The sequence below is a fragment of the Colius striatus genome, chromosome 1 (assembly GCF_028858725.1).
Source record: "Colius striatus isolate bColStr4 chromosome 1, bColStr4.1.hap1, whole genome shotgun sequence".
Lineage (NCBI taxonomy): Eukaryota > Metazoa > Chordata > Aves > Coliiformes > Coliidae > Colius > Colius striatus.
In genome coordinates, this window is record NC_084759.1 from 92,606,863 (window position 1) to 92,751,041 (window position 144,179).

The window sequence follows — 144,179 nt, forward strand, 5'->3', positions numbered from 1 at the left end:
GTTGTCACTGCTCCCTAATATTTACTCTTGGGGACAAAAAGTTTTGTCTGTCTTTATTATGGAAGTGAAATGATTTGGCAAAAAGGTAAATCAGTGACAGCCACTCTCTGCCAGGATAGAAGAATTTGCATGCTGAAGGGCAGAGGTAGCTGCACCAAGAGCAGAGGAGCCATAAGTCTGTTTTCAGCACCATGGTCCACTTGATGTAAAGAATGAGGCAGGCTTTCCTCATGACATTTAAGTATGCAAAGTGAATACGTAAGTGAATCAACTACAGATTTTGACTGAGTCTGCAGTAGATGGATACTATTGTCCTTCTCCACATAGTGTGAAATGCCAGCACATAACCATAAAACCCCCTAGTTTGGCTACTGGGAAACTGAGGAATTTTGTCTGTATTGGCCCTGGATGTCAGTTCTGCCTGGGGAGAACTGGAGTGCAAGGTGTTTAAATCTGACATGAGTGTCCATGGGCATGCATTAGAAAAGGCATTCATTCCGGTAGTATGCCAGGTACATCTGGTCCCTGCAGCTTAAGGAATGGAGTGACGGCTAACACAGGTTTACATACAGTGCTACAGAATACAGAGATCCATCCTTTTCAAAACACAACAAGAGGAGAACAAAACATCTTAGAAGTTAATAGCATTTGTATGCTTACTAGCTGTTCTGGTTAAGAGAGGGCTGCTTCATACACGTTTCATGCTGCACCATTCTGGAATTTGTTTTCTGGTGTCGAACAGCTCTTTAAAACACAACCACTACCAAGACACTGCAGCATGGCCAGATCTAGCTAATGAATGCTGATGTGTTTGGCAATGGCACGTAGGGAATGCAGGTGGCCTTTTGGAAGGATGTAGCTAAAGCTTGCAATGATGCATGAAGCAGAAAGCTATAGATCTTAAAGGAATTTTTTTTTAATAGATGGGATACCTTTTTTTTTTGCCCCCTCACACTGGACTTGTGCTGTGGGAGCATTTAGCAGGCAGGAGGTGGTGAAGATCAGGAAACAGCAGTCTGCCTTCCACGACACAGCTAGGGAAAATTTCCTGTACCTCAGGTATGAAAAAGCACCTTGTCAAAAGCTAAAAGCACAGCTGAGGTAGTGAGATTAAAAAAAAATATATGCATATTTCTACAAGGCTACATAAAAAGACCTCCGTTCAAAAGTTCCAAAAATGCATGCTGACCCACCACAGGTGGGGAATGGAAAAAGAAAGGAACAGCTTGGAATTGAAATCCAGCATGAGTATTGCCCTTCCTACAGTTGCTTTAGGACTCAGTGCTGAGCAGAAGTGAGAAAGAAAAGTTTCAGATAAGCAGACTCCCAAAGCCAGTGTGGGGTGTAGGCAGTGCAGGCACATGTTTGCAGGCAGTGGGGGACACTGGGGCAAAGCTACTGTTTCTGTAAAGGTGATGGCTTTTGGAAGCAATGCCTCCTCCCTTCCACTCCTCAAAGTGAGGGTTCAGGCAGTTGAGGTGTCTCCCAGCCTCACACCTGCAGCGCCTCGGTGGCACTGGAGACCTATTGAATTAGGAGATCCGCTTCAAGACGCGAAGGGGAGCCGAAAGACAATTACCGCTGTACTTAGCGATGGTGGTGAACATGCTCGTGCTGCCGCTGGAGCCATTCCCGAGCTCTTAGGAGCAGCGGGAATGTGCCCGACTGCCCCTCGGCCCAGGGGAACCTGCAAAGCCAGACGAAAGTCTGGGTCCCGCAGCACGCGGCGCCCGCGTCATGCCCCTGGGCCCCGCATCGTCCCTGGAAACCACCGGCCCCGCGGACGGCTCTCGGCGCTACGCTGCGGGATGCCGCTTGTCCCAGTCGGCGCCCGGCCGGACGGCGGTGATGGCTCGGCTGTGCTGGCCCGGGCAGAGGCCGCGCCGCCACCCCCCGGGGCAACCGTCGGCAGCTGCGGCGCTGGCGCCCGCGGCCCTCACCAGCGAACCACCGCGCGCCCCCCGCGGCACTTCCCCCGCCCCGCCGGCGGCCCCGCCCACCAGGACCCCGTCACCGGTCACTTTCCTCGCGCGATCCTTCCGCCGCTGAGCCTCCCGTTCCCTCTCTGGGCACCTTGTCCCGTCTCTCTCCCCGCCCGCCCCGCTGCCCTCCCCGCGCGTTTCCCGCGACTGCACGCGCACCCTTCTCCCCGCGCCGCGCGCCGTCCCGCGGGCGCCCGGTCCAGGGACTACTTTTTCCTCAGCGGGGCGCGCACGGCGTAGGCGTCCGCGGCGGCGCCGTGGCCGATCTGGCGGCAGCGATGGCGGCGGCGCCGAGGCTGCGCTAGCGCCAGCGCAGGGGGAGGGGAGCCGGAGCGCGAGCGCGAGCCAGGCGTCCGGCGGGGGGCGGGGGCGGCTCGCTCCCGCGCGCGGAGGAGAGGGGAGGGGAGGAGAAGGGAAGGGAAAGGGAAGGGGGGGGGTGGTTGGCTGGCGGTGGGGGGAGGGGCGGTGCTGACAGGGCTATGCCGAGCCGGGCCCTGCCCGCGCCAGGCGCTGCCTGAGCCTTAATCCCTGCCCGGGCAGCAACGGCCGCCGCCAGCAGCGATTGTGCCGAGCGAGGGAGCGAGCGAGCGAGCGGCAGCCGGCGGCCCGCCATGGCTGAGCCCCCGACCTCTTCCAACTCCGGCGGCGGCGTGTCCCTGCCGCTCATTGAATCAGGTAAAACTACCGGGGCGCGAGCGGCCACGGGCCAGGGCGAGAGCTACTGCCGGTGCCGCCGCTGCTCCCTGCCGCCATCTTCCTGATCGTGATGATGAATTACAGTCACCCCGGGGGCTCTCCCCCGCCCCAGCCAGCCCCGGACTCATCCCCCGTCTGTTCCCCGTCTCTCTTGCAGAACTCTACTTCCTCATAGCTCGGTTCCTAACCACCGGCCCCTGCAGGAGAGCGCTGAAGGTGAGTACAGGGGCGCCGCACACTCACCTGGGCTCAGAGCCCCTGGCCCTGCGCTGCCGCAAAGAGGATTGAAGCGGAGGTGTGAACAGCCGGTCCCCCTGTTCCCCCTCCCCCTGCCGAGCCCTTTTGCGGTAGCAGCCGCCTGAGAAGCCAGAGGCATTCCCGGCTCTTTATTCTTTTCCTTTTTTCTCTGCAGGTGCTGGTGCAGGAGCTGGAGCAGCACCAGGTCTGTCTGGGTTCTGATTAAATCATCTCTCTTGCCGTAGTCGAAAGTTTCCTTTACTTTGCAAGTCGTTCAAGTTTCTTCCACTCTAGTATCTCAACTTTTTTCCCCTCAACACGCGTTTTGGATGTGATATATCCCTCCATTCCCTTTAACCGCTCACTTTTTTTTTTTTTCTCCCCTCTATTTAGTTGCTTCCTAAAAGGTTGGATTGGCAAGGAAATGAGCATTACAGGAGTTACGAAGAATTGGTGAGACTTTTTTTTTTTTAATAAAAACCTTTTAATTAGGATGATAACATTAGTGCAAGACCCCTTTCCTTTAAAAGTAGGCCCAAAACTATACCTTCCAGTTTCATTCCAGCTCTCTTAAGACATTGGAGTTATTTTGGAAAGGCCTTTAATTTCTTTACATTAGACTAACAAAAACAAAAGTGGTGTTTTAGATTGAGGATAGTGTTTACATAGCAGAGGTGGAGCTTGGCGTTATGCATTAGTACATGCCACTGCCTACATACAAGGAAGAACCAATCTGAAGCAAGGTTTCATTTCAGAGTTTCGTGAGCAAGTTTGTTAAGCGCGTTTTGATTTGACGGTATTTATTTTCTGGTTGGCTTCCTTCATCAGTTCACTTCAACAGATTAGGAAATGAAATCGCTGTTCAGAAATCAAGGGTTGGCAGTTCTGGTGCCTATGAGTATGCTCTTTATCTCTGGCTGCTCACTGGTCATAGCTTTGTTTCTTTAATGTTAGATACGAGTGATCTCATCAGCATGCACTTTATACCTTCTTCAACTAATGTTGTTTGCTCTAAATGTTTTTACTTCTCTCCGTTTCAGAATGGAAAGCTGTTTTTGTCTTGGTGTTTTATTTTGTTACTTCTTAAGTGGCAAAATATATTTGGCAGCTGAATCTTGTGAAGTGACGACCTGGTGATACCTGCCTAGTGTGGTTTTATCCTGCTTTGTTGTAGTTAATGTTGTTTTCTTTAAACAGAAAACTGGCTTTTATACTTGCTTCCCCTCCCCCCCACCGATTCAGGCATTGTAAGTTAGATGAATGATTTCTCCTTTACCCATCAATTTGCTTAGTGTTGTAGTTAAATCATATTGTGCTTCTTGTGCAACATTTGAAGATTGCAGAATCAGATTTGCATAGAGAAGGAACTAAATTTTGTTTAAAACATTTTCTTAGTTATTTAAGTGCTGATTAAAATGATAAACTGGATTCCATTTCTTCTACTTGTCAGTATGGTCAGTTGAGCAAATGAGGTTTTAAATTAATGCTTTAAGTCACTGAAAAGCCTCATCTTGCTAAACAGGAATACTTTCAAGTTCTGACTTGAATTTAGCAAACATGAAAGTAGTATTAAGTTTAAAAAGGATTCTTTGGATTTTTGTTTTGATTACTTGGTTGATTGGAGGGTTTTTTGACTTCAGTTCTTGTGGCAAAGCTGGTGATGTTGGGAGGTGTCGTGTGTGTTCCTCATTACAGTTTATTTAAACTGTGTTTAGTACACATAAATACAATTGTAAGATTAATTCTCTAATGCATGCTACCCCTGCCTCTTTTCCGTACACAATTTAAAAGAAATCTCTACATAGGGTAATAATGTTTCGGAATATCTAAATTTTAGTTTCTGCTTTTGAGGGGCTTTGGGAACCTTGTGTTGTTCCACTGGTCTCAGTTTGAATTTCCAGAGAACACAGACAAATGCAATCACGTAGTGCACTTATTATTCCTCTTTGCTCATCATGGAATTGGAGCAAAAATTTAAAATAACTGTTCCTTCCAAAATCTGAGGAAAAAATACTTGAAGACATGAATTGCAAGGTTTTGTATGCCTATTTCTTTCAGGGATTGCATTTGGAATATTTACTTCCCGATGATGCCATGCGAATGGTTTATAATGCTTCCTGTAAAGTGTGCTGAGCTTTGTGTCCTGAATGTTGTGGCTGGTACTGCTTTATACCAATTAAAGAGGCAAAAGTTATAAAGAAATGATGAAAAAAATGTATTTTGTGGTCTGTGGACTACCAAATATATCTCTTGTAATCAGCCTTAAGCATCTGATGAGCTTATATGCTTGGATAGATATCACTGTGCGGTAATGTTTACTATTTTACTGATATTACCACCTTCTTTCCCCCTCCCCCTAAGGAATACGACCTATACCTCTGCATGCTTTATAAATTACTTGAATTTGTATTATTAAAAGAAGTATTAGATTGTGACTTAAATGGTACATTATCAATACTCAGTCTGCATTAGAGCAACTTGTTACTGAATCGACCTTATATGAAGGCATATGGTATTTTTTATTCCCACTGTTCTGGTGATGAGATCAGCCTTGTCAGGACTTTCCTTAGTGCAGTCAGCCAGCTGAGGGAATAGCACCACAAGCACAAGCCAGTTCTGCCTGTGCTCTGTGCTACGTCGGCAGGAGGCCACATACCTGTGTTGGTGTGGCCTGCTGCCTCTCTGGGATGTGTTGGCTGGGAATAGTCTGGCTCTTGAAGTAGCAATGCAGCTTCTGGGTTTAACTGGTTTTTATGTGGCTGGATCATAAAGTGGAGTCAGCATGGGGCCATTTGTGCCTACTGATTCACAGCTCCCCAATAGTTTAAATTTATGATTCTGACAGTTTGGTTTGGTCAAGTCTGTGTAAACACTGCTTTACATATTTAACTTCTGTATTCTTGTGATTGGCTTTATAGTTAGATAAGGATTGTTTTGTTTTGTTTTTTTTTTTTTATTTTTATTGTGCTCTCAGAAAGAAGAGAGGAAAAAAAATAATCAAAACCCACACACATCTGTTCTTGACCGAGACATCTGAGTGTGTGGGGAGAGTATATTTTTTTCAGATTGCTAGATGTAGATAATACGCGATCCTTCCTGAATTGTCGGATGATTGACTTGATCCTTTTGATTTAAGGAAGTAGGGCAGTCTTATGCTATGTGGTACTGGTTTTTCAAGGAAGCTGTTTCCAGAGAGATTGTACTCAAATCTACTAGATTGCAATTTACCAAACAAGTACTCTGCCACTGAAGTACAAGTTGCATAAACTCTGGGGTTGATTACAAGAAAGGTCTCTGTGATCTTGAATTGTGAGCATTTGAATTTCATTTTTTATTTTTAATAAAAGTAATTTGGTGAATTTGGCAAAGACATTCGCCATAGGGTACTGTACAAATGGGTGCCATACAAGTGAATATTGCCAGCTTTCAGTAGTAATATACTGAGGGGTAGCAGGTATTTTTACTGCAGTTCTTTTTATTACAGCTCTCCCAGTCTTGGAGAGAGAGTACTTGCTGGATTTACTAGATGGGAGCTGAACAGATTTTATTTTTTGTATGTTGAAACTTAAAAATATTTAAACAATTTTTAATATACCTGTGGATAGTGATGCTGTTAGATTCATTTGTTCTGGATATACCATACATATTTTTAACACTTAAATTTCTGTCAGGTACTGTCCAACAAACATGTGGCTCCAGACCATTTGTTACAAATTTGCAAGCGTATTGGCCCTATACTGGATAAAGAGATACCACCCAGCATTTCGAGAGTGAATTCCTTGCTTGGTGCAGGGAGACAGTCGTTATTACGTACAGCAAAAGGTATGATTTGTTTGTTATACAGTGAAGACTTTTGGAATACTTAAAAAAGCGATGAACTTTCACCAAAATTGGGATGTAGGAGAGAATTAGAAGAGTTGAAGTGAAAACTCGTGATCTGAGATAAAGAGAGTTTAGTAGGTAAAGCAAAAGCTTTATGCAAGCAAAGCAAAATGAGGAATTCATTCCTCGCTTCCCCTGGGCAGACAGGTGTTCAGCCATCTCCAGGACAGCAGGACTTCAATCATGTGTAACACTGATTTGGGAAGACAGATGCTATTACTGCAAATATTCCCCCCTTCCAACTTTATATACTGAATATGACGTTGTATAGTCAAGGATATCTCTTAGGTCAGTTGGGGTCAGTTCTTCCATCTGCGTCCTCTCCCAGCTTCTTGTGCACCCCCAGCCCACTCACTGGTGAGTCGGTGTGAGAGGCAGAAAAGGCCCTGACACTCTGTAAGCACTAACCAGCTGTAACTAAAACATCCCTGTGTTATCAACAACTCTGGAAGTATCTATGTACCAGGTACTCAGAAGAGAATAAACTCTATCCCAGCTGAAACCAGAACAGTTCTGTTACTGTATTAGACGTATTTTTTTTTCTCCTCTGATGCAACACTGTATATGAAAAGTTTTGGGGTGGTTGATGTTCCTGTTCTTTGAGTGCTGTGTTTGAGACAGCCTATAGATACATCCTTTACCTTGTTTTGGAACTGAAACTTTCTGGGCATTTTTAACATGTACATATGATGAGCTTGAACCAATTGCTTTTAAAGATTGCAGGAACACTGTTTGGAAGGGATCTGCATTTGCTGCTCTTCATAGAGGAAGACCACCTGAAATTCCTGTAAACTATGGCACACCACCAAATCTTGGTAAGCTCTTCTCAACAGTCATCACTGCTGATGTTAGCATAGGAGATGTATCTTGATACTGACCTTGCTTTCACACTGAAAATTGCACCTTGGAACTGGATCTGGAGGCTTCTCTGGAGAACTTTGTGAGATTTCACTAGAGTTATGTATTGGGTACAGAGGTCTGTTCACAGCACTAGTGACATAGTAGCCTCTCTTAATGTTAATAAAACCCATGTATTAAGTAGATAAAGCTACAGAAAATACAAGTCTTTCTCTTCTGGAGAGAAAGATTTCTGTATGATTTAAGGTATAGAAAGCTGGGTGAAAATAAAAGTAATATTTAGTATTTCTTACTGAGGGACTGAAGTTCTATACTGACTTGGTTTTATACATAGGAAAACATTACAAGTAGAAGACCCCTTGACTTTATGAAATCTGAAAGTCACTTCTTGTAAATGATTAAGTAATGCCAGTGGAAGCTAAATAAAAGTTTGGTTTAGAGTAGACTTTTAAACATCAATGTGTTAATTCTGTGATTTCTTTGTGTTATAGTGGAAGTACATCGAGCAAAACAATTAACTGGATATGCAAAGTTCAGTACTTCATTTCCAGGAAGTATGTATCAACATGTCAAGATGCACAGACGGATTCTTGGCCATCTTTCTTCTGTATATTGTGTTGCATTCGATAGGACTGGACACAGAATATTTACTGTGAGTTGATGGAGTAGATCTGAATATGGTTCTAAATGGATGCAAGGAAAGAACTTTGAAATACATGTAATGCTGAAACTTCTGGAGGTGGATCTCAGCAGTGTTAAATGTAGTTGATTAGCTCCATCACTGTGCTTAAGTGGAACAATTTGGTGTAATTAAAGGTCAGATGCATGTAAGAAATTGTTGTATTTAATATCTGATCAGGTGTTGACATTAACGTAGAATCTTTATTCAGTGATGTAGTTCAATGTTAAGCATGTTTCATGTTCTTTATGAAGTGTTGGAAGAGAGATTGCTTCTACAGAACAGCACTTTCTTTGACCCTTGCCATTTCTGTAAGGAACCCTCTCAGACTTACTCCAGACTTTTTGCATTATATGGTATAGATCTGCAGTGATTTTTGGTATAATCCTGAACCATAAAAGAACATCTTGATTTATTTTTTTTTAATGTTGGTCATATGACTTTTTCTTCCAGCTTAAGTAGCATACACAGTTTTGAACAGAAGTGTGATTATTAGTCAATCTGTGGAAAAACCTAGTTAGGTTAAAAGGAAAACAAAAACTTTTATTGTTAGTGTCTTTGAAAATCGTTGCTGAGCATAATATTTCTTTTTAGGGCTCAGATGACTGTTTGGTAAAGATTTGGTCAACTCATAATGGCAGGTTATTTGCCACATTACGAGGACATTCAGCAGAGATTTCCGATATGGCTGTCAATTATGAAAACACTATGATTGCAGCTGGAAGCTGTGATAAAATGATCAGAGTGTGGTGTTTGAGAACCTGTGCACCAGTTGCAGTCCTCCATGGACACACGGGGTCCATTACCTCATTACAGGTATGGTTTTTAAGTATTTCTATGTATTGAAGCACAAATCATGTAGATGGATTGTAAGAAGCTGCCAGTTCACGAAACTCAGATAAGTTTCACTTGACAGCATGATGTGGAAAGTTGGAGGTATTTTAATAAAAAAAGTAGAAATCAAGAAATAATTTGGGCAAAAAAATGTTATTGCAGCTGACTTGAAAAGTTATGATTTGGCCGTAATAGTAGGATTGATGGGACAGTATTAAGGTTAGCTAGCTAGCTGTCATGTTGGTAAGAAATAACCAGTTTCCTTTGCTTATTGAAGTTTAAAAACATGGTTACACAAATGCTTTGCGCTAACACAGCCTTTTATCCTTGTCTTACACCTGTTTATGGGTAGCAACTTCGTGGTTGTTACTGGGTTAAGTAGTAACTTGCCAAGTGTTCATCTTACTCTCTCATCTCCCGGTCCAAGGGACAGATGTTCTGTTTCCCATGAAGGCCAGCACTCAAATAACTTTAACTGTGCCTGTCACTGTGGTTTTCACATGCCTGAAATTATTTCTGTGTGACTGTCTATGTTAGCATTAAAATCTGAACATATTGATGTCAAAAATTAGTCAAAACCACAGAAGACACCTACTTTTTTAAAAAAAGGAAAAAAATGTTCCTTGCATCTGTGAAATTCCTGACTAATTAACTGAAGATAATGACAAGAGTCCTTCTTCACCTAAGAAAGATCATTGCCCATAATATTTGAGCCATTGGAGCCAACGAGAATTTCTGGGAAATGCTGCGTTCTCTTGCTGTCTGTTACAAGAGATGTGATGTGCTAGATTGCGAGTGACTGTTCTGATCCAGTATGTGATTCTTACAGCTTCTGTGACCTGGATAGTTGTCTTAATCTCATAAATACGTTATTTCAAAAGATAGTGTATGTAATTTGAAGGCATTGTGATACATTATGTACTATTGCTAGTCCTTTGGATTCAGTCTTGTTTTGATCTTTGTAATTCCTTATTTAAAAGCTAAAGTAGTAGCTCATTATCCACATTTGTCATGTTTTCGAATGGGAGAAACAGGTTTATGTTGAGAGGTGAAAAGTGGCTATCTACCAGCTTGTGAAGTTTAGTAAAAAAATAATTTTGCATTTTTGTTCTCAAAAATGCTGCTGAGAGTAGTCATCATATGTGCAGAATTTCTATGACATTCATTGCTTTTTGTTTGATTTCTTTGGTTTTTAATGGCAAAACATTCATTTGTGTGGTGTTACTTTTATTGTATGGTAGATTTGTTTGTTTAATTGTTCTTAATAATAATCTAATTACAATATGTACATTTTTTCTGGCCATTTCCAGTGGCTGTGGTAGTAGTTGATGAATAATTTAATCAAGTTGTGTAACTGGTGTTCTGTAAAGTTTCCCAAAGCGTAGCTCTGTGCATAGCAATAAATCTATATCCTAAAGATGTTTGTGTGAGGACTTCCTATAAATTCATATATGATACTGGGCTACACATATTAGCTCATAACCAGTCTGCTCTTAATTTTAGAATTTAAAAAGTAAGTCTGTCTAGTGAAACTTCCAATTTTTTTTTTAGTCTGCTCTGCTTGTTATTTGTTGACAAAATTGTTAGTGAATAATTGTGGTTAGTTAAGACTTCAGAAACAAAGCAGTGAATGAATTGGATTTGTATAATGCAATAGTTGAGGAACACACCACAAATTTATTTTAAAGTATTTGAGATTTTATTTTGTAAATATGGAAAATTACATTTATCAACAACTGCTTTAGTGGTTTTAGTTGAAAAATCCAAATTAAATCAAGTTTTATGTTCATGTTTTTAGAAGTCTGTAAATCGTTTTAAAATACCTCTTTTTGTATGTGTCTGATTTGACCTTCTTCTCCTTAGTTTAGTCCAATGGTGAAAGGCTCCATGCGGTACATGGTCTCTACTGGTGCAGATGGAACTGTTTGCTTCTGGCAATGGGATGCAGATTCCATGAAGTTCAAGTATGTAAATGGATTGCTGCTTAACTCTTTGCCATACTGTGCTTGATTAAAATAAGTTGAGAGCTTTTTAACTAGCTAAAAAAAAGGATTTTTTTGTGATGAGAAAAATGTTGCGGAAATAACCTATTATTTAATTATTTTAAAGCACCATCACTACCTGTCTCCTTTACAAATTTATGTTATTCTGTTGTCCTGGGAGATCAGTCAGGAAATACATTAACTTCTTACCACAGTGAAAGTACAAATACAGAACAGTTATAATTGCTGCGAACACAAATATGTTCGAACAGTATAATAAAGCTTTTTGTTTGTGTTGAGTTTTCAACAGTCCTGTTGTTTTAGGCAGTTTATTACAGAACTTGCATGCAGAGTATGTTCAGGATAGTTTTTAAGTGTTCTACGCATGTTTGCTGCTTATTTGTAAAAAAAAAAAAAAAGTGATCAGTCTGTATCTGGTATTGTGCCATATAATGGTGGTTGGTATAAAATGATTCACTTTGCATTAGAGCAGCCATTTTAAAAAAATGATACTTTAGAAAGCAAAAGATTATTTTGCTTTTCAGTGCAAACTTGTGATTGTGAGGTAGAAAAATTGTAGCAAGAACTATCAAAACATCGTTTAAACTGGATCCGTAATTATTATTCTTCTAAAATTAATTTAGAAAACTATATGAGATGTAAATATGGTTTAAATCAGTTAAGGCATGGACTTTATTTGGTTTAAGCATTGGTCAGTCTCAAAGCAGCATTTCAGGATTTTCATTTCTGTACTGTCTCTCATACAAACATGAGAAATATTCTTATACAGAAGGTCTTAACATTCCCTTTAATAAACAGAAAATACTTGAATAGGAAAACAATAGACTCATGACTAGAAACCTGTAATGCTTGTAAGCAGCACAGTTTGCTGTATTTCTTCTTAATGTAGTTCTTAGTAGCTACTTTCTGTGAGATTATGGCTGTGTCAAGTGGAAAAGAATGTACATCACTTGCAGAACAGGAAACCAGTCTTTTAAATCACCGTGTGCAAAGTGTTGCAAAGATTTTATTGTAGCAGTAATGGTGTTTGGTAGGCCTTTGTGTGATGGTGGTGGTTTGTAATGTGAGGACAAGATCAATACAAGTTCAATACTTTATGGATATGTTGTGAAGAGGGTAAATTATACTTAGTGAAGGATGTGAGAGAATAAGCGTTCTTTGGCATGTTATCCTTACTGGGTAATAGCATCTTGGAGACATGGACTTCAACTGTGATTTGTAAATGTGTGTATAGTAATTTTGAAAAGTAAACGTGCTTACTCATCCTCCTGTGCAAGATTTACAAATGTTACTATGCGTACTTAAGAAGTACCTGTTATATAGAAGTTTGAAGAAACACACCTTTGTTTTGAAATGTTGATAAAAGCCATTTTTTGTGTGGCATGTCATGTTTCAAGTATCTTTCTTTTTAAGCAATCGGCCAGTGAAATTTACAGAGAAACCTAGACCAGGGGTTCAAATGCTTTGTTCTTCATTCAGTGTAGGTAAGTCATGTACAGTTTGAGCTTTGCATTGTGATTTCTATTCTTTCCTGAGAAGTTGTTGTTAAAATACTCTTCATTGTGACAGCTTTAAAATATAAAAAACTCTCATCGGCTGTGTGTGAAGTAATTGTACCTGTGATGTAATTAAATGTGACTTGCTGTAACAGTGAAAGACTGAACTAAGTGATAATATTTTCCTTTTGATATTGGTGATTTTACAGAAATAGAAGTCACCTGATGCTTGTTTACTTTTTATCTATTTTTACTGGATTTTAATTTTTGTTTAATCCTTTGGTACAATATCAGGGATTTGTGAAATTACTTCTCTAAGATTCCCCAGTCATCAGCAGTGGAAGTGATTACTGCCAATAGTAGGAGCTCCTGATTCTGTGCCAGATGCAGGCAGGGATAGTCATAAAGATCCTTTCTTTCTTAGAATCCACAAATATAAATGTGCCTCACTGCTGGCTTGTCTTCTTTCATTCTAATCATGTGAGTGACTTGTGGGAAGGCTTATTGGTACCAGACAGCATGAAAATTGGAAGAAACTTGGGAATTTTAGAAATAAAACACAAAAGTGTAGTTTGTTAATGTCAGGATGTAGCCTGAGTTGTGCTTGGATTGGGGTTTCTTGAGGTTTGTTTGTTTGAAGGGTTTTTTTGACAGCACCTAGAGGTGCCAAGCGGCAGATCTTAGTGTTGCCGTCACCACAGCTGAATACTGGTCTCCTTATACTGGTTATGTACACTTCTACCCAATTTTGAAGCAATTCACAAGTCTCAAATGAGACACATGCTACAGTGACAGAGTCCTGTAGATAATTCTGATAACGACTAGCCATATTCCCCACAATCAAAGGCTTTATGCAATTAGTAGTCTTAGATGTTTCAACATTCCCATAGTTACATACTTTAAATTCTTTTTAACACTGGATATGACTGTTTATCTTTACTGTGGCTGATAGAGCTTTCTGGAATGAGGGGGATTCCCCTCCACATCTGTATGTCAGTGGAAGAGTGTTAAAAATGTTACACTCCTGAGATTATCTTTTTAAAAATAGGCATCTGAGAAATGTTTGGTGATCTGTTTTAATTTCTCATACAGTAGCATAATTATTGCTTGATTTTCGCAGGTGGTATGTTTTTAGCAACTGGCAGCACTGACCATGTCATCAGGATGTATTTTTTTGGCTCTGAAACACCTGAAAAAATAGCTGAATTGGAAAGTCATGCTGTGAGTAAGATTGTTAAATCTCATAGTTAGTCACTTCAAGCAGTATTGAAATCACAGCTTAGTGGGTTTGTAGCAATGTTTTTAATTGAATATTTTTAGAAATTATACAGAATTTCAGACAGTCATCTCAATGTGACTTGACCATTTTAAAGGCTGGAATGTGTCAGGATGGTATTTAAAATTCTGTCTTTTCAAGTGTATGTCATACATTTCTCTAGCTTTAAAGCATGTGGCTTGCTCAGTTACTTCCCTCTGATGCCAAGTGTTCCCAGCCACCAACGTATTATGTGCTGTATACAGGAAGTAGATAGGCTAAGAATATGGATTTCATCACTCAAGTTATTTAGCATTTGACACCTTTTGTGTTAAATCTTTACATGGGATTGAGTTTCCAGAATTTTACTTTTGTTCATCTTTAGTCACTTTATCAGTGGCTGTTCAACTTCCTTTATCCGTTCTGAGTAATAGGTCAGCTTGCTGGTTTGGCATTGTTTCCTCATGTACTTTATGATATGTGGGCTGTCTATCTTTACTTGCTTTATTGATATTATTGATACTTGTTAGGAAAAGAATTTCTTAGGTAAAATACTCCTTAATTTTTTTTTCATTTATATACTTTAATCTGGTGGACTCTGTTTTTGAAGGAATCTAAGGGAAATTTGGCTTATGTTCATATGCTGAAAATTGGGTGATTTTTTTCTTTAGCACTTGATGCACAAAGAATCTGTAGTTCTACTATAGCAAATTTGGATTTAATTCAAACTTTCAAGCTGTTTTCAGGGCAGCTCTCGAAATTATAATCTTCTTTCTGTTGTTTGCCTTAACATATTTTCTCTAATACTGAACCTGACTTTAAATTTATGTTGTAGTTTTGTATGTTATGATTGATATGTATTTTTTATGCAGAGAAGACTTTCCACTCTGAAGATAAACTAATCTGAGTGCACTATTTTTATCGCAATAAAAACTAAAGGAAAATAATTATATATTTAAGGAATATGTAAGGAGGAGTCTGGACAACAGATTCATCTGAATTGTAGTTGGCTTAGGATATTGGAAATATATATTGAAATACAAGCTAACTGGCTGCCAAATTATTAACGGGCAGCTATTTTGTCTGTCAGTTCTTTATATTTAATTTTGACATACTTAACTTGTATTTTAGATGCATTATTGGCTAGTGAATTCTCCTAAGTTTTTGTTCAACTCGGTTCACCTTGCAGTTAAAACTATTAGAAATTGTACAATGTGCAGTTTTCTTCATTGATTCAGGTTTTACTAGCTCAGAGTTGTCAAAACCATATTTCCTGTTTAAAAAATATAATGTTTAACAAGCTATACTTTTTCTTACAGGACAAAGTTGACAGCATTCAGTTCTCTAACAGTGATGACAGGTATGTTGAAAGATACTCAAATGTGAACAAACAATGCATTATTTTAGAATTGAGACTGTATTATTGTTTTCACTTGGAGGCTTCCAGTAAGAAAATGGTACTTCTTTCGAATTCAAATTTCCATTCTGCTGCATTGATAGTTCAGCAGCTGATGTAACGGAAGCGTGAACTGCCGTGATTCATGCATTGGTGTCTTAATGTGAACTATTGGTGGTGGTCTTTATGCACGGTTGTGAGCAGCAGCATCTCAGGTTTTGCTGTGCTGATCTTTTCTTGCCTCTACTTCAGTATCTGATACTCTACAATTTTAGAATGGATTACTTAAAATACTTTGTTATGGTAATTGAGAAGGTGTCGCCAGTGAAGTTGTGAACTGAATTTAACTTTGGAACTTGTCTCTCTGTTCTGCATGGTTTTACAACATTATTCAGTTTTTCTGTTCAGAAAAGCTCTTGTTCCCTGGTTTCTGGAAAGAAAGATAAGGGACAAATAACTCTAGAGAATGTATTTGCACACAAATTGAAGTTTTCATTGTAGAGTTTTAAATTGCAATGGTGTGCAAGTCTAAATATAATTTAAAGCAAATTCTCTTGAAGATGAGTTAACTATCTTTTAAAACTTCTTCAAGGTTCATAAGTGGCAGTAGAGATGGAACAGCTCGAATCTGGCGTTTTGAGCAAGCAGAATGGAGGAGTATTTTGTTGGATATGTCCGATCGATTACCAGGGTAGGTGAAGGGGTTTTTTTTAGGATTTTAGGTCTGTTGGGGTTTTTTTGTTCCCCATTGAGTGAAGTCAGAAAGTTTGAAAAACTCATTAGATGCTCTTACAGTCAAACTGGAGCAAACCTTAGCAATGTTATGAAATTATGCAGCCTTTGGAGGGGTGAAGTGAGTGTTCTGGTGATGTAATAATTTGCTAAACTTTAGTCTGGGCTTAACTAAATGCGTGAATATATATAGCTTTATAATATATATATAGCTTTCAAATGTACACTGTGCCAAGTTAATTACACTTCCTTTATTAAGGAAAAAAGTTAACAGAAAGTGGAGCAGGTCTTCTCTGTCTGGATTTCAGACACCTGCCTTGTCACAGGAGAAAAGATTTTAGATTAGTAAAAATAAGATACATGATAACCTTCTTCCAGGAGAGGGCATAACAACTAATAGGTGGATTTCATCAAGGACTGATCTTGTTGATTGGTAGCACAGTTTGAATAATGTCACTACAGATGAAGGTCAGGATATTACATGCCACTGGATAAACCCGAAGGGAGGATGATTTACAGTAGTATGGAAAGCTCAGTCACCTTTTGTAGACACTAAGAGTAAATTAATTTGTAGGTGATTGAATGAAGGGGAGGAACAAACACAAAAACTGAAACTTGAGTGTACTAGTTGTCTGGAGGGTGATGTAACCATGGGGTGGGGGGGGAAACTTCAGAGGAAGTATTCTATTATATTTGAGATTTGACTGTGTGGATTTATGGACAAGATTTTCAAAACAAATTTAACTCCCGATTTTCTTTGTCTTGAAAAACGGGTTATTTTTCTGTTAATTAATTTTGGGATTGAAATGAACTGATTAAAAACATCTCATGCCTGTTTAACTCTTAAAATAGTGACGCATCTTCAGAAGAAGACAAGTTTATGAAGCCTAAAGTGACCATGATAGCTTGGAACCAAAATGATAACTATGTTGTTACGGCTGTGAATAATCATCTGCTCAAAGTTTGGAATTCTTGTACAGGGCAATTGCTTCATGACTTGGTGGTATGTAGCTTTATTTGCTTTTTTAAAGTAAAAGGTCCTTCTGGAATTGCAGTGACATGTGTATGCTGAGCTCATAGTTAGATCTGATTTGTCTTGAAAGCTCTATATGAATGGTAAAGCAAGTGAAGCAGTTCTTGGACTTTGTTTTAACCAAAACTAGCAGCAGCTTCTTTCATTTGAACAATCCTTTCCCCAGCTGCTTGTGCTGAACTTGTCTCTTGTGTGGAAGAAATAGAAGTTTTAGTGCAGTAATATACTTGCTTATTGAATAGTTCACTGTTCTTTGTTTAAAACTCCATATTTCTAGAGTTCTTGCTTTAATCTAGAAAATTTTTACATTTTAGAATAATAAAGTCTTTCTGACTCCTTGGGGTTTTGCCATACTTATGTGCAACAGGTAGCAGTCCAGATGATACACTGTGGAATTTGTAGGAGTCCATATGTCTCTGGAGGCAGGCTGTAGGTGTTGATTTTCCAGAAGTCTGAGCGTGAGGAGAGGATAATGCAGTGCTTTAGACTCTACTGTAAATATCATATTGATGTGGGTTTATGTCCTCTTTTTTGCACCTGATGTACACTTTCAAATTCTAGGGGCATGCAGATGAAGTATTTGTCTTGGAGACCCATCCTTTTGATTCCAGGATAATGCTGTCTGCAGGTCACGATGGCAACATCTTTATATGGGACATTGCCAAAGGCACAAAAACAAAGCATTATTTTAACATGGTAAGACATTTTGTAAACTTTTTTTTGTTTGCTTTTAATTTCAACACAGAGCAATGTCTTTCACATACTAGTTTAAGGAATTGTCACCAACGTGCATATCCACTGCACCTTTGGGGGAAAAAAACCAAAACAAAAGACATCCCACCTCAAAAAAAACCAAACAAACAAACAAAAAAAACCCCAAAACAACAAACCAGCAAAATTTATGAGTGGTTTTTTTCTCTAGAGCTTTTATCGTTGAATTTCTCAGTTACTGTAACTGTAGGTTCAAAGTGACTAGGAGCCAATTTTAACAGTTCAATGTGGCAGAAAAGAATTGCCTCCCCTGTCTGCTCCCAGCAGCTCACTTCCATTCTTTACCTTGAATCAGATGCTTCTCATTGAACCATTTACAAAGCTGAGCCAGTTTGCTGGTCTTGCTGCAAAATATTCCTCACTTCCATCCACTGCTATACTTTTCTGTTAGGGCTTCGGAGTTGAATTTGATCAGGGAGGTCTTGATAATAATCTTTTGCAACAAGAAAGATGAATTATGAGAATATGAAGTTGGATGTGAGAAATGTGAGTTATGGAGGAGCAAACCAGGACTTTACTTTTGTCATAGTCAACGTCTGAGGGCTTTTACTTCATTTGTTGATTGGGACTTCTCCATATATGAGGTTTTGAATAGTTGCCATTGGGGCTTTTCACTAAAGGTGGTATTACGCTTCATTCATAGTAACTGTTTTTCTTAACTGAGATGAGGTGTCACCTAAAAGACAGAATGGTCTTGTTTTAGACCATCATTTCCAGAGTCTTACGGACAAGTATTTATTTTCTCAACTATCTTAATGATAATATTATTACCATGAGCATCAGTGGATTGGTGCAGGCTCTCTTGACATTTGCTTCATTTGACAACTCATGATTAACCCTTTAAAATAGTTTATGTTCTCAGATACTTAAGTTGTGATCCAATTATATATGTATTTTTTTTTTTTCTGGTTACAGTCAATAGTGAAGTGGGTTTTTTGTTTTTTTTTTTTTTTTACTTTAGCTTTAAGATTCCTCGTGCCTTTCTTGAAACTGGTTTAACAGAATCAATGTATCTTAGCTGCAGTTTACTTAGCAGCAGCACACTAAGAGCTAAAAAGCCTCAAAAAGTGGTGTTTTTTTTCCCTTAACAGTAAATTTCCAGACCCTTTATTAAATCTTTTAAAATTGAGTGCATCTTTTAAAACTCTAATTCAAGACTTAAATTCACATGTCGGGGGGAAAAGAAATAAACTGAAGTAATGACATTATTTGTGCAATAATGGAGGTATTTGAGAGATGGGAGACAGCTTTTAATAAAGTAATTAATTTTTGATGCTGCATTCTAGTTTGCTGTAAAAAATTTGGTCAATTAATCTTGAGTTTCTTTTTCTCAATCTAGATTGAAGGCCAAGGACACGGTGCTGTTTTTGACTGTAAATTTTCACCAGATGGGCAGCATTTTGCATGTACAGATTCTCATGGGCATGTGTTGATATTTGGTTTTGGCTGTAGCAGGCCTTATGAAAAGGTAAGTTCATCTTTTTTATTTGAACTATTTATTGAAGCTTCTGACTGAATTTGGATCAATTAGTTCGTTCCTCTAAAACATCATACAAAAAGAGAGTTTTGTATGAGTAGGAGATATAAATATAACAGGCTCCTTGAGGTCTGAGAGTTCTCTTGTATATGTGGCCCTGACACAGCAGAACCAACCAGTGTCTTAACATTCTCTTGGGAATAGCTCCCAAGCATTCATCTGGAATATATTTTCATATTTTAGACAGGTAATTTACATGTTAATTGTTGAACTTCAAAATAACTTTTATTTCTTATTTCTGAAAATAACTTAATACTTAAAGACTGCAATGTATCACAAAGTTTATTGCACTACTACTTAACAAAAAAACCATGCTGTGTATGTTAAGAGTAATTTGCTGGTTTATTTCAATTACTAGTACTTGCAGTTCTTTGAGCCTTTCCTTATGCAAACCCAAATTCACTGTAGTAGTTTGATTAAATAAGTAAAAATAAATATTAATCCAACACTTTCGATTTTGAAATAAGAGAGAAATGTGCATGGGATAAATTATTTGCCTGTTTCCTTTCTGCTTTGATAAATCCACGTTACTGTTTTTTCAAAATAGCTCTCAAAAGTGCCATTCTGACCTCTGCTTTTCTTCATCTTGCTCGTCATTGCTAGGAGCAAAGATTCTGACTGTTAACTAATACAGGCTTTACTGTTTTCCTTCAACTGCATGGACCTAACATATTATTTCAGTTGCAGAAAATTCTGGTGGACATCGCATAATTAAGAAAGAACTTTAACAGCTTATGTTGAATTTTAGTCTGTGATTTCCTTGCATGAAAAACAAGGAAACTTTTCTTAATTGTGTGGAAAAAAAAAGTAGAATGGGATTTAAAATATTTCTTGTTTTAAGTGTAAAGCAACACTTCTTTTAGTTATCTCAGTTCATTGTTTTTTAGAATTATTTTGTTGCCTGAAAAAGCACAATCAAAAATGACAATACTGCAGCACCTACGCAGGTTAATTGTAACTCTGCCTAACTCTCCATATTGGGAACTTGTCCTTTATTTTGCCTTTAAGGAGATTTTAGGTATTCTAGTATCATTGTTCTTTGGCATTTTTTTTTTTTTTTCAAATTGATAACATAAAAACTTCATTTCTTTCTAGATTCCTGATCAGATGTTCTTCCACACTGACTATCGACCACTTATTCGAGACTCTAACAATTACGTTCTAGATGAGCAGACTCAACAGGCTCCTCATCTCATGCCCCCTCCCTTCTTAGTAGATGTGGATGGAAACCCTCATCCAACAAAATATCAAAGATTGGTGCCAGGAAGAGAGAATTGTGCAGATGAACATTTGATTCCTCAACTTGGATATGTAGCAACAAGTAAGAACAGTATCATTAAAGATGAACATCCAGAAGTTATCAGTTACTGTGCTAATTCTAAATGGGAACAGAGTAGATATGACATTGGTGATATAAAAATGCTTTTGTTTTCTCACGTGCTGTCATGCATTTGTTCACTAAAGATGCTGAAATGTCCCACAGTAAATATGCTTTCAAACATGAAGAAAAATATTGATCAGTAAATCAAATGGATATCTTACATTTTTTTGTTCTGCAGGCTCTGACGTGGATAAGCTGTGTTTGAGTTGTAGACTCCATAAATACCTCATTTGTAACAGACAACTGGGAAAATTTCAAGAATGATTTTCATTGTATTTACTTGTAGCACCTCTCTCTGATGTGAACAATGAGATTAAATAATTTGTTATAGTCAGTTAATGTATTCATTTTATTTGTATTACACTTGCAAGGTGATGGAGAAGTGGTTGAACAAGTTATAGGCCAACAGACAGTTGATCAAGATGAACAAGGCTTGGAGCCCAGCATTCTTGATGGCATGATTAGACAATTACAACTAGAACAAGATCAGAGAACTGGAGCTGATCAAGAATCTGCTTCAAGTGCTGCACAACATGGGGAAGGAACGCCTAGAAGAGGTTAGTACTTGCTGCTAAATTCTTTCTCTATTGTTGTTACACTGAATGAAATTTCAAACAGATTTTAACTGTAATACTGTTCAGGGGACTAAGATTCCTTTAACAGTGATATTGGATTAAGATCGTTTTATTGATTAAAACATCGCTTATCCAATGATTAAAAGGAAAAACAAAAGGCTTTGTTTTGTAATTTAAAGATCATCAGTTTTATTTTTTGCAGATTGCTACATATTTAATAATATTTGTAGAGCACCCAAATAAGATTTATAGGGAACTGCACTTATTGTCCTCTAAAGTTTGCAAAATAAGTATTTTACCATATTCAGAGTGGTTTTCACTTTTATAAAGCTTTACAGATTTAAACCAATTACTCTTCTGTAGTTTTAATTACGTAAGCTCAACTCCAGGAAAAATGTTCTTTAGAAACTTAGCCTCAGAGCTGCATGAAATAGTTCAGGTCACATACTTCCTTTCACTGAATTAAGACAGTAGAAATTACATGTGCACTTTTAAAACAGCTGTCTCAGTGTATTTTCCCCAAGACAGATAATTTCCTGAAGGTGTTAGCTAGTGCTACTTATGAGCATGGAGACAAAAACATGTAAGATGTTTCTTCTCACTACAGATTAAAATAATCAAGGTTCCAATTCTGAGTAGTCTGGGGAAAAAAAAAGGTTTTTATTTGCATATTTTAGCTTTTAGAAGGCCGAGTTTTGACATCCAGTCTCCTCCCAATATTGGTCTGCGACGTAGTGGGCAAGTTGAAGGTGTGCGTCAGATGCATCAGAACGCGCCACGAAGTCAGATGGCTACTGAGCGAGACCTTCAGGCTTGGAGACGAAGAGTAGTTGTACCAGAAATACCACCAAGCTTACTCAGGTGTGTAGAAAGCTTACTGGGCTGCAGAAATGACTAGAAAGAACACATCATGTTGTTTTTTTCTAAATCTAGTCCTATTAGTCGTAAGGTAAAATAGAAACATGGTACAAATAGTAGCAGTTCTCATCTGTGCTTAAAAACTTCCAATTCTTAAGTCCATTCGACAAAAATAAATGGAAGTTTGTCTAGTTTAATAGAGAATGATTCTCCTGCATTTCAGTTTTTTAAGCCACCTTAAAGGACAGATAGATTACCTAGATTCTTGCGTTTTCCAAAGTAAGGAGGTTTACATGAATGAATTTGCTGAGATTCTGCTTTTGTGAGACTTTGTGGGGGTGATGTGTTTGGGTGTGTTATGACCCAAAGGAGCTCTGAGCACTTGAAATGCTGAAACAAGTTAGCTGCTTTCAAAAGTACTATCAGTATACTGATAATGAGAGAATTAATATTGATACCTAAATATTTGGTTTTAATGCTACAGACATAGGTGCTCTCGCATCTCTGAAGCTTTTAACAAACCTTCCCAGCATTGGTAGATAGAGTGATAGCAGAGGGAAAAATATGGATTAAAATAGGGTTGAAAAGTTAGTATATTCTGATATTTGCAAGGAAGATTTTCTTACTATCCATCTTCTTCATCTGGACATGAGAAGACATGTAAGTGTTTGAGTAATACTAATGCCTGAAGTTAATAATATAATGGAATTAAGTGTTAGGGTTTTTTAGGCAGATCATTAAAGAGAACAGATTATTTAACACTTCAGCTTTGCCAAAACAAAGGTAGAATAAGATTTTTCTTTACTTTCTTGTAGAAAGCAGGAAGAATATCGAATTGCAAAAGGGGAAGAAGAGAGAGACCTTTATGCAACAGAAAAGAGAAAGTCATTTGAGTCACTGGAAAAGGTACGCAGCAGCTTCTAGCTAAATGTACATTCTGTGTCCAGAGACAAGTCGTGGTTTAAAAAAAAAGTCAAATCAGGCATTTCTGAAGAAAAAATCTTTCAGGTTCCTGCTGATTCAGCTTTCACTTGTAGGATAAGGTTGGATTTATTTTTCTGAATAGCTAGAATTCTTTTTTCTTTCATTCTTGCCTACTTCCATCTAAAGTATTTGGTAGTAATTTTTAAAGGCAGGCTTGATTTCAGGCCATTCTGGTTTTATGGCAGTTAAAGTTAATCTAGATTAAAGGTCTCTTCAGCCTTGAGATAAGAAGGCTTAGGGGAGACCTTGTCACCATGTTTCGGTATTTAAAGAGTGTTTACAAAGAAGATGGAGACTCCCTTTTTATGCTGCATCTCATGGAAAGAGGAGGGATAATGGGTACAAATTACTGCTGGAGAGGTTTTGATGGGACAGAAGAGGAAAATTTTTCACAACAAGAACAATCAACCATTGGAATAATCTCTCCAAGGAGGTGATATGCTCCCAACATTGGATAATTTTAAGATTCAACTGGACAGGATGCTGGACCATCTTGTCTAGACTATGACTTGTCTATGATTTTGCCAAGAAAGGTTGGAAAAGTTGATTCTTAAGGTCCCTTCCAACCTGACACTTTACGAAAATTTCAAAGCCAATTGTTGCAGGTCCATCCCAAAGCACTGAGGTGCAAGCAGGAGTGTTCAGAATCCTATAGTTGAAGAATTATAGTCTATATTATATAACTTTGTCATTTTACTTTAGATTACAATGTTTGTGTGTGAGTTAAATTTTCAGACTTGACCCATTTTGAATTTTTTTTTCATTATCTATTTTTTGGAAGACATAAGAATGAAAAACTGGTTATTGTGCCTTTTTTTTTGAGATAGTGGTCTGATTCACTGTCTCTTGCAGAAGAAAACCATTTGAGACAAGGATTCTACTCCATGATCCCTTTTAACTGGGGGGAGTTGAGAATTTCTGTTCTCTCAGATAATGTGAATTGACCTGTCACAGTAGTTTATAAAGAGCAATTTCTTAGAACAGCTACTAAATTTAAACTAGTGATCAGCAGATTTTAAACTATTGGCTGATAGGAAAATTGTTTCTTGTGAAAAGGAGTTTTGACGAGATCAGGCTGTGACGTGATGAGGCATTTTCAGTTTTTACATTGAGTGGTCACTCTTACATTGAAATTCACCCTTTCACCCTCATAAGAGCTTGCTACACATATGCTTTGATGTAACTTCTTTTTTTCACTTCCTATATGAATTAGAGTGACTCTGAGTCTTCATTAATACAATCTAAGCATAGACTGCATAGACAGAAATATCGCAATTACCGAACACGGAATAACGTTGAACAACTGGAGTCCTCTGATGAGGAAAGAGAGAGCTGCTTTGGCTTGATAGAGCAGGTAAGTTCTTTTCAGAGTTCTGTATTTTGAACTTGAGTTCATCGAGCAAGTGAAGTTTCATGTAAATATGCCTTTTCTCTTTAAAAAAAACCAACTCTCTTGTACTAGGGAAAGTATTTCTGTAAACTTAACTTTTTAGCACTTCTCTATCCTAGTTATCTGTTGCTTTAATAATGATAGTGTTTCCTGTCATTTTATAAATGGCTGAACTATTTTCATTGAGAATCTTCAAAACCAAATCCAACCCAAGGCAAAAAAGTAATGTACAGGGCTGAGTTTGACTTAAAGTGAAGTCTGGATTTTAGATGGGTTTTTCTGTGAAAACCTTGCAAATTTGTGCACACACCAAATGGCTCTTGATAAAGCATTTCTCTGGCCTGGTAATGGGGTTCTTCCACAAAGTCTTTTTATCCTGACCAACTCCTGGCTTGGGATGAAACTGGACTTTACTGTAGAAGGGCTTTTGACTGTTGTATTACTAGTCAATCAGTGGTAGGACTGCTTAGACTGCAGTTGCTTTGCATACAGGGAAATAGTCTCAAACTGGGACACAGGGAAGAAGGGAAAGGAGTAGAAAAGGTCAGACTTGTTGGGCTAGTCACTTTATTACGGAAGAATAATGAACGTGAGTGATGAACAACGGTATTTTTAGAAATGGACTCTTCCTATACTCTTAATAAAGAATTTCTATGTGATTAAAGACAATAAATCCCTTCAATTTATGAAAAATTCAGGTTTTCCTTACCTTGGGAATAGTGTGGAGGGGGAGCTGACGGGAGACTTCTGGCACCTTGCGAATTCCAAGTGCACAGAAAGTACAAACAGGAGAGTTATGTGCACTGTCCTGTAAATACTAAATGTTTTTGAAGCAGTAATGTTTGATAATACTGGAGCAAGTAATACTATAAGAAGCTGAACTTTTGATGTAAATCGACAAACAAAATCAATTGGACTAATTCAAGCAGTATTGAACTTGAAGTTGCAAGTTAAATCTCGGATGGGTTTTCTTGGCTTGATAAGATACAATTTGAGACATGAGCAACGCATTATACTCAGTCATTTCAGAAAACACATTTAAAATATTAAGTTAAAGCAAATAAATTGTTCAACAGCAATCAGAAAATTACTTAAGTTGTAATATATTTTGATATATTTTGACTACTTAATTTTGCATTTGAATACATGCATGAACTTTAGACTTGGTCAGTCAGTGGATACTAAAATCAGAAAAATACCTACTAATGGAAAAAAAAATAGTTATAGAAGCAATATGCTCTTCTGTGTGTGGATGCAGGATGTAATAATTTTCCCTGATTCGTTCCTTTTGCAATCTTAAAACTCTTCCTTTGCAGTCCGGTAAGATAGATTTTATTGTGTACTCTACACGACCTAATTGCAGCGTCACGGGTCTGGAATTTGAAGGAATCTGAATCTCCTGCCACTTTCTGATAAATGATGTGATCTTAGAATAGGAAAAAATAGAAAAAAAAATGTGGTAGGGTGATAGAAGTGTTTCTTTGTGAAGAGCAGCTACAGCAGGTGAATCCAAGTGTGACTAATAAAATTTGAGTGAGTATACAGAAGTTAATGATTAATAGTGCACTCCTGAGGTTAATAGAATAAGTTGAAATCAGCTACAACAGAAGTACTTTCATTTCCATTTTAACAACTCTTTTACCGAATTTCTTCTTAACTTGATAATATGCAGACAGGAATGGAGAATGTGTTTTATGTTTCAAACCCTTAAAACATGTGCTGTGAGAAAGTTTTTGGATCGACTCTACATATTTTTAAATTCAGGAAGCCGAAGAAAGTGAGGACTCTGGCTCATCTGATGAAGAGGAAGAGTGGAGAAGTGACAAGAAAAGTAACAGTAATAGTTCTAGGTAAATGTGAACAAAACTTTTACTATAATAAGTTTTACTTGAGTTTTGGCAACTTAAAAGTTGTATGGAAGTTCTGTTGTGCTTCGTATTTAATAATGTTTTGTAGGATACTGTACTGACGAAAAGGCTGCCCAGGGAGGGTGTGGAGTCTCCTTCTCTGGAGGTTTCGAAACCTGCCTGGATGTATTCCAGTATGACCTGATCTAGGTGAACCTGCTTTAGCAGGGGATTGGACTGGATGATCTCTAGAGGTCCCTTCCAACACTTACCATTCTATGATTTTATGATATTGCATTATTATTTAGTGTTCCATTTCACCAAAACATTAATGTCTTTAAGTGTAGTTTCGAAAGTCGTTTTACTTTTTTGGTAGATGACAAGGAGCAAGAAGATAGTCTGGAACATTTTTTTTATAGTGTGTTTTATTCTGTTGGTTTTTTTGAGGTGTGAGAGGGTTTTTCTTTGGTTTTGAGGTGGTGTTGTGGGGTTTTTGTCTGTTTTTAATACTGTGGTAGCAGTCCTTGCTCTTATAAAAATGACTTAAAAATTAAGTCTTGATTTTGAGAAGGTTATGTTTTTATTTAGAAATTATAGGTAATTTTTTAATCACTTTTCTATTGCTTTATAAATATTCTTTCTAGAACTCTGTAGTAGTAGAACCAAAAAATACAACAAACAAATGTGTACCAATGAGATTTGTATAACCGTCTTGGAAAAATTTAGGTAGCATTTGGCTAGGGTGTTCTTCAGGGAAGGCTCTTTACCAGACTAGAGTTTCATTGCACAAATTTATTCTAGAATAAATTTACTGATCTTTAGAATTCATCAGACTTGTTTTTGTTGAAAATCATGCTGTCCTACTCTGTTCCCAAAAAGTCACATTAAACGTTAAGTGATGTAATTGTTGGAACAGATGAAAGTAATTTCAGTTCTTTAGATGGTGCTTTCAGCAACAGTCTATATCTGCAGGTATTTGTTTAAGAGGTTTTAGCATTCTGAGATACTGACAACTTGGTTCAGTGTTTGTATTTTGCCTGACTCCATCCTTTATGGACAGTGATTCGTCAAGTAGATACTCTGACTGGATCGCTGATGCAGGGATTAACCTACAACCTCCTGTACGGACTTCTCGACGGAAAGCTATCAGATATTGCAGTACTTCGGAAGATGAAGTATCAGCAGAGAAATCATCTCCTCCAAAGAGAAGAAGAAGAAAAAGGAGAAAAAAGCCGAAACCAAAAAAGCAGGAGGAGGTATACGGTTCATTTCTTCTCTATATAGAAGACATATAATAAATTTTTCTCTTAGATTTTTAGACCTCTTCACCGGAAGCTGATGAAGTAATTGATGTTACCACTGGACAAGGATAGTGGTATCATCATATCCAGTGTACCCTTATTAATTAGAGACCACTCCAAATGTGAGGAATCTGCTTATTTATATGGAAGAATCTGCATTCTAAGTGAATTAATTTTCACTTTTCAAATAAAAAACATTCTAAAGGTTGCTGGTATAAAAATGGAAGTATGATTAAGTAACTGTAGAGAATATTAGACTGTAAACTGTCTGATTTTAAGCAAAATATTTTTAAGCACTAAGGGGTTATAGTCACTGTATTTATAGTGACCATTTATTACTTGGGTTGAATTTAAATTTTTTTATAACTTAAAATAATTACTATTTTTTAAGCTACTGAAATTTTAAAGTTAACTTCAGTAATTATCTTAAAAAAGTTACAGTAGCTATTACATGCTATTCTGCCATAAAGGGGCAAACAGATTTAATTTTTTTTTTTTTTACTGCTTTGGGTAATTTTGGTTTGTTTTTCCTCTCCATCCTTACACTTTCTTCTAAGTATTCTCACAATGATATTTTTGGAACTATTTCAATACAGGTATTTACTATGCCATATATCCCATAATTTTTAATGATCAAATAGTTTCTTGCAGCTTGATAGATTTTAAATTGGGCATTGAGACTGATTATGGAACTCTTAAGATCTGCATAATAGTAGTCTTACTCAAATCTTCATATGGGAGAAGAGTGCTGCTTAGCCATTTACCCATTCCTCTCATCCCAGTGGTATGGGGGAGAGAATGGGAAAAAACAATGTAAAACTTGTGGATTGAGATAAAGACAGTTTAATAGGACAGGAAAGGAAGGGAAAATAATGATGGAATATACCAAACAAGTGATGCACAATGTAGTTGCTCACCACTTGCTGAACAATGCCCAACCAGGGTCACAGGGTCCCCAGCCAAGACTCCTTGGTTTATATACTGGGCATAATGTCATACAGTATGGAATACCTCTGTGGTTCATTAGGGGCAGCTGTCCTGACCATGTTCCCTTCCAGCTTCTTGTGCACTCCCAGACTCTGCTGGCAGGGCAGTGCAAGAAACTGACAATTCCTTGACTTAGTATAAACTGCTTTGCAACAGCTAAAACATCAGTGTGTTATCAACATTATTCTCCTAAATCTAAAATACAGCGCTGTACCAGCTATTAGGAAGAAAATTAGCTTTATTTAATCTGAAAGTGGGACAACTTGAGTAAAGGCTTGATGGAATCTTGCTAATAAGCTCTGGAAATGTTTTTTATAAGTTAACCTTTTATCTGTCAAATAAAATTGAGACTGTTTTGATGTCATGCCAACAGTATGGCCATTACATCTAACTTTCCTCTCTCTCAAATGTGAAGGCTAATGCTCCAACAACACCAGTAAACTTGGAATTGTCGTATGATTGGCATCCTCCTGTTTGGATAACAGACACAGCTCTTCGGAGATCCCCTTTTGTTCCTCAGATGGGTGATGAGGTAGGAATATTGATTAAAGTCTTGGAAAGCTTGTGGTAACTAACGTTATTACAGTTACAAACAGAAAATATTTTCCTATATTTATTTTGGGGGATTTTGTTTGTTTTTCAGGTAATATATTTCCGACAAGGACATGAAGCTTACATCGAAGCAGTCAGAAGAAATAACATTTATGAACTGAATCCACACAAGGAGCCATGGAGAAAAGTAGTCCTTAGGGTAGGTCTGCATTAAAGGTGCTGTGGGTTTGATACCAGTAGCATGTAAATGAAGAGTTACATTACGCTGTTTGGAAAACATTATTTTGTGAGGTTATGCCATTTCACTTAATGTTTCCCTATGGAGACAATAGGGGAAAACATCTACAACTTCCAGAGTATCTTCAATTACTTGTGGGAAGCCCCAAATAGAAATAGCTATGTTAAAATTACCAAGTCTGACAATGTCTTGCATTGAAATCTCAAATACAGTTTCAGTACTTACAGCTTTTTGGATGTGGGCACAGTTCACATGCTTGATTAACTAATGTTAAATTAATAGTTCTGTATATAGTCCAGAAGGTAATACTTGCTGAAACTCTTTGTTCTTACCTGTAGGATCAGGAGTTGGTAAAAATTGTTGGAATTAGATACGAAGTTGGTCCTCCCACGTTGTGTTGCCTCAAGCTTGCCTTTATAGATCATGCAACTGGAAAACACACAGACAAATCATTTTCCATCAGGTATGTGCCTCTATTTCTCTGAAAAGTATTTTAAGAAATTGCTTCTTTTTAAGCTTTTTCCTAAAGCCCTAAGGCACACACATGAAAGGGAATTCTTTTTTTTTATCTAGGTACCATGATATGCCAGATGTTATCGACTTCCTTATATTGCGTCAGTTCTATGATGAGGCCCGTCAAAGGAACTGGCAAGCTTGTAAGTGTGTTTTTGAAGTATTTGAGTAAACAATTTTGAAGTAAAATTGTCCTTGGCTAATTGCTGAATATGCTAGATGCTACTTGCTTGCAACTCCAAGGCTCTCTCTAGTACGTAATGTCCCTTTGTTCATTAGAAATTTGAGCCTATTGACTGTTCTACTTAGCATTTTGGAGGGATTATGCAGATCTGGGATACAGTCTTGAGACTCTAGTGTTCTCTTATTTTATAGCTAAGTAACAATCTTATTTAGATTTTTAGCACTTTTGTTGGCATAATAAGTTGTCTTATCTTTTATTGAACATGACCAAGTTTAGAGCTTTAAACTGATCAAAAGTTTTTCTGATTGCATGTAGAAGAAGCATAGATAAATAACTTCTCTTGGTATAATGTCTGAGCAGACTTTTTTTGCTCTAGCTGATAGATTCCGATCCATTATTGATGATGCGTGGTGGTTTGGAACAGTGTTGGGTCAAGAACCGTATCAGCCTCAATATCCAGATAGTCACTTTCAGTGTTATAGTGTTAAGTAAGTATAAAAAGATTTTACACTTTATATGGTAGTAGTGTGGGTTGTCTCTTATGTAGCTGCCTCCTTGGTAGTGCAATGTATGAATTTTCCAAATAATTTTAATTGTTTTCAGATTGCTAATCTGTCAAGGTAAATACGTAATACCTTGTGCCAATTTACTACTAAATAGTAATATAGTAAAAGAAATTATTGACCTCTCCCATTTGCAAATCACTTCCTGTAATCATTAGTGCATAATCTCTTCCACAAAGCAAGCAATGCAGTTTCCAGTGTACATTATTATTCCTCGTTGATAATTGGTTTTGGATAGAGCATGCTGAAATTCTTGCTGACATCGCGATCCTTATGCTTCAAGTTCTCAAGCTTTAATCTTCCACATTATAGTCTACAGAAGCAAGTGTATTTATAAGGTGACCTCATGCTATCACTTCAGACTCCTGTAGAGGATGTTTCCAAACATTTCTCTCTTCTTATGTGAAACATGAATGTGAAGGCAGAACCTTGAGTCTTGTTGTTTAGTAGTGTATTCTGCCATATTTCCTGTTGCATAGATCCTGCTTGCAGTTCAAAGTTTTGATTTCCTCTTCTGGTGATATTTAGCTAGATAAGTCAAACTGATTAACAAGATAGTTAGATTACCAAGGCATGCTCAGAAAAATGAGTCCCTATGATGCCTCCAGGATGGTTTAACATTAGTGGTGTTCCTGTGCACTTTCTTTCATATCCACAAAGAGAGCCTTCACACAAAGGAGAAGAAAGATCATTCTATACCTCAATATTCAGAAAACAGAATGTTGTCCTTATCCAAGTTGTTTTGAAAGATTCTAGGATCTTGCTTGCTTTGGATTCCCCTATCAAGGGAGGATTGTAAGGAGAATAGTCAGTGAATACATAATATTCCTATTTCTGTCATGAGCAGAGACTCCTCCCGTGTCTTTTACAGTATATTTGATATTCAGAGTTTGATTGTTAGAAAGTGTTTTTCCTTTTCACTTAGAGGCTTTTGAACCTGTCACTCATCTCAAAGAAAAGAAATATTTGTATGTAACAGACAGTTCTGAGATACTGTCAAGATAGTGTTACATATTTTGGTTCCTTGTCTCATCTTCTTTACTTATCTTTCTCATTGATATCCTTAGTGGAGAGATGTAATAACTTTCAGATTGAAGTATTTGCCTATATCATTTTGGAAAATTTTCACTTTTGCATCTATAGCCACAATTGGCAAAACTGGCACTCTTCATATGTCATTAATAACAAGTCTCTAAACAAGTTCATCTGATCATAAAGGACTTTTTCACGTTCCTGACAATTACAAAGCTCAGACTGCCCCATATATAAAGAATCTGTCACTAGATATTAATTCATGTCTTTTCTTTTTGACAGTTGCTTTATCACCCACAATGAGAAAGTACATAGAGGAAAACATGTAATCCAGACTATATCATAAAATGATAGAATGGTAGGAGTTGGAAGGGACCTTTAGAGATACCTAGTTCAAGCTCCCTACCAAAACAGGTCTACCTAGATCAAGTCACACAGGAATGTTTGTTTCTGGTGGGTTTTGAAGATCTCCAGAGAAGGAGACTCCACATCCTCCCTGGGCAGCCTGTGCCAGGGCTCCCTCACCTGAATAGTAAAATAGTTTTTTCTTATGTTTAAATGAAACTTTTTGTGTTCCAGCTTTATGCCAGTACTCCTTGTTCTGTCACTAGATACAATAGAAATAAGTGATGCATCAATCTCCTAACATCCACCATTTATATACTTGTGAATATTAATGAGGTTCCCCCTCAGTCTCCTCTAGACTAAACAGCCCCAGTTCCCACAGCCTTTCCTCATAAGGAGATGCTCCAGTCCCCTGATCATCTCAGTGGCTCTGCACTGGACTATGCAGAAGTTCCTTGTCCCTCTTGAGCTAGTGAGTCCAAAACTGGACACAGGACTCAAGATAAGGCCTCACCAGGTCAAGGCGGGAGGAGAACCTCCCTCAGCCTACTGCCTACAGTCTTCTTGATGCATCCCAGGATGCCATTGGCCTTCTTGGCCATGAGGGCACATTACTGGCTCATTGTTTGTTATCAACCAAAACTCCCAGGTCTCTCTCTGCAGATCATTTTGCTGATCCTGCTGGCCACACTATTTCTTATACAAGCCGTATCTCCTGGGGAATGATGTAGGGGCAAAAACATTAAAATATTAAAGTTATTGGATAGCTTATTTCCCCTTGTTTTTTAAAGTTATGTGCAGAGTAAAAATCCACTGAGTCCAGATATTGTTATGAAAATAACAAAGTCTTATTTCTAAGTACTTAATTTTATCTGTTAGCTCAAACACTTTGATACGCTTACCATGGGGAAATATATATTACCTTCAATATATTATGCCTTTCATGTGTTTTGTCACATTACTACAGTTGTTCCTTAAGTAAGTTTAGAGGGGTTTTTTGTCTGTTTCCTTGGCCAGTTTGAAATCAAGTTTCCAGTTATGAAAAAGAGCCTGTAGCCAATTTCCTTGACTCCTTTCTTCTGTGAATGCAGTATTTCAATGCACCAGCCTTTAAGAGAGGAAAGCTTAGAACTGTTTTGAAGTTAGTTTAATAATTGAATAAGTAGAGAATGCACTGCTCTTTGAAGAGCACTTCCAAAAGAGACCTCTTTCAAGATTTGTGCTGCTTTTGTAGAGAATGTCCCTCTGTTCTACCTTGGCTTACATTACAAATAACTCTTCTAGAGAAAATTCCCAAGATATGAAAATGCCTGGACTGTTTTGCAGGTATAGTTAGGTTTTCTGACTTGGCTGGGTCCTCAGCTCTCTTTGTAAATAGGATCCTTTGTTGCAGATTGTTTAGTCTTGTCTACCCAAGAATCTGCATGTAGTTCAGCAGTAGTAGCTTCCTAATTTGCATTCATATGCTTTCTACACTGCATCCAAAAGAGTTTTTTAAATACATTTCATTTTACATCTGTTTAATAGGAAAAAACAACATAAATGATTATAACTCTGTCTTGCAAAAACTGCAATATGCCGTCTCTTCTTCACTCAGGATTTGGGTTGTAGTGCATTTTAGATGGTAGAATTTTGCTGATCCAGAGGAGTTTGAGCATCTGCAGTTTTTCTTCATCACCTTTTAAACAAAGAACTTTATTGGAATATAAATGCTTTTTTTATTTTACACAAGAAACAACCTTTGAAGCAACTCTTCAAAACACTCAATGAAGAGTATGGGAAACCTCATTTGAAAGTTGACATGTAGCTTAATTGAAAATCTTACTGGTAACTAGGTTGTTGCACACTTAGGAATCATCTCAGATTATCACCATCATTGTTGTGTATTTAATAAATAAATAGAATATGTGTAAATTTAATATGGTGCTATTTTATTGGCCAGATAGTAATAGGTATTGGTGTAGAAGCAGCTTTATATATTAACTAAGTTGTGTCTCCTGGATGAATAGACTTTAGCGGAACTAAATGGGGCTGAAGCTGTAGTAAGATGTATTAAGTCTTTCATGCAATATTGCAAAGTAGTATATATGTTTATGACAACCAGCAGCTTCAGAAGTGTTGTATGTCAACTGGGGAGGAGAATTGAGTAGATGAGCCTTGAGAAGTCTGTTAGTTTGTAAACATCAAATAGGCTGAATGTAGATGGATCCGAGCGTTCACGAGTGGACATGGAGATGTGCTTTTGCCTCAGGAGAGTGTTTTTTGTTACAAAATATTATGAAGATGTTTGTCTCAATTTTCATTTTTTCTGAAATAAATATACAGGATACATTAGATGAAATATTTAAGTTTATTAAGTTGTAAGAAGTAGATGGCATTTACCCAGGCATTTGAAGAATTCTGATATGAAACTTCTGGGAAAATTGCACTGTCCTGCAGTTGGACCCTGTGCTAGAGGACTTGCAGATTGCTAGAGTAATGCCTGCCAACAGAACAGACTCTGGAGGGAAATTAGTGAACTGTAGACTGATATATTTGATTTCACTTTCTGGCACATGCCTATAATAAAGAATACTACCAAGCATAAGGGTAAACCCAGCTACACGAAAGAGCCAGCACTGCATTTTTACAGAGAAGTTCTGCCTCTTTACCCATTTTGAAGTTCTATGACTTCATTAGTAAGCATATAAATAAAGTGGACAAAGGATAGGATGTATTTGGATTTTTTTTTAGCAAGCTGTTAATAGGCTTTCTCTTCAAGAGATGTTAAAGAAACTAAGATGACATAGAATTGGAACAAGTACTTCTATGTGTTGAAAATTGGTTAAAGGATAAAGTGCAAAACAGTGTTTCTTATTCACGTTTCAGGCAGGAGTTAGTGGGTTCTCCCAGGAATTGCTGCTGGGGCCAACTTTACTTGGTGTCCTTCTAAAACCTCTTTTGAGGACATGCACAATGAAATACCCAGTCTGTAAATATCAGCAGTCATTTCAGGTAGTAGTGAAATTTCACCATGAAGGGTGACTTCAAGGACTTCATAAAACTGACTGGGTAAAAAAGTGCCAGATAATTTTTAGGTTGGACATTTGAGAGAATTATGGTCTTATTTATGCTTGTATGACGAGTTCATTATTAGATCCAGATGATGATAGAAGTGTCTTGGTATCTAAAGGAAGATACAATGATATGGGAAAGGTACAGCAAAAGGCACTAAAATGATTAAGAGTATGAATCAGGTGCTTTGTGTGTTAAGACTGAAAGAAAGTGACTCTTCAGATGGAAGAAGGGTAAAATGAGTGCTCTTACAATTCACAAAATCATAAATGGGAATAGGCAAGGTCAATAGTAGAGAATCACTATTCCCCAAATTCTGTAGTGATGGAACTAGAGGTGTGTAATGAAATCTGTAGGGCATTTGTTTAGAACAGCTTGGGTCTGATTTTTCTAGCTTTGGAGATAGTGAACTTTGGACATACATTTGCACTGGAAGCTGTGGAAACAGTATTAGCAGGTTCAAAAAGGTGTTAGACAAAAATAGACAGATATTAAAGGAAGTATGTTAGGAAGTATTCACAAAAACACATAGAGAAATACAAGGACCATGAATGCTGGAAGGAGAATGGACTCATACCAGTGTCATACAGTCTCCATAAATAGCATCTCCCAGTAACAGTTTAAAAGATACAAATTGCTGTTCTAGATGGACCAACAGGGTGTTAGGTGAAATACCAAAATTCATTGGTGTATTTTGTAGTGTTAAAAACATGTAAAGATGTGCCTAAATGTGACAAGATTTGGAGAGATCTTAATTATGTTCATGTAGTTAAGTATCAGTGAATATACAGATACACTATCAGTATCAACTGTGTTTGCCTTTGCTTCCTCTTGGTCCTTACTTAGCATTAATTTCTTCATTTGATACTTATTCTTTTCTTTGCCTTAATGTGGTATGCCTTATAAAGTAGGATTTTAATATACCCTGTACCTGAAATACTGTTCTTTCTTCCTCCAAAATATTCCACAGACTTGTACAACTTGTAGTTAGAGAAATCCTCTTTTGTGGGTTTTTTTTTCTCCTAGCTTCCCCTTGATCTTGTTATATCATTTTTTCAAGTCTATGCTGTGTTTCTCTTTTGCAATTTCTTAATACAGGCTTTATAAATTAGATTTTTATATTGGATAAGTTGCTTATAGCCAAAATCAGGAGCACAGTTGTAATTTGAAATTAATTTTGAAGAATATTTCCTTTTTTCACTGTGACAGCTGATTGCTAGTTAATGCTTTTGTTTATATGCATGCAGTATATTAATACCTAAAAGTAGCAGTCATTTAAATATGCTTGAAAGGAATACTTCTGAGTCAAGATAACTTTAAATTAAAATCATGTTTTTTTTAACTTGTTGAATCAGATGGGACAACGGTGAAGTTGAAAAGCTTAGCCCATGGGACATGGAGCCAGTTCCTGATAATGGTAGGTAGAAACTCTCTTAATGAAACAGTTTCACGTGCTTTCCAGTTCCTTTATTTCATGCAGGTAGCGAACCTCAGATGATCCTTATCTTTCTTGCATCTCTTGCCACCAAGTCATCTGAATACAGTATCCACTGAGTGTTATGTGGAACCAATGCTGCAGTAGTTACAATTTGAATTACAGAGAATGTCAGCAGGGTGTGTTTGTGCTTTGAGGCAAGAAAGGGCTTAAAGGCAGTCTTGCTTCAGATAATACTTTAAATGTGTATCTCTGGCTTAAGCACTAAAATCTGTTACATCCAAGTATCAAGTTTTAAAAAAAGTAGTTTCTTGTAATACATGGTAGTATAAGGGGCTGGAGGAAGAATATGTATAAAATAATTTCCAGTCAGCAAATCCTTAGTGCATATGATTTAAAACCAACAACTTAGAAAGTTTGCTGGTGAAATACAAATTAACTGTAAAGTGAAACAGTTGGATCCTGGTTTGTCTTACTCAATTCAGTTTTCTAGTGCTTATCAGTACCAGTTGGATAGAGGGAGGAAAGTTTGTCAGATACTGAGAGAGTAATTACTGAATAAGATGTCAGAGAGACACTGCTCTTAACTTTTACTAGGATTTAGCTTGTTTCCCAGGCACAAGAAAGGCTTACACTGCATTTTTTTCTTAAATATGAGTATATTGCACACATATGGATGTTCTCAGTAGCCAGTCTAATCTTCAGAGTGTTAGCTGTCTACTTTGTTCGTATCTTGTGATGACAAATTCTGAAAAAGTCTGAAATCAAACACACACACACTTACAAATGTATTTGAAACATTCAATTTTCTCACTACCAACATCTGTCACTGAACATACCAAAGCTTTTCTTACTCATTGTGAGCTGGTTAATGCTTCCCATGTATATATCACTGAGACACAGTCCGAATTATTAGAGCTTCACAAGCCTTATATATATGAACTTAAGTCAGGATCTATTCTGTTAACAAGATAAATGGTATCAGTTTCTTATGAACACAATATGCTGTGCTTGAAGTTGCTGTTTGTATTGGTGCATTAGTTAGCACTTCCTCCTATGGATTAAGTGTTCTCAGCCACTTAAGTTTGTCAGTATAAAGGAACTGGAGTTCTTGAGAATGCTACTTTGGCAATGTAATGACAGAGACATCCTACAGATGCTAATTTTAATCTGAATAGTATTACATTTGTAAGTCATCAAGAGGCAAATTGTAACTTTTTTCTTTGCTCTAACAAGTTTTTACTTTGCAATGTTAAGAGCTTAAAGTTTAGGTAGATCTGAGGAGCTCTGGCTTTACCATATTTAAACTGGGAAGGAACACACACTCTCAAAAAAAAGCTAAAAGTGTATCTTTTGTGGAAAGTGTTAAAGAATTGAGAACAACATCCCCTGAACAGAACAAAATTGTTTGGAGGCAATCTGGAAGTCTTTTTCTACCTTTCTTTCCAGGCAGAAAATGGCACTCTGTAGGAAAGTAAAGCTCTTACAGAAAGGTTTTGTGCATTTACAGAAAGCATTATTATGTTAATATTATAGTACAAAATGTAATTTTCTTTGTCCTCCTTTCTTCAATTCAATGTACCTTGCATTTGCCACTCTTCTCTCAAAATATTTCCTTTTCGTGTTGTTTATTAAGAGATGTCTGGGAGAAGAACAGCTTTGAAGTTGAACTAACTAGCAGGTCACAACTCTAGTTGCCTGTTGTGTCCTGCAAGCATGAGTTTTGTCTCATGATTATCAAGATACAGTATCAGATGTCAAACTCTTGTCAGGGACAATGCTGTAAAGAAGAGGAAAAGCTGGTGCATATGGACCTGGAAGTTCATTTTTTTTAGCCTGATCACTAAACCACTGTTGGTGTGGCTATTGTGTATGTTAACTTTTTGTACCTATGCTGTAAGCACTGCAACTCTCCTAGGTTTTCAGCTATTTGTGATCCATTTACTCCTGTAGATTAGACCATATGGTCGTACTATATATATATATATATATATATATATATAACTCAAAGCAGAGATCTTTACATGCTTGTTGAGAAGGACAGAGTTTTGTTTGTTTTAGTCTGTCATTCTGCTTTAGTTGTTACTCCTGCAGGAGAAAATCCCCCTTGAGCGCTTATGCAATGGAGTACCAGATACCATGTTGAGTTCTTCTTGACACAGCCCTATGTAAGTGTAGAAGCATAACTTGCTGCTCTCTCTTAGTATTTTCTTCAGGAAGTTTGGTTGCAGAATTTGTTTCAGCTTGAAGATGAGTTAGGAGGATCATCTAAGTGAGTCACCTCTGCTCCTCCAGCTTTTCCCAGCACCTTTTTGTATTTTACTTATTTGTTTCTCAAAGAACTGCTTCATTTTTTAGTAGTATTTCAGTGGATAACAAATACTGTTAAGCTCCATCACTGCTGTAATGAACAGAGAACTTGAAATTACTTTGAGTTATTAAGAGTAACTCTTTTCAACTGAAGGAAAAGCTCCTTTTTGTAGACTTAGAAAATGCCCTGGGTTTCTTTTCTCTACAGTAGTTGTAGCTGACACATTTTTTAGAATCTCTATGCAACATATTCATGGAATGCAATGCTGTCAAGGAGTCTGTCCCCTTTCTTGCCTTTGTTTTTGATGAGCAGACGTTCAGATGCTAATAGAAGTTCTTAATGCTAGTTTCTAGCTAAAAGCCTACGGACTTTATACTGTTGAATTTATCTGCTAACAAAATACAATTTATCTACTAATTCCAGTTGTCACAATCAGTACAAGGAAGTGATCTTGCCTACCCACAGTGTCTGATCAGGAACTTTCACATGCTTGTTCCTTTTCAAGTGCTCAGATGAAACGAGGGACTTCAACTTTTCAAAACCAATGAAAATGCAGATGTACTGAAGACAATCTATGGAGTTGAGGGGGAGAGATATCCAGGGATAATGTGTTATCTCCTTAATCATTCTGCATTGGAGAGGCTGCTTTAGTGTTTGGAAGTGGGATTCTTTCACAGAACTGTACATCACAACTTCATATTTCTACTAGTTTTTATTGCTTTGAAATAATTAATCAGACGTGTTCAAAACGATTTTGCTTTTTTTTTAATGCCCAAAACATCACAGTTGTTAATACCAGGATGGATATCACAAAGTATATTGCCTATCTTGCACATGTTTAAAGGTTAGGGGCAGAAATTGACTCATAAAGTTACAATTCTGTGGAGTATAGGGTGTGCATTTAAAACACAAGCATATAAACATCTCTTCTGAGTTCAAGTCTTCTTTTAAATGTAGTGCTTAGATAATGACAGAAAAGAGTTTTCTGGAAATTCAGAACTGCAGAAAAGGCGAATAAAACATCTTTTTGCGATTATTATACACTTTTGGATACTTTTCCCTGTAGTCTTAGCATCAAACTCCATTTTAAGGCAAGAATTTTTTTGTCAGTTATGAGCATGTGAGTATTTAAGAAGCATGAGTACTTAATGATTTATCTTGTTGGTTTGTCTTCTTGCTTCTTACTCTTTCCTATTTGCTACCACTCTTCAGTTGATCAGCCTGAAGAATTGGGAGCAAGTGTTTCTGTGACATTTGAAGAGGTGGAGAAGCTCCTATACAAACCCGAGGAAGGCGAGTGGGGGATGAGATCTCGTGATGAAGCATGTGAACGGATTATCAGTGGTATTGATCAGCTTCTGACTCTTGGTGAGCATGTCATCTAAGCTTTAGGTAGTTTCCTCCTAATGTTATGTTTGTAAACAGATCCCTAGTATATCCTTGGCATCCTTTAATAATTCTCTGTGGTAAAGCACTATAAATATGAATACATTTTTTATGTGCAGTTCTTTCTGTTTGTGCTGAGATTTTTGTATTTTTATACATAGAATCATAGAATGGTAGGGGTTGGAAGGGACCTTTAGAGATCATCTAGTCCAACGCCCTGCAGAAGCAGGTCAATGTAGGTCAGGTCGCATAGGAACATGTCCAGGCGGGTCTTGAAGAAAGACCTCCAAGGAAGGAGACTCCTTAACTCCCCTGGGCAGCCTGTGCCAGGGCTCCCTCACCCTCACAGTGAAATAGTTTTTTCTTATATTTAAATGGAACCTTTTGTGTTCCAGCTTCATCCCATTACCCCTTGTCCTATTGCTAGATACCATAGAAAAAAGTGATGCCCCAGCCTCCTGACACCCATCATTTAGATATTTGTAAATATTAATAAGATCCCCCCCTCATTGGTTTTAGAATCTTTTTAAAAATAATTATCATTATTGGTTTTATGAAGAATAATTATGAATAGCAATTAAACACCTGGCTCAATTGTCATATCCATACAGGCCTTGAGGTAGTTTAATGAATCTTGCTGTTTCTTAACAGACATTTCAGCAGCGTTTGCTGGCCCAGTTGACTTGTGTACATATCCCAAGTACTGTACCGTGATTGCTTATCCAACAGACCTGAACACTATTCGGACAAGACTGGCTAACCGATTTTACAGGTTAGTACTAGCGGTAGAAACAAGGGAGAGAGAACGTAGCCTTGAGTTCTGTTGTGAGAGATCTACAGATTTTTAGTAAGCGGAGCAATTATTCTTTTAGCAAACATTCTGAAAGCAGTAGCCCAGTAGTTTAATTCGGCATTACTAGTGTTTTGTAGCAGGACTCTAATGCTTGGTAACTGCGACATTGTATTCATTTTTATTAATTTACTTAGTTCTTAAGGAAATTCATTTTTTGCATATATTGATACTGTTTTCAGAGTTACAAGAGTTTCAATAAACACATTCTTTGTTTGAGAATATTGCTATTTGAAATTGCTATTACAAAAAACTTAAACTATTTCAGTACTGAAATCAGATATTGGAGTGCTGTACTTCAGTTACTTCGACCTTGAAAAAGATTGAGCTCTAAAATGCATATTACTTTCAGAAATAGGCTTAAACAGAGAGGGAAAATGTTAACTATTACTGCAGCAGTTTAAATGGCAAAATCTTACTGTAGCGAAAGAGAGAAGAAACTGAAATGCTGTGGTTCAGTATGTCTGTACATGCACTGAAGAAACATTAACATTTATTTCCTCCTACATAAGACTGAAATAACGTCTTGGGAAATTAATTTGAAATTCTGTAGAGGAAAAGCTTGGGCTATCTCTGCTTCACAATTAATAAAAAAAAAGAATGATAAAAATGAAATCACATAGTTGCGCTAGCTCATTTCTGTTAAGCTACAATTTTAATTTGTAGCAGCTTCTACAAAACTTGCCTTACAGAACTCAGATTTGACTCGTCAGTTGGTGTCAAAGCAAGGTATCTGAGGCAAGACAGACAAGAACATCATAGCTGAGATGTCTTTAAAAAGTAATTGGTCTAAGCTTCTTGATACTCTGTTTTTTAGTTGCTTGTGCTTTGTGTTTATTTAAGAATTGCTAATATATAACACAACTTATGTTCCATTGGACAGAGCTTTATGACAAAAAACTTTTGATGTTTCCACAATAAATGTTGTAATTGAACATTTAACGTGGTGGCTAAATAGTAATTTGCCCTCCTTTTGAATGTGGTCAAATGTAAGCTTATATGAAAAAAATGCAGAATTCTCAGTATTATTTCAGTGATATTTTATAACTGAGTGGTAACAAATGCTAGTGCTTTGTTGGCTAGTTCCACTAACTGAATTTTAAGATGCAGTCAAAATGGTCTAGAATTTAATAAACTTTCTGAAGATGAATTATCAATAATGAGTTGGAAAAAGTGAGCAAAGATGTGCATTGTTGTTTTGCTTTCTCGAATGTCTGTATTTGTGTATACACTTACAGACACACTGCAGTCTTCCATGTGAAGGAAAAGATTGAGTCAGGTCTACTTAGGCTTAAAACAAAGGACATCTATCTAAATTTCACGTGGACAGAAAATTACTAAGAATTATTTTGCAGTTTTTAATCTTTTCATCTTAGTGTTAAAGGTGCAATGTTTTTTAATTCTAAGGAGAATCTCTGCATTGGTTTGGGAAGTAAGATATATTGAAAGCAATGCTAGGACCTTCAATGAACCTGGCAGTGCTATTGCTAGAGCTGCAAAAAAGATCACTACCCAGCTCTTAAAGTTTATCAAGTAAGTGGCATTTTTATCTAAATAGTGCTTCAGTACTTGTGCTCTTAAACAGTGGGAGGGTATAAATATATTAACAGCCATTTGTTGGGAGTCCTGTAACTTTTGATTTCTTTCTATTTTGTATGTATACACTACTGGATAGTTGTATATTTCATTTTTAAGTATTTTCCTGGTTAAGATAATACTCAAACATTCAGCATAGTGACATTTTAACTTTTTTCCATAGTAACATTGACTGGTATTTATAGTATCAAAATGTCACTTCATGTGAAAGTAGCTCAATCTGTGAAGTAAATTTTGTACTGTGTAGCACAAGTGTAGACGTTCCTGTTACAGTTTGTCTGACTTAGTTCAGTTTAGAGATTGATTTTTGGAAGAAGTTAGGTGTAGTCTTCCTGCAGATAGAGCAGGTGCAAAAGCCCCTTTTCAAATCCCTAATCCTAACTACACCCTCTTCCCCTCGCATCTTCTGAAATGCACAGTATTGCAGTTTTTCAGACGTGGCATTACTTTGTTAGTATTATTTTAATTTTATGTTGTTTAATTTAATTCTTAGTTACTAAATTCCAGTTCACGTGTAGCTTTTGATGGTTTCTGGGTTTAATCTAGGAAATGATAGGCATATTTTTACTATTCCAGTAACAGATTTAATTGCATTACAGTGATCAGGACTGTACAAACATTTTTGAACTATGTAGCACAACAGATGATGAACAGGATTGTCTTGATGCTGATCTGGTAAGCTTATTTTTGTGGATAATTCCAATAATGTATGGTGGTAAGAAAATACCACCAGCTTTCAAATAGTTTTGGTAAAATTAGTCTGTTATTTTTATATATATATTTGTGTGTATTTATAAATTTATATAGTTAATGTAAATATTGAAATGTGGCGAATGATGTGAGGAGATGCTGTATTAAAATAATTTCGAGTTGTCAGTATTCATTAAGAAGTATAACATGTGCATTTTGTACTATGACAAAATGTGTTCTATCAACTATAATTGTTATTTGTTCTGAAGCATGATCATCTGTAGTAATGTAATATAAAAGCTGCAAGAGTACATGAGTAGCTATATCTTGTTGAATTTTTTTAATTACATACATCTGTTTATTTTTAAGGTCAAAATTGTCATTCATATAGTCATAAATGGGAATTGGACTAGATGATCTCTAAAGGTCCTTTCCAACCCCTGTACCATTCTATAAAATGCTAAAAGCTGACAAGTTATGTAACTACTGCAGTGATGCTTTGGCCCTCAGTTTCTCCGTATGCCACAAAAACAAATCATGCATCAGATTTGCATGCCTCATTGAGATTTTAATAAAGTGTATTTATCTTCAATATGATAGAGGTAAATAGTACTTGCTGCACAATAGTGCATATCTGCAGTGCTGTGTGTTTGTTATTAATGTACCCAAAACTGCCCAACTAATGTCTTTTTCACATTTTGATTCCTATATTCGCATTTACTAGCAAGACTTCACAAAGTGCAAAGTAGCTGGTCTCCTTTGCAGGTTATTACGTAGGAAAGAAATTATTTTGAGTAGTTTTAATTCTCATCCCACTAGTTCAGCAAAACACTTCCACATTGTTTGTCTTTTTACCAAAAGTAACTTGACCACAAGATGTCTTTTCCTAAGCTCAAGACAAGTAAGAATGTTTTATGACATTTATTATCAGTGAATTGAATTACTGATAATATTTAGTCAAATTCAAAGCTGATGAGTATCTTCTCATTGCAATTTCTGGTGGTAGTTTTTCCTTTGTGTTGAGAGCAATAATTGGGAGTCTTCTGTGGTGATTTCTAGCACCTTGCTTTGCATGTGTCTCAAATGTCGTGTTGTATTTATTTGATATGCTCTTCTGTCTTATTGATAGAAATTAGAATAAAAAACTATTTTTGCCCCAGTATCAAATCTAGTGGCACTTTGAGTACCCATTACCTAGTTTTTCAAACATAATTTTTAAGATGATTGATTTTATTTTGTGCAGGATGATGAAAAATGTCTTCCAAGAACATCATATAGAAGAAGAAAAGTGAGTTGGTTGATCTTTACCATATATACCCAAATCAGACCAGACAGGAAAAATTGCAGAGTGTATCAAAATTCTCAGAGAGTGATGATGGGCTTTATAAAAATCATAGGACAGAATTTTTTGAATGATATTAAAGTAATAAAAGCTTTATTTAAATAGCTCTTTGCTGTTTTACTACTTCCATACATGGTTCTGTTGTGCAGGAGAATCTTACTTATAAGTTTGAGACCAGTGCTATTCAGTGAAACAACTTTCAGTTCTCTATATGATACTGAAATAGAAGCATTACTCAACTGAGACGCTTGAAGAAGAAGAAAATTTGAGTGATGACTATTATTAAAATCTTTTGAAAATAATTTGGTATCTTTGTGTGCTTAGTTTTTTAGTATTAAAAACCCTTTTAAAATAGTAGAAGAAAATTATTTGTCACAGTTCATTAATAAAGATTAGGAAAAAAACTCCTAGTGGTATAGCACTAATATGTTTGGAAGTGCAGTTTTTGCTACAGAACTAATTCCAGACAAATTGAGTTGTGGGGTTTTTTTCTTGCTGTATTTCTGTAATGCTTTTTTTTCTCCTAATTTTTTCCCAAGGGACGAGGCTTAAGAAAAGGAAAAAGCATGAAAACTGGCTACGATGAAAACTGTTGGAAGAAGCAGTGTATGGAACTGGTGAATTTAATTTTCCAGTGTGAAGATTCTGAACCTTTCAGGCAGCCGGTTGATTTGGATCAATATCCTGTAAGTTGTTCTTGCTAACCTTGTAAGATATAAATATTATTTGGGTTTTTTTTTTTCCTCTTAGCATTTGGTACCGTAATTAGATCTCCACATTGCTCTTGGAGCTGTTTGTTCTTTTTGTGGCCTTAGTCCCCAACAATTGAAAGAAATTTGCTTTGCTCTGTGCATGTAGAGCTGTGAGCTGAATGATTTACTACGTGAAGATAGCATCCATCAAAATATTGAAACATAACACAAAACAGTTGTTGAACAGTGGCAGTGTCTACGAATATCCTGATACCTTAAATGCAGTTTGAAACCACTCTCAATCTTTTTTCTTTCTTTTTTTTTCTTTAGGGAAATACTTTTAGATAAATCTGTATGTTCTTAATTAAGACTAGTTTCTTGAGGGACAATCTACAAAACCTGTTTATAGTGAACCTCAGCTATGAACTTTTGATTTGTTACTTCTCGTTCTCTTAGCTCTTCATGGTATTCTTGCTAACCCTCCAGTCTCTTTTTGTCTAAAAACATAACAAACTTTCATGGGGAAAAAAAAAAAAAACCAAACTTGACATGCATGTAGCTGTTTCCCTGTAGACTTCACATCTTCAGTTTGGGTCTCATTTCCAGATTTTAAAACATCATGAAGATCTCTAAAGTTCATTAAGAGGAGAGAAAGACAGAGGTGTTTTGATTTGTTGGTTGGTTTGTATTCTTTTACACCAGATGAGTTTGTGTCTCAGTAAAATGCAACAGAGAACAGATTATACAACAACTTAGAGCAGTCTTTTTTCTGAGGCACTTGCATCTTGCTATTACTGGCTAGTTTTTATTTAGGAAACTCAAGAGAATAGAAAGTGGAAATCTGCATGCAGAAGCATGTGATATTTTATCGAAGCATCCTTCAGTAATGGAAGATGACTGAAAATGGGCAAGAGTTTAAATGGGATAATGAAGTGGAAACTTTAAGTCAGGTAGTCTCAGGAAAATCGTTACTGTCTGTGGTAGGTGGTTCTGTTTTCAGCTGATAGCTTAAATAATCTGTGATCATCTTAGCTATTCTTAAATTATAGAAATAAAATTCAGTGGTTTTTTTTGTTTCTTCATGCCTTCTTGAATGTTTTTTTTTTCATTTGTTTTATCTAGGATTACAGACATATTATAGACACTCCAATGGACTTTGGTACAGTGAAAGAAACTTTGGAAGCTGGAAACTATGACACTCCAATGGAACTGTGCAAAGATATAAGGCTAATATTTAGCAACGCAAAATCTTATACTCCAAACAAAAAGTCAAAGGTAACTGTTAATAATGGAGGATTTTATGCCTGTCTTAATGATGTATTAGTTTTGTTATCAGTACTTTTGGTAACACTGGTTGGATAGATAGTGGGGAGACGTATGACAAATATTTATTATGTTCTTATTAATATATTAATATGTTAAACATCATATGTTTCTCTAATGTTACATAGGATTGTGTGCCATGGTTTCTCTATTTCTTTTCTGTACAGTTTTTAACTTTAGAAATGTTATTCTTGGATGAAAGGTTCTGTTTTTAATATGAGCCACTTCCTTACCTAGATTTATAGTATGACCTTGAGATTGTCAGCACTGTTTGAAGAGAAAATAAGAAGAATTGTTTCAGATTTCAAAAATGGTCAGAAACAGAATGAAAAACTACGAAGAAACCAGAGGTATACTAGAAGGCTTCATAATCAAAGTGTTGTGCAGAATCCTACCAAAATGCTCAGGTAACCAAATTATGAACATACAGAGATATATCAAGCTGACTAATATTCTTAAACTGACTGTCACATTTAGTCTATAAAGATAAGAGCAATTGGTTTATTGTATAGTTTAGATAACTCCAGTAAGACTTTCTGTAATTTATTCTCTTGTGGTAGGAAAGACACACAAAAGAAAGGTGGTGTTTTTGTAATATAAAAGTAGCAGTGAAACAACAGAGAGACTGAAGAGTAGGAAGGTTAGGGGTTTTACTTTTGTGTTTTAGTTTTGGTGTTTTTTTAATATTTCAGTCAGGAAAACAATATTTAATTATCAGTATTTCAACTGGCTGAAATAATGAAGAATGAAACAAAGGTTTACATGCTTACATGTAAATTTTTACATGTTACAAAGATTGTAAAGCTGTATATTTTATATCCCATTACATACAGAAAAAGGTCAGTCTTACGGAATTTAAACAAATTTTCACTTATTGTAGCATTCTGTTGGTAGCTACATTAAGTTTTTTCTTTTTTGAAGGAAAATAAACTTTTGACACTGGTTGACATGATTAACTTGAGTCAACTTTATTTGCATATGCAGTGAAGTGAGACAAAATACAAAAGCTGAACTTGGTATATTGTTGAAACCGAGCTTATACTTTGCTGCTGCTGTCCAGCTTTTCTTCTCTGGCATTGAAAGCATAGGAATAAGAGTTTAAAGGCGGGGGTGGAAAGTAAGAATACATTTCTTTGCTGTTTGTCTGTTTTCTCTTAAATTAAATTTCAGTGGATTACTTCTACATTTTCAAATTCTGTCATGCATACATATTATATTCTGCTATAGGCATAGCTGGCACTGAGTTTTAAGTTTTATAGGAAATATTCCTTGGATTTGCATTGCTTTCCGAAGAAATAAAGAAAAACACATCAAGGATAGGCAGAAGTTTTATTTTGAAACAACTTTTCTGCTCGTACATGAAGAATTGTTTATGAGTCAGTGATGCTCAGCAGGACTGAAGTTTAGGATTATTTGGGAGAGTGTGTCAGTAGCAAAAAGAGAATACACACCTTGTGGATAACTATCTGAAAACCTGTGACTGTAAGGAAGCAACTGACAAAATAGTAGTTGTAAACATAAAAAAAGAAGTGACTTATCAGGACTGCCTATAGCACTATAGCGTATATAGTAAGGAAGAATCGAATCAGTGAGTTTCTCTACAAACATACTTTCCATCTTAAACAGTAAACTTGCTCTAAAGGTACAGCTTTGTGTCTTTGGAGCTCACTTTATTGTGGAATAATGTTAGTATGCATGGCACTTAGTTTGAGGCTTATGTTCTAAAGAAAAGAATGCTGCTGTTTGGAAAGTATCCAGTATTAACTTTGTTTCTCAGAGCAGAGGAAGAGTATCTCCTCTTCTCTACGCTCCTATTGAAGTTATACTATTATTTTAAGTACTTAATGCTTATCCTTGTCAAATTTATTTCAATTTGTGTTAACTCACAAATCTGACTACCCTTCCATAGATCTAAAGTCATATGGCATACAGTTAAAGTGTTCACAGAGAAGTATTATTAAAAAGCATCATTGCCAATCTTCATAGTTTTACATTGATGTATTGCTTTTACTACTTTCCCCTTTCACTAGAAATTTGAAGCAGAAACCGTTAAAGTCTCAGGCAAAAATTGAATCTGAGCAGGAAGATTCTTTTACTCAACCTACCTCAAGCAGAGCCGCCTGTGTTGCAAGCCATAAAACGAATGCTAGCAATTACAACCATAGTTCCTCTGGTGAATCCTCTGATTCTGCATGCCTGGCATCCTTTGAAAGGAATGGAAAAGCTAGATCCACAACACTAACAAATTGTTCTGCATTATCATCAGGTCAGAAACGGAATCTGTTTCAGATGAAGATTTTCATGTTGGTCGTACCTATGAATTGTCCATTACTGTTTCCTTTCTTTTATAGTTGTCATAACGTGCCATTGCCTTCTGAATTTTAAATCAGTTTTTAATTTTTAATGTATAGTGGGTTTTTAGACAGGATTTCTATGCAGTTTGTTTTAATAAATTTTGGACACTTACTGCATTATTGAGTATTACAAAAAAATCTGTACACTAAATATAGAAATTTCTGCTTGTAAGTTTACTTTTGTTAATGAAATGCTTGCAACTAAATGGATATCTATCAATAGCACAGTTTGCTTCTTACAGGCAGAGCTGTGTTGGTTGTATATCTATTTTGCAGTCAACGGGATGATGTGGTTTTTGCAGTTTTTATATGGGGAATCACAACAAAGCTAAATTAAGACTGATGATCAGAAAAAGTTGACCTGTTACTTGGTGCTTTGAAGCCTTACTGAATAAAACAAATTTCTTCATTTCAAGCAGCCACTATGAAAATGGTTGTAAGGAACGCATGTCTGTTACTTGAGAGGAAATTGTAGTGTATTTGAGTAGTACTACATCAAATGCAGGTTATACACCCATATATGTTACATTAAAATTGCCATCCAAAATTAGTAAATGACGGAAGTTCCTCAAGACATAAAAACCTTCCCTTCTTTTTCTTCTTCCCCCTATACCTCACCTTGACAAAAATCTGGCTTCTTTCAAACAAGAATGTGAGTCCTGGTAAAAGAGATCTGTCAGAACATGTTTTGTATTAGTTTTTAACCTGCACCATTGTGTTATTTTACTTGAAGCTAAATACAGAAGTTTCCTGTCACTAAACTATGTATAGAGTGGTATATTTTGCAGAGCTATCAACTTCATACTTGTAAAGCATTAGGGCATGATAGTGTATAGTAAGACAAAATAGTGAGGAAATTTTGAACATTTCCTGGATCAGCAAAGTATAGCTTATAACTGGAAGCTAACTGTATGTTTAGAGTTCTAACTGACCATTTATCTCTTACCAGAAAGTGAATTGGAAGGTTCTTTGGTTTCTTCCTCTTCATCCTCTTCATCTTCATCCTCTACAAGTAGCTCAGAAGACAGCAAAGAAAGCTCTATGACTCTTGTGTCACCTCCACTACACAATGGTGTATGTAGAAGAAAGAACAGCAATCGTAGGATAACTAGAAATCGAGCTGCTCAGAGAAAACAGATGGGTAAGATTTCAGTAGATTTATTGTGAATGGCAAGTAGCACAAGTATGTGTGCATATAAATACGTTAACCTAAATGTAATCAGAATTTTTTTAATTACTGCGTATGTAAGATACTAACTTCTTGATTGGTGGTAGTTCTGAAGCTCTCAAAACTACACTCAGCTTTTAAAAGGATTTTTTTCTTTACAGTTCTTAAAGGAAGATGGCAGAAACCAAGAATGAGAGGCAGTGTCTTGCAGCACTTTATATCTTAGTGAAAGTAAAAGCAGTAATTTTTATAGAAGTTTTAATTTTCACAAAACTGAAGTGAATCTGAAATTTATGACATTGCTAAAAACATTATATTGGCATACAGTAGTAGCACTTAACTGTTACTGGAAGTATATTTCATTTGTCATCTGTGTGGGTTGAACCTGTTCCAGACTTGAAAAGACTTAAGCTGTTATATTTAATGTATTAATCTCTCCTTTCCTTTACAGAAACGCTTCTTCAGGAGAATGGGAATACAAGAAAAACTGTCAGGAAGAAGTTATATGGAAGTGACTCTGAAAATACTTCGGTGGCGGCGTCTGAGTCACTCAGTAATAGCACTGGTAGACACAGAAAAACTCCACGCAGAAGTGCTACTCTGGCTGCTAGTAAGCTAAGGCTAATGAGTGATGTGGAGGAAGAGGTTTCAAGCTCAGAAAGTATTGGCATTGGATGCAAGAATAGGAAACTGCCTCACCGAAATGCCTCAGCTGCAGCCAGGCGAATGTTACTGGAGGGGTCTGAGGATGACGTAGGCTTAAAGTCTGAAAGTGAAAAAGAAATAGGAGAACAGCTTACCAAAAGGAAGATTCTTTCTCAACCTGGTTCGTCTGCGGCACGAAGAAAATTTGTTAGTGATTCTGAAAATGGAACTTCAGATTCTGAGACAGACACACAGAGGAAGCAGGAAAACTGGCAAAGCAATGGTCATAAACAGTTGTGTGGGACAGTCCATGCTGTATCCCCCAAAATTAAAAGTCTCACGCTAGACTTTTCAGAAGAGGACTCCAAAAGCCATAATTCAGATGATGGGAGCAGTCAAAAAGTTTCTGACCAGTCAACATCTGCACATAACAAGCCTGCAGTGAGCATATCTGAGGATGATGTGGATTCTGAATCGGACAGATGGAATGGTCTGCAGCTTACTGCTCCATTAAAAAAAGCAAAAGTCTTGAGTGATCTGGAGGACTCAGCAGAATCTGAAACAGAAGACAGAGAGGATGTGAGAGGTTTTATCTCGGAGAGCTTGGTGCCAACTAGAATTGCAGGGAGTTCAAAATCTGGACCTGCTACCAGCTTCGATCACTCTTCTGATACAGAATCTGAGATAAATTCCAATAATAGTAATTATTGTGAAACTTCTTCAAAAACAAAAAAGAGGAAGAGAAAAGGAAAAACAAGGATTGTTAAAAAAGGTAAAATTTTTAAAGTTGATGTAGCTACCTCTTGATACTGACTAGATGGAGACAATGTAAGATTAATGACTGGATGATGATTGGAAGGATTTGGACTTTATGGAAGGTAATAGCTCTCATTGTTCTAAAATAACTATATATGAGAGAAGGAGAATTATAAGATATGATGGTGGTGATAACGGTGTCTAGAAGTCTAGGCAGGTCTTGAACTCTAGTTCTACATACCACAGAACTACACCAAACCAATAGTTTTCTCTTAGTGCTGACTGCTGCCTTGCCAAAAAATCAAGTGGGGGAAAGGATTATTTTTGACAGCATGTACCTTTTTTTTTCCTGAATGAGTAAACTTTTAACAGCCTGGTAAGTGTGATCGTCTCCAATTTTTGTGCCCTCTCAGGTACTGGCTTTGGTACACACTTAAAATGCAGTAGTTTAAAAATCTTGAGAAGAAAATGGCTATCTCTCAAGATAAATCTATCTTGGAAATTTTCCACAAGAAATACTTAGTTCTTTTGTACTGAAAAGATCTTAGTATTTATAGCTGATAAGCATACTATAAAATTTTCTTAGTATTTTAATGTTAGCTATGTGAAAGGGTGCCAAATGGACCTGAGGAGCTGCAATAAATAGCGAGCTTCTGAGTTTTGTGACTGACTATGGAACTCTAGACTTGTCAGATTTTGGTTGCCATAGCCACTTTCTAAAACTTAGGAAAACGTAAGGGACAGAATCTTTTAATAGCATTACAGAATTGAAAACCTTACTTTGAGATGATTGGAAGAGACACTGAATACAGCAAAAAGGAAAGGTATTTGTACAAATGCTTAATCTAGTGGGAATTTGTAGCTTTTGGAGTAGGCAAGTGGTAACATATCCCTTATCAAGCTTGTCTAACACCTCATTTTTAAGAGGAAAACAAGACTAGTTAGTTTAAAAATCTTTCTATACACTTTTTGTGTAAACATTTCCCATGAAATACGAAGAAACTGTCATGCTGGGTATCCAACACGGAGCTTTTGGTCTCTAGCTTGTTCTTTAAGTGTAATGTGGGTGTTTTAACTGTTTATATTGCAGTGTTTGAAAATCTGGTTTCTCTTCTTGTCAGTTCTTTAACACTCCAGTTAAACTGTAGCTTCTGCTGTATTGTGCCTTAGCATTAGCACCAGCTGCACACAGAAAGCAAATATTGGCAAGTATGTATATATGTGTATTATATCTGTATAGACGTGTGTGCGTGTGTATATATATAAAACATATGTATATATGTATTATCAGTTAGTTGCCAAGGGCTGCATTTGCTTAATGATCGTAACAACATTACCAAAGATTTTAATAAGAATCAGTAAGAAACTAAATAGTATTTTTACTTTTATAGCCACCTTTTGCTTTAAGGGGAACTCATTTTTTTATGGAACAGCTTTACTTCATACACAATGTTTAACATCACCTGTAACCACACAGAATTTAAGGTGTGCACACAACAATGTCAAGTTTTTATTTTCCCAAAATTTTTAACCTGGTGCCCTTTAAAGACAGTTAAATCAAGTTAAGAGACCACATCTAAAGGAAATCCTTACGGTAAATATGGGGCAATGGCGAGTTCCATTAAATTTCTACATGGCCATGTGTTGTGGTTTAGGCCCATCAGGGAACAAAGACCACGATTAGCCTCGAGTACCGAAGAGGCTGAGAATTGCTCAAGGGCAGGGAGAGCTTAATTGCTGCTTAAGGTTCAGGACAAAACAGACCAGGCCACTCGGTTTGGGGAAGAAAACAGAAAAAAAAACAATTTAAGGCAACATCAACTAAAACATACCCCCAAAAACCCAGAACATAACCAAAATGAAACAACACAGAGTAATACATCAATGAAGAGTCCAACCAGCCTTTTCAAGAACACCTTCTTGCCACACCTCCCCTCTTCCCGGGCTCAGAGCCCTGATCCCGGAGTTTTTACCCTGTCCCCTCCTGAACGGTTCAGGGGGGCAGGCAGTGGGGGTTTCAGTTAGTCTGTTCCCGGTAGCTTCTGCCGTTTGTCCCTCCTCAGGACGGGTGAACTCCACACCAGTCCTCCCTGCAAGTCCGTGGGGTAACTCACACGCATGGCAGCCCTGCACGGGCTGCTCCGACGTGCACTTATTCCAAAGGCTGCAGCTCCTCTCTGCCTCTCGTGTGGGGCTGCTCTGCGGCGCGCAGGCTCTCCAACACGGCCTGGGCCATGGCCGTCTCCCCACACAGTCCCTCGCCCGTCCAGGCTCACTCACACGGAGCTGCTGGTGGCTCTCAGTCCTGCCACGGGTCTCCATAGGTTGCAGGGGTACAGCTTGTATTCTCGCCACGGCTTGCAGAGGAGTCTCTGGTCTATTGCTTCTCCTTCCTTCCTCCTCCTCTGGCTGAAGGGCCCGCGTGGTCGCCTCCATCTTGTATCACTCTTACACCTCCCGCCTCACATTTCAAATTCCCGTCCCCTAAATAGTGATGGCAGAGGCGCCAGATTGGCCCAGCCGGGCCGGAGGTGGGTCTGAACCCAGGAGCCGGGGGAGAGTCCACAAACTCTTTACCGGGTCTTCACTGCAACCCGCTCCCCCTGTTACTAAGCCAAAAGCTGCTCCTTGCTAAACCAGAACACCATGAAATACGCCAGGAGGACTCAACATGCTGTTAACTTCATAAAAAACCAGTTTCCTTAACCAGGATGGTTAAAGACATAGGGCCAAGTTTGTGAGTTCTTTCATGTGAAGAGGGAATATATCATTGTCCTATACATTGTTCCTTACAGGCAAGTAACTTTCAGGCATTTAGTTTTCATTTGTAACATTAGTTGTCCTCTGTATGAACTGATAGCTATCTTTGGACAATGTTCACTGTAAACTACAATCTTTATTTTCCATTTCAGTTTATCTAATCTTTAATTACTCTAGGTGATCCTGCTCTGGTAGGGAGGTTGGACTAGATGATCTTTCAAGGTCCCTTCCAACCCTTAAGATTCTGGGATTTTGGGATATTACTACAGGTAGTTACTTAAATATTAAAAAAAATTAATAATAACAGGTGCTCATTTTTCTCTTCAAAAACTAGTAGCTGCAATAACAGATGTGCTGTTAGCACAGCCTAGTTTACTGTGATTTGCTGAACCGATGCATGAGTTACTCTTTTCTTAAGAGGCTGATAATTAACTGTAAGGAGGAAGCTAAACTTGTTTGTACTCCTAAAAGTTATTGTTACATATTGCTGGAGTGTGTGCATTTTTGTATTGAAATACATACATCTAAGCATGTATGTATTTCTATAATACTTATTTTCAAATAAACATGTTATCTATCTCTCTCTATATATAACATTATTAACCAGCTAAGCCATTTATGTGGATACTTTGCTTTGGTTATTTTTAAAATATATTTTATATGTAGTGTATATATTTTATATATACTATATTTTAATAGAGAAAACACAGTATAGTACCGTAATGTATATTTAATATGTTTTACAAGATATTTTATACATTATAGGTATATAGTATGTTTTTGTATGTGTTGAAAAAACCCAACAATCTGAAGCTTAAGTTTTCACATGAATTGCACAGGTGGTCAATAGTGGTTGGAAAATAATTTGCGGGGTGTGGTACACTCTGCAGATTAGCTGACTGGAGGTGTGGCTGGATATTCCAACCTGGTATTGCAGCCTGGATTTACGGGGTTAGAGTTTGATGCCATGTACTCCAGGACAGCTTGTCACAATGGTAAACTTGATAAACAAGGCCTTCGTATCTTGGTGCCTTTCTTTTAAACGTTCTCCCAGTTTTTGGGGATAATAGGGTTTGTTTAATCCTTCCTTTTCCTGCCTGTGCAATCTGTTTGTACCTTTCAGCATTTAATTCAGGACGTTCATGTGTAGATTCATTAAGCTTTAATGGAGCCTTTAAAAATTAATATGAAATTTATACAAATTTGTTCTAAGTTTAGGATTTTGTATATACAGATTTAATATTCTTGTAGTGTGTTGCAGAAAGGTGGGACTCCTTTCTCCTGTAGTCTTGCATTCCATTTTATGAATTAACTGCTAAAACTTTGAAAATATATATATTATCTGTTTATTACAGTAAAGGCTTTTTTTTTTTTCTCAAAACATGCATCTATCAACACCTAAGCAACTATCTCTTTAAAAATCTGGCGAAAATCATCGTGAACATTCTTTGGTTTAGCTCCCTTTCTTGGAATAGCTCCAGGTGATGTCTTTAAACATTTGTTTCTTCAGATGGCTGTTACCACTTGGCATTAAGGCTAGGTGGTCTTTTCTCCCTTTCCAAACTGCCCTTCCAGAATGTGAGTATAGCTCAAAGCAGATGTAGGGGAATCTTAATCCTAGGGTTTGATTATAAATTTCCCCTCTTACTAACTGATCAAAATGTCTTTTTGTACCAGTAACTTGTGTGCTGTTGTTTGCCACCACTACTACGCTACGATATATCATTGTATTTGCTTACAGTAGTTCCCTGTTTCAATTGTAATTAAAGCTCTTTGGTCCTGCCTGTTGGAGCTTACCTTGTAACAGTTACGAGCAGCAGCCATATGTTGTGTATGTGTCTACTTGGTAGTATTGGAGGACAACACAGAATTTTAAATTTAGTTCTTTTTTTTTTTACTCACTTTTTTATACAGCATTATGTAGTATTCAGCAGAAATGTAATAGTAGTAGTGTTCATATATAATATATGGAAACTGTTAGAAAAAAGACAGTAAATTAATTACTCTTTGGAAATATCAAAATAGGAATATAATGGAGCAGGACATAAAAGGATTTATATTAAAATAATGACCAGATTTGGTATCTGAAGAGATTTTAAATATTGATATTCAAGTGAGACATTTCAATTTGTCTCATATTTAAATATTTTTTTTTAAACTTTATATCATTCATCTTCATTGCATTTGTTCGTGTCAGAATGTAGGGAAGATGTTGCTCCGGCTTATCTCACAGGTGAGGAGTCGGGGAACAAGAGAGTGCAAATGATTTGCAGTTTTTACAGTTCTGGATAAGCTGGCCAGGAGCAAAAGTTCCTCTGTCTGCATGGCTGCCACTCTCAGAAGGCGGCATTTGACAGCAGTTCAGACAGTTGAAACAAAGTTAGCAAGACAACCTTTTTTTCATTCTTCCATAAAGGAAAGTGAGAGCATATCCCTTCTATAAACTGAACTTGTTTCACTGAACTTCTACTTGAAAAAAACGGTTGCCTAGCATTCTGCAAATCTACAGCAGCTGTGAGCATGTTTCCCTCTGTTAGCTGAGTGTAGGTAGAGAATGATGACAAGTAAAGAGTTTAAGCTGGAACAAAATGGACCATTACCAGGAGATAATAGGTTAATACAATGTAGAGGCTTTAATGGAACACATGTTTCTCCATTTTGCTCAAAATTGGTAACAGCTACAAAGAAATACGAGATGGAGAACAACTTTGGGAAAACTGCATTTGCAAACCACTTCTGCTAAAATAACATTTTGTTCGGTTTTTATCAAGTCTATGCAAATAAATTTACTTCAAGAACTTCTGCATTTTTATTGGCACCTATGAGTAATTGTTTTATTTAGAAGGTGAAAGTTTAAACCACTGATCTTTGTAGTATCATTCACATTATGTACAGATTGTTTTAAAATGCAACGTAAGAAGCAAGTGAAATACTGAGTGGAACATTCATTTTTAGAAGCCGTCTTACTATTGAAATCACTAAGGAACCGAATGGTTTAAATGTTCTCTATGTATGCACTGCAACTCTAAAATTGTGAAATCGATCTGGGCTTGTGTCTACATAAAATATTATAACCTCTTTTGTAGAAAAAAGAAATGTCTATAGTATGTAATAATTCCTTCTGAAAGTTCATTCCTGTAAGAAAGTGGTAACTTCTAATGATAGAAATATTAGTAATATAAAAGCATTTGTTTGCAGAGTTAAGTAATTTGTAATTTCTAAGATAATTACGAGGGATGCTAAAGAGTGTTACTTTTCAAACCCTTTCATTATCTCAAAGAAAAATAGTAATCCTGAGAGTTAAAAGTATGTCTGGGACTGACTCTCTTCAGCAAAGGCTTAAAGTAAATAGCACGTAACGGCTGAAACAGGGGAAAAAAAGCTTTTTTTATTTTATGAAAGGTGGTAGTGTTTGTGCTTAATGCACTAATCGTTTCAGGAATGTAAGTTACTAAAAAGAACTTTTAAATCTTTATTTTTGTAGAATCGGCATCTGAGGAGACAGGACAAAGTGCAAAAGTGCTCAGGAGCAGGACATGTATCATTAACTACAAGAAACACATAAAGCTGTCTAATGTGACTGAGAAGAAAAATCCACGCAGATGTGCCACTTTGGCAGCTAATAAGATTAAGATAATGAGTGACACAAAGGAAGAATTATCAAGCTCAGAAAGTGTTTACACAGTAAAAAAGAACAGAAGGCAGCTTCATGGCAATATGTCTGCATCATCCAGGAAGAAGTTGACTGGCAGCTCAGAGACAGATGCTGGCTTAAAGTCTGAAAATGAGAAAGAACAGCTTTCTGGCAGAAACAAACTTTCCTCCCCTGAAACATCCACTTCTAAAAGAAAGTACATTAGTGAGTCTGAGAATGAAAAAACAGAATCTGAAGTGGAAGTAAAAGTGGCTCAAAAGCAGAATGATAACCACAAGCAGGCACACAAAACAGCTTGTGCTGCAGCTCTTAAAAATCTTGAATACAACTCTTCAGAGGAGAATTTAACAAGCCACAAGATGGAAAATGGGAGAAACGGGGGAAGTTCAAGTCGGTCAATGTCAGCCCCCAACCGTTGTATGAGCAACTCTGAAGAGGAGGTGGACTCTGACTTAGCTAAACACGAAACTAAAAATAGCAGAGAAGTATCAAATAAAAAGTCTAGAGCTTCTTTCAGAAGATCAAAATTATTGGATGACTTGAAAGAAACAGCAGAATCTGAAACAGGGGGAAGGAAAGGTGAGAAAAGCTCAATATTGGAGAATGTGGAAGCGCCTGGGACTGCAAGGAATTCTAAAGCCAGTTTACATTGTTCTTCTTCAGACTCTGGAACTGATAACAGTGTCTATAGTGATGCCACAGAAACAAAAAAGAGGAAAAGGAAATCAGAAATTGTTAGAAAAGAAATTACGAATTCCAGCTCACCTAAGCCTTCCAGAAGACCCCAGCGAAGGAAACGTCGGAAACCTAACCAGGAGAATGACTCTGAAGATTTGGATTACACCAAATACAGAAGAGCCAATCGGCGCTCTAAGATAAGAACTCGGAATGGCGGTAGACGGACTGTGAGATACGACGATTGTGACGATGACGATGATGACAGAGGCTTAGATGATGTAAATTGTGAAACGTAACCTTAAAAGGAAAAGCCAGCCCACTTCCTTTTTTTTTTTTTAATGATAATAGCACTAGAACTCAGAATGGATGCTGGCTCTTCTTTGTCCTACATTTCAGGGAATATATTTATATTTTTCTATGAAAAAGTTATGAATGTGATTAGATGATGACTTTCTCCTTTTCATATTTTGACTTGCACTTGCCTGCCCATGTAGCAGCATTTAGCACAGATGCCAAAATGTGCCTCATTATAGGGGCAATTTTTTGTCTTTACTGGTATTTTATTACATATAACAAGAGTTAAGAAAACGTTAAAACACTGCGCAACGGGATAATAGCAGTATGTTGAGTATTATTGTTATGGGTGCTGCAATGGAATACTACCTAGGTCACACAACAGTCAAGAACAGATTTGGAACATCTCTTAATGCTGTATGAAATCATATCCAATAGTAACAGGCTTATAAGTAATACTATACACTATAAAAATCTGGCCGATGCTAGCATTGCATCAAGAGTAACGACTGGTCACTAGGCTAGTAACTGTACAACTTTTATTGATACAGAGGTTCAATGTTCTGTACTTCCATTACTGATAACATGCAACTAGAACCAGTTACCAGTGAAAAAGTGTATTTGCCAGTTAAAAAGGCATATTGGTGCTGGTGAAGAGAGAGTTTATGCTGACAGGTAGTACTATCATCATTAATGTGACTTCTATACTGTAAACTTAAGAAGATGAAATGCAGGTGAACTCTTGGGCCTAAGGGTTGTTGTGTGTTTTCTTTATAAAATAGAAAAACAAACAAAACACTTGTTCTGTTTTCTTTATGTGTGAAAAGTTTGAGGTGCAGGATTACATTCCAGATCTTTTTGCTATATTTCTGTTGTTCTTCCGCATTTAAACTTTGAAGTGCTTTAGAGTTCTCATTGATTAAACCATACCAGTTTCTGATGATTGCAGTACATCCTCTATTTTTGAAATGAGATGGCTGCTGTTGACAAGAAATAGTTCTTGCATTGAAGACAGGAGAAAATTTCTCAAGGAAAAAATGTGTATAGTTGGCCACGTATCAGCCAAGGATGCACAGCACCTCTGAACTCTTACCTTGCTTTTCCCTGGAGCTGTGCTGGCAGAAGCCCCATGGTTGCTGCCTTTATTCCAACACCAGGCACTTGGTGATCTCCACTCCTTTTCCCTCTCCAGGTTTACTCCCTCTGCTCTGCAGGTTCCCTTTCTCACGGTAACAGTGATTTCTGATTTTCTTGTTCAATAAGAGATAAGTGTTAGATTTATCCTACTCCACCTCACTTGAACTGAATTAGCAAATTTGTGAATTAGTTGGATTGTTAGTAGCATCTGGAAAGGAAAAAGAAGTTGGTAGTGCATCTGCATAATCACAGTCGTTAATGCCAGAACTGCTTTTGTAAATGGAAGTAATGGAAAAGGGAGTCTCGCATGCTGCTTACCAGCCATTGGTGAGAACCACTTCTCCAGCAAGGCCGCTAACATTATGTACCAAAAGGTGTGTTTTACCATCACATCATTTGGGTGTCTAGAATGTTATCTCAGTATAGAGAAATGCTTTTTTTGGTTTTTATTCCTTATAACTTCTATATGAAGTCGAGAAATAACTTTGTTTATATCATTCTTGCCCCAGGAGTTTTATTTAGAACATAGTCCTTAATATGATACAGTAGAACTTTGTGAATTCAAGAGACGTGTTGATATGAATTCTTTTAAATTGGTTTCTAAAATATGAACACAGTTGTGTTTAGTAATGAAACTTCAAGGTGGTTTTGTGTACCTTACCTTTTTGGGGCATTTTTGTTAAAAGAGATTAAGTCAGGTGGTATTTTTATATTATCCATAAACTGAACGCATTGTTCAGCATCTACGTTTGATCAGTGTTCCATGGAGTAAAACCTCCAGTCATAGGAATAAATACTGGTTTAATACGCTTAAATGAACATCGGTTTTTATTAAGTTTAAACAGCTAAAGTTGGGATGGTGAGTTTGTATTTCTAATTTAGGCTTGGATTTAAAAAAATGGTTTTCTTTCTTTCCCTTGTTGAGCTGCTGCATTCTGTCATACCACACGAGCACTACATGTTCATGGTGATCCCTGCCTGCAAGCTGGGAGGAGGATCTGGCCTCTATATTGACGTATCAAAGAGGGAATTACTGGCCTAGGGACTCTAACATTTTATTTTATAAGCAAAGCAAATCCAGTTTTGTTCCAAAGAGCCAGTGGGAGGAGAAATGATTAAACTGGAAAGGACTTTTTCACGCTCTGTTGGAATACTTTTCATTTATTTACGTGAGCATGCTTAACTTTCATCAGAACTGTCTCTTAAGCCTTGCAGAAAGGATTCTTTCATCCTCATGGTAATGTTAACCAACATTCTTTATTGGGTCTAGCTGTACTCAGGGAAGTAAAGTGATGTATCTTTATTTAAAGCTTTTGAAACTTTTTTTTTTGTTAGGGATGGGTGGTTTTTTGTGCGTGTTTTAAAGCGGGACTTGAATCTGGGATAACGAATAGGCTACTGGGCAGCATGAACAAAGGAAAATACCTGAAAATGCAGGACAGAACTGCAGCAGAATCTTAATGCTAAACACGTTTCTGATGTACATGTAGAAGTGGACCAAAGTAAAGCTATACATGAAAGTGTACCGTCACTGTACTCTTATTTGCAGACGTCTGGTACGTTTAACCTCGCTGTATTTCCGTTTCTGTGGATGTCATGGATGCCTCGGGCAGCCCTGCCCGCGGGCCTGCCGGCGGGGCCCAGGCACGCTTCTCGGGGCTGGTGCACTTTCAGGAAGGTGGGAAGGCTAGCCAGTGCCCCCGGGCAGCCGCGCTCTCTCCCTGCCTCCTGTCCCGCGGCTGGCACCGCAGCCTGCGCCGTTAAGAGAAGACCCGTCCCGAGGCCGGGAGAAGGACGGGTAGGGGGCTGCGGCAGGGAGGAGAGGAACTCAACCAGCCCGCCGCCGCTACTCGGGCCCTCGCCAGGCGCCCGGCGGCAGCAGCGGCCGCGTCTCTGTGCCGCACGGCCAGCGCGGCGGCGGGCGCGGCGGAAGCGGATGGTGCCGCCCGCCGCAGTTTCCCGGCGCGCAGGCGCCCTGAGCAGCGGCGCGGCCGCCATGGCGACCTTCTTCGGGGAGGTGGTGGTGGCCCCGTCCCGCGCCGGCGTGGACGACGAGGAGGAGACCCGCGAGGAGACGCCCGAGGACCGGGAGATCCGCAGGGAGCTGGAGAAAAAAAGGTATCGGCGCAGGGCGGGCGGGCACTACCCCACGGGGCACCCCGGCCGCTCCTCGGCGCTCTGCTTTGTCCTCTCCCACGTTCCCTGCCACCGGCCCGGGCCTCACTTCTCTCTGCCGCTCTGCTTCCCTCCGCCTCTTTTGCCAGGGAGGTCGACGTCCTGTGGACCTCGAAGTCGGGCGCGCCTTCGGAGAGCTCTGCCGACGAGCCGTTCGTGTGCTCGAAGTTTATAGTAGCGATAGGACATAACGCTGCAGGTAGGTGGTTCGGAGTGCAAAACAAACCATCCGATGCTCACAACTGGTGTTTTCTCTTGCTGTGCGCTAAATTTGAGAAAGCGGGAGATTTGAAGAAAGCGTTAAGTATGCTAGGGCACTCTCTTTGCCGTAGTCTGCTTTAACGTTGGTCTGTGCCATCACACTGGTCCTTAAGGATGTCCAGCCCTTTATTTAGGGTGCTGAGTTTTAACCCTGAGGCAACTGAGCTGTCCAGAGAAAGCTAGATTACTCTGCCCGTGTGAAACACTGGTTTTCTTATAGCTACTTATTCTTCCTGCCATATCGTGGTAAAATAGAGTGTTTTCAGTTGAAGGGCACAAGCAAAGTCTGTTTTGGTTTTGAGTTGTAGTTGGGACAACACTCCTTTTCCTTTAGCAGATTCCTAGTCACCTGGATTGTTAACTGGCAAGTTTCTGACAATAACAAGTTGCTCAGTGCAGGCCAGTGTTTTGAAATGGGGATCTGTCAAAGATGTACAGTTATGGGTCAATAACCTGTAACTTACTTTAACTTCTAATGAACAGTGATTTCTTTTAAAAACTTCTGTTTCTGGATCAGTCAGTCACTATTTCACATTGTAATTTGTCACTTGCTCAAAACTGCCCTTTTTTGAGGTGGGTATTTAGTCATTAAGTCTTGAAGTACCCTCTCTTCTTCCCACACACGCGTACTAAGGTCTTGAGTGTTTTAATAGATGTTTCACTGTGAATATAAAGAATTCAGAATCTTCCAGGTGACATTTAGATGTTATTAACTTGTTTTTATTTTGTTCATTTTTTTTTTCCTTGAAAAATAGTTAGGGATATTTTAGAGCTGTTGTCTGTTTAACTGCAACTATTGACATTTGATTTACAAACACTGAATTAGGGTCACTTTCTGCCAGTAAGACATACATACTCTCGACTCTGCTTTCTAGAGTCAGTAGAATAGTTCTGCCTTGCTAGTTCAGTGATTTTTGGGGGGAAGGGTATTTTAAACTCCTTATTTTGAGAAGTCTGTTATGCCTGATATGTCAAGAAGTGTTAGAGACTGAATATTTGCCCTTTTTTTTTTTTCCTAACTTGAGATTGCAAAAAAAAAAAAAAGCTAACTCAATTTGGGTATTTGTAGAACAGAGATTTTATTCTTAATAAATTAACAGTATTTATTGGTTTTTGCAGCTTTCCTGTCTTCTTTTATTCTGGACTCTGTCTGTTGGGAAGTAATTGGAGTTGTGAAGCTGTGGAATGAATGGTGTCGAACGTCCACCACAACAAATGTCCTCCCGACAGATTCTTTCTGTTTGTTCTACCGGTTAATATCAGATCCGACAGTAAGTGACTTATGCATGAATTCCTCTCTGTTTTAGCTTTTGGGAGATGAGAGCAACCCCTCTACCTTGCCCAGGGCAAACAAAGCATTAAGGCTGCGATATTCTGGATTAATCACATAAAAATCTGAAATGTTGTTACGTTCACTAAAACTTGAAGTTCTGGTATGTGAAGTTCATTACGAAGAAAATGTCTCATAGCACGATTGCATCACATCAGTTATGAATGAGAATTTGGTGTTGAAATAGAGTTGAGGAAAAAAAGCCTGAACAAGTTGTTCACTGCACTCACATCATCTTTACACGTGATGATGAGCTCTTGTGCTCTTTAAACCAGATGATTACACAACTTTTGTTTTTTCTTTGAAGGTTTTGTTGTGCCAGTGTAGTTGCTACGTTGCTGAGGATCAACAGTTCCAGTGGCTTGAAAAGGTAAACCTGGCAAGATGACAAATTGAACAATGAAATCTTAGGGGTGGGGATCTTCAACTTAGTGTAAATGCATCTTCCTCTCTGACATTCTAACCGTGACAGAACTGTAAATAACAGGTTTCACTGCGGCATGCTTTCTTAAATGTTCAACAAATTAACAAATTTAGTGTCTGCAGATTCTATGAAACCCCTTTCTAGATGCTATCAACTGTATCAGCTATAACTTACCAACTTTGTGCAATTACTTCTTTTGGACAGTTTCAGTTTTATTGCCGTTAGCTACTTTCCAAACATTTTTCCTGTTTGGCTTAAATTTTCTATGGGTTATTTCAGCTTTGGGAGAAGAGTTCCTTAAAAAAGAGTAACATAACTGCATTTGTGCAGCTGCCAAAAGATCACCAGACAAACCTGTTACTAAGCTCGTGATGGATAGTATCTTTATTAATGGGTGTGTTTTGTTCCTTTCACAAGGGGGAACTCCTAAAGGAAGGTGCCTCCAAAGCAGTATCTGTCCTTTTTGTTCATAGACATCTTAAGTGTCTTACCCCTGTATCATTCATTTACATGTATGCTACTGGTTCATTCGGATCCCTCCAAATACCATTGTGTTGGTTTTTAATAAGGTGAAGCCAGGGGAAGAATGTTCTGGCTGTTGCTTTTCTTTATGGATTTGTGTCACTGCTTAGCTTCAGGGAAGTATGGCTTATTTTGTCCTGCTGTCTGTCTGTGAACCCACCTTCCTTTGAATCTCTGCTGATCTGATGAACAAGCAAAGATTTTAAAGCTGAAGTTGTATAAGGTTGTAGCTACAGATACGAAGTGTGAGATGAAAATCAGTGTGTCCATTGAGAGCAAGTGCTCTGCCTCAGCTAAGTGACACCTCAGTCTAGGTGCCAGCTGGCCCAGTCAGCACCTTAGGATTACTTAGTTGTGAGGGAGAACCATACAAATATCTCAGCATGAGGGAGCTGGAGAGATGGTGGGAAGGCAGAGGATGGAAAATGACTAGCTTCACTGAATGATACAGGGTTTTCAGACCCAAGTGTGTGGAAAACCATCCCTCTGTGGTTGTTTGACTTATCAAGTTTAGTTGGTTGTGGTGGGGGTAATGGTCCACTTTGAAGCTTAGAAATTTGTAAGACCTAAAACATTTTGGTTTTACTGTGTTCCATGCGTTCTTGCACTTAATTTAAACTGGGAGTACAAAAGATTTGTCTGTCTTCCCTTGTTCATATTTTTCCAGCTGTTTCTGCATGTGTTTTATTTCAAGTGTGTGTGTGTGTCCATAAAGAGTAGGAGTGTACAGTTTTACCAAGTCAATATTCTTGAGTATTTTTAGAATTCATGATTATTGTTATTTTTAAATGTACAGCACAAGCGTTGTGCTGCTAGTCTTCCGCTTTTCATGTGAGTTACAGACCTTTTCTGTATACTTCACAAGTCCTTATTTACTCATCAACTTGACAGTGTCTGTGAGTTGGATTTTTATTTCTGTATGTGTTTTCTCAGTGAGTGATCACTGATAAAATGAGAACAAGTTTTGCAGTAATGCATACCAGCCAGGGTCTCCAACAAAGTAAACTAAAAATGTGTGCTTCTGAAAAGTTGTGTCAGTTTTATATTACAGTGGTAACACAGGCATGAGGGAACAGTCAGCTTCCCTACTATGTAACCATGTGTAGAAGCAGACGAGTTTCTCTAACATTTACTATATTCCCTATTTCCTTACTAGTCCTAAATCTGAAGAGGGCAATATAAAGGGAAGGTGCAGGTTTATCGTGCTTCTGGTCATTTTGACATGTGTTCTTCAAAAACAATACAGCATCATGCAGCATGTTGGTGTTTTGTGACGGCGTGCAATGGATGCAAAAGTATGTTTGGTACAGTATTTTTGAAGTTCTCTCCTTTGAGTGTGAGGAAGACTGTGTAAAAATGAAGTGCCTCTCAATTTAACTTGAATATAATTAAATAAAATCTTGAGTTTTTAAAAGGAAGACTCTTTAACATCTAGGGAGCACGATTTCAATTTCAAATGTCTTGCAGTTTAGTAAGCTGCTTTCTGTTGTAAGCAGCCTGGTTTTCTTTGAAGTGTTTTTTCTTTCTACAGTCACCATTACTAAAAATAGTAAGTCTTAATATATTTGCAGGTGGATAGAAAGTGATGAAAACCTAAAGCCTCTCACAAAAATCAATATACTTGCTAAACATTAGCTGTTCTTTTGAGTTTTTTACCTGAGTCCCAAGAGCAGTGGATGAGAAATCTCTGTGAAGATTGCGATTCAAATTTTAGATAGTCCTTCAAATCTGAATTAAACTGCCATGGGCCACCTGCCCTGAAATAGAAACAAGACTTTGTGATTTAATGCCATTGTGTGAGAAGGTAAATTTTGCTTATGTATTAATGTTTTTATTTCAGGTCTTTGGCCGTATACGAAAGGAGGGCTTGCAAGTAACTATTCTTTCAACGTGTGCTGTAGCTGATTATAAAACTCAGGAATCCACTTTAACGCTTGCATCTCCATTTCTGAAAGCCTTGAAGACAAAAGAATTCAAAGAGCCGATCTGCTGCCCGCTACTGGAGCAACCGAACATCGTGCGAGATCTGCCTGCTGCTGGTATTTTGCAGTTCCAATTATTTACAAGGCTGCTGGTAGTGACATAGAAATCATTTTGAAGAGCATCCCATTGCAATTAGAGTTTTTGCTTAACTGTATGAGCTGGCTGTACCAGTAGCTTTTTGAAAATTAATTCCAAACAGTTTGACATCTTACATGTTGCCTTGTTTACAAGCTGAGTGTGTTTTGTTAAGTGTTATTTTCATCTGAGCATCCAAACTGAGGCTCATAAAGCCTTTTGCATGTTACAGCTAAAATAGGTTTCACAGTGCAACTGATTATCCTCGTGTAAAAGTTGGATTCAGTTTTACTACATGAGGTAATAAAATCCCCAGGCTTTTCATTACGTGATACCAAAGTAGTTGTAGCATCATGAGGAAAAACTTGTGTGGCAGAAGCTGGAAGTGGATGAATTTTTAAGAAAGTTTTAAGTTATTTGCACTTTGTTTAGAGTATCTGTGTTTGGTTATTTGAGGATCTATTTATGGAACTTCATATATTGGGGTTTTTCTCACTTGCTTTTTCTTTAAAAAACAAACTCATATTATTTTTGTTTATCCATAATACACAGTTGCCAGTAAAGGTGTTTGCCCAGGAGGTAATACAAACTGCAGTTTACAAACTGCAGGTTTATTTTCTTTTGTACCTGGGGAATAACGGATGGCTGGTGTAACAGTCAGGATCCTTAGTAGTTAATGTCTAATCTTTTGTGCTTTTGAATTTCTGGCCATAACAAGTGTGACTTTTATACATGGAACTGAGGCTCCTCTGCTGAATGTAACACACATTTTCTATTGACTTATATTTAGTTTTGAGTTACTGTCAAGTATGGCAGATTCCTGCAGTGTTGTATCAGTGCTACACTGACGTCATCAAACTGGACACAGTTACAATTGAAGCGTTCAAGCCTCTGCTTTCTTCTGAAATCCTGAAGAATTTAGTCAAGGTAAGATTTCATATTTAAAAACTTGACAGGAGGCTTGGTCTACTTTTGTCTGTCTTTCATCTCTTGCATTTTGCTTTTGATGTACCCCTATGAGGATTCCACCTGAAAAAGCAGACAAGTATAGACTTTAATGACAGAGGATGATGATTTCTGGTATAGTACCTTCTGTAACATCTACTTGTAGATTGATTAGCAATAACTAAACTACAGCTTCCCTCAAAAGTTTGACTTTTCTTCTAGTGGTACTGATGTGATTGCTTAAGCTGCAGTTTCCTTTGGAGGTGTTTGGTGTTAAAACCTTTTAAGTACTCTTTCGGTTTTTTACTTTCTGCATCCATATGCACGATGATCTGTTCTACCTCTGTATCTACATGTCATGTGCCATATGTGAAAGCTTCTTAAGAAATTTATTTTGACCTGTAACTTCTCTTGGGAATTAAAAGACAGAATTTCTGAAGTTGATTCTTAATGGTTTTGCCCAAATCAAGCAGCTGTGAAATCATGGCTTTGTAGCTACCTAAGTAAATGTTTTGTTTCATTGTGAAATGTTTTTAATTGACATGTAGTTGGTTCAAAACAGTCTTCTCAATTTTGCCAATTGAATTCGATTTAAATGTCAGGTGAGGTTTTTTGTGTACTGAAGTATTTATTTCTGCTTAAAATGTGTGTATTGCAAGTTAATTCTCATTATAGCTTGTACAGATCTGCTAAATAAGTCTAACAGACAGTAATGCAAATGATTAAGCTCTGAAGGAAAACAACAGCAAACATGCAGGCTCTTCCTCTCATACAGGCAAGGAGGAATGCGTATTAACAAATCCCATTCTGAACTGCAGATTCCTTTGGAGCTTTGATCAGGTCTCTGGATACCTTCATTCAGAAGACCCAAGTTTTGGTCGCAGTTAACATTTTAATTTTAATAGAAATGATGTTCAGAGTAATAAGAATTGGAATACAGGACAATGAGGCTTTTATGTTTCGTTTTGTTACCAGCAGTGTAGCTAATGGTGATCATCTCTTCTTTTTTCTAGGATGTATCTGAAAGCAAAAAGATCTTGAGGAAATTACTGACAACCAATGAAACTCACAATAATATCTATATCTAAAGAGGACATTTGTGATGCAGACTGCACTTTCATGAACTCCAGTTTCTTCAGTAGAGGATGTTTTGCAAATGTAGTTGTTTCCTTAAAAGTGGAATAAATTCCAGTAGATTTTTACTTCTACACTCATTTTTGTTACTTAAAAACTTTTCACTGCAGACACATGTTTCTTCTGCATGGCTTGGGAGACCTTCTTCTGGAATGATTGTAAGAAAGAGATCTTCAATATGAAAAGCAGCTTCTTTGTCTCCTCCTGAAGGAATTATGTTATCTAAATGTATACCTTTTATATGTAGAAGAGGACATGCAGTTAAGGAGTTCTGTCTATATGTAACGAGAACACCTATTTTTTAATTTATTTTGAGACACAAAAGTTTTCCTAATGTTCAATCCTCTTTAAAGATTTGTCTATGATGTAGAAAATAAGCCCTGCATTTCTTACATAAAGTTATCATTTTGTGTGCGTATATATATGAATTATCTATATATATGTGTGTGTGCACATTTTTTCTGTATGCATTGATACAAAATATAGTAAGTCAATAATGGTAAATAGCTTTATAAGACCTACTAGTGCAAAATAGTCTTCATCTTACTTTACAGATGAGTAGGAGTCAGGAATGTGGAGCTGTCGTGAACTACATAGACTGGACCAACTGTGACTTGGATTCACCAAGTAGATGGTCATGGACATTTAGGATGTTGCTGCCTGTGGAGCTGGCAGGAAGAGAGATGTGCCCACATTTAGATGCTGCAGCTTCCATTTCCATTGCCTTGCTGAGAGCTCACCTTTGGCAGTTTCAGCTTCATACCTTGAGTAGGAACCGTAGAGAGGCAGAATCATTCCCTGATGTTACATCTCTAACAGTGGTGGGAACCTCTCTCAGTGAAACGAGGTGGTAGTCTCACAAGCCGCTGTAGCTGTATCTGCCAGGGCAAAGTGATTTAATTCATCCATGTTAAAACCCTGAATTGCTAGCAACAGTAGGAATAGTACAGGGTCTCTTACACAGAGTATGTGATTCTTAAAGAAAAGTAAAAGTTTATGTTTTAAAGTGTCTCAAAAAATTCTCTGAAAGTTGCTAAGAATTCCAGCAGTGTATAGAAAATATTTTTGGTAATTGACATGTGATTCTGACTTACATCTTCCATTTAATTTTAGCATTTCATTTAAGAAAAATGGTGTTAAAGTTGCTACCAGATAATTCGGTGGTGGTGTTGCTGCACAGAGGTCTTTTAAATTGAACGTAGCCTCTCCTTTTGGAACAGAAGGATAACAGCTTCAAAGTTTTCTACCAAGTTTAATGTTGACTTACAGTGGCTGCCAAGTTAATGTTTTTGAACAGTGTGTTCCTTTAACAGAATTGTCATTGCTTCAGGTTTGAAAGTGGTCGACTTAGTCCACGTCCACTGAAGCAAATGGCTCCCAGCTTCAGCGGGCCCACTACAACATCTGCCTTTGGAAATGTTAAACTGCAACACAGCGTGCAGTTAAAGTGGTAGTAGAATATTCTTGGTGTGGGTATCAAGTTATGTATCAATTGATTTAAATTGCTGTTAAGTAAATGATACTGTATTTTGAAGTATCTGTCAAATATGATTATATGAGTATGCTGTCATACTCAGGAGTATGCTGTCTCTGAAGCATGAAGTGCAGAACATGGTTCCTTCTGTGGTGACTTTCTGCATAGTGTTTTCATTAAAACTTGTTTATATACGTGGTCTGAGCTGAGAATTCTGTTGTTCTGAAAGTTGCAATTGGACTGCACGTTTTTCTTATTTGCACACTGAATGTGTTTGAATTACAGAGAAAATAACAAGAAGTCTTTAGTACTAAATATGCAGGCTCTTACGGGAACTGTACATACGCTTCTAGTATTGGTTTTATCACCTCTGCAGTTTGCAGTGTTTCAAAACAGCTGTTGAAGAATAGTTCAGTTTTTACTACCCGGGTTTATGCTGATGAGTAAGAATACTCTTAAAACCTTAATTAAATTGGTGAACAAAACACTAGGAACTTGGAAGATGAAATCCGAAAGACTGAAAACTGGTATATTGTTGGAAAGCTAATAACTCTTGTTTTAAAGAGTGGGATAACTCTCCATGGCTGGAAATATAGGATATAGAACTTTTTCTGTTGAATACTATTGAGCTAGTGGTTTCACCTTTTATGTCCAAGTATATTTCTGTCATCCACATGACAGATGAGGTCAAGTTTTGTGCAGTGACAGTTCTCTCAGGCGTGACACTATATAGGTCAGGGCATGTGCACACGATATACTCAGTGAGACTCTCCATAATCAGTGTGATCTGGATTGTGCTGTATAAATTTGAAATCTCAACCTTTTCCAGTACATAGGATATACTATAGGACAATGAAAGAATATCTTTTGATTTAAAATTCCTTTTATATTTTTCTATAATTTGATATGAAAGGTAGCTCACATTCCTCTCCCTGCCCTGCTCCCAACCATGTAGTTTTAGAAGCACCAGAAGCAATGGTACCCGAGTGTCTCATGTGAGCATTGCCTGAGTATTTTTTTATATTTGAAAGTTGGCTGAGTTCTGACGTGGGATGGTTGTTCTGTGCTCTCCAGTATCTAGTATGAGCCTGCAATAAGGTTTTATTTGTTTTGGGCAGCTGCTGGTTTTTTTGTAACACTGACAGGAGTGAATAAACTTAAAACTTTTGTCAAATTCAGCATTTTGTCAAATGCTGAATGGCAGCACAGCCTTCTGGGGAATCAGCCAGTCCTCCCAGAATCACAGTGCTCTTCAATGACATTCCTTAGCTTTTGGCTCGTAATGTGTTGTGTCTGTGCAGTTCAGCTCACAGGTGTATAACTAAATAATTAGAAGGCAATGTCCAAGCCAGGAACTGGGCTTTATACGTATTTGGTAGAAAACCCCCATGTTTGAATGCCCAAAACAGCAATGAACCTGCTATTCTTCTTTCATTTTCCTTATGGTTGTAGTGGTCACATACAGTGCAATGACTCCAGTAATGAATGTCTTGCAGTCTTTTGAAAATGCAACATGAAAATATTATGCCCATCTCTTTCTCAAGCACTTCTCTATCTCATTATGTTCCTTCTGGATTTGATGGGATGTACCCATTCTCCTTATACAATTTCTCCTTCCTGTGTGCCATCAGCAGAAATGCTGTAACTGTGTACAAAAGTATGCACAAAACCCCAAATGTTCCTTCCTGTTGGAGACTAGGCCTTTTGGTGACAACAAAAGAGAGGATGCTGGAGTTCACATTGCCACAGTTGCTTTTGGTGACTGCCTGCCTTCGCCTGGTTCATGTGCTCCCTCAACCTTCGTCGTGTACCTCTGTATTTCCACTGCACTGCGGAGATGGGGTAGAAGACATTTATTCTTTACTCAGCCCCTCCCTGATGTCAACACATGATGCACATCTCTTCCCCCTTCCTATATGAAGGTCTCCTCTTGCTGTGTGGCTTTAGCAAGCAATCTAAGCCTTCTAGACTCCAGCCTTGTCATACTGCCAGCAAATATCTTACGCAAATATCTTACCTTGCAAACTCAGCTTTGTTGCCAAAGTGTCAGAGGGAGAATCTCACTGAAGGACATGTAATTCTAATTTATGTGACAAAAACTGAAGTAAAACATAGGGCAAGTAGGCAAAATTTTGGAAAATCCTGAAAGTCTGTCCTGCAAACTTTAATTCAGTCCCTATTCAATGCCTGAAATCATTTACATCCATAATTGGAGGGTTGGGTGCTTTTTCCCAGGTAAAGCTGCCCTGTGAAATGGCAGTACTCAATTATGATAATGTGGAGAAAAGGAAGCTCAGGATGAGGTTGCTAGTTTCATTTCTTTTTCATGTTGGAGAATGTGATAATTGAAGCAAACAAGTAAAAGGAGCAAAGAGGAGGAATTTGTTTCTGACCCTACTTAGGCAAATTTCTCTTCTCATGCTAAGGAAAAACCTGTAAATGTCGATTTGATATGCAGGTGGTATCTGTGTATTTTGTGGGTAAGCAAGTTGAGGCACGTAGGACCTGAATTACTGTTGAGAACTGACATGAGCTGTATGAGCAAAGCTGGATCAGGATGCTTGAAGTGGGCATAGCATCATTACAGTAGAACTTGAAAATGTTTGAAATGCAAGTAATGAAAAGGACTTTTTCTCAAAAGGCAAGGATTTTGTTCAACTTCAGATGCTTCAGATGGCAGACTGTAGTCTCATGTGTTTCACTTTCAAGTAATTGTATAACCAAATGGATGAATGTTCTTTGTATGGATTCTTAGGTTCTTGCCCTTATAATTGCTTTCAAGTAGAAATTAATAATATGAATGGTGATGTACATTCAAAGGACTTTCTCTTAACATAAGCATTTGCTGAAGAGACGACAGATTCTTCCCTTGTGTTTTAATCAGAGAATTACAGTGTGCTTTTAGATGCTGAACCCATATTTCTAATGTTCAGGATCGGTATTTGAATTCTTCTGTTAGATCTCGTTTGGACTTGGATCCTTTACATGTTCCACTGAAATCAAAGCTGTCTTTTTTTCTTTTTTCCATCAGCTCTGTAGACTTTAAAGCCATTTTCCTGCTTTATAAGGAATTAACAAAAGGAGGAATGAACATAATAGAGTCGTGCTCACTAAAGGCAGCAATTTGATTACTGAACAGATGAATGGTGAATGTACAGCCTTGCTTAAAAAAAACACCTCAAAATACTCCCTGTGAGGAAGAACGTTGTAGCTGGAAGGTTACATGAGAACAGTGGCAGTCACTATGGAAAGCTGAGAACACAGCAGAGAAAACCTTAGCACTAACCATCCTATAAAATTAGGGCTTGAGACAGTTGTTGTGCAATAAAAGTAGGTTGTAAGGTGAGTTAACTATTCCCAGCTGGCCTCAGTAACATTCATTTCACAAAGAATGCCTTTGTGCTGCACGCTTAACCTGCTTCCAAATTAGATTGAAAAAGATATTTTTTTGTACATAAGCACAGTGAGCAAGTACAAAATACCGTGCCTGGATTTTTCCGCCCTTAAACCCTGGAGAACACTTGCAAGAAACCCTGTGGGTGCTGTGAGAAACAAACAGTTCTTTTATTCATTACTTAGACAGTGCTTGTGCAAAACTCTTCAAGCTGAAAACAGAATGAGTTTCAACTTGAACCACAGTTCCCAACATAGCTTTGTCAGGTGGTTGGTTTTTTTTTCCAAGTGGCAGGAAGCAAGCACATTGGAGAGAACTTTGTAGTGCCATGAGTGAGGAGATGCTTTGTAATAGTGAGTTCAGCAGAAAAGGCAGTTCAGAACTTGCCCTTATAGTTTTTACTTTTTAAGTTAAACAACTTTTCCAGCCATAATGATTTTGTGATTCTGTTGTGTTCTTCCGCTTGTCTATGAGCTGTATGAGAGTGCATGTGAAAAATATTCTACTTTTAACCAATTATTAAAATTTAGTAGGTTTTTCTAGCAAAATATTATTCAATCTGGGGATGTGTGTGTTATAAATAGCCTCGATGTTTTGGTAAGCATATTTTCTGTCTTTGTGAACTTTTTCTCCTATGAGACTTGCCACATATGAGTTCTCGTGAGTAAAAAACAAGTGTGAATCCCCACAGTCTCAGCAGACACCCTGTCTGTCAAGTAAAGAAATTCTGGATGGTGCAGGTTTATTTGTATAGCATAATTATCAGTGAATAGTTTACTGGCTGTAACTGCAAATATTCTGTTTTGTGTCCAACTGGACAATGATCCTACTACTTGTTTTTCTGAGCATCCCAATATGGAGGTGGCTGGAGAGGTCAGATGATTAGAACTGTAGGCTGGTCTGTTCTGTGGTGCTTATTCATGGTGATGCTGTTTTCTAAGGCTCATGCAAATTACAGATTTTCATTAACTTTTAAAATGGATTTAATAATCATCTTTAAAAAAATCTGAATGACAATATTTCTCCAAGTTGGTTCAAATTTTGTACTGGCTCAGTTCTAAGATGGTTTTTGACTGATTCAGACTCAGCTGCGTCTGATGTTATTCTACTTAAAGCAGTAAGAGTCTCGTACTTGATGTGGTTACGCTGAATGTGCTCAGAATTATGTGTGTTGGGAAATAAAATGTTTATGAATGGGATGTCTCACAGCAGGTGGGCCTGCAGCATGAGGCTCCCCCTTCAAGTATCATCCCAGCTCCTCTTCACACGTGTGCTGTTCTCTTTCCCGATTGTGGATCGTGTCTCTGCAGGGATTGCCTGTAAGCACAAGGGCATATGCTGGCTCTTAGGTAATAAAACAGCAGATGTGCTAGCTGAGATCTCAGACCCAGTGAACTCAGGTGATTCTGTGGAATGCTTCTTGAGATATTGGCAATCACTTCTACACCATAGGACAGAGGGAATCGAGTACAGTAACTCTTCTCTGTTACACCAGTATAGCTGGTGCTTCCCTCAAAGAAGATAAGAGCTGCTGTGATAAAAACCACTTTCTGTGGTCTTGAGAGCAGCCCAGTAAAACCACAGGCTGCAGAAGTGGGTTTTCATGTTGCACACGCTGGTGTGAATCATGCACTTCCTTCCAACCGTGACCCAAACTCCCCAGTCATGTTCCCGGAGCTCTGCACCACGTCAGTGCATCAGGCAAGAGGTTCCTCTTCATTCATTAAGAAGCAGCTCGCTCAAAATCAGAATAAATACTGAGTCTTACTCACCAAGAGTAGGTAGAGCTCTTTAACGTGGCATTTATCTAGCTTTCCCTCATTTAGCTTTCATGGTACTTAATGAACAAAGAGGCAGGATCAAAAGCAGTTGTTTGGCTTTATATGCCTCAGTTTCCACTTTGCATTACACTTGCAGTGTTGCACTTCAAGTTAGATGTTAAAATTAACATCAGTTGGTAGAGATCTTGACTTAATCAGTGATGTAAGGAAAGTAATCCTGTAACGCACATAGAAATGGTCACTTGCCTGAGAGGAAAGTAGCTTGCCTTAACTTTTTACATCACCTCTACCTAGGCGGTGTTGCTAAGTGTTTCTGCAGAGCAGGCTGCTGGCACAGCTGTAGTGCTGCGGAGCAAGTCTGTAATGTTTTGAAAGTGGCCTTTAATGTTTGAACTTCCAGTGAGCCAGCCTTGTGTTTTCTAGTGTTGACATGTGGCTTCCAGACTTTAAAATCCAATACACGTTATGAAAATGCATGAGTGTTGAATTTAAACCATATTTTAATAATTTGGCCACCTGTACAATATCCTAATAATCTTAAAATAGAGAACTTGAGATCCTCTGTAAAATTATTTGTAGCAGATGTTAAATCTTTGGTGTATTCTACACATTTACACGCCGTGGGACAGATATTAAACATTACCCTTACAAAAGTAACGCAAACCATATTTATTTCAAAGAATTAGAATGGTTCACAGCAGGAAGTGGATGCAGGAAGCTTTGCCCATTGTTGTGGTTTGTTTTAAAGGTGTGCTCAAAATGAGATGAAAAAAGGTTCAATCGTTACTGCAGTTGGACAAAATTATTTGAGTGTTTAAAAGATAAAAAGCCTTTTTAAAATATTTTGTTCCAGTAACTTTCTCAGCTGTTATTTTTCTAGCCCAGCTTTCTTTTTTTGTTATTTTTTTTTTACTACACTTGAACTCTCTGACTTTAAAGATGTAATTATGAGGCACTAAATCCTAAGTATCAAATCTATCCTCTGTTGATTGAAAAATTGCCCTTTAGGTGGGGAATAAAGAGCCAGAAATGAAAAACTTTCTGGCAAGAGGCAAATGTTCTCATCTGATGTGACTGGGCAACAAGTCTCTCTACTTGCAAAGTGAAGTGCTGCTTTTAAAGATAAAGATGTTGTCTGAGCAAACATATATATATATATTTTTTTTTTTTCTCCACTGATGTAGCTATCTCCCAGTGTGCAAACTTTGAATCAGCTTCAGAAACTGTAATACTTAAAATCTGAGTATGTTTTGGGGTGCTTCTGATTGCCTCCTGGAGTTTCAAGTTTACCCTCTATGAGGGCTGGACTTTTCCTTTCTTTTTTTTTTTTTTTTACAATTAAGGTTATGGAAAAGCTGCATCTTTCAAAGAGTTATCTTCCCTTGTCAAGTTGTCTCTCTTGTCCACCTCCCACCCTGTCCACTCTGTGTTGGTGTCCTTCTCCTTCCCCTTCTGTCCTTGCATTTCCAGCCTCGGGTGTATGGACAACCTCTAAACTATATTACTCTGTTTCCTAGCCTTTCCTCTGGTACTGAGGAGTTTATTTGGGCTGGCAACAAGGCCAGCAAGTGAAAATTTTGGAAAGACAAAGTTGAAAGAGAGCTGTTAAATGCAAAGAACAAATGCTAGATTGGCAGCAACTGGTAGGGCAGACCCAGGGATCTGTTGCTGCAGTCTTTCTCAGAGTATTTGTTCTTTCCCTCATCATCTGCCATAGACTGAAGTATGATGGGGTGCCGAGTGGGACCTTACTTTGACCACTTTAATCTCCTTTGATGTTCCCAAAGATGTGGAGCCAGAGGAGCAAGCAGCAGGCGTCACCTCTGAGCTGGGCACTGAACGGTGCCATCCCTGCCCTATTGCAGCCTGTTACTAGGATTTCCTGCAGTAGCAAACTGTTACAGTCACAGAAATGATGGCTGTCAGCTTGAGATATTAACAAGGCTAGGGAAAAGGACCAAATTTTCCATAGGCCACTGGTTATAAGGCCTTCGTTTTTGCCTCATCTCGTCCAAAGACAACTTGACTGTAACTTTTCGAAGAGCAGAGCATGACAGGTCTAACTGGGTTGTCTCACCTGCTTCAACCTCAAGGAGAGAATGTAGGGTGAGAAATGAAAAGGCAGGCGCTAAGTCTTGGGACAGAGTTGATGGATTTGGCTTCTAGAGTGGAATACTCTAGAGGCTGTCAACTAAAGGTAGAAGTTATACTACTTATCTCTGAGTTGCCAATAGGGGCATCAGTCGGTGAACTATACTGACTGGTGTGTTTAGAGGCTGGCATTGAAAATCTGGCTTAGAGAGTGAAAAGTATGAGTTCCACTGCCCTGCACAAAGATATGTCTGGTTGGCTTTTTTTGCAGCTGATGTAGTGTCAACCTGGTTGTGATGTTTGTGTTTCTGAAGGAGAACGGATCATGGATGCTAGTGATACAGAAAAAAACCCAGCTTGCTTCTGGAAGTAGGGATGAGTCAAAACTTTCCACTTTCATCATAAATTAGTGCAAAACTTTTTTTATGATTAGAATAAAACCACATTGTCCTGTAGCTTTGTAGTTCACGAGGAGATATTGAACTATGTGATAACCTCTACTTTATCCTAAAAGAAGCTAAAGCTCATCCTAAAGGCATTTTTTAAATTCCAAATTACAGTGTGAGTAAACATACATGTGTATGTATGGACTTACACAGTCACTTACAGGCTTTTGACATGTAAACGTTAAGAGTTGCTGAGATTGTATTGAAAGGCCTTTGGACACTTGTTATTTTTCTTCTCAAGCCTGGTTTATTTAACCAGATAGGTCATCACAAGCCATAACTGAGATCTCTATTTTGATTTTATGGCTGTGTAGTTTGGCATTAATGATGTCTCACAGGACTTGATAAATATGAGCCGTAATGGCAACTGATGAGCTTCAAGACACTACTGTGCATAACCAACTCCTTTCAGCTTCCGAGTGCCAGCTAACCAACCCAAACAGCAATTGTGAAGAAGTAAAACAAAACAAGGACACAAGGAAATGGCATGCAAACAAGGCTACTAAATGAGCAGTATGATTGTTGTTTGCAAATTAAATGACAAAAAAGGGAAACTGGGTAATTCAAGTATCAATTCTTGTCCAGATGGAGAACTGCCTGGCTTCTGCACGATTCAATCAGGATTCAGGAATTAGTCCATCTTTAATGGGTGTGTGGCATGTTTTGGTTTCTCTGGACATCTCTCTTATACCTTCTACCTTTGATGCTTCTTGGATTTAGTGCTCACGCTCAAACCCTCTGAGCAGGACATGCACAGGCACTTGTATACAGACAACCTGGACCCAAAAGGTCAGGCCTTGAATTTCTGCCCACAGTACATCTGTGGGTTAGGGTGGTGTTATTAGGGACTTCCTATTTCCAGTAGCACCAGCCCTCTTCTATTTGCAGCAGGAATGTGTGCAAGGTAGGAGCATGCAGGATTTTTCCTACATGGATCTTCCAGCAAGAGCAGGAGTGTTTGGGGCTAATCAAAGCTGTAATGAAATATATATGACTTTCCTGAGAGGGTTTTTCTCAGAGTTAGTGTAAATGCTATTGAATTCCTTGGGCTTTGGAACAGTCTTCTTTGTGCATAAATCATATATGAATTTAATAAACATAAAATCACTGCTTTGGTCTTAGTATTACTCAAGATATGAACTGAATATGTAGAAATACACAGAACCAATGAAACAGTTCCTGAACTGTCACCAGCAAAAAGGAAAGCTGTAAATCTTTAAGAGTTAATGTGGAAAAGCTAATGCCTTTTCCACAGACAAAGGTTCTAAAAATACCCCAGATCTGTTCTGTATATCTTTGAAAACATAAAATTAAGGAATGAAAAATCAGTTGGTAGCTAGATGGGGTGAGAAAACAGGGAGGTCTTATTCCTAAGAGACCATAGCAGAATAATCTATATATAGCCATGTCCTTTAACTCTCTGAATACAGCTTTTGCACAAAAATGCTTCTGTCCTGGGAATATTTCAGCAGCTAAATAGCAGTACTCAGCATGGCCTTGCCAACTGTCAGGGTGCTGGGTGGATGATGCTGAGCTGTCTTCAATTATGTCCTTTTTTTTTTTTTTTCCCCTTGGAGTAGATATTTCACTACTGACTGGAGCAAAATAACCTTGGAAAAGCAACTCATTTGGGTCTATAAAAACATGAAAAAAAATCTACTTTCTTAACAAAATGGAAAAAAAAATAATTTGAAGGTATTCTGTGTTTTTTGGGGTTTTTTCCCCCAATGTTTTTAGAATTTTCTTGCTGAATCCAGGCAAATTTGGCCTTTTTTTTTGGTTATTTGTTTCTAAAAAAAAAATGAAAAGAACGAAAGCAAATCTGCCCCAAAAGCAGGAAGGGCAGGGGCAGGGGGGGTAGTGATAGTTAATTTCTCCTCTTTCTTCTGTCGATGAATAAATTCGTCCTCACTTGAGGCATTCCTTTCGATTTCATTCCCGTGTTGAACATTCCCGCGTTGAGCCCCGCTCCCCGCAGGCGCGTCCCGCGGGACACGGCGGCAGCGCGGCGTGTCGCTGTCCGCCCGCGCGGGGGCGCTGCCCGCACGGCTGTTGGCGCCCGGAGGCGGCCGAGACCGCGCCGCAGCCCCGGGCCGGGCCCCGCCCGCGCCCGCAGGGGCCGCTGAGCGTTTACCCTGGGATAAGGGACTGACCCTCGCGACGGTCAACAAGGACAAGTGCAGAGTCCTGCATCTGGGGACGAACAACGTCCCGCACCCGTGCAGGCTGGGGATTGACCTGCTGGAGAGCAGCTCTGCGGAGACCTGGGAGTCCTGGTTGGTAATAAACTAACCGTGAACCAGCGATGTGCCCCCGTGGCCAAGCAGCCCAATGGCATCCTGGGGTTGTTCTCTCTTTCTCTACTCTGCCCTGATAAAGTCACATCTGGAGTCCTGTGTCCAGTTCTGACCTCGCCAGCACAAGAGAGACAGGGAAGTGATGGAGAGAGTTCAGTGCAGGGCCACCAAGATGACCAGGGGACTGGAGCATCTCTCCTGTGAGGGAAGGCTGCGGGAACTGGAGAAGACTGAGAGGGGCCTTCTTTAACACTTAAAATACCTAAAGGGCAGGTGTCAGGAGGATGGAGTGAGTCTTTTCTTTGTAGCACCGTGTCAGGACAAAGGCTAACAGGTACAAGCTGAAAGCTTCGCTTGAACGTGAGGAGAAACTTCTTTCCTGTCCTGGCACAGGCTGCCCAGGGGAGGGTGTGGAGTCTCCTCTGGGGGTTTTCAAGATCTGCCTGGACACGTTCCTTTGTGACCTGATCTCGGTGAACCTGCTTCTGCAGGGGGGTTGGACTGAATGATCTCTAGAGGTCTCTTCCAACCCTACCATTCTGTGATTCTGTGAATTTGAACTTTTGTCTGGTTTTGTGTGACTGCTCTCAGGTGGCAAAATGATCACAGGTATCTTTAATTAGGTCACAGATACGTGGGATTTTTTGGGTCTTTCTTTTCTTTATTTCCTTTTTCAGAGTTTTAGGGTCTCCCAGTTTTGTGGGATGGATTGCCACGATGAACCAGGAGAGCTCTGCAAATGAATCTGACTAGAAGTGCTGGCCATCACCTTGCTGCCTTCCCAAGCGCATCTCCTCTGCGCATTTTTCCTCTCTAGCTCTTACGGTATTTTTATCTAAAACATGATGGTATGTTAACTATTCTAGTTATTTATCAGCACCATCCATCAGCAATTTGCTGTTGTGATTGGCACCGATTTTACAGCGCTCTGCTTTTTCTGTCGCTGCGATAACTTATATTGTGCTGTGTTTTCAGATCCTGCCTGATTTCGCCATATGGTTTCCATATGGGAACATGCTGCTCTTGTTAGCCACCTTCGAAGCAGCCCGTCAGCCAGGTCCCTGCTCAGAAACAAATAAATTGTCTAGTGTCTACTGTATTTCCTTTCAGGCCGCACTCTCCACTTTAAACTTGGCAGCGTTTCAGAACAATCAAAATCCAATCAGCGGCCGTGCTAACTCCATATGTTTTATTTCCAGACTAGGCGAGGCAGAGGAAGCTGAAACTATTTTCAGTGTGTAGCAATGTTTAGGGTGACAAGCCACAGATCACACTGCAAGTTTTATGCTGATTATTACCCAGAGCCCCCGTTCAGTGACGAGAGATGCTTGGGTTTCGTGCAGAAAGCTGTGGCTGGCCAAGTGCTGCAGATCAAATCAGTTTTCCTAGAAAGTGAAGCACCTCTAATAGAGAGTGAAATGAATGTAAACTACAATTAGTTCGATGTGTTGGAAATGTGCCGGAGTCCTCTGGGGCTGAGCCTTACAACATAAGCAAACTTGACAGGTTACCTTTCTTTAAATGGTGTTTTAAACGCGGTGATTACCCCTGTCATGAGTATGTTGGCATGTCCTGTTGGGCTGTGTGCTGGAGTCCATCATTCAGTCTCCTTCTGCCTCTAAAAGTGATGTGGCCTGTAAATAGCCTGTCAGGAGGAATGCACGTGCACAGGCAACAGTAGTTTCTCCAGCAGAGTTGCCTGGCATCCCTGTTTTCAGGCTTCTCCCTGTGAGTTTGAGTTGAGTCTCTTTATTTTGCCCTGATCTGTGCTAATAGTTGGCAGACGATGATTGTGGTGCCTGACCTCTGTTGGCAGGATCACCTGTGTTTGTGGCAGCTCACCTGCCCGTTCTTTAAGGAGGTGGAAGCTGGATCTAACAGGGTCAGGTTTATACCTGTGCTCTTGCAGCACCTCACACCAGAGGCAGGTTTGGTCCTATGTCTTGCGCCAGCCAGTGGCTGGCAGCGATGAAGGGTGCAGATCTGAGGAAGCTGCTTGCTTAGAAGCAGGCGGGAGGTACGAGGTGGTGTTGGGACTCATGCTTGCATTGCTTGAGCGCAGACACCAGGAACCAGCTCTCAGATCAAATTGTTTCTCCTTGGAGAGATGCTAATGTTAGCACATGTAGGGGGAAAAGTCAAGAAAGTGTAAGGAAGACTCTCACCTTGCACACAGGAAAATCAGTCCTGATCCCGAAGGGATCGCACTTGCCACTTAAGAGAACTCAAGGAGGAGAGTGAACCAAAACTGATGTGAGAGGGTAAGTTTGGGTTGGTAGCAACTGGAACCAGTGTTTTTCTCTGGGCCAGTCACGTTATTAAAGAGTTGCAGACTGATTTCACTGCAGCAGCAGCCTCATCTCTCAAACTGAGTCTCGTTGCATTGCTCCGCTTCCCTCTGGCTGTGTGTCGTGGGTCTGCTGTAGCACAAGTGAAGCCCCTCCATTTTGAGGCTTTTCCTGAAAGAGAGTTGTAGCATGTTCCACAACAGCGTGGGGAGAGCTCGCTGCCAAAGCGCAGGAAGCACCAGCAGAGCTGTTGAACGTTAATCCAATATTTAATGTTGCCAGGGGGTTGCCAGTAGTTATAAAACCATTCATATGGTCTGATGGCTGTATACAGCTTTCCGTGGTTACTTTACATCTGGCTTCAAGAGTGATGGATTTGAGAATACCACTAGGATGTCTGTTAGGAAACACTGCGAGGCCTTAGGAAAGGCAATAAACCAAGATTTGTCATTGTCAGGGAGCTGGCTTGAAGGATGCTTTGAAAAAGCACTCCGCGTGACCTTTGAGGGCAGAACAAAGTCAAGCTCCCAGGCATCAAAGTAATGCCACATGTCAGGAAAACCCGACACGTATGGAAAGCCGAGGAGGTGATAGCCAGCATGAGGCAACTGTGCAGATCAGCACTGAGTGAGTGAGTGAGTGAGTAGTAACTTTTGAGTGAAAATCGCTTGTTGGGCTGCCCAGCTGTGGTGTTTGTGAATGCAAAATGCCAGTGAGCACGGAAGAAACAGCACGCAAGCTAAAGCTCCCAGAGCCTGCTCCTCTTCCCCAGGCTCTCTGGGACAAAAAATGTGATGCTGCACATGCAAGAGAGGGGAGACGGATGTAGGAGTGAGAGGTGTCATACCGTGCTGCCTGTACAGTGCTCCTGGGAGGGAGCTCCTGGGGCAGTGACATGAGAGGACGAAGGAGATTTGGGAGAGTTGTTTGAGTGGGTGTTTTGTGGATCCACAAGTTGGTAATGATTTGAGTTGGAACCAGAAAACTGTAAGAGCATTGGGGTGATGATGGAGGCAAACCTAGTGCCTACATCTGCTCTAATTATTTTTTTCTTACTTTGGAAGCAGAAGCATCCTTCTTAAGGCATACAGCACACAAGTAAAGCTTCATATACCACGTAAAGCTTTACCTTTTTAAGTGTGAACACCTATATGCCACCTGAAGGGGAGGCAAAGTCAGCCTTGCACGCCCAAAGGCAGACAGAAATCCTGGGGAGTTTAGGAGGTATGAGTATCAGGGGCTCATGCTTGTCCGCAGCAATGTCCGCAGCCTGATCTGTAGGAACTCAGAAACAGAAGGATTTTTTTCCTTTCTAAATCTCTTTTTTTTTCATTACTCAATTTTGTTCACCTCCTGGGTTCATAAGCCTTTTAAAGCATCCTTTTTCACCTGCACCTTTTGAGTCCTTCCAGTCTTTCTGAAATCCTGCCCCATGTCCTCTCTTTGTGAAGCAGTTTCAGTTCTTTCATAATTTGTTGGTTTTTTCCACAGTTGCCTTGCAATCTGTTCCTTCTGTCCCTCCAGTTTTCTTGGTTTATTTGCACGCCCCACGTTGTTTTTCTTTCTGGAAGGAAAGAAAATGCAAAGGCTCACACTTCTTTTTTTGTCTTTATTTTTTATCTTTACCTCTTTAATTGCCTTTATCTAGTCTTACACAAAATAAAAAATACAGCTTCCATCATCGTTTAACTTCTTTATCATAGGCTTAAACATCCTGTTGATGTGCTCAGGCTTTACCCATTTCCTGCAGCAGTGTTAGTGCCTGCACCTGCTGCAGAGCCTGTCCTTGGACTGCATGGGGAAAGAGACGTGCTCTCTTTTTTCCTCACTTTGCCTCGGTAGGATGGTGGCTTTGAGTGAGTGAGTGAGTAGTAACTTTTGAGTGAAAAGAGGACAGCTGCTTCAGTAAGAGCAGATAGAAACAGGTCATAGGGATTCATATTTCTAATTGCATTTTAATTTAATTAATTTAAAAAATGTTAATCTGGAGTATTGCATCTTTTCCTCCCTGCTATCTCCCAAAGACTGAACATGGGAAGAGCAGGATTAATCTAATCCTGTCCAACAATCTGTTTCCCCCGTTGTTTTAACCTTTTCCATTGTGCTTAACCTGATGAAAAGAACAGACAGAAACCATTTTCAATTCTAAGATGGATTAGTTATAATTGTATTATTTGTTGTTAATTCAGTTAGAAAGCATTAAGCTGAGTTATAAAGCCTGAAGCTGAACCCAGAAATCAAACAATGCATTTTAAGGTTATTTTATAGCTGTGTGTATTCCTGCTGAGAAAACCATGAAATTAAAGTTTTTGGGCTTCTATTATCCCTTTTTCCCTAGCGACATGTGTCTTTACTGCCTGCACAAGGAGATTTGAAGAGATTGAGAGAAACACAGAGCAAGTCCCTCAATGCTTCTATGTTGGGAAAATCTGCCCAGGCCATCTCTCGATCCGAGATGTGTTGAATATGAGAAGAGAGCAGGAATCACTAGGAAGCAGGAGGGCAGTGTTGCCACATCTTATGGCTTTATTTTGAGTGCTCTGATACTTGCTACTTTACTTCCAACCCCTAATTCTCTCTTAAGTGGCGACATTTAGCCCTGAGGAGCCCCGTGTCAGGGAAACCCCAGCGTTTGCTCCCTTCTCCTCTGCTCCAAGCTCAGCTTCAGCGCCCCGCTGGGATGTTTTCTTTGCAAAATGAAATAGTGGTTTGTGACACACATCTGTGACTCAGAGTTTTTTCTTTCTCCATATATGGAGAAAATATGGATCTATATTTTGTTTTCACCTGTAGTGCAGAATGATGATTTTTATCAACAGGTTTGTTCGTGTCATTTTACAGATTACACTTTTGAACAGCACCGCTGTCAGTGCACTGTTTCTAATTGTCGCTTAAATGGATTTGATGAGTTCCTGCACACACACATAAACATAAACATACACACACACAAAAGAGAAATAGAACTTACTTCATTTATATGCTTTGGCCAGAGATTTAATTTTGTGTGGAAAAAATTAAATGAGCTACTGTTCGGTGACAGCATTTTAACTCAATGCTAAAAATAATATGTCTGGCCGTCAGCCTCTGCACAAGCACATACCTAAGCACACTTGTGCACACCTGTTATGATAAGGCATGTTAAGGCTGATTTATAGAATTATGTCATTATTTTTTTGCTTGCTACGAATTGTTAAGTTTACAATGACCCACATCCTAGAGAAACAGAAAGCCAGCATTTGAAGTTATCTTTGCTATCTTCCTGCTTGGATTCCCTTCAGTCTTGGTGAAATCAATAAGAACTTTGTGGGCACTCAAAGTAGCCTGGACTCTAGATATATTTTCCTTTTCCAAAAGGATCTGTGATATATTAGATACTTAACCTGAATGTCCCACAAATTTAGATGCAGAGCAATATGTACACGTGCAAATGGGATAACAGGAAAATGTGGGAAGCGCTTAGAGCTTACTTAGTACCTTCCACGTATGTGAAGGTGCTCACTTAGTAGAAATGGAAAACCTTCTTGGGGCCCAGCCCTGTGACAGGATGCATTTTGATGCTTGAGAATATAATTGTTGCCCTCACACCACACGAGCAAACCAATCCTGCACCTGGCAAGCGAGTTTTGTGGCAGGCACCAAGAATGGACTCTGAGTTGGAAGTGGTGGAAGGTAATTTTCAGCACCAGTTTTTTTGCTTTGCAGGTGCTGTCCTTCAGGGTTCAGTGGGGATGTTTGCACATGCAGAGGCTGATTGAGTTCAAGTTGTTGCTTTTCCAGGTGTGGAGAGAACTTTGGAGTGACTAGCGTGGCGGCCAGGGGCTTCTTGAAAAGACCACTGAAGAATGTGACAGAATGTAGCTGTCTGAGGAATTGGGAAATTTATACTCCACAGGATGTAGAGAAAGAGAGACCAGAAGTCCGTTAAAATGTCAAGGTGCAGACACAGCAGAGAAGGGAGGGAGAGAGCCAGCCCTAGCAGCCACATTTTCTGGCCAGGATATTTCAAGACGGAACAAGATCTAATGGGAGGGGCAGGACCAGCAGCTGAACTTCAGCCTTCGTTGACCAGGGACTTGGGCTGTATGCACCACCTTTCCGTACAGATTCTCAGACAAGATGATTTATCATGATTTTCCCCTGATAATTTCCCTCTGTTTTTAAGCACACTGTCTTTGTGGTAACCCCAGGATTCCTTGCTCCCCGAGGGTGTCTCTGTCTCCCCACACCTCTCCTGGCTGCTGTTCAATAGAAGCATAGTCCAAACACTTTGCCATGCTGTGACCTTGATGTGGTGGAGGTGAGGGATGGCTCCACAGAGACAAAGGAGTGACTCTTGCTAGAAAAGGTCTGGTCTGAGGTGTGGCAGGTAGCACTCTGCATATGTGTGTCCATTCCTTATTCTGCACACCAGAGTAAAGGATGTGTCATGTGTCTCTTTCCTGTGAAGGCCTAGTCACCAACAAATGATGTGAGTGCAAGCAAGGGCAAGGGAAGGAAAGTGACTCAGGGGTCCTCTGTCCTTGGATGGAAGGATGTAGCAGTCGCACTTTCTAGTGAACCCAAATGGTAAGAAATGGGTGAGTCAGTTGCACAGTTGTTGAATTGTTCCTTCCAACATTTTCAAATGAGTGAATAGTTTTGGAAAGCTAGGGAGGGCTCGCTCTGGTCTTTTAGGCATCTGCAGAAAGTGGCTAAGGGAATTGGCACCTCTAGGAGAAGGCAAACCTGATCCTGAAAGTGTAGTCATTGTGCCTCCTTGGTGGAAGCATTTGAAAGGAGTCCTTAAGAACACAAGCTGTTTTCAGAAACCAGTAAGAATGTGGCTGTGGACGTCTCAGTAGAGACAACATGTTTCATAGCTTGTCCTGATGGGGAAAGAGAGCTGAACTCACTCAAGAGAGTTTCAGTGTTCAGCACCTTCCATATCCTCTGTGAGACAAGGACATGAGAAATCTCAGGAGAAAACAGTCCTGAACTTATTTTTTTCAAACTTTTGTTTTCTTCATGATTGTGTTTCGATGGCTTCTAGTCACAGCACCTTCTTACACAAGTTGAAGTGAGGTATGAGCAGAGCTGCTTTAATAAAAGGACTGTTAAGGACCTCTTTTGTTTTTCCTTTTCCCAACTGTTAGGACAAACATGACCAATGGTTCTCAGTAGACTCGTGTCACACCAAATACCATCACGTACTGTCTCCTGTGCAGCCATTTGTGCCACTGCCAAGTGAGCAGCAGAGACTGGGTGTCCATAGTGCCACTGAGAACATATGGGAGGTGGATGACCCAACTTCCCCAGACCCTGGCAGGGCTGCTGTGGGGCCCCAGAGGAGGCAGCCAGGGGCCCTGTGCATGCAGCTCTGGTGACCAGCAGAGCCGGCTGCTTCTGGCCATGCACAGCTGGGCTTGCTGGGGAGGCTGCCAGTGTCTGCCACCTGTGGTCAATAGGCCCCTAGGGAGCTGTGGGATAATTTTAAGGAGTAACTTGTGAAAAGTGGGTAGGATAAGGAAGCCCTGTACTCACTGAACAAATGAATGACCAAATGAATGAATGAATGAAAGGAGAGGGTGGGTTGAGGCTGCAGCTGTGGGGCTTTGGGCTTGTTCTGTGAAGACTGATCTAGTCCCCACTGCTTGGACTGAATAGCTTAAGCAGTGATCTGGTGGAAAGCTATGGCCAAACTATCTCAGAAATACTATCCTTGATGGTCTTTAGGTATTAGAAAGGCTTGCTAAGGAATTGCTTGGGCTTTTGTAGTGTGCACCTATGTGGTGTAGAGGGGAGATGGCACAGCCAAGAGGCTCAGCTAAGGGAGGGATACTTATGTCCCTGCAGCTTTGTGAGGAGCCTGGGCCAGCTCTGAGGGTGCTGCAGGATGAGAGACAGGCATCCAAGCCAGAGGGTGGGCTCCTAGCCTCAGAAAACGTTACACCAGAATGGGGGAGGCCAGCAGTGCAGGCATCAATTTGTGCTCCTTGTACCTTCTGAGGATGGGGAGACTCCCAGCAGTAGGAATGAGGTGGCTCTAGGGGTGGGAGAGTGTGTGGTCCTGCCTGCCCCAGGGCCTCCTCTTGCTGACACTCTTGACCACCTTTTTCCCCATCTCTTTCCTTGCTTCTTAGTGCTATTCCAAGTCCTTTCAGCTCCTAGTTTTGTCTTTTCAGCCCTGCTGCTCAGCCTGGGGAATGGGGCTACTTGTCCTCAGAGCCCAGGTTGCCCTGCAGGGCTCCTAGGGCTTTATGGCCTCTCTAATGGTTTTGTTGTATTTTTAAGCCTGTCCTATTCAGTGTCAGCAGCACTGGGCCCATGGGATGTAAAAAAAAAAAAGGAACCATAGAATGGTAGGGGTTGGAAGGGACCTTTAGAGATCATCTAGTCCGACCCCTTGCAGAAGCAGGTTCGCCTGGATCAGGTGGCATAGGAACATGTCCAGGCAGGTCTTAAAGACCTCCAAGGAAGGAGACTCCACAATCCCTCTGGGCAGCCTGTGCCAGGGCTCCCTCACCCTCATGATGTTGATTATTATTGTATTTAGTGCCCAACATACAGTAATTTTAAATTTTTTTTATGTATAAAGTGAAGCAGAGAGACATCTCACTTTAGTGCTCTACAATTGCCTTTCTGTGCAGAGAGAAGAACAAACAGCAAAACTCTTCACTGGTTTATATCAGTGGGACATTTTGGCATCTGTTATTAACTCTTCTTCTTCCACCAGACTTTGTGATACAACCCTAGGAGTAAACACAGCAGCAGAGGACAGGCGCAGCATGAAGCACACGTGTTTAATGTGACAAGTATTGAGGCTTAGCTGAACAGTGCTCGGTGTGTTTGGGTGGCTTTCAACATCCCAGCTGAAGGTAAACATCAGTCATTCTTCTCTCTTTGCTGCATTGAAACATGAAATATGCATTGAAATTTGCTGCAGCCTGTAAATAAACCAGACCCTGATGCTCGCTGTCCCATATAACTGTGGCACACAGCCTGCGAGTCGGAGATGCTGCCTCGTGGTGCAGGGGTCAGTGATGATAAATCTACTGGAGACGTGATGAGTGACAGTGGCTCTGAAGGGAGGGCAATCTGGCTGCCCTGGTCCTGGTGGCCAGTGAGCTTAGCTAGCAGGGCTGTGGTCCCAACAGCCCACAGCATCCAAGCACAGAAAGCCTGAAGCCAAGTCCCTCAGGCAAGCAAAAGAGGGTGTCCAGGGAGTTCCAGCTTGCAGCTGTGGAGGACAGCACTGCAGCAGGAGGAGGATGGGATGTGCTTTGCAGTGAGATGTGGACTGAAGGCATGCCAGGATATGGGGAAGAAGGGGTGAGGTGCCATGCAGCTGGGATGATTTGGGAGTGCTGCAGCTGCGTGACACTTGGGGGTTTTAGCCTGGTCTTGAAGATGGTGCATGGTGTTTTGCTGCCTTGGTGTTCCTGGCAAGCGTGATAGGACTGGTCATGTGGACCACTGCTCATGTGTGATCAGCACTTTCTGTGCTTTTAGGTACTTTCCTAAGAAATTGACAATGTGTCCCAAGGGCTGTGCTGTTCAGATGAAATTCAGAAATAGAGTAAAAGCGTGATAAGAAACTGAAAGAAGAAACCAGGATCGTTGTGTCACGTTCATTGTTGTTTTATGAATGTGAAGCATCAACTATAAAGTCACTGAGGCTGATGATGGATGGTGTTTAACCACGCAGAATCACTGTCTCCAAATTCAGTATGTGCTTTCAACAGCAAAGGAGCTTTCTACAGATAGATCTTGTCACTCAAGGATTTGAAAGGCTCCACGCTGAACCCAGGTGAAGGATTGAGCTGTTTCTGTCATCGCCACTCTTCTTGGTTACGCAGTCATTTACTGAGTGTCGTTAAAACTCGGATCCTTATTCTAAATTCTAAAGACCTGACCTTTATCTTAGACTTCTGCAGAGTCCCAGAAGCAGCATAAAATTGTTTCCAACTCTGTCAAAATCAGGCTCCAAAGGGGAGGCAACACCTATGTGACAAGAACAAAGATATGCCCCAAACACTCTTGCCCTTTAATCGTTAACAGATTACTTTTCAGAGGTTGTTTTAGGAGACTCAGTATTTGGGTACACGACAGAAGAAGAAAAGATGCTCAGGGAGAGAAAATAACATGTTCTAGACTGGTTGATTATTTGTCACATAAGCAATCTGTATTTAGAGATTTACACAGAAAATATAGTTTCCATAGTGAAAAGTGAGAACACCCACCCGCATTAGGCAGTTGGGAACTGCCAGTTTATATGCCATCTAGGAGGAGGAGGGGGAGAAACATAAAGAATACCCTTCAGCTTTCCTAACCACTGTTTTACTTGGACCACAAGATGCTCTAAATGTTACTGAGAAAACTTAAAACTTTCTCAAATGTGCTCAAGAATTCAGATCCACCTCTTTCATTGTCACTGGCTGAGTGCACATGTTTACTCGTACGGCACTTTTATACGGTGCAACGGAGACACTAAGCTCAAGCCTGGTCTAGTGGTCTGAAAATAACTTACCATTTGGGAGGAGAATAAAGGGTGTTAATCTCAGGTCCTTGGCTGAAATTCCTAGTAAAGTTTTTACTTCTCCAATCCCAAGAATAGACACAGTGTTCCTTGAGAAATAATTCACATTCAGAGTGTTACTCTGTATATAAAATTTCAGCGCACCAGTGCACAACTAATCCTTAGAAGGAAAAGTTGCCCTCAAAAATCTAGCCAGCTCTGCAATGCTTAATGTATATAGACTTAAATGATAGGCAAAATGTTGAAAGATTTAAGTTAAATGTATTTCAGGGGAAAAAAGAAAAAGAAAAATGTTAGGAAAACTCTTGGGCAAATCTTTTACAGATGGTAGACAGCTTAATTGCTGTGGTAAACTTGTCTGACATTTTTGGAAAAATTTGGGTGCTCCACTAATCCGTGGAACCTGATGGGCCCAGGTTTAAATGGCTGGAAACAAAGACATGCACGTCTTCATCTTAGCTGCGTTGCTAAAGTTTCACCCGGGGTTTTGGGGGTGAGATTTTTTTCCTTTTCTTTTTTTTTTTGGTTTTTTTTTTTTTTCCATTTAGCTTCCTTTAACCATGTTGAAAGAGGTATGTGTATTATTTGGATGGGAAAGAAACAGAGGCTTTAAATGAAGTGAATGAGGCTACAGTATTCCTCTGTACCAGATGTCTTCCTGGAAAGTTTTTGTGCTGTACACAACTGGACAAACTTTAGAAAAAAAAGGTTGCTTTTACTTTTGATTGGTTTGTGTTTTGGTTTTTTTTGGTTTTTTTTGCATGAAGCATTGTGCAGGACACAAGGCTGACTAGAGGAGCACAGCCTCTGGCTGTTGCTGGAAGTGTAAAGGCTCAGCTGGAGCATATCCAGAGATGGGCAATGAAGCTAGTGAAGGGTCTGGAGCACAAGTCTGATGAGAAGTGGCAGAGGAAACTGGGGTTATTTAGTCTAGAGAAGGCTGAGTGGAGACCTTATGACTCTACAACTGCCTGAAAGGAGATTGTAGAGAGATGGGTGTCAGTCTCTTCTCCCAAGTAAGAAGTGATAGGAAAAGAGGAAATGACATCAAGTTGCACCAGGAAAGGTTTAGATTGGATATTAGGAAGAACTTGATTGAGAGTTTTTTTAAACACTGTCACAGGCTGCCCAAGGAGGTGGTGGAGTCACCATCCCTGGAGATATTCAAAAGACGTGTAGATGACATGCTGAGGGACATGATTTAGTGATGTGCTTGACAATGTGAGGTTAGCGGTTGGACTTGATGATCTTAAAGGTCTTTTCCAATCGAAATGGTTCTATGATTCAGGCTTGATGTCGTGCTCCCTGCTCCCGAATTTGGTGACCATATCAGTGTCTGATGCTGGTACGTAATGTGGCTGCTTCAACTGTGTCTTGCTGAACGTCCCCTTCTGCAGTTCATGAGCACACACTTTGCTTGCCTTTTTTCATTTGTAGATTACCACCTTTCATCTAAACTGAAGTGCCTATGTTGAGATAAACTGAGATATTTTCCTTGTTTGCCGGTGAGCAGGTACAGAGAGGCCCAAATCAGCGTGATATTCTTTCCACTACATCTGCTTTCTTTATCATCAAGCTACAGCTGTAAGATAATCTCTTATCCTCTTCTGAAAAATCAGTCCATGCTTCCCTTTCTTGAGAAGCTATTCCTTCTAGCACTCTCTTTTATACAAAAAAGCAAAACTTCGTGTTATTCCCATAATTTGAATGGGAATTAGGATAGAACTCTCACTCGGCTGTATCAGAGCCTGCATTATCTTGTGTGAATGTCTGTTTTGTCATCGTCTCTTTTTTTCCCCTCCTTCTTTCAACTTCTCCCTAGGCAAATCCCATGCTTTCTTTGGGTTTGGGTACAGGCTGGGGCTGAGCCCCCCTGCCCTACACATGCCAAAGGGAGTACATCTCTCATGCTGGCTGCAGACCTCCTTGTGTGTGGCTCCTATGATGGCCCAGTGCTTTGAGGGTCTGTCCTGTGCACTGTCAGTTACTGGTGTGATGGGAGCAGAATTTGCGTGGACTTCCAAGTCCAGTTGTGCTTTTGGCATCTGTTGCTTATTGTGTAGGTAAGGATTTCTTCTGTTCTTCTTCTCCTCCCCTTGGTTTGCCATCTCTTGTCTTTGGCTTAGCAAAAGACAACCCTTCCCTTACAGACCTCCTCTGCAGCATTATTTGTCATGACAATGGGCAGCAGCAAGCAATTCCCATGTCTCTCAGCCACCACCACAGCTCATCTGTCAGTGGGCATGGTGCTGGGATGCTTGCTGCTGTAGTATTTTGCGTTACAAGTGTTATGTCTTAGTATATGATATCTAACAGCCATAGCTGTTTAATTTACACACTTAATGTTTTGCATTTGAGGGAGAAATTGTGGGAGGCGTGTGCCAAATCAAGTTACTGGTGTGCAAGTGTTTGGAGGTTTAGAGGTAGAGGAATCTGTCTGTGTTCTGGTTTTATAACTTTTCACAGAATCACTAGATTTTTGGATGCTTTCTGCATCAGCATTAGCCAGGCTGAATTAATTGTTGCTCACTTCTTCTAGCTCTTAGAAAACCCACAAAAAAGTACCTTATTTTTTGTTCCTCTCAAATACATGATGCTTTTAAAGGCTGGTAAAGTACTGTGTATGCCGTTCCTCTAAGCCTGGGTCTGGTGTCTCTCACTGCACGTTTCTCTCCTTTAAGGACAATCTGCCTGTGAGTGAATGATCCCCTAAAAGATAATATGATTTCGAGATGAAAGTATATCTGTCATGGAAGTGGGATCAGGATTACACAGCAGTGTCATTGCTCAAAAACCATAGTATAACATAAAAAATATCTCTGAATATTTCATTCATTGCCTAGATGGACACCCTAAGAGGTGGCATTTTCGCCTCTGCAAGACGAGCAACTAGCACTGCTTGTTTTGCAAGTCAGTGCCTCAACAGGCTGTGGAACCACAGATTTCAGCATGCAAGGCAGGCACTGTGTCCCAGCAAGGGGGGACTGATGTTGGGGAACCCCAGGAAAGGGTCTGTGCTACTCTCTTATTCCCTTAAGGAGGCTTTGCAGAAGCCCCAGGGGTTACAGCCTCAGCAAGGGGGCTGGATGGGCTGTGCAGCATTACCAAGGAGAAGACCTGGGCGGTGGAGGGAGGGCAGCAGATCCAACTGGAGGTGTGCCAGTGGAAACCCTGTTATCCTGGGAGTAAACCCCACTGTGATGCGGGTTGAGGAGGTTTGGGAGTTCAGGCTGAGGAGGGATAAGAGCTGCCTATGTGGACCTTGCACTGGAGAGATGTGTTGTGGGCAGGATTTCTAGAGGAGGGAGAAGTGGGTCACGTTCCCTGACAGCCTGGCAGAAGCCCCATGTATATTGCAGTATGTGAAGCACCAAACTGCCAGAGGCAAGCTGGGGAGATGGGTCCTCAAGTGCCTGTGCTGGGGAGAGGCTCTTCCCCACCAGGTTTGATGATTGCTCTGGAGAAATCCCTCCCTGCTTTGGTTGTGGTGCAGTCCAAGCTCTGCTGACCTGCCTGTGACACTTTGCATTATAAAGCAGAGCAAACAAACAAGAAAATAAAGGAAATAGAAGGTTCAGCACTGGTGCTGCTACCAGTTGCTTTCTGGTTAAAGTGAGAGGTGTTTATTCTGTCTCCTCTCTACCTTTCTCTGCACATGTACTTTGTTGCTGAAGGTGTTGGTTTGGGCTTCCCCACATGCTATGGTGTGCTGCACATTTCGGTTTCCCCACAGGATGTGGTGTGGTGCACCTGTAGCAGGCAGAGGATGGATGGTGTTTGGCAAGTGCAGTGCAGTTCAAGGGCGTTAGGAGCAGAGTTATTTTTTTCTTGTATGAACAATCTCAAATAACCAGCAACTTTCTAGATGTGCTTTTAAAATATCTTAACAGTCTGACAATGTGTTTTCAAATGCTCTTCGCAAGGCTGGCTGTCCCTAGTAATGAGCTACAGCTTCTGTGGGAATGACCCTGGGGATTTTGTGTGGGGAAACAGGTGTTGCTGTTTGAATATGCCTGCTTTTTTTTCCTTCTTTCTGTTTTTTTTTTCCCCTTATATACAAAGTACAAGCTTCTGAAGAGCAGCTGAGAGCGCCATCTGAGCTTGAGCATTTGAAATATCCTACCCTTGACTCTGGAATTTTCCCACTACCTTAATGGAGGGAGCTGTCTACTCTCCAGACTCTTTTGATTACCTAGAATCCTATCCCCATGTGCCTAGAAAAGGCAGCACGTGCAGGCTGTGTGAATGGAGTAAGCGTTTCTTGTACTCCTCTTGCTTTTCTTCCTTTAGTGTCTCCACCCAACAGTGGAGGAACTCTTCTGGTTGGTGTTTCTCTACCACTGAGCTGGTCAGTGGTGTGAGCACCACACAGCTTGCCTAGAAAGGAAGGCCTGGGGAGAGTGGGATGGGAAGTGACAATTATACCCAAAAAAGCATGAGGATGTGCCTCTTTGGCCATCGAGTTATGAGGGAACTGCCTGGTGAACAGCTATTTGACTCAGCCAGAGCCCTGCAGGATTTCCTGCAGAAGTGCCACCATCCAACCCTCTTTCAGGACCGACTGTGACTTAAAACTGTGGTTTCCCTAGCAACACTGGGTGAAACCCTCTAGTTGCTACAGTAAGCTAGTGTTTTGGTAGGATCTTGAATGGGAATGTGCTCTTGCAACAAAAGGCCGTTGTTTACTGTGGTGCCTCACATGAAACCCCCTCTTCAGTCAATGGAGAGAGCCAGGAACTTCGAGGGAGTGATGAATCCTAGTTATTTTAGACACTGCCTTTGGGATGGGGTGGTTCATCACTATGATTTGTTTATCTCTGTCCATTGACAGCTCTGCTGTCAAGATCTCCAGCTTACATTAGATGAGATGGATCAGTTGCTTTATGCCACAAATATGGGACCAGAAAGGTATCATTTCCTCTATGAGATGATTTCATGTCTTCCTGTTTTATGTTTTATCATTTGCTCAGTGGGATATACAACAGCAAGATTATTATGTCCTTGAGGGAGACAATATTAAAATTATGTCATACATACAAAAGTAAAGAAATATCTCCCCCAACGTGTTAAATGTGGGGAAGTAATTTCTCACAGCTTCCTCACTGTTGGGCACTGTCGAGCAAGGTCCCACGTTTGTGGAATAAGTAACACAAATTTTAATAACTGGCTTTGCACATCATTCTCCCCAATAAGTGAGGCAGCAGGTACCTCCCAAAGGGTGCATTTGGGTTTCGAATGGGTAACAAGTCCATTACACAAGCCTGGGAAAGGTGCATTCCCTTTTTGTTCAGATTAGCAGAATTCACATCAATTGTTTTTCTGTTTTTTTTTTTAAAGGAGGTAAAGAATGTTGAAAAATTAAGAGAAGTATGGAAGTATTTCTGCCTGATTTTAGAAGGTGACTTTGACATTTGAGAGGGAAAAAAAAAAAAAAAGGCAAGGCAGCATGGCAGCATCTCCTCTTTTGCTCCCTCTTGTAATGTAGAAGAAAATGGATCCAAGTATGGAGTCTTGTTCCTTGGAGGTCTTCAAGATTTGTCTGGACATGTTCCTATGTGACCTGATCTAGGTGAACCTGCTTCTGCAGGGGAGTTGAACTAGATGATCTCTAAAGGTCCCTTCCAACCCCTACCATTCTATGATCTGTGAAGTGCTTGGTAAGTGTTTGAGAGTTTCTATAACTGAGACATAACAACTCTTTCTCCAGGATTTCAGTATTTATCTCAGAGAAAGAGGTAAGACCTGGACTGTGTAAGCCAGGTCTTCTTTCAGTGCCCTCAGGTCTCCCTGTTTTCTACTTGTGTACTGGCTGAAGGCAACAGCCCGCTTTACTGCAGTGTTTCAGCTTGCACAGAGCATGTGCCAGTGCAACACGCAGTGTCTATTTTTTTTATATTTGCCTGTAAAAAATGGCAGAAACCTGATGTCTTTGCATCCCCTTTCTGAAAGGCAGTGCAGATCCTGGCAGAGGGCTGGCTTCATTCCCGCTCCCTCAGCATGTGACAAAACCAGATTTGCTTGAGTATGGGAAACGCTGTTATTTCAAACCTGACTGCTAAGCAGCTGCTGCTCAGGGAGAATGAAAGAATCTTCCATCTACAGACCTGCAAGCATTTTCCCTCTTTGAAGTGAGGAGATGGAGGCTCAGAGCCCAGCCTGGGAGCTGCCTCTGTGCTGAGCCCTCCTCTGTGACTTGCTTGGCCCTAGTACCTCATGTTCTAACAGTGATGTGACAAATAACCTTGTCATCCTAACAGAAGAAGGATAATGGGAGAAAAGCCTAGAGGATTTCCAGGCGTGAGATCCCTTCCCCTTGCCTATATTTTACCGTGTGCCTAACCTACCCCATGGCATTTATGCCTGAAGCCTTCTTCAGCTTGTTGCTATGATATCTGTAGTTATGAAACAAGGCCCAGAAATAGGATTGCTGTTCTGCCACCCACCCAGGCTGGGCCAAAACAGGAGGCAGGGTGTGCTGAAAAGAGGTGCTTTGATCAGTACTTCAGCCAGAATCTGAACACCCAACAGCGAGGAAGCTGTGAGAAATGACTTCCCCACATTTAACACTTTGGGGGAGAGATTTCTTTACTTTTGTATGTATGAGATCGTTTTAATATTGAGCAGGTTATGGACAGGTGGAAGCCAGCATGTGATTTACTGTGATATCCAAGTGGAAATATGAGCGTAGAATGCTTAATTTCCTAAGAGTGGTCAACTTAACATATTTCTGAATGTATACTTGTTTCAGGGGCTCTTAAAAAATCCCAAACTGAAACACTAAAGCAGAAGATTGTGGCAGCAGATTCCAGTCCTCTGTTGCTTTTTCCTTTGATGCTGTATTCATTGCTGTCTCCAGTCCACTTCACTCTGCCCTACTGCCAAGTTGCAAAACGACAGTGTTTTATCCTGCTGTTTGCCTGTCTAGCAAAAGCTCCTTTCTTTTTAAATATGCACTTCCCGAGCATACTTGACTATGAGAAGTGAATAGGAGCTTTGTAAATGGAAGCACAATATGATTCAGCTCTCAAATGTGTGGAAATTTCATCTTTAGGTACTTGGAGGAACATGCTCTGAGTTGTTTTTTCCTGTATGTACCCAAGTCTCATTTAGTTGACAGCTAGCATTTCTAGCTAGATGATGAGTGTATTTCTGAGAAATTGTACACAGAGGATTTCTTATGGGTTTTCTTCAGTCCCTTCCTATTTTTAGAATTGCATGTAATTCACAGCACTTCTCTCTCCATTATAATAAGGCAGCAGGTGTTCTGTTAAACTAAATAATTGTCAAGTGTTGCATTCCTGTTTTTTACAGGTAGTGCTGAGAGGCAATTTTCTATGGTTGGTTTGGCAAAAAAAAAAAATCAGCATAATGGAAGTTTGCTTTGCATGAGAGCCAAATGTTAATGGATTCAATGGAATCCATCCTGCCCAAACCCTGCCACACAAACCCAATACACGTGGGCAGCTTGACCCTTTTTGTGGCCTTGTTAATCTCTCCACGTGGAGCCCTTTCTTTGATAACCCCACTGCTGAATGGGCAAAGTCATTGTACTTTGCTGTGTATTCTGACCTAAGCTTCAGTGCTCTTATCATTAAAATGCTAAGAAAATGTGAGCTTTTTCTTTTTATACTCCGTAGACAATAGCAAATGCTTTCAAGGAAGGTTTCAGCAGCCTTCTTGCCTTGACATTGAAAACATTCTTGCGCAGAGCAACCATCACGCAGAAATTGCTGTAATAAGCTGTTCCGTTTATAGAAATGTAAACAATATTAATGTGCTATTGGTGGCTTTGTACAAAAATTGATGTGTGGGCTTGCATTTAAAAAAAAATAACAGTGAAGGAAGAACATGGTACAGAGAAGCAACAAGCTGTTGACTAAAACTTTGCTTGTCACGATGGCCTCAGTAAACCCCTGTACTGGTACTAATTTTCAATGATCTTATCCTTGAGACTCTAGAAGAGCTCCTGATTTTTGATGGCTTCCAATCACCTCTTTACTTTTGCAGAGTAAAGAGATGATTGACTTTTTGATTTTATTAAAGCCTCTTATGCTGATGACCTCAAAAAAAGCTACTTTAAAAAAATAGTCCTTATCCACCACTTTTCTTCACAAAATGGTAAAGTTACAGCCTGTTTTTATCCTGAGTCAGTCTCTAAAAGCTGCCTATGCATCATAATTGATCAGAATAAAACTATTTTTGCAAAGGTTACTGTGTCTTATGAAAGGTTTATCAGTTAAAGAGCTCTCTATTTTTCTCCTCTTTTTTTTCCTATTTATTACTTTGTTATGAGACTCTTCTCTTCCTTTCCTGGTTTCTTTTTCATGGTTTGTGAAGACAGTGGGCTGTAGAAAGCAATGCTCCCTTCACTGCAAAAAAACAGAGCTTTACTTCTGAAACGACATTTTAATTGTCTTAATGAAGTGGTTGATTTTTTAACAAATCTATGATAGACAAACATCCGAAGGACTTTTTGGACAGTACAGTTAAAGGAGGACGTAATTAAGATTGAGGTTCAATTTCCAGTTGTAACTCCCTTTCCCTGTCTTTTTTTAGTTCTGCCCATCTAATTTTTATAACACAGTGCTCAGTGTTGGCCTCTCTTGGAAAATAGACTATGATGTTTGAGCAGAGGAAATCCAGCCTACCCTTCCTCTTGTGTTGAATGGGGCTTGGTGAGAAATTTTATGTGCAGATATCACTTAGAAACCTTAGGCAGAAATACCACTCTTGGCTTATTTTGTGAAGATCACCAAATATCTGGTCCAACTGACTGAAGATCTATTCAGAAACTTTCAAAGTTTTGAGTGTGTAAATGTTGCAGATTCTTTAGTCTTTCTCAGGGTTGCATGGGCTGTGTTGACTCACACTATACACAAGAAATTGCAGCACTGGGTAAAATGCTGAGTGGGTCCTTGCATTTAGTGGGTTATAATTGAAGATGATATCATGATCTACCTAAAGGAATTGGAGTCAAAGCCAGGGAAGAGACAGTCTCTGTGGTGTTGAGGTTGCCAGAGCAGATATTTAAGACAAAACCTGTGGATTGGTCAAAGTGGGGTGTGAAGAAGCAACCTGTTCTTCAATATTTGCTGAAGGGCCTAAAGAAGTAGCTGGACTGGAAGAAGAGGTTGCTCATCCTATGGGTGAAAGCACCTGTGTGCTAGCTAATTTTGCAGTGATTTTGTGGAAAGAAAGTCAAGTCTTTCAGTTCTCCACATGCATTGCCATCTGTTCTGGCCAGGCCATTTTTTGAGATTTAATGTAGTCTCTCAAGGGGATAGTTGGAGAGATCACGTGAAATTAGTGTTGAAATTCCAAAGGTGGTTGATCAAGCAAGGCTGATACTAGTAGTCCCAGCTAGTTTTAAGAGGGAGCATGTACAAAGATCCTTGTCTCCACAACACCTCATGGGGAACTTGACCTGAGCCTGCTTATAAACCATAACCTTTAGGATCACACATTTGAAAGAGGGACAGGCAGGAGGGAAGGAGAGAACCCCAATCAGATGTGGAGGGAAGAGCTCTGTATGCATTAGAAAACATAGCAAGTCCCTTTGGGAAGGTGAGTATGAAACTCGTCATTCACCAGTGACAGTTGTGACACAGTCCCCTGATCTCAGTGGGTTAAATATGAGATGTTGAGACAGTTTCTTATTACAGGAAGGCTTTTACACTCATGGTCATGGTTGCTTTCAGCACATCTTGCTTACCCAGAGGAGGGTACAATCATCCCATATTTCATAGGCCTGATGGGAGCATTTAGACTTGTAACATGACAGGACAAGGTGAAGAGGCAGGATCAACTTCATGTTTGACATCATTGGAAACTAACTGGAAAAGGTTAGCCATTATTCTAGATCGTAAGTCTGTAAAGAGGGCTTCTTATGGAGCAGCTAAGTACTCAGAATGCAGCTCATAAAAACTATTGCTGAATTTGCACACTTAGCACCTCAGCAAGTTGAATCTTTCATGTTTCTGAGGGCTGGCAAAGGTGTAGAAAGAGGGTTTTCTCCTTTGTTGTGCAGGGCATTACAATTTCAAAAAATACTTTCATGCATCAAGTATGTTGGGTGGGATAACAAATATGCATGAAAGTCTTCAGGATGAGGGAGACAAATGTGGAGAGTCAATTACAATTGCCATCGAACTATGTGTGTGCTGTGCTGTTTTTCTGAGACCCTAATGATAATATGATGTGTCGATCTATATTTATTTTAGGACTAAGGTATAAGCTTAAAAATTAACATGTTTCCGGATATTAACAATGATATGACCAAAAAGGATTCAGATTTGTGCCTGAAATGCTGATTTGCCATAGCCTCTTCCCACAAAGGGCTTGGATTCCTGTATTGGGTTAGGCTTCAAAGAGCAACGAGTCTTGGAGTCTCATCTCTTGCCTACAGATTAGGATAGGAACCTCCAGACAGAGCTATGGGGTTGATGCAGACAGAAAGATGTTGTCAAGTTCAGGGGCTTCGGGTAGTGATGCTCAAAGAGAGAAGGTGAAGTTGAACCAGGACCTACTGGGTCTGTGCTTCATGGGCTGACACTCCCCATCTCATGGTTGGCGCTGGGTGGTGGGTTCATAGGTGTCACAGAATGAGGCTAACCAGCCTCCTTCCAAAGCCTTTGCAAGAGATGTTCTTTCTGGCAGAAAGGCAGGTTTGGGCAGTGATGAGATGCTTTTGGGTGCTGGTGATAAAATGGGGTGAGTAGCACTTTCACAACCTGTAGAGGGAGAGGATCCTGTTGCAGCCTTTCACCAGCCATGTAACGCACACCATTAAATTTCACCCTGACTAAAGTCTGGAGATGTTTTCCCAAAATATAATCTTTTTTCCCTGCTTCCCACCTGACAGAGCAACCTGCCACTGTTTGTCAGCAGGCTCTAACATACAGCACTACAGAAGACATGGTGAGGTAAAAGTGATCTTTCTTTATTAAACCTTTTAGCAACCAGCCTTCTTCCCCCTTGGGTGCTGACACGGGAGGAGGAGGTGGACAAAAAGCTGAATGCAAGCCAGAGCTGTGGCAGCAGGTATCGGGTGACTGCCCTGTCCTTGCTTGCTGTGTCAGAGGCATCGTCTGCTGTTGAGGAGCTGACTCTGTATGAGTGAGCTCCGTGAAAATGTAATAGTAGGTACTGTGCACTAACTTAAAACCTAATGTGTTATTCCTGGCTTTCATATACCTGGTTGCCTGTGGATAAAGCTGTATGATATTTATTATAGCAGGGCAGGACTGCTTTGTAATCTGAATATGCTGCATTCACACTAGTGACCTGAACAAAGTGTTTCTTCATTTCTCTCGGCATTAATGGTTTTCTCATAAGAAACCATGAAGTCAGTTTTGTTGTGTTTGTCAGCTGGATTTTGACTGCGTGTATTTTGTTCCACAAAGGGGTTATTCAAAACCTCCCCTTCAGTCTTAATTAATTGCAGACCTGGTGGAAGGCGAGCCTGGTGGGACTGGAGAGGTTCCCGTCTGGTTTCCATTTCTCCCGCGGGCCGCGTGTGGAGGCCTGGCTGGCTCTCGGCGCTGGGCCTTCAGCTGCTCGGCATGCTATGGCCAGCCTGCTGCAGCCAGAGGAGAGTGCTGCAGTGGCAGGCATTGCTTGTTTATTGATCAGCCTCCATCCTGCAACCCAGAGTGCTCATTAGGGGTGCCTGTAGCAACGTAGCTTTATTCTGGCAGAAGAGGATGAAAACCCCAAATGACCTCACCAGCTGCAGTGCTGCCTCCTTCAGATAAAGGCCCGTGTGACTCTTTTGGAGACAAACTCCTGATTCACAGCACTTGAATCTTGTGACGTTTGTCTATGCTTTCTTTCAGTTCTCGCTCTGTTCCAGGATTTCTACTGCCACCCCCCAGTGCTAAGGTCTCCTCCCAAGGTACCATTCGAAGTGAGGGGTTTCACAGCAGTCCCACCACCTTCAAAGGCCACTATGTATTTTACCACAAGTGTGAAAGTTCAGACATGAGACAATAATGCTGCCTGTGGAAAAAAAGAACTATCCTTAATAAACATATGTAGTGTGCAAATAGCCTGGCTGGCTTAAACTCTTCAGAGCCTCTATCTATCCTTTTGATTTATTCATTTCATCTGCCTGCTGTAAATATACACAAAGCCCAGACAATACTTCTGTTTCCCCCAGAGAATATTTTCTATTTAGTTTAGCTGTGCAGAACTCTCTTTTGCAGATGAGTTATGAAGAACAGAGTAATAAAAGCAGGAGGCTTCTCCAAACATTGCACAATGGCACATTGGGATGAAAGGTGGACCCTTGGCCACATTGCTCTCCGGGAAACAGCACTGAAATTTTAAAAGTGCTAAAGAAATAAGAAGAGTTTTATGTAAACACCATCTCTCTTGGGCAGAAGGGGGGTTTCCCTGAATGGAGTTTGAGGCTCGCATCTGCCCTGTGGCTAGTGCCTGTGGGGAGAGTGTGGTATGGAGACCAACAAGCCACAAAGTGAGAAGGTGAGAGATCCTCACACATGGCCCCTCACGGTTACACAAAGGCTTGCGCTGTGTTGGGTGCCAAGGTGAGAGACAAAGGCAAACGTGCTTTCTGCTTCGAGCAGCTTCCAGTATAGTAAATTAGGATGCAGACACAGAAATGGCTCAGGAAATGCCAAGGATGATCCTAGCATAGCACATAACAACAATTTGATATTTGGCATTTTAGTGTCTTCTGCACAGACAGGCAGGAGGATTTCTGAGCTTTGCAGGAAAACTGGATGCTTTAAGAAGAATGAAATTACAAAAAGGACTAGAAATTAGCACAGCAGGCGAGTGGACGGCAGAGGCGGAGCACAGAACCAAGGCAGCAGGATTTACTGACTGCGAAGTCCAATAATGGTGTTGCAACAGGACGAGCCAGGTCACAGCACTTATTCCAGCACCTTCCTCTGCTAAGTGATTTCAGATGCTTTTCAGGGACAGGGAAAGAAGTCCTAGAGTTAAAACAGAGAGCAATGGGGAGAGATGTGAAGGTGTTAAGGAAGTGCTTCAAGAGGGTAAGCAGTTTCAGGTTGCTAAACAGGACCTAGGAAAACTGAACAATCTGGGTAGGATGTAACCATCTCCCATCTCACCCTGTGTATCTGGGTGAACAGGCAACACCAGGGACAGAGAGCTCTTGCTCCAAGGGTTGCAAAATTAACCCAAGCCTATGAAAGTTGGACTGCATCAGTAACATGCATACTGTAAAGGACCTAAGGAGATTGGCTCTTCACGTGTGAAAACAGGCAGGAGGTTATTTCTGCTACATGGTGTGGTTATTGAGGGAAGCTGACACCTATGGCTGTTGGAAGAGCTGTGCCTATGCATCCCGCTACGTGTCAAGTCAACTGAGCAAGATCTGAGAGAGAGCTGTTCAGTTTTACATTACCATGGCAGGTGGAGTTCATCAAGCTGAGCACAAAAGTGATGCTCCCAAGAAAACTGTGCTCATGCCACACCATGCTCTATCCTGTCTTCTTGCTTTGACCTTGTCTCTGTTACAGTCTGTAGTTTTGGTTTCCTCCTTGCTCAAGCTTGCTGTCACATAGACATTCTTTTCTTTTTCTGCTGCCGAAGGCAATTCAAAGATAATGATAATGTTCATTATAGCCCAGGCCCCAACACCTGTTACACAAACATCTGTTATCACAAATTGGTGAAAAGTGAAATACAATCTTTCGACTAGAATCTTTCTAAGAACAAATAAAGAATACAATTCCTCAGAACAAAAGGAGAGAGAACTCCTAGAAATCAAGGTATAAACAAGATGTAGCAGAAAAGCATACAGGAGCCTGTCCTTTTACAGGGCTATTGTGAGTGTCTGACACTTGGTACAACAAACCCTAAAGGCTAGACTCTTCAGAAAAGATGAAGCTGCTGATTTCCACCTTTGCAAAAAATAAAAAAAGAAAAGGGAAAAACCAAGCAGGAAAGATTAGTCTTCAGCGGAAGGGTGCCATTTGTCTTTTATATATGCTGCAGAAAAATATTGAGAGTCCACTTGAAATTACTAAATTCAGTGGGGAAAACAAGCCTCCAATCTGCTCCTGTTTTCTGAAGCACCCACCCACAGAGTTCAGGTACATGAGATCTGTTGACTCCACCAAGTGATTATGGAAGCTGAGGGGTTTGGGCATCCTTTAGGTATAGAAAGTTCTGACAGAGTAACTACCTTGTCCAGGCCTCTGGCTGCAGGCAGTGCACATGGGCAAAAATGCTTTGCCAATACATATTTTGGGTATGGTGAGCAATATAAGACACACAAAAGCAAATCTCCTGTGTGCTTGAAGGGTTGATTCTATATTAAGGCTTTTGCTGTCATAAAAATGTTGTGACAACAAGATCGACAAAAATAACAGCAGCTATAACTGACAACAATTATTATGCAAAAACTTAATGTGAAACCTTTTGTAGCTTAAAAACCCACATCTCACAGTCTCAGCATCAATTTTTGGGATGTGTTTATGAAAGAATTGTGGCAGGTGAGTTGCAAGCTTGCAGAGCTCAAGGGTTTGGCATGAGAAACATGACAAAGAAGAAAGGCTAGAACAATACTGTTAGTGACAACTTTTTAGTCAAATGAAATAAATTTACACCATTGCAAGCCTTTAGGAGCAATTACTAGAACCATTACTTCCAAGCTTTGTTTAGGAGCTTGCCCCGTTTGCAATTCTGTGTGTCTTGGACTGAATTGGGAGGACAGGAAAGCACAAAGGATCTATCTCTAACTCAGCTGGAATTGTTGGGGAATAATAACAACGGCTGAAACCATTCTTCCCATTAGCTTTCCTCCTTTTCATGGGTAACAGCCTCAAACAGTTGTTGATGTACTCCTACAGCAGTAGAAATGTTTTCTACACACTAGGCAGTTTAATCAGATGTGGGGCACCACCTCTCTGAGCAGTGCTGTCTGATTGGTATTTACAGAGAAATGGAGAAACATTGTAGCTTGTAAAGTCTTTTAAAAAGTCAGGTGAAGTGTCTCCCAAGCAGAGTGAAGGAGTGGCTCCAGCCTCAAAGAGGTCGCGTGAGGAGAAGAAGAAAAATATTTCTAGAACTACTATAGAATACACCTGAAAATGTTTTAAAGTAGGTGTCAAAGTAATGCTATTTCAAATGTCTCTAAGATCCCTTGCAGTCGTGTTCACTTCCACTAGATATGGGCCAAGTTTTTACTGCAGATCATGGCATCCAGCAGGCAGCTCCAAGAAACTCTTACAAGCAGGATGAAAGGTTGTGAACGTTAGTTTCAGACAAGAAAAAAGTCCAGTTAGAAAACAGACGAAGTAAAATAGCCACATGTAAGTAGGACACTCCAGGGTACCAAAACCAAAACAAAGTTCTGTAATCATAACGATAAGCCATTTGCCAAAGCTGATAAAACTGAATTATCCTTTCAGCTCTGTGTTTTAGACCACAGTGTCACTGATAGTGCCTGTCTGCAGAGAGAACAAATTGATGGAGCTGAGGTGCTGAAGAGAAACCACAGGCCCATCCATCTAACCCAGTAATCACTGTAGGACTTGGCTTTTTCTAATGCCTGAGAAGTGTCAGCATGAGCTGAACCTGGAGCCTGAGTGATGTTTTTTCTTACCAACCTGCGTTAGCATCTCCTTCTTTAAGGCAAGTTTAATCACATTGCCAGGAACAATTGGGCAGAGACAACACTGAAGCCCTGGGGAAGATTTCTGTAGCAAGGTACCCTTGAACTGGCATTGCCCTTGTGATAAGGCACCAGGACTTTCTCAGAAAATGATGGGGCATGGAAGACCCTCACCTGCTTGTCCACAGACCTTTATAAAGTCAGAGCAGAGCACCACTTCAGTCACAGTGTTCCCCTTATGACTTCCCTGGTTACAGCTGATTTGTGGCAAGATCATTTGTGTGTAAAGGCTCAGTTTATAATGCTATGGCTAGCCCTCGCCTCCAACCAGCAGCTTTTGGGATGCTGAATCTTGGTGTCACCCGCAGAGCAGATTGTGCAGCGTCTCTGGTATAATTGGTCAGAGGGATAAAGCCAGTTGAGAAAAGAGAAAATGTTTGTTTCCACACAAATCCTTTGGGAAGCAGAAATGATGGACAGAAGAAAATGTCAGAAGGACGTTAGGGAAATATATATTTCAAAGTTTGCCAGTGTGTGGCAGTGGTCTTTTAGTAATGGCAGTCACAGGAGGCAAAGAGAAGTTAAGCTGAGTGCTTAACTGGGGAGGACAACTTGGAAAAGGACTCAGACACTCACAGGGCACACATAGGATTCAAAACAACCTTTGAGACACCAATTTAATGAAACATTTATTTTAAAAAAAACCCAAAAAAACCAACAAATTGGTGCAAGGGCTACAGTAGCTTGACCTGAGGTGTGATGGCAAAGAATTGCTAATAAAACCTGCCTAGGAGGAGCAGTTTAAAGGATGCCTGTAACATTTTTCATTATAAAATAGTCTTTGTAAACAGCTTGTAGATCTCCCAGACTCACTTGGACATGTTGCTGCTGAGGGATTCCACAGTCACAAGGAATTGCCAAATCCCCCCACGCCCTGCAAACAACTTCAAATAATTAACAACTTAGAACCTTTCCAGAAAGATAACCTTCTTTGAAATATACTTTGAAATGCACCACATTTGAGTAATGGGCAGAGCTGGAAGTCATGAAGGGTTGGATGTCTCATGGCTTTTTGGACCTCTGAGAAACTCCCTTGCAAAATCTGCCTTGTTAACAACTTGAGCTCTCAACCGCAGGGGCATTGCTTCGGCAGCAGCCTATACAGCTGAGAGGTAAGTACAAGGACAGGTTCAGATCCATTTAAGGACTAAATTTGAAACTATGATCTTGAAAATGTCTGTTCAGTTTCTGCCTCAGCCTGGAGGCAGCTGGTGTGCAACATTTGTGGGGCCCAAGGAACGGGGCAGTGTCCTGCGTGGGAGCCACTCAGCTTCTGCTCGCACGTGGTCCAGGCAACTCTGTGCTGAACCATAGAATCATAGAATGGTAGGGTTTGGAAGAGACCTTTAGAGATCATGTAGTCCAAACCCCCCGCAGAAGCAGGTTCACCTAGATCAGGTCACATAGGAACATGTCCAGGCGGGTCTTGAAGACCTCCATAGAAGGAGGCTCCACGCCCTTCCTGGGCAGCTTGTGCCAGGGCTCCCTCACCTGAACAGTAAATAGGTTTTTTTTATGTTTAAATGGAAATTTTGTGTTCCATCTTCTTTCCATTACCCCTTGTTCTATTGCTGGATACAATGGAAAAAACAGATGCCTCAACCTCCTGACATCCACCATTTAGATATTTTTAAATATCCCCCTCAGTCTCCTCTTCTCTAGACTTAACAGCCCCAGTTCCCGCAGCCTTTCCTCATAAGGAAGATGTTCCAGACCCCTGATCATCTTGGTGGCCCTGTGCTGGACTCTCTCCAGAAGTTCCCTGTCAAAACCAACATTTTGACCATCTCATTTGCATTTTATCCAGAAGCCGTTGCATGTAAAACAGACATTGCTGAGATCTGGGAGTAGGTTTCCCTTTGTAGATATGACTGTCCTAACCATCGAGAAATGGAGAAGAAAGCAGAAGTAGTGGGATCAAACTAGTTGCAAAAGTGACTGAAATCAAGACAACACTTTGCCAGGAGAACGAGAGAAGGGAGTGGTAGCATGACCTAAATAACCTCTTTCATTAGGGTGAAAACCTAGTGGAAAGCTTTCCTAAGAAGGAAATATCCAAAATGCTTCTACCGGAACCCTTTCCTCACCATTTGTCTGGTTAGAAGGACAGCATGTACCTCTGCAGATAGCAGCACTGTAGCAGCGATTCCTTGATCTTCTATATGGGGTTTTTTTTGCAGTAACATTGTTTCAGATGTGAGAATCACAGTGCAGCAGAGGCAGTAAGGAAAAGAACTGGACTTCCAAACCAGGGACACCTGACCATGCGATGCCTGGCACTTTTTATAAAAGTGAATGTGAAACCACACTATCTTGAAAAGCAAGTGGTGAATAAAGGAGAGAAAATAACACATTTGGGTGCCTCTTGCTTTTGAGGAACAATGAGCTAATTCTCCTGCAAGCCACAGCCAGAGCTGAGCTCCCTCAGCCTTAGATGATGAGCTTTCGCTGAGCCTTGTTGTTTCTCTCTTGCAGACAGCCAGACATGGAGCTTTGTGGACCTTCTCTGATGGTGGTCTGTGTGACTGAATGGAAATCACAGCATCAATGAGAATCACCGGTTTGCTGACCCAAACAGGAACGTAACCAAAGTGCAAAGAACGTGCTCCACATGGGCATCACCCCCCTTACAGCAGGCACACCTAAAGTTAAGAGCCTGAGCTTTGGTGGGAGGTGTCTCCTTGTGCTGTTTCAGAGATAATCGAGAGTGTTATTAACATAGGACATGTCTAAACATAGATGGCGCAACAGTTTAACTAATCATTGAACTGTTTAATTTTAAAGCTGTGGTTCTGAAGCTCTAAAGGCTGCTCTCCTTAACCTCAGTGTCTGCACAGGCAAAACCACTGTGGTTTGAAAACAGTATCAGGCAACTGGGGAGTGAGTTCACCTCTAAATCCATAGCAGCTCTAACCAAAACAGCATGTCTAACTGTGCCTTGAAGTAGGAGGCTCTGCTCTGCCTAACAACATGTTAGTTATCCTGGGCCTGCAGATGCAGCAGCGAAATCAGTGTTTAAAACCCAGCAAGAGGTTGCCAGAGCCCTCAAAACTTCTCTTTCCTTTCAGCAGTTAAGGGATTTTACCTTCACACTCACCTTCTGATAGGGAAGCATGCGTTCTCCTTCTACCAACTGTAAACAGATCTACAGGATTAATTGACTGGAGTAAAGTCATGCAGGAAGCTGTGGTTTAACTGGAAATTTCTGTGCGGGCTTATGAGCCCTGGCCTGTCTCCCTAGCCATCAGCAAACTGCCTGCCTGGAGTTAAAAAAGGCAAATTTGCCTCTTCTAAGCACCTATCAGGAATTTGCATTGTTGCCTCAAGTTCCTGATTTCTATTATTAGGTCTGTTACGTATTTCTCAGTGTTAAGGTTGCCAAAAGGAGAGATAATAAAAGATATCAAGAGATAATATTGTGTCCCCAGACACTATTTCAATGTGACTGTGACAGTAAGGTTATGAAAACTGTACTTAAACCAGACAATTGTTTTAATACATCTACCTTGCCAAGCTTTAAAATTTGGAAAGGAGCTATAAGTAGAGCTGCTGACAGTATATGTATATATATATATATGCCTTGCGTTTCACTATAAATGAATTGGTTGAAAACTGGGTAGGAGCATGGTTGAATGAACAGGGAGATACTGTTAGGCAATTTACTTTTTATTTCATTCCATTTGGTGGATGAGTGTTCCTTTAGTGGCATGCCAAAAGTGAGTATTTCACAATGCAATCTCTTACCGGTGTGTGTGCAGAGCTTTCTGCTTTGATAGTGCAACACCAGAGGTTTGCTTGCCTCATAAAGTTTATTTTGAGAGAGTCTCATTTGAACAAAGAAGAGTATGCCACAAGCTCTCACTTGTTGTATGGGCAGAAAACTACGTTCTGCCGGGGTAAGGCGATGCCAGGAAAAAACGGCAGTGCACGTTGATAGCTCATCACGCTGATGTTTGTCTGAAGGGCATTCATTCTGCAAGTCACACCTCTTCTAAGAAAAAGGAGACATTTCCTCTACAGTAATATTTAACTCTTGAGATTCTTCTCTACAATTTTTCTAGAAGATATCCAGGAAAGATTTGCCTATGTTATCTTTATGATTGACCCCCGTGAAAAGGGCGAAATGGTCACAGATATGGACACATAAAGTGAGAGCATCACATGTGCTGCTGCTACACTGAAGACAGATCTTGAGTCTTTAAAGAACCAGCCAGACTGTACAGAGCTTAGCCAGGTGGCAGCAAGGATCATTTGGTTACACATCAGACATCTTTTACCTTCCAAACTGTGCAAAAGCGGAATGGATAGTTTGACAGGTTTGTTACGTTACTGTTAATAAGTTTTCTGCCTTTGCACTCTCTGCTTTTATCCATATGTCTGCTGTCCTGTTTGAAGGGGATTTTTTTTGTCTGAGATATTTCACAAATAGTCAAAATGTTTTACTCTAAAGTGTGCAAAACAAAGCCCAAGGGAAAAGCAAGCTCTGTCCCCAAAAACCTTTGTCAAAGAGATTAGATTTCAAGTAACAAAAGAGTTTATAATAGACAACACTTGTTTTAAGGGTTTTGAAGGATAAGTCATTTCAGGAAGGAGAAAGGCTCACTAGGTAGTGGAATGAATAGAGAAGGAGATCTTAGGAATATGGGAAGAAAAGGAAACGACCATGAAATGAAACCTAACAAAGAAGGAGAACACAAATACAGGAAAACCAGCTAACGATTGTGATGGAGAATTGAGTAATCAGTATTAAAACAAAAAATCCACTCATTTTTGCATGTATGATTAAGGAAATTTGCTTAACTGTACTTTCCATTTTTGCACATATAATTAAGGAAACTTGCTTAACCATTCTTGCCTGTCGGGACCGTTAGGTCAACTGAACCATACTTCTATGGTGGTTCAGAGAATGACTGTTTCAAAGCTGCAGGTACAAGTATTTGCAAAAGCACACAGAGACTCATGCCGTGTCAGTATCAGCACTGAAACAACTTGCCTTGTCCTCCAGTCAGGAAATGGAAACAATGGCACACAACTTGATGCAAACAATAAAACTTAATTGCCAATAACAAATAGTCCCAGGGCACTGTTTAAGAACAATTGATGGATGCTAACTGGGAGATTGCATTGCTTTGAATCACGAAATCCTGTATGGAAATAGGTATGCTGTTGGTTATTCCAAAGATAGAAAATCATGGTGTCAACGGATAAGCTGTTTGACATACACAGTCAAGCATCTTTGGCTAGGGGGAAGTGGGCTTTATGGTGATGCAGAGGGAAGAAGAACTAGAATCTGAAATGTTTGTGTGAAGACAAAGTGATTGATAGGGGAGGAAACAGGGAATTCAGAAATCTGATAAGAAAATTGGCAGCAGAGTTTGCCTGTGCTCTTTATAACCTTAGATGTGCTGAGAAATTGAATAGCTTGCTATTTTGCCAATACTGGTGTTAGGTGAGCTGGCCTGCCCGTTTCTTCCTGATGCATTAACTTTTTATGATGTTTACTCTTTCCCAGCTCTGCTGCATCACAGCATCATTTTCTCTGCCTCCTCAGATGATGGGATAGCAACTCTTTCTTACATAATTTCTTGACAGCTGTCAGTAAACGATCCATGCCTCTGCAGATATATTTTTGGTTCAGTTATTCTGTCATTTGTGTTTCACCAAACCTAAATCTTATTATCTCCCAGGCTCCTACTCTCTTCACCTGTGCAGTGACTGTAACTGCCCAGGGTTTCCTTCATTCCCATAATTTACTGTGACCTGAAATGGTACAGGGCTCTTGTGCTTCTTTCTCTGTCTGCACTCAATTTCTTTCACTTCTGTGTGTTTGCATTGGATTTCCAAGGACTTTGAAAAGCTCCTGCTTGTGATCTGCCCTGCAGCACCCCTGCCAGCCCTGTTTAGAAGGCAGTGGAGAGAAATGCCTCTCCTGGGGTGTTTTTTGGATCAGTTCTGCATGAAACCTTCAAGACCCCCTGGTAAGTGTAGCCAAAATGGTGCTGTTTATTGGTGGTGAGTGCATACCAGCAAAACACGTGAGATACCTCCTGGCTGTGGTAGAAAAAAAGAAAACCACTTTGATGAAGTATTAAAAATTTGTTTTACTTTTACAGATTCCACAAAAATTCAGTATGGTTAGAAACTAAAATACCTCTCAGTATACAATAGCAGTATTGACGCTGTTTTACTTTAGGCATGTAACATAGGCACTTTGGATCACACTTCTGTCTTCTTTGGTCTCTTTCTTGACTATATAGGGAATTTGGTCAGCTAACTTTAGTCTTGAATCACACCCACAGCAGATGACTAATGCTGCCCTAAACAGAGATTTGTAGTGTAAACCCTCGTCATTTCCACTGAATGGATCTGCCACTTTTCTCTTGGCAGATGTGGTGCTGGCAGTACCCAGAGGTGCAACGCAGGTGACCTTGGCTGGGTGGGTGGCTCCCACTCGTCCTCACCACTACAGGACAAATGTCCAGATGAGGGAAGCTCTCCAGTCCTGAGACAGCAAGGCTGGCTGGCCAGTTGCAATGCCATCTGCTCTCTGTGTATTACTTGCTGGTACCCTCCATGCCCAGTGGCTCCCCAAGCGGACAATGCTTGTGTGAGACAGATACCATACTTCTCATGGAGAGCATTACCCTTGATGATGCACCAAGAAGGTGTCAGAAAGAATGAAAGCATCTGAGCAGCCTAATAAACCTAGGGCTACCAAGACAATCAGGAGACTGGGACATCTCTCTTATTAGGAAAGGCTGAGAGACCTGAAGGTTTGTAGCCTGGAGAAGACTGAGAGGAGACCTTGTCAATGATGATAAACACCTAAAGGGCAGGTGTCAGGAGGATGGGGTGAGTCTTTTCTCTGTAGATCCCAGAGACAGGACAAGGAGTAACAGGCACAAGCTGCAACATGGGGAGAAAATTCTTTCCTGTGAGGGAGAGGGAGCCCTGGCACAAGCTGCCCAGTGAGGGTGTGGAGTCTCTTTCTCTGGAGGTTTCCAAACCTGCCTGGACGTGTGTGACCTGATGGAGGTGAACCTGCTTTAGCAGGGGGTTGGACAGGATGATCTCTAGAGATTTCTTCCAACTCCTACCACTCTGTGCTTCTGTGGTACAGCCTGGCTTTGTCCCTCCATCCCATGCATTTTTCAGGTACCATATGCTGGAGAGGCTGGTGAGAGGGAGGGAAAAGGGCAGTGGGGCTTTCTGAGGCTCCCCCAACTGCACATAGCCTGGGGACAACAGCCACTGCACTGCTTGTGCTGCTGGGGGAGGCTGATGCCCTCCCCACTGCCACTTCAGCTCATATTTATCCCATTTTTTTTCAGCATCTGCCTCATGGTTCTTTAATTTTCTTGCATCCAGACCTTCATCTTTTTCTTGTTCATCCCCACAGTTTTCCATAGCAACCTTAATGCTTAATAGAGCTGTAGTGGAGGAAACCCTTCTCTTCAGCATCCAGGATGGGCAGAGCTCTGCCTTAGCGCTCACCATCCCCTCTCTAAACCTCAGCACACTTCCTAGAGAGGAACCAGGTGCAAAAAGGGATTCTGCAAATACAGCACATCCAATGGGCCTGTTCAGTGCTGAGGCTGACTGGCTGTGGATGGTACCAGCGGGGAGGTATTTGGGAGGCTGCTGGGACCACAGCCAAAGTGAGTTGCCTGTTCAGCAGAGATCACTGAGCAGCACTCTGCCAAGGGTGTCTCCCAGCCACTTCTGGCCCACTTCCCCCGCTGATGGCTTTTCCAGCAGTGTTGTCACACCTTCCCTTTTGCCCAGCCAGCTAGGTTTCCAAGCTCTTTGTGGCAGGGATGTAATTATTTAAATTGCTCTCTGTAGTTACAAGCAGGCTATAAAACTAATAACTTGAAACAGTGCCCTAGCCTAGATAGTATGCCCTGGAATCTGAAACGTTAAACTCCAGTGCAGGTAAATTTGTAGCTGGTGTAGATATGCTACCAAATTTCTGCTGAGCCACCAAAATGCCTGAAATGCTCCTGAAAAGCTTTCTAATACACTTGGGTTCATTCCTCTCTTTCTCCTGTTTTGTTTTAATGGATAGGGCTGTGGCAACATTGCAGAAACTTGTGTCTGACCCAAGGGTGGGTGCTGCAGGGTAGTGATGTGAGGGAGAGTGCTCATTAAACACTTCAAAGAAAAAAAAAGCCCCTTAAACATACACTCAAACTGAGACTTTGAATTAAAAATGAGTTTGGCGTAAGTTAATTTGTTGAGTCAAAACTCACCCAAAGAGAAAAAACCCTAGAAAGTCATTGAAGAGTGGCCTATTTAGACTTTCCAGCTGTAAACTACTGTGAGTTCAGAGCCTGACAGGACTTGAAAACATTGGTGGTGCTGCCAGACCCAACGGACACCTTCTGCCAGCTGGGATCTGCTCACCTGTGCCAGCCCAATGGCAAGGGAGCCTGCCAGAAACAGAATCCCGAGTCTTTTGCCAGCTTATATAAATGCTGACCCTGACAAACAAAGAATAAAGTTGTCTTTTCCACCCCCCAGCTGCAAGCTGAGCCATTAGGGAAAGTTGGAGGCAATCCTTTTACAGCTAGTTCAAGCTGTGCTTGCCTTTGATGGCTACCTTCCTTATCAGCACAGCTCTGCGAGGAGGAGGCCAGTAACACTCTGTGTTTAGCATTTGAGGCTCTGGAGCTGAGATCACAGAGCTCAGAGGTAACCACAAGCACCTCAGAACAGACGGCTCAGCCACCATGGCTCTCATCTGCTTCCACCGAGTCACCTGGCACCTGATCCTTATGGCACTGAGAATGAAAGATTCAAATGGGTGGGCAGCTCAATGGGCAAACTCCACTCATTCTGCGTAATAGCAATCAAAGAGCTGGCTTTTTGGACTAGATCCACCCAGTGCTTTGAAGCGGGGCTGGAGTAGCAAAGGACTGGAGGCGGGGAGGTTGTAAACCCCCCCTCTAGCCTCTCTCTTTTTCAGACTTGCTGTCCATGCCTGCACAGCAGTCGAACCACCCACGAGCTCTGGAAAGTGCTCTCACATTTTTCACGCTTGCCCTTTTCAAAACGCTGAGTTACAGCACTTAACAGTCCAGCCAGCAGAGAAAGTCGGGTCTGCTCTCAAGATCTTCGTGTTTCCACATCATGCATTGTGGATGTGAAAAAGCAGCCCTAACTCAAGTCCCCAGCAGGAAACATTTCTTACTCATGCTCTGCTTACATGATACTTTGCCCCAACAGCCAAGCTCATGGAGAGCAAACGCCTCTGCCAGCCGTAGGGATGGGCTCCAGGTGTGAGAGAGTCTGTGGGCTGCTTGTAAACACAGAGCTCTCGCAGAGAGAAAGGAAGCTCAGGAGCTACCTGGTGTGTCTGGGGACACTCAGCAATGTGGTCGCAGACAGGCTGCTTTCACTTTGTTTCAGTCTTCACACCTGAGAAAAGAGAATAATATTTGCTTGCCCACCTCACGGAGGCATTGGGAGGTGGCAATGAATGTCTGTACAGTGCTGCAGACACAGAAGGTGTTATAAAAATGTGAAGCCTTTAGGTGCCAAACAGTATATTTGAACACTGCAGGAAAGGGAAATACGATGCTCAGACAGTTGTGGGGAGAGCAAGACAGGTTTATTGCAGATAGGAATGTTTAAACTTGCAAATACAGGGGGTGCCAAAATGTGTTTATTAGGAGGTGATGGACTGCAGGCACTCCATAAAGTGAGCCCCTGCAGACCCAGCGAGGTGAATGGTTAACCTGTGCAGGCTGCCACATCCATAACCTGGCCAGCACGGCGTTCTGAGGCACCCAACGTTTGGGAGACATGAAGGAGCATAGAAAGGAGTTTGATGTTTTCTACAAGTCACCTGTGAATAGGGTCAGAGTGGTAAAAGTGGGCCCTGCAAGCCCTTGCTTGCAGATACTTGTCAACGCTGCTGTCAGACACGCACGAGAAGCATCTGTGTCCCTGCAAGGGCGATGAGAGCTGGAAGTGCTGCCCCTTCCCTGCTAAACGATGCTGTGCCTCACACTGCCCACCATGCTGGGCCTCCAGCTCACCCCAAGGAGTGCAGGGGGAGATGGATGCCATTACACTGTCCTGCTTGCGCTGACAGAGCTGGCGCTGCAGGGTTGGGGTAACAGCAAGCTTGCTCACAGCCTGGGGTACCCAGGTTGGAAATGGCCATGGGCATGTTCTCTTCTCATGAAGGAGTAATGTGGTGTCAACAACAACTTCACAGGATGGAAGGTGTTTGTTGCAGAGAGTACCCCAACAGCAGTTTGTTGGGTGGTGTGTCCATGCCTTCTCCTCAGTCACCACAGCTCTTTTCAAAGGGCAGAAAAGAGTCCGTGAGGAGGGGAGATGCAGTGATGCTCCACTGCATCAAGATAGGCCAAGTCAGAAAGCCTGAGTTTATGTTGTTACAGACATTAGCCCTGGGTCGGTTTTTTAGATGAACAGCTTCTCGCTAGCAGGGCTTGTCAGCTCAGCCTCCCCATAGCAACTGACACAAACAAACCCGGGGGCTGCGGAGAAGTGATGACTGAAAGGAAAGGGTAAGAGAACACACAAACTATTTTTATATTTCCAAGTGACGCAGCAGCTATTTTTCACTTTTGCATGCTAAGTTCTCATTGTGGTGAGTTTGCTTGCTGGGTGGTATCCCTTTGATTTCCTTTGATTTTCTTTTAGGTGAAGTCCCACCTCTTTGAGTAAAGAGCTTCATGCTTTTCATAGAATCATAGAGTGATGGGGATTGGAAAGGACCTCTAGAGACCAAGTGAATGCACTCTCTGAACACAGGCTCAATGTTCAGCTCCCTGCTGTGCGTATTCATAATAGTGTGTGTGCTGTTTGTCCCAGTGTGCACCAAGCGTCTCCCAGCAGAACTGGGATGCATGTTGGATAAGCGTAGGCACCCTCCCTGGATTACTTTGTCCCTCTGAGGGCTGGGCACAGCCTGCTAGGCCCCAGGCTGCAGGGAATCCTATGTGACTCCACGCCATCAGGTGCCACCTCAGACATCTCTGGTCCTCATGCCCCTTAAAGTCCTTATCCCCATGGCCAAGCTGTGAGGGTGGTGAAGGGGAGGGAGAAAAGCCATAGCCCTGTCCTCCTCTGAGCCACGTGAGGCAGAAGATGCTCAGCATCTGTTGCAGCTTATCTAGGGTACAAGGGTTGCTGTTAACTCAAATAGCAGTTGCAATTAGGTGTAATAGCCCAGATCAATGAGGCACTGACAATGAAAGCTGAGAAGACTGAGCCCGAGGACTAAGGTGAGGGCACCAAATGGTCTATCAACAATTTGGAGAGATGAAGGTGTGAGCTGGCAGCCAGAATCCATGTGGCAAGGTGCTGCAGAGCCCCAGCACCTCATGCCAATGGGCAGGTGCTGGAGATTACCACAGCAAACTCTACAGTGACACAGCTCTTCTTCAGGGACGAAGAACAATGATGACTTGGGTTATGAATAGTAAGAGCTGAGTAGGACTCGTGGAGGTGAGGGAAATGTTGTTTTTGAGAGACAAAGACCCTATGGCTGCTTTCTATGAACTGTGAGAAGGGATCAGTCTTCTTTTCATAGCCAGCTCAGGAGCAGGAGTTGGACCAGGCACCTGAGCTTGAGGGGTCCCACATGAGAGTGGGATTTGACTCACCTACCTTTACATGTCTACACTGTGCCTGTCTCCATTGGTAGGCACATCACCCAAAGCTCCTTCTACTGTCAATAGGAGAAATGGGTGTGTTTTGGGCATGAGTCAACTGGCCTATTTTTGCTTTCTGTCTTAGAGCAAGACAAATTGCTCTAGATTTTTCTCTTCCTCTCGATTCTTTATAAAGGGACAACTAGCTCAAATGAACTTAATGCCTCCAGTGGGTCAGATGAATTGCCATCACTGAGCATTAGCTGCCAACGTGCCCTTCCGTAAAGCTCAGGCAAACTTAGGGTATTTCCAATTAGTTTTACTCATACTACAAGAAAGCATGTAGGGATCCTTGAGTTATAGTAACTTCTTTTTTATTTCAGTGTGAAGAGAGGAAAAATTCACTGGCTCAGAAACCAAAGGCCAGCTGTAAGGAAAACAATGCTGCTATGTTTTGTCCTATTAAGATGATTTTTCTGTTAAAATATTCTCCAAGTATTTTGCTGGAGAGAGATTAACTGTAAATATCAATTAGCTACCTTTTTTTTTTCCCCTACTTTCAATTGCTTTTACTTTTCCACTACCTTTAAACAGCAGGCTGAAATTCATAGCCATAGTATAAAGAAAGGAAGGTAGTATCCATGCTTACATGCGCTGTAGCTGTAGTTTCCCATCTGGTGAGCTTGGACTAGGGCACCAAGGTGTCAGTCAGCATGAGAATGGTTCCTATCCTAATTTGTAACAAAAATAGTAGCAGTTGCAGGTGGTCATCATATGTTTGATATTTTTCTCCTGGAAACTCCTAGAGGATCAACATCTTCGTTCAGTACGCAGCCAGAGTTCAAGCCCTGACGTGGAAAAGAGCCTTCACTGGGTGGTAATTTATAGCCAAGTTTGTACAGCCATCACTGGTGTGACAGACGTCATACCAGCTCCTGCTGCAATCTTCTTGCAGAAGTCTTTCTTCTTACTGGAAATCTTATGTTTATGGAGATGCTAATCAAAGCAGTACTTCTCTCTGGTCTTATGCTTGGATGTCAAGTCTCAGCATGCACCAGGTTACGTGTTAACTAGCTAACTGAATGAATCAACAGAAAAATTAGTGAGATTTCAAACATGGAGACAAGTTAGAGCCACTTCTTTACACCTATATGCAAATTTGGCTTCAAATCCCACCCTACACACTTGCCAGGGGTTACAGCTGCTTGCTGAGTTCTTGTTAAGCAATCCAGTAAAGTTTGTTGCTTTCCTGCCTGCCATGGCAGAGACAAATCAGAGACATCCACAGTGTGTCTGCAGCTTGGTGTTGCTGGGAGGAAGGGCTCATTTCTATTTGGGTGGGTATGTGTAGGAAATAAAAGAACAATAAGAGCATTCTTCACACTTCTGATAAATCAGACCTTTGTTCTTTCCTCCTTGATATGCTGGAGGAAAGTCACTGCAAGTGCCATTGTTTTTCCAGAGTGTTTTTGAAGGGCTTCAGTGTTTCTTTCCTCTGCTTAATTCAATGTGTTTACTTGTTTTCAGAATATTTTAGATGGAAATATTCAAGGAGAAAGCTAAGGTGCTAATTCTGTTTTGCTGTTTGCTTTAGGAGCCATCTCTGGAAGTTTTCTAGGCTCATTTGTTTGCATACTAAGACATGTCTGAAAACAATTTGTCAATGATTTCAACTTAGTAAGTCTATAAAGAGGTTGAGGCAGCCAGGTGGGGGAAAACCATCCCTTTATGCCTATTAGCCTTTGTTCTGTAGGCCAGGCTGGGGCAGAACACCTGCCCACTCTCCCCTTGGTACAGTTCCAATGACCAGGACTGTTCAAGTAGGCTATAATTAAGCAGTTCCTAATTTTGCCAGGAGGGTGCCACAGAAGTGAAAAGAGTGGTCTTCCTGGAAAGCTCATATTCATGCCAATATTGTTGAAGTGAAAATATTTTTTTGCCTTACGTGTGCTGTACCTGTGTTACACAATCCCAAAGCAATTACAAGAGAAAGAAGCCATAAAAAGGGCTGTGTGTCCAAAACGTCACCTGTGTTTTCCAGCTATGTTAGGGAACCTAAGAAAAGCCATTTCCTCTTTACACAAACCAAGTGTCTTTGAAGGAAGCTATGCGTGGAATAAAAGATGTTTTTTCAGTGCCACTGTGTAGTATTTAAGGAAGGTATTAATAAGACAAGTCTCTTCCACAGCCCACTGACGAACTGTTCTAGAAAAGTCTGCCCTCCACCCTTCCCACAATATGGTACATTTCAGGGAAAGGCAAGGTGTTGTCTCCCTGGCACAAAAGCCATCTGTGCGGAGGATCGCAAAGGATGAGACAACTTTACACCTCTGGCGATGTTCCTGTTGGCACTGTCACTGCGCTGCACTCTTGATTTCTTAGCTAGTCTTGCTGTGGGGCAAATTTCTCCTCACCTCAGTGGCAGAAAGACTGAGTGGTGTTTTGGAGGGAGAAAAGCAGCAAGGACACCATTACTGCTCAGTGGAGAACTGGAGCGAGTAGGAACAAACTGATTTAATGTCTGGGAAGTGATGGATCCTTTTGTCCGTCTATCCACATAAGGTGGGGCTCTCAGAGTAGAATAGGAACGGGTTTTGGGTAAAGTCAACAGGATCGGCCAAGTGTCAGTTGACTGCAATGATGATGGGGTGCAGCAACAAAAGAAGGGTCAGACTTAAAATCTTTTGGGAAAGTGTGCCTTTGAGTTTGCAACTTGGATTCATGAACAGATTCGGGCATGCTGGGATGTGATGTAAGGTGTGATGTGAAAATACACCTAAGGTATTCCCCGGGAGTTTGTTAATTGTTTATTGTTCTCTACCAAGTAACAAGATCTGTGGAGATAAGGAAGGGCTTGCTTCCAAGAGAGCTGAGTAAAGGGCATGAATAAGAATGTGTTTCAAGAAGTCATTGATGCATCCATTCCAAAGCTACAGCTCCTGGAGTGCCAACACATTTGCAAGCTCCTCGTCCAAGGAGAGTGGTCCTGGAGGCTATTGTATGGGTGTAGGGAAGTCTTCTGAGATGATGTGTCAGAACCAGACTCAGACAGCCTGGGGTGAAAGAGAGGATGTCTTGAGGGAGGGAAATAAAAATGAAACCTATGACTAGAGATGACTAGAAGGCAAAGCAGCTTTCATGGGAGCAGCATAGAGGTAACAGGAGGTGTATTTCCAGGGTAGGTCTGTGAATGGGACTTAAATGGATATGAGAGTCAGGCAGCTGAGCTGGTCATGCAGAAACAGCCCTTGGCTAGGGTCAGTGCAAACATGTTGAGCATTTGCAAGGCTGCAGAGGGACAGAGGCAGGGTGTGTTGTGATGCAGGGAAGCAGAACTGTAGGCAGAAAATATGATATAAAGAGGAACCCATGTGGTGGACAGTGCTCAGATGGAGATGTTCTGACTATTTCTTACTCCTGCTTTACTAGGAAGGTGGGAAAATATGAGCAGGGAGGCATTAGTCATACCCTTCCTGGTAGTCCTCAAATACCTCAGGTTACTGGAAAATTCGCTAATAGAGTGATGGGTGATGATTTATAAACAAAGAGCTTTTAGGGCAGGAAGTCCCAGTTGTTAAATGACAAAAAATCATGGGTTTTGTGATTGTATGTTTTAAATAGAACCCTGTGCAAGTCAGATGTGTGCTGTGAAAAGCTGTGCAATTCCCTCATGTCAGTGCTGTAGGCATCAAAAAATGAATGCTATTCAAGGAAAAATGTGTTGCCTGCCAAGCCTACCATCCCAAGAACCTCAGGTTTGTGGATCCAGGTGGGGAAAAATTTCTAAAAATCAGATGGTTGATATGTTTATCATCAATCAGCATTGTACACATGTAGGGCTCTGTGGAACCACAGTGACCAGACAGATGGAAAACATCTGAGCCTCTTGCAGGTGTCTCAGTGGGGAATGGGAAACGGGAAAAATCTGTTGTGCTTAAAAGTTACTATGGAAAAAGACTAAGGGTGGCATGCAAACTAGAAGTATTCAAAGTCTTTACTACTTCCAGTTCTTTCAGTGGTGTTTTAGAAAGACTTTGATGTAGTCAGATTTTTTTTTTCTTCAGAACAGGTGGTTTGGACATATCTTTGAAATCTTGCTTTCATTCTGTGTGCTACATTTTACCTAGAATACAGAGTCCATACTCTCTGACTGGAATCCTTTACAGGCAGAGCTCAGAGTGTAGACTTGTGGGTGCCTTCAGTTGTCTTTTGAAACTTGAGAGAAAGTTGAAGCTCCAAAGCTACCCATACATCTCAATGATTTACCACTTATTTTATTAGTGAGTAGCACTGAGTGAGTGTGCTAGGATAGGACAAGTTATTAGAGAGGACTTGTTGAGCCACCCAGTACAGGTGTATGATACCTTTTCTAACTCACCAAACTCCTCAGCAACTGTAGCTTGGTTATTTGACTCCATGATCTCATAGGAAGCCTTTTCCAGAATCTGGTTTTACCAATGATTTAAGCATTTCATCTAATTTACAGTGTAACTATGCTGATGTCTGATGTATATCCATCTGTTCTTATGATGAAGTTGTCCTGGTGCTTAAACAGGTCTTCTTCCCGGCAGCTGACTTTCTTCTGAGCTTTAGTTCTCTTATTTTCCTAAGTCAAAGCTTTTAGAAAAAGTATTCTGGTAATACAGTCTTTTTGGTTTTCTTTCCTTCTGATTATCTGGATAATTCTTTTCCATCCCTATTCTGTGTCCCTTGGGAATTCATGTGGGCAGTTGCAAATGATAAGCTAATGAGAAGCTTGTACAGTGGCATTAGTATGACCCTTCCTGAGGTAGTGCTGACAAAGATACCTCTTTGGAAGCATTTTAAGTCTGAATCTCCCTCTTCACAGGTGCATCATATTATCATCCATAACTGCCTTTTGCTCAGGGAAAAAAGTTCTGTTGCTGCTAGCTGATTAGTTCCTTGTTTAAAGCAAAAATTAAGTAGTTCTCAAATGTATGACCTTGTGTTTTCTGCTACTGAATTTCCTCCCTTGCCTGTCACTTTGGTTCACAAGGTCCTCCTGTAACGTCTTCTAACCCTCTGAATTTTGCTTCCCAGTTTTGTATCATCAGAAAATTTTATTAGCACATGCTGACATTCTGAGCCAAGGTTATGAGAAAAAAATGTGAGCAATATCAGTCTTGGAAACAGTCTTGTGGAAGGAGTCTCTGTTGCTCTGACTCCCCACTTTGCCCTGTCGCCTTAGCCAGAGTTTTGCCCATCTCAGCTTCCTCCTTCTCCAGGTCAACTCACATCTTGTCCTGCAGCCTTTTTAGAATGCAGAGAGGAAAGGTTTATCCCAGATATGGTACCTAGAGAATCAGATATCAGATTTAACAAGAATAATCCACCCTATGCTGAACCTGTCTTGCATCTTATTGCATTCACCTCCATGCCTTCAGCTGCATGTTTGTTTTCATCCTTTCAAACACACTCAGAGGATTTGCTTGCAAGAGGATAAGGCCAGCAGGCTCACAGCTGGACACGTGTATTTTTACCTGGGCGGGAGAATGAGGAGCAGCTTGGGCATCAGTATCCTGCCACCTGCATGGCTCTGCTCAGGGCTGTGGCTGTGCTCACCCAGCTGTGTGGCTGCTGCCTTCCTTGCAGAGGCCCACCCTGCAGCTGCACAAATAATTTCAGTTACTGCTGTTTAATCATACATCTCCATCCCTGGCTCATGGACATACTCGAAATACATACTGAAACACTTGGAACCTCAGTTTAAGCAATGCTTCTATGAAGCTATACTTTTCTGATGCCTGTAATGCCACAAGCCTCATGATTTTCCCCTCATTGCTGAGAGTGTTCTAGGAAAACTTCAGGTAAGAGCTGACTTTCTAGTTTTTAAAAACAACCAGAAATGAGTAACTGACAGTTATTTCCTAGGAGATGCAACAAACAGAGAACCACAGCTTTTTCAGGCAGTATCCAGCACAATGGTTTATTTCTGTATCAGTTTTTGTCACAGGCAATCCACCAAGCAAAGAATGTGAAGAAATTTACTTTCAAAATTCTTTTTGTTTTAGAAAAGGAAAACCAGCCAAACCCAACCACTAGTCCCAGTCTTGACTGTAACATGACATAGAGACAAACAAGCATGTTGCAAGTCTCCTTGCAACATGTGATTTTGTGTTGCAGCATCTTTTACCGCGACAGGAGCACCAGACTCCTTCCAGCAGCAGCACACCTGCTTGGTGTTCGCTCCCATTTGTTTTATGCTGCTGCAAAGACAGATTTAACCTTTCCTGGATGTATTTCCCAGTGTGCAGACACACCCAAATTGTTTGCCATTTCCTAAACTGCTGACATCACCTTGTTGCTCAGTGACAGTCTCAGGTTGCTAGTCTGTTAGAGCAGACGTGGAAGAGGGTTATCACAGATCCCAGAGGATACATGCACACGAGTGCCCCCATGGCCAGCTTGGTTGCTTCAGAAAACTCCCTGGCATACAGCAGGCTGGCAGAGATGGAAGTGGAGTTTGGAGCTGGTCAGTCCTGCGTTTTTCCTCACATCCTTGTGGCACTACCCTGGACTGCAGGAGGTTCTTGTCAGACAGTACAGTTGCAGCCCTCCTTCTGAGAGGATACGTCAACTGGATGGTAGCTCTGCAGGCCTGTAAGCACCCCTGAGGGCTGGCATGGGGGTGTCAGTACAGTAGGTCATTCTGCTGCATGAGCATCATCCCTGTTATCTGGATGCATGCCCACCCCATCCTGCCAAGTTGTTGAAGTTATGAGTGGCTTTAGCTTTTACGAAGAATTAATATTGTTATGGTTATTGAGTAAAATTTTTTAGCTGTAGTAGCCACTGGCAGCACGTGGAGGAGCCCATGCTGGAGCGAGTGGATGCCTGAAGGAGGCTGTGACTGCATGGGAAGGTCACCCTGGAGCAAGTTCCTGGCAGGACCTGGGAGCCTGTGGGGAGAGAGGAGCCCACGCCAGAGCAGGTTTGTTGTCAGGACTTGTGATCCTGTGAGGGACTCAGGCTGGAGCAGTCAGTACCTGAAGGACTGTTCTACTGGTGGATGACCCATGTTGGGGCAGGGTGTGAGGAGCTGTCCTGGAGGGAGGCCCCATGCTGGAGCAGTTCATGAGGAGCTGCAGCCCATGGGAAGGACCCACCCTGGAGAAGTTCATGAGGGACTGTCTCCTGAGGGAGGGATTCCACAGTGTAGCAGTGGGAAGTGTGAGGAGGCCTCCCCCTGAGAAGCAGCAGTGGCAAAGTCCATCTGTAATAAACTGACCTCAACCTCCATCTCCTGCACAGCTGTAGGGGTAAGGAAGGAAAGTCCTGGGAAGAGGGAGGGGTGGGGAGAGGTGTTTTAAGATCCTTTTTTTTTTTCTCCTCATCTCCTTGTTCTGATGGTTCACTAATAAATCAAACCCTTTTCTGCCCAAGTTGAGTCTGTTTTGCCCACAATGTTAATTGCCGAGTGATCTCGCTGTCATTATCTTGACTCACTAACTTCATTATATTTCTCTTTCTCCCCTGTCCAGTTTAGGAGGGGAAGTGATATTTTAGGACTTGTTGGGCGACTGGCACCCAGCCAGGGCCAAACCACCATGCCTTTCTAAAGGAATACCTTCATGTTTATGCTTAACATCTCCCTCTCCTTCTACCTCCATTAGCAGGTTATTTATGAATATGTGGCATATTATCTAATTAGGTACATATTCCAGTAGCTGAAAGGAGTGAGAACAGCTTTGTTTAGTAGTTGATAATGAAAAGAAAGTCCTTCTTTGAGGAGAAAGGGACTCCCCTTGGGTACCATTGCTTATTTTTAAAGATGCAAGTAGGAAAGGTTCAGAGAGATGAGGCAGCAGTTCTCTCAACACCAGCTATAATGTTTTTAGGGTACATTGAAAGTTAGATGTGCAAAGTCAGCTAATGGAAACCACAGTGACTCCAAAAGTCAGGGTAAGGTATCTGTTATTGTGAAGCCCATCAGCTGCAGCAGCACTGGGCAGTTTCCCAGGAGGAGCATCATGCGTTATTATTCACAGGCACTGGTGATGTAAACCCCTGGGACCCTGGATTGCACCACACATGGGCTCAGCTCTGCCAAGGCAGCCTGTTGCTGGGGTTTGAATGATGATATGTTGATGATGATATTTGCAAAAGTAAGATGCCAATCTGAGAGACACAGCTGGAAAGGCATAGATCCTGAAAGCCAAGTCCTGAAAAGCAAGAATAACTCCCAGGTGACTGCTGCAGCTGTCAGGCATTAACCTACTATTCCCAAATTTTGTGGTCAAGAAGGCCAGTGGCAACCGGGGATGCATCAAGAGGAGTGTGATCAGCAGGTCAAGGGAGGTTGTCCTCTTCTACTCTGCCCTGGTGACGCCTCATCTGGAGTCCTGGTCCAGTTCTGGGCTTCCCAGCTCAAGAGAGACAGGGAACTGCTGGATGAAGTCCAGCGCAGGGCCACCAATGGGATCAAGGGAATGGAGCATCTCTTATGAGGAGTGGGACCTGAGGCTTTTCAGCCTGGAGAAGACTGAGAAGGGACCTTATCAATACTTACAAATACCTAAAGGGTGGATGTTGAGAGGATGTGGTGAGTCTTTTCTAGTGCCCAGTGATAGGACAAGGGTTGACAGGCACAAGCTGTAACATGGGAAGTTCCACCTGAACATAAGGAAAAACTACTTTGCTGTGACAGTGAGGGAGCCCTGGCACAGGCTGCCCAGGGAGAGTGTGGAGTGTCCTTCTCTGAAGGTTTCAAAACCCACCTGGATGCATTCCTGTGTGACCTGATCAAAGTGGACCTGCTTTACAAGGAGGATTGGGCTGGAACTCTAGAAGTCCCTTCTAACCCCTTTGCCATTCTGTGATTCTGTGACATGTAATCCAATGAGAGGGATCAGGCATGCCAAGAACACTTCTTTCCATGCTCTTCTTCCAGCTGAAGATCCTGGACCCCACGACTCCAAATTCCTGGATGGTGAGTGAGAATGGAGTGAGATGTGCCAAGAATAATTTATTCCACTCTGGTTTAGAATTGTGAACCAAGTCAGCATCAGAGGTTATAGTTATTCATCTGCAACATGGGCAGGTTGTGAGGCTTTGATAGTACACAGAGGAATTTGCAATAAGAAAGATACAGATTATTCACAGCAATTTTTTTTGTAGAAGTGGTTCATTTCTTTTCCCTTGTAACATCCTAAATCCAGGGAAAGGGACAACTTGCAAAATAAATAGTGAGATTTACAGCAGTGTTTAGATTCATCTTTTATCTACAGAGGTTCCTGAGTACAAGTTTAAATCAAAGATTAATGTGCAAGACTCCTCCTAAAAAAATATCTTCCATAGTACGGGAGAACATGGGGACTTAATTTAGTTACCATGCACATAGGCAGCCTGTACTTCAGTTAACGCTTCAGGTAGGCACTGAGAAAACATCCTGAAAGATGCCATATAGCAGTAAGACTAGCATGTTTACCAGTCAGACATTACATGACATAATTTGAAGGCTTTGCATAAGCTATAAAACAAGAGATAGCACCTAAGCAGTCATGAGAGGCAACTAAAACTCTAGAAAGAAATGATAGTGCATTCAGTCTTCCAAGCTTGTTAACTATCAGTTTTACCCCCACCTAGTACAAATTCAGTGGCTGTTCTTTACTCACCTGCTTCCTTATTGAGGGAGGAAAAAAACCCTCTACTACTGCACTTTCTAGCCTTTTTGCCAGGAGCTCAGCACGACAGCAATGAACTGAATTCATGCCTGCATCAGTGTTTTATTGAGGCACTGCAGGTGTTACCATTCCAGTCTCAGATGAAAGGAGTTCTTGGGAGTTTGCTTTTTGGTGAAGTTAGATTAGAGCAGGTGTTTCTGAAATTTGTGTGTTCAGTTGTGGAGTGGTCTGGAGGATATTACATCAAATAAGTTATTTAAACATTTATTCACTGGGGGGAGGTAGGGGGACAGATGTATTTGGTGAGGAATTTTTTTTCTGACCCATTACAAGTATTTTTTCTTAATAATTTCTTTTTTTTTTGAGTCTGATGATAGGCCTCTTCACTGGGCTCACTGAAGAGGAGCCTTTGTAATAGTGTTTCTCCACTCATTGCTGAGAAACAAACAATTTCCTTTATTCTTTCGTGCTACAGCTGAATCCCAGTATTTACCTTTCATTCCTGCTGCAGCAGAATATTCATGGGCCAACTTCATCTTTGGAAAAGCTTAAAGTATTTGTATGATTGATAGATGGAAATAATAAATTGATTATATTTATGAGTTTTCAGAGCTTGGATAGTTTTCCTACTGTGAAGTAATGACCTTTTTAAGTTTCATTATCTGTCTGAGAAGTCATGAAAAAACCTCCATCACTCCAGAAAACAAGTCTGACTTGAACATCTGGAGGACGAGGAGTAGGAAAACAAATGAAAGGGCCTGCTGTATTCTGTGCCAGTAGGATTTGCAATCCAGAAAGAGATGCAAATGACTAAGGCTGAGTGATCTACTTTCTGTAAGCAATCAGCGTGACAGACTTAACCCCATTTCTTGTTTGCAAATTATCCTGAAGTAAGTGCTGTTGCTTACAGATGTGTTTGCTATTTGCATACACTTTGTGAATAAACTTCTGCTTGTGGGTTAGTCATGCGCTATTCAGCGTGACTGTTGCTTGAGTGGTGTTGTTTGGAGGGTGTGATTCATCAGACCTGCAAGAGAGCTGTAAGGAGGGCTGCATGAGCATTACTAGAAATATGTCTATGAATGCATATTCACAAATTGTCAACATGTGTGTGATGCTTTTCATCTCTTTGCAAACAATCTTATTTCCAAAGAAAGTTTTGTACCCAAAAGTACTCTGTAATTAGTAACTTTTGGAATGGAAATGGTGATGGAAATCTTCTTGAAACCAATTACATCTGTCTGTATATTTCTAGTAATCTGTTTTATATCAAGCAAAGCAGCAAGTGCCCAGCCAGGGGCAGAAGGATGTATATAACAGTGAGTGCAACCTGGGAGTATGCTTATATGGTTCTCTGCGTTGGCCTCCTGAGACAAGTTCTTGATCCTCCATCACAAGGTGCTTCCCTATGGGATTCATTGTTTTTTCTTACTGGTCCAGACTTGCCCTTAGTCTGAGCAATGCAGTGTCTGAACTGGTCCTGATCTCCTGAGGGATCTCTGCCCTTGGGGCTGCTGCAGCAGGGGGGCTGCTGCCCTGCAGTGCTCGTGGCATGAGGGACAGGGGCTGTAGATCTGTGGGACTGATTGGTCTCAGGGAAGGCTGCAAGAGCAGCATGGGTATGGAATGGTTTGGATAATATGGTATCATACGACTGATTGCAGGGCACGTAGGTGCTTCAATATGAGTGCACTGGATATCCTAACACGTCAGATCAATTGTTGTTTGGTTTGCACTGGGAAAAGGCCCAGTGTCTACATATTGTGTCCTCAGAAAAGATCCCTACTCTCTGAAAAAACCTGAACCACAAGGCAAAATGAGAGCCACTTGACTGTCCTAGACTGGCAAAATGGTTACTGGTGACCAAGTTACTGGTGAGCACAGAGCTGCACCTTCTACTATTTGAGCACAAAGCAATGACAAACATGACATTTTGCTTCCCCTCTTGGAGTATCTGAGGAATGACCCCTTTCTTCTTGCAGAAGATCTTTGGTCTGGCACGGCAGTGGTCAGGGAAGTTGTGAGATATGGGTGCCCTGTGTGTCAGCTGTCCCTATGAGAAGGGGGATAAACATGTGCAGGGCCAGTTTCCCCATCATGGGGGCCAGTTTGGACAGATGATACTGTAAAAAAATGGTTCTACTTTTTGGGAGAGAGGTACTAGTGCCAAAGGTGATCCCTTGGCTGGAGCAGCAAAGTGCAGCAGCCACCACGCCCAGGATGGAATCCCTGCTGCACTTTGCAAGTGTGAAGGTAGATGTGGTCAGCAGCCTCTGAGAGCTTTCAGCCTGGTTGGAGATGTGATGTAACCAAGGCTCTCGGGCTATTTATGAGTTTAATGATCACTTTAAGAAGTATCGTTTCTATCAAATGCAAACTGGCTGTGGTTCCCAGGTGCCTGCCTTTCCTTAGCCCAATTTTCATTAAGAAAAAATAATCAATTCTGCTCAAGGGTGTCTTTCTGGGGCAAAGGGAGAAACGTAAAAGAAGGGAAGATCCTTTCTTCTTAATGCATGAGAAGACAAGAAAACACAGCACATGGGTACAGGATTTGTCTTAGCCCCAGCAGTCCCCTTATCTCCCTTTTTTTGCTGACTTCCTGCTCTGAATGCTTTGGCAGCTCATAGGACAGTGTCTAAACTTTGAAAACACGGAGGAATTCAAATGGAACCCTGGACGTCATCGCATTTTCCAAGTTGGCCATAAATCACAGTTTGTTATGGTTATTCTTTTGTAAGGCAGAACATGTGCAGGGAGATAAGAGCCTGGAGGAAGGAGAGGCAGAGGGTATCTCACAAGAAAAAGAAACACCAGTAGGAAAGACCTAATAAGAAATGTTTTGACAGTTTCAATTGAGCTGAACAGTCATTGAGGAACTGGTGTGAGTTCTCATTGTTGCAGGGACATTGCCCCACCTAATTTTAAGTAAGTTTGCTTTGGAGCTCTTTCCCTTGCCATTCAGATTTTGTGTCACTCGGAGTGGGATTTTCCCAGTGAGGCAGTATTTTCCAGCCACAGCAATACAGTGATTCATCAGCTAGATCCTCGGGTGATATAAGTAGACACAGCCTCCATCAGCTCCAGTGGTCTTGCACTGACTTACATCAGCGCAAGAAGCTTGGGATGGAAAGTTCTCATCAGTTTGCCCAATCCCTATCCCAGCCACTGCCAGCTGATCTCTTTATTACCCTACATCAGTCCTTGCCAGAGTCAGGAGGAGTTATAGAGCTAACCCAAGTGAACTAGAAAACATGTTTTCACTTAGTGATCAGAAGGCGTAATTTCTTCAAGCTTTCTCTTATACTTTCCTTTGCTTTCTTCTTGGTTTGACTCCATTTTTCTTGCTTGCTGGTGCTGTTTGTGGTGTGGGATGTTCTGCTGGTCCTCCACAACAAAACTGGGCATGCAGGGGTTCTACTGGGAAGTTGCTCCGGAGATCTGAACTTTGGATTTAGCTGTGGATTTAATGCTTTTAAATATTAATCTTTTTAACTGGAGAGATGGCTGCTTGGGTGATGGGAGGTTAACCAGAGGAACAGCTCTAGACAAGGACGTAATTATATTTATTCCTTGGCTCTATTGTGTGCAATGCAGATGAGGGTTGAGTGGCTGTAATTACCTATGCAGTGTGCAACGTGTCACTCCTCTTTTCTACAATAACAAGAGCAAGGTCGGCTGAGCCTGGACCTGTTGCTTTGGCTGTCCTTGGGTTTCCAAGCAGCTTCCACCCTGACACTTTTCTCCATTTGGCTGGCATGTTTCATAAGAATGACACTCAGTCATTCACAGTGTTAAATGGTGTTCAGAGGTGTTTATGTTCCCCCTGGTATGCTATTATGTTCTCCGTTAGGATGCCACATAATGGACAAGGGTGTGTGGCTGGTTGGTGATGTTTGTTATTTTCAGACATATTCAATGAGGCATTTCTTTGCATTCCTGTTATACTTGGGCCTCTCGGGAGAGGAGGAATACCTATAATTTGGCTGAACTTGTTTCTTCCCAGTGAATGATGGCTTCAGTAATCTCCCTGAGTTCCAGAAATAAAATACAATGAGACCTGTTCTCTTTATGCACAGTTTGGGAAAAAGGGAGATCCTTGGATCACTGGCAGGAATTTGACTTTGGGTAGAGTGAGCAAGCACCATCTATTCCAACTACAGCCAGCCTATGATTAGTACCAAGAATCCATATGAAAAATGCAGTGCTTACAGTTGAGCAGCTCCAATCCCTTGAGGTGCTCAGAACTCACTGCCTGGGCTGAGTGCACTGATGTGCTGCCTCCTTGGGCTTTCTGGGATTGACAGAGAAGCCAATGCCAATGATGAGGCAGTCCCAAGGCCTGGTCATGCTAGAGGAGCAATCTCAGTGGATGCCCTAATGAGTGATGCACCAGAATCCTCAGCCCTGTGTGGTCTCTGCTCTGCACTGGGGCTGCTTCTCCTGTTGAACACCCTCCATTAAACATCTTCATGGTGCTTCTCTGCTACTTTTTCTTTTTTGCTTTGGTAATCTTATTTCTACCTGCCAAAACCCTACTACGAAAATTGCAGCAATGGGGTTGCAACTTTAAAGGGGTTCAATTGCTCTTCTGTGTGTGTTTCCTTGGCCTTTGTCCTGGGTCCGCCCTTTTTGGTGAGGTTGCCTGCTCTGTGTGATGGAGATAGAGCAGTACTCTGGGCAAGCTGAGCCAAAATGGCCTTGCAGAGCCATGAACAGCTCCTTGGCAAGCAGCAGTGACTCCCTGCAGTGATGCAAGCCTGCAAGTTGGCTCAGGAGCATGAAACTTTAGGAGCTGCTACCAGAGCTTTAACAGCTGTGGGTAGATAATACAACTGCTGTGGGTCCAGCGACAGTGAGGCAAAGCTGAGAAGTTTGGGTGCTGTGGGAAAGAGGAGGAAGAGTACTCTGACTGCCCTTTAATTGCCAGAGGGAACACAGAGGAGCAGGGTCATAAAGGGACCCAGGAGGAGCTTGCACAAGAGTCCCATGGCTGAGGGGCCAATGCTCATGGTCATCCTGGGAGCCACGGCATAGCTGGTCTTGTTTACCAGGAGCTCAGGCAGATGCTTGACTGCACAGGAACCTCTGCTCTCCTCAACCCATCACAGCCTGTTTATAAACCTTGTATTTGTGGGAGAAAGGTCAAGCTGATGACCAGCATATGCCTGCAGGCTTAATAAACCAAATTAATTGAACAACATTAAGTTTTAGAAAACTCGAGATTTTGGCTGTGGATCATAATTTTTTGTTATTACTCTGTATTTTCTTTTAATGTGTCTTGGAGCTAGCAGATATGCTAGTGTTAGTGCTCACCTCAGTCCAATTGGTCGTATTGTTGCTTCCAAAGATTTCGGTTGCCTAAATATCTGTTGTTTCAGTTGGACAGTCTTCTCCTTTGGCTCTGCCCTGCTGCCCAGAGCAGCTGTGCTGTTTAAAGGTTGTCAGGCCTGATTCTCATTTACACTCTGGTAGTATGAACCTTCATACCCACTTGGGTTTTTTTTCCTCTGCCAGATAGTTGGAAGGAGAATTTGTCCCTGCAAAGCACAGATCCAGGAGACAGCCATTCCCATCATATGGGGCTGTGTGTTATGGGATTTCTCTGGTCTTAAGTCAGTTGGCAGAGCTCTCTCTGATCCTACTGGATGACAAGCTAAAGACAAAGCTAGGTTCTATTTTTGCAATTGCTAAAGCCTTAGGCCCATCTACTGCTCCCATCAGCCATGGGACTCCTACTGTTGCAAGAGATGCTAGTGTCTTGGCTGAAGCTAGTGCCTACTTGCAGCTTCACAGCAGACTCTAAACAGGTTAAAGCGCTGCTAGAGAACTTCCAGGTGCACTGTCTCTCCTGCTTTGAGTAACAGTCTGATAGCATGCTATGGGTCTGTCACTGAGAGTGCCAAGGAAACATACAATTGATTAATCAAGTTGTGCTGGGTGCAACAGTAGTGTTTCCAATGACTGTCACATGCCTGTGGTTCATGATGTACGCCTGCATCCAATGTCAAATTAGTAGGTGTGTCTTATAAACAAAAAAATAATAATCCTGTGAGTCAGAGCTAAAAATTTTCCCTTCTGTATGAAGTGCTCATTATTCTGGAATTTTAATTGAGGGGAAGGGCAGCCTGGAGATGGTTTGTGCTCACTTGCTGCTTCTTCTGGCAACTGGTGATGTGGTCAATGACAGCAGTTCTGATACACCATCTTCTACACACGTGTGTTGGCGCCACCAGCCAGGCCATAGGGCTCCTTCAGTGCCATCTGCCCAAGGAGGCTCTGCTAGGGTCTCTTGTGATCTCATCAACAGCAATAATAAATAATACATTATTTTTAGAGCTGCTGTTGTTGCATTAAGGCAGCAATTTAACTTTCTGAATGTGAGGCTGAGGGTAAATGGTTTTGTTGGGGTTTTTTGGTGTTGTTTTTGCCTATCTTGGTTTAGTGGACCTGAAAAAACCCCACAATTTTATAGTAGACTTATTTGACCAGAGATGTTGTCATCGCATATAGGCATAAGCCATTAGATGGACTTCAAATACCTCTCTGCACCTGGGGATGCTCTACTCTGGAACCCAGATTGGCATATGTATATTTGACCTTTAGTTCTGTGATTCCCCTGAGGGAAAGTACTACGTCCTTGTTATGCATAGGTAAAGAACTCCAGCAGGTCAGTATGTAAGCCAGAGGAGACTCCTCTTTATAAGCCTGAAAAATGGATGTCATGTTTTCAGTACTCCAGAAAATGATATGACAGATAAGATGGCAATAGCTCCCCTGACAGTTCAACCAGAAAACTCGTGGAGTTGTTTGGTAGCGTTCCTGATGTGTTAAACCTATAATGCTGGAAACATAACTATGTGCTTTTAGGCTTTTTGTCAGCTGTAAACCTCTGCCAGATCTCCAGTGTGGCAAGGAGGTTTCTCATCTCCTCACATCTGCAAGTCATGAAATTAATGACCAAAGCATCTTTATCAAAAAATTGTAACCATCAGCTTTCCACATCTCCTAATGAGGACTGAACTGGGGGAGCATATTTCTGTTACAATGCCCTGTAACAAGTCAGCTGCATGCCTCTTGATCCATTTAATGGTAGTCCTTATGAATACCTCATATAGGCAAAAGTAGAGAGATTTGAAAATGGTATTACTCTTGCTTATTTATCATGCAGTAATTTCAATGTGTTAAATAATTGCCTTACTAAACGCTTTTCTTTCTCCAAGACCACTTCCTACAAGGTCAGCTTTAGCAATTAAAATGACTATTAAATCTTTGGTTGTCATTGCAACAGTTGTTTTGGTTTTTGGGTTCGTTGTTTTTTTTAAAGACAACAAAACACACCAATGTTAATTTTAGTGTAATAAACATGTTAAGTAATTGAGTATTTATCTGAACAGAATGGAAAACATGGAATTTATTTTTAGAACTTGAACTTTAAATAGTCAGAACACTTTTAAACATAACTCCATTTGGGATAATGAAATGTTTTCATGGACGTAATGGCTATTTTCAGTATGCTCCCAAGGCTCTTTTAAAATATGACATTTTACATCTAAATTGGAGTAGTACAGAATATTTGTGCATTAAGAGAGGTCAGCTCTTCCTGAAAGTAAATATTTGTATATATATGTGTGTGTGTGCTATGTCTCATGCAAGATCTATGTGTGAACAGAAGGAGTTTATTTGGTTTAATAATCAAGCTGTAAAAATCTAATAGGTTGATCGAACTCATAGATTGCTTTCCTAGTAGAAAAGACATCAGTTGAGTATATTGCCCTTTTACTATTAAATATTCTTTAAGTAAATATGTGTATACATCTAAGGATACATTAACTGTAACATGTACATCACTAAACTGCTCTTCTTTCTTAGCTGTGGAAAAATTCAATGCTTTTCAATTAATGTAATACAACGTATGTAGACATCAGTATCTTCATGCTGCTGTGTGGTATTTTCTGCTTCATACAGCTGCATGATTGACCCTCTGCACTAGTGCAAGGAGCACCTTGCACAAAAGGGGAAATTTCTGTAATCTGGCTAGGAAGGGATATACAAGATTTCTGTTTTCCATAGGCATGGTACATTTTCAGCCATGCATGTTTCTCTGCTGAATCATCCCTAACACACCTACATAGAGCTGTGATTTGTCTCGAATAAGTACTGATGCCTGAAATAGATCTGAGCAGACATGCAGCAGTGATTGTCAAAAGAGAGAAAGATATTTTATGTTTTGTTTTATATATAGTGCAAGCTGCCAAGCTAGTCCACGTAGGAAAAGTTTCAGTTCTTGTTTTCCAAGAATTGCTTTTTTCCTCTTTGTGTTTGTCTCTTGTGAGTAACCTGCAGAGAAGTCATGGCAGTGCTTCCTCATCCTATATGCTGTGATGCATGTGACCTCATGTAGTTGAATGAGAAGGCACCAAAGCAAGGATGTTTGTGGGTGGGAGAGCACATTAAGGCATGGGATGGAGGTAGATGGGATGTCTTTATCCACAACAGACACAAATAAAACAAAAATGAGCCCTGGTGTTTGCCACTGCATGTTCCTGTTTGGTGGGCGCTCCTGCTTCTGCTTCATAGTAAAAAGACCTGTCCTGTCTTGGACTTCTCATGCTGCAGGGTGCCCAACAGCACTGTGCCTGAGCAGCAGATCCTCACTGGAGTTATGTGGCCTGGTCCACTTACCCATATTAAATAAGTATTTGTTATACTGGGCTTTACCTCTTGCACACTGTGAATGACTTTGCCCAGTTACAACAGCCCGGTAAGTGAATTTTTGTTTTTGTAAGGGCCTGTCACTTCCCCACCCTCTTGCTAACCCAGTTATGCTCAAATCTTCCCACTTGGAAGTCAGCCCATCCTATTAACCTTTGCAAGCCAGGTGATGATTTAAAATGGTGGAGTGTTTGGTAGCCACTCCCAGGTGATAGCCATGCCTGCGACTTCAGAGGACATCTCTCTTGGGCTGTTTACAGCTCGAAACAAGTAGGGAGGGGAAAAAACATCTTGAACACAAAGAGAGCCTAATGCTACCTGCTCTGGCCTCTTGCAGCAGTAAAACTTTGGTTTTACTCACAGCCAAGTCGCCTGACCTCCAGCATGGAGAACACAGTGGTGAGAGCAGAGGACACTTCATTTATTTTGTATGTAGCACTGGTGGCAAACTCCTGAATTACTGGCTTTGCTCACTATGCGTGGTCTCTCTGTTTTGAGGTAATACTGCCACACATGTTCAGGTCAAAGATATTCACACCTCTTACCTTCTGGTTTAATGATGTAACTGTATTCACAATTCCCTTGCAATCCTCCTCAGTCACAAACCCACTCTTTGAAGCATGTAAGTGACATTAAGATCACTCTGTAGGCTCAACAAATCTGTGGCAAAAAGCATGCCAGATCCACATTGCTCAGAAAAATCTCCACTCATATGGGAGTGGGACAGACTGGTGGTGATGGGATTGAGTATAGTGGAGGCAGAGATGTGGTTTCCCCCCCTCTTTTTCTTTGAAGATGGAAGAGAAACATGAGAAGTGGATTGAATCCATTACATTACTTGTAGGTGTGTGTATCTGGTATTTATTTATGCTGGCGTCTATGTACAACTGAGCAGATAGAGTGAAAGAATTTAGGACATATTTGACATGACCACACACTTTTAGAACATAAGATAAACAATAGATGATTGCACGTTTAAAGCATTTTCCTTGATAACAGATTGAATAATTTACCAGTAATGACAGGGAATGATAGAGCGGTCAATGAACTGCATTGCACTACAATTGAACTACATGAACTGTATCCATGCTGTTTAGGTTATTTTGTTTGTTTGTTTTGGATTGTTTTTGGCAAGCATCTTGTTCTGTTGCCTTTACAACAGAACAGATTCAGTGGAAGAGTCCCCTGGCGAAATACGGACTGGAGTGTGTGTGTGAAGGCAGTGTGAGGGGAAATGTGAGAATTTATTTTGGGCTTCCTTGAAGGAGGCACACTGAACTTGAGAATGTGAACAGGCACATCTGGCAGAAACAGACCCAGGAGCAGAATTGTCCTACCTGAATCCAGCAACACATTTGTTGACCAGGAGGCAGAGGAAGAGCTCCAAATGGATCATCTAACCTATTTTCTGCCCATCTGCTAGTTCTCTCATTGTATTCTCCTGCTCCATCTCCTTTGCTCTATTTCAACAACTCATTCTTCCCTGTGACTTATCTACCTTGATCCTAGTGAATGATGGTCCACAATGTAACCATCATTGCAGTGAGATGGTAGGAAGCCAAATCTTGCTTGCAAGCACACTTTGAGGGAAAGGCCCCTTCGCCTCCTCAACCAAAAGAAGCAGAAGAGAGAAAAAATTCTTCAGCTGCCTACATGTACCCCCCTTGAAGTTTGGCCATTCTCAGGATCTCTGCCTTGTCCTCTTGTCCTCCCAAAGGACAGTGCTGCTGTGCTATTTCTTTGGGTTTGTTTGCCATAGCTGAAACACAAAGCACTATGAATTCATTGATCTGGTGCTGTCAGCTTACTTAGATGATGCCAAGCTGTGTAAGCTCATGGGTTCAGCTGGAGCTGATAGAAAATCACTAGCTTTGTTTAAATTACAGCTTGGGCCTTGGTTAGGTATCAGGAAGCTAGGTCATGGTGTGGGTGCCACTGTGTGACCCAGGTCAGCAGCTGCCTGTAAGCCACAAAGCTCAATGATGTGCATTTGGGCTCCTTTCTAGTGGCTGGACTTCAGTCTTGAACCTCAGTGACCCAGATTTTGAGGTGTTTTCTCTTGAGGGATACCATATAAACAATCCTGGCCTCCAGATATGGCTGGGGAAAGTTCTTCACAGACAGGCTTGACTTGCAAAATACCCAACTCTCACTGAAAAACAGGATTTATAGCATATCAGATGTGCATGGGGCTATTTTTGTTCATGTTTGGTTTGGTTTGGTTTCACTTGACTCTCAGTTTGCTGCTTTTTGGTTTCTCTGTCTTTGGGAGCATGTCGTTCCAGTTCCAAGCTGTCTCAGCAAGGACACCAGGATTTCCCAGCTTTCCTCGACTGTCCCAGCTGGGCTCTTCAAATGCTACCCAGAGATGCTCTCCTTGCCTGAAAGAGAGGCAACAGCCCCTGAGCAGGGTGGAAGGACCAGTGGAAAGAGACAGGTTTTGTTCAGGCCTCTTCTCACTGTTGTGGGGCACAGCACCATGCACAGGGCAGTCACAACACTCTTTTCCCACCCCATGGCCATGCAGGGGTCCTTCCATTGCCCGACCCCTTCCCCTTTGGTCTGGATTGTCACCGATCTCTGCACACACTCACTCTGAGGCCTAATGTCGTGTGAGGCAGCACAGCCAAGACATTGGCAAACCCTTCTGCCATGCAAACCCAGGCTGGACCATGCCATTGGATTTTGACTTAGAAATAGTTTTTCATGGGGATCTTCTCGTAGGCTTTGGCTATGCAACAAACAGGTAATTTTACTGTACACAGCCTCATACAAACTTATTTTACTGTTTACAGAGACCATGTGTAGGAAAGAATTTAAATTATGATGAATTTTAGGAGGGAAGAAGTTACTGCATGTTTTAAAGTTGAAATCACAGATAAAGAAAAGAAAGACAACCTAAGACTGCAGAAGATGAGCAAGTGTATTGAGAAATATATGCATGTGAGAGCAGGAAGGTGCACAACAGATCCGAGATCATTTATTTTTCTCTCTTCTCTTCAAAGACAAGAAGATGGTATACTCTGCCCTTGATCCATCTCACAGGGTATTTCAGGGTGTGAATTTCCTTAGTGGTATGCTTAAAACTTGAAGGGGTCTGTTCAGTCTAGCTACAGTAGTCTGAGAAGTTGTTTGCTTCTTCACCAGAAGTTACTATTCCCATAGCAGGAAAACATGCGGGCTTACGACTCATCCATTCAAACTTACCTATTAAAGAATAAACTGGACATTGACCTGTGGCAGCTGAGAAGCAGTACATATTTGGTCCTGTCAGCTCTGTTACAGGAGTACCCACCGGGGGTGGGTCGTGGAGAGACTGCTGTGTGGCAGTCAGGGCTCTGTGCAGCAAAGTGACCATATACATAGTCAGTGGTGGGCTAAGGAAAAAGCCTTACCTTCACCAGGGGATGGGAAAAGTAGCTTAGCTTTTTATTCAAAACCACTGTGTTAACACAGAAAAAGAGCAGTCAGAATTAGAAGATTTTAAGGCACCTGACCATGTTTATGCTGACGTGTGAATGGCTTTGCATGTGAAAGAGACATCCACACTGAAATTACATGGACAAAATGTCAGTTGCTGAGCAAGTGTGGTGAGGAGCACTGTTCCACTCTTCTGGTCTAAGTTTAATTAATCAATATTCCTGAAGAGAAAAGCTGCATCTTAATGTTTAGCTCTTCTGTGGTTTCAGTGGGCTAGGTCATCGCCATGCAGGCATATTTGTTTCTGGCAGTTCTGTCTTTGCCCACAGTAGATTCAACTGTTTTGCTGTGGCTTACAAAACATTGGTTTTTCAAGCTTGCATTTCTAAATTTTGCGTGGACCTTTCATTGTGGCTTGGGTGTTTCCCATAGGCATGGTGCATGCAGGCGCTACAGCAACAATAACCTTAGTTTCTGTAGACCTGTTAATGGTTTAGGGTTAATTTGTATTGGAAACCAGTTACAAAATCAGCCACTGCAGGACAGTGAAGACAAAGGAGACTGAAAACAGTTTAAGAGAAAGGAATTGAACTTGAGTTTATTAACCTCTGTTTTTTATCTTCCTTTCTACTCCAATCCAAATAAACTCTGGCTATCTGTCTGCATTATAAGCATAACTATTCTCTTTGCAAACAAACACTGAGTCTCGTGAAATAGCATTATTCCATGGAGCACGCATGCTGTAATGGGGTTTACTGTTGAGGTCTTGAAATTGGATTGGCAAGAAGGTGAGAAAAGTGAGTGTAATACCTTTCCTGTTTGCCTACCTCTTTGCCCTTTATAAGCAAGGAAAACACGTGTGCCATAACAGCTAAAGTTGATAGTGTTTGCTCCCAATGACTTGATGCCATGTTACACATTTTGAACAAGTATGTCCTGCTGCCTGGCAGCTGTGGCTTAATTGGTCAGGATGGTGCTTCCTTTCTCACTTGTTTCCGAGGGATTTTGTTTAAGGATGGTTCCTTGTATAAACATCTGCACTGCTGTTTGTCAGTCATGAGATCTGCTGGGCTAGTGTAAGCATGTGGTGAGCTCTTCTGGCATTGGGTTTTCTGTGCACAGATCACTGCCAAGTATTTCAACAAGAATGAGGACTCTACACTTTGACAGATTGTTCTCCACTGCTCACACATATGGTTCCAGAATCATCTGTGAAGATTATTTCCCTCCTTTGACAAAGCCAAGTGTCATTATAGCATGGTACTGGTAAATTTTCAGCAGAAGATTGTTTTAAAAATAAATCTTGATGTTCTTTATTCACTAGCCAGTTTTGAAAAGAAACTTAGATTTCTTTCTATTTAGATAGAATTTACTCTATAGCACAGCAGCAGAGGGGAGAAGTATTATCAAAAAATCATGTTTATTCATAAACTTGGTGACCTGCATTGGCAAAAATCCCATACCAAAATTCCACTCTGTAACTCAGCAGTAGGTGCAACCAGAGAATGACGTTAGTTTTGCAGTTTGAGGCTTAAAAGAAACCCCCAAAACAAAACCGACATCTAATAACTTGCAGATGTTGGCAACCAGAAATGATGCATGAGTTGAAGCTCTCTTTGGGTGCCAAACCACAAATATATATACCTTTTTTTTTCTTTTTTTTTATAGTCTACCATTCCTGGAACTGAAAGAAGCTTCAAAACAATCAATATGTAAACAGGATTACAGAGCACTCCCTTCTGAGCATCGCCAGTGCTGCTACTGTTATGAGCTGCCTGCTAGGTACAGAGGGCTTTTTCTTACTAACTATGTTCCTTTTCAGACCATCTTTGCTTTTTGTCCTTTATTTAGAGGTATAGGTGTACAGAGCTGGTACAACACCTACAAGAGGACAGGAGGTTTTCACACTTTCCAAGAGTTTTAAAAAGTTGTGAACCAATGCAGGCTATTTCAAGCTGAAACTCGAAAAAGATTGGATAGGATGTACTGCTATATCTCCTTATGTGCTTTCTACCTGACAGTACCATGTCCAATGACTCTCAAAACTGAAGTTTTCTTTTTATCCCTTCGACAAGAGTGCCTTTTCCCCTCTACTCCCCTCCATGGGGTATTTTACTTCTAAACCAAAGAGACCACCTTAGAAAACAAGCCTTCCTTTCACTTCAGGATCATGCAGCAAATGCCATAAAACTTACTTTGAGAGCTACTTTTAGTGTCTTTTTAACAGACTTGCTCATTGGGAAACAAACTGGTATCATTGCTGTGCTAACCAAGGGAGTGCCGAGTTGCAGTCAAATGCAAACAACTTGCAGATATTTGCTATCAAGTTTAAGTTTCCAGTATGGTCTGCCATGACTTAGTGGTATTTGTTGTCTGATTTTGTGTAGGACACCAGTCAGAAACTGGCAACCACTAGGCTAAGTCTTGTACAGCTACACGTTGGAGAGAGAGGCTCCTTCCCCAAGAAGTGTGATAGAAATTCAGGAGTGAGTGAAGGAGTGAGGAACTACGTGAGGGTGCAACAAGGAACTAAGAGGGGGCTGCTGGTCAGGAGGATGTTTGGAGCTATCAGCACATCAAACATTTATTGTAGTATTAATTTCTGCATTTATTTGTTGTAGCTTTTCTCACACACACACACAAAAACTTTTTAAAGAAGAGTTTGAAGAGGGTAACGAAGTTTCTGGGAATTTCTTTGTTGTTTATGGAAATCTGCCCTGAAGCATAAGGGCAACTTAGGAGAAAATGCAGAAGTGCTTGTTCATAACATGGCAAGCTGAAGAGGGAAGGGGTATTGCCAGCCAAACATTACGTAGGCTAGAAGTTCAGCAGTAAAGAAGGGATGATGTGTGAAGTGGCGACAACCTGCTGATGGTTTGATATGGCAGAGAAGGTGGGGGAACTCACCAGGGACACAGTGTACCGAAGTGAGAGCACTGGTGAGGAAAACCATCTCTGGCAATATTTCGGATGTGTGAAAGCAGAAAGTGTGCTATTCTGGAAAAGGCAAGCATCATACTGGGCTGCATGACATTTGAACTAGTTTATTTGCTCCAGTGAGCACCAGTAAAACAGCGTCAGAACTGTGATTCAAGAAAGATAGACACCAGAGGAGAGCAATGTGGGTAAATGGAGATTAGATGAACATGGTTGTGTATGAACTGGGGTTGCTTAATCCAGAATAGGATGAGAGAGAATATTATAACATAAAAGGATGCTGTAGAAATGAAAAAAACAATCTATTATGTGATTCTCCTTATCTATGGGCATTAAAGCAAGAAGTCCTAGACTTATATTGTGGCAAAAATAACTCAAGTCAGACATCAGCTTTCTACCAATCTGAATAGCAAAGTCAGGCAAAAATTGTCTGGAGAACCTTTCGGAAATGATAGTTGGGCCTGTCCTCTTCCCAGGGATGGGCAAGGCATCTACCAGAGGTCTTTTCCAGTCCTTGAACTTCTGCTTACTGAAGATGAGGTTGCCCACAAGAATTAAGATGAAGAACTAAAGACAAAGCTGCATATGGGATGGGTTCTTCTTTCATGTGCTAAAAGAAATTTAAAATCTAGGGAGAAAACCAACAGAGTACTACTGCCCAAGATAAAGGAGGGGTATAGAAAAAACATTGGTTGGATTCAGACTTGGAAGAACTCATTTAATGAGCTTGCTTCATGACACTGTGAAAGAAAAGTATCCAGTGA

The 144,179-nt window shown here is 40.6% G+C and overlaps 2 protein-coding genes across 3 annotated transcripts; both read left to right on the top strand.

Annotated features, from left to right (window-relative positions):
- Window positions 1-2,442: 2,442 nt before the first annotated feature.
- On the top strand, window positions 2,443-59,928 carry BRWD1 (bromodomain and WD repeat domain containing 1). Of its 2 annotated transcripts, XM_062000986.1 has the most exons (41): window positions 2,443-2,657; window positions 2,836-2,894; window positions 3,091-3,120; window positions 3,309-3,368; window positions 6,587-6,737; window positions 7,514-7,612; window positions 8,147-8,307; window positions 8,929-9,150; window positions 11,032-11,132; window positions 12,585-12,655; window positions 13,788-13,888; window positions 15,242-15,282; window positions 15,911-16,009; window positions 16,903-17,053; window positions 17,645-17,779; window positions 19,194-19,322; window positions 20,487-20,712; window positions 21,144-21,329; window positions 22,025-22,208; window positions 23,021-23,111; window positions 24,403-24,543; window positions 26,344-26,429; window positions 27,487-27,682; window positions 29,130-29,246; window positions 29,358-29,465; window positions 29,843-29,967; window positions 30,078-30,160; window positions 30,578-30,689; window positions 36,551-36,612; window positions 40,154-40,309; window positions 40,979-41,099; window positions 42,585-42,710; window positions 43,373-43,448; window positions 44,707-44,751; window positions 45,345-45,491; window positions 46,620-46,772; window positions 47,058-47,227; window positions 48,851-49,086; window positions 50,124-50,315; window positions 50,794-51,759; window positions 57,988-59,928. In XM_062000986.1, the coding sequence occupies exons 1-41, from the start codon at window positions 2,594-2,596 to the stop codon at window positions 59,130-59,132; spliced, it is 6,924 nt and encodes a 2,307-aa protein (XP_061856970.1). In that variant the 5' UTR covers window positions 2,443-2,593; the 3' UTR covers window positions 59,133-59,928. The 2 variants fall into 2 exon arrangements, with proteins under 2 accessions (XP_061856970.1, XP_061856980.1); XM_062000996.1 differs by lacking the exons at window positions 26,344-26,429; window positions 27,487-27,682; window positions 29,130-29,246; ... (15 more) ...; window positions 50,794-51,759; window positions 57,988-59,928 and adding an exon at window positions 26,252-26,337.
- Window positions 59,929-62,240: 2,312 nt separating this feature from the next.
- On the top strand, window positions 62,241-70,784 carry PSMG1 (proteasome assembly chaperone 1). Its single transcript, XM_061988630.1, has 7 exons — window positions 62,241-62,385; window positions 62,532-62,641; window positions 63,823-63,974; window positions 64,341-64,403; window positions 66,820-67,018; window positions 67,828-67,964; window positions 68,996-70,784. Exons 1-7 carry the CDS (start codon window positions 62,264-62,266, stop codon window positions 69,068-69,070), a joined length of 858 nt encoding a protein of 285 aa, XP_061844614.1. The 5' UTR covers window positions 62,241-62,263; the 3' UTR covers window positions 69,071-70,784.
- The last annotated feature ends 73,395 nt before the right edge of the window (window positions 70,785-144,179 follow it).

Coding starts and splice junctions, on each gene's coding strand:
- BRWD1 (XM_062000986.1), top strand. CDS start 2,594: ATGGCTGAGCCCCCGACCTCTTCCAACTCCGGCGGCGGCGTGTCCCTG. Junction 9,151..11,031: donor GGTCCATTACCTCATTACAG/GTATGGTTTTTA, acceptor TCTTCTCCTTAG/TTTAGTCCAATGGTGAAAGG. Junction 23,112..24,402: donor CATTTGAGTCACTGGAAAAG/GTACGCAGCAGC, acceptor TATATGAATTAG/AGTGACTCTGAGTCTTCATT.
- PSMG1 (XM_061988630.1), top strand. CDS start 62,264: ATGGCGACCTTCTTCGGGGAGGTGGTGGTGGCCCCGTCCCGCGCCGGC. Junction 62,386..62,531: donor AGGGAGCTGGAGAAAAAAAG/GTATCGGCGCAG, acceptor CTCTTTTGCCAG/GGAGGTCGACGTCCTGTGGA. Junction 63,975..64,340: donor GGTTAATATCAGATCCGACA/GTAAGTGACTTA, acceptor TTTTCTTTGAAG/GTTTTGTTGTGCCAGTGTAG.